Here is a 144,179-nt window from a genome sequence, read left to right as displayed (position 1 = left end):
TTATTGCCTCTCTCTAGAGAAAAAACAGAGAGAGAGAGAGAAATAGGGGGCTCTAAGGGGCTTTAAGACTTTGACATCAGATCACTAGGCCGAAGGGGGGGGGCACTTTCCATCTCAGTGGAGGGTCATATCCCTATGTCCCTCTCACGTCTGAGAATCATAATGTCTCAGAGTTGGAAAGGACCTCAGTGGCCACTTAATCTAGTTCATACTTGTGTCTCATTGAAATTTTAACAAAAGGGTAAACTGAGGCAGATCTCCACACAAGATAATAATATTTATTAGCAGGGGCATGCTACCTGTCAACAAATGGGTTCTCCATTTAATACCAAAAACCCTGAGCAAAAGGTCAGTCCCCCTTATATGGGTTTTAGGAAGTATAAAACAAAGAACAGGGTAGATAACATCATGGAATTGAGGACAGCATGACTGGGTACAGAGCTGAGGTGCAGGTTTCTTCTCTCATGAGTCTAAGAAGTGCTCTTTGTTTGAGTCCAGGTACAAATAGTGACCTAGACTTTTGGATAGCAAACCAGACATCCTTAAAGGATAGCTTGATGGCTCAAAGCTTTCAGGGTCAGACTCCTTTGTTTTCTCACACATACCCCAAGGTTACCAAAAATTTCTTGAGCAGGAAAGGTGAATTTTTAAATTTAATCCATTACAGGCCAACTGAACTCTCATCCAAGTTCATAAAACAAAAAACCACAACTTAAACAGTTATAGGACAAAATCAATTAATTGTAAATAAGATCAATAAGAAAATGATACAGGATCAAGCTTAATCTTCTCAATTGAAAAAAGAATTTTTTTCGTAAGATATCCAACAAGCGATCCTCTAATCTTTTCTTGAGATCCTCCCATCAGGAGGGACCCCTGCCACCACCAAAATTAAACATCCCTTATCTAGGTCTTTGTCATTACATTGTCATGATTTCATACTTAAAGCCTCCTGACTTATTTTGATTTTGAGTCCTAGACCGTGGGATCGTAATCTAATCTGCCTCTTAACTTTTTACATTCTACTTTCCAAAGGCTTAGAATATAATTCTGACCCTACCTATTGACCTCACGCTTGGTTGTTTCCTTGGTTTTGCTCCCTTTTTCTTTGCCATCCGTATCTTCTTGGTTGACCAGAATTAGATCAAAGTAGCCTTTCCCAGACTTTCTGAGATATGAAGTAGTTAGAAAGGGAAGCCTGATCTGTTTTTAGAAGAATGACATTTCCAATAGACGTTCAATTAGATGAAATATCCCACAAGTACTACGTCATTCCTTTGAGGTTTTTGTGGTCAGTATCAGGAATTTAGGGTGGGCAGGTGGCACAATGGATAGAGTGCTGGTCTTGGAGTCAGAAAGACTCATCATCCTGAGTTCAAATCTGGCCTCAGACACTTACTTTGTAACCTTAGACAAGTCATTTAACCCTACTTGCCTTAGGTTCATCTGTAGAATAAGGTGGAAAGGAAATGGCAAACCACTCCAGGATCTTTGCCAAGAAACCCCCAAATGTGGTCACAAAGAGTTAGATGAAACTGAAAAAAACAACAATCAGGAATTTTTCTCTTGTATTTGGGGATAGCAGTTCTGCAGCTTATAGAGAAAGAACTGGAGCAAGAAGACCAAATAAAAGGTTATTTCAGTAATCAGTGGGAGAAGTGATGAAGGCCTAGAATAAAAGCTATGGTTCTTTCAGTATTTCATAGATACCCATGGGCAGCCCTCAGATTCCCTAAATCCTTCCCTCTCATTATATGGCTGGCCCATTTTCTCAAATGAGTGTATCAGCAGAGTGAAGGGAACAGATCCAAGACGAGGAGGTAAAATTGAAGACTTGGCCATTGGATGGCAAATGAACCGATTGTCCCATGTATGAGAATTCCTTTCATGTACAGTTGGACTAGATAATCACAATCATAATCATAGCTAGTATTTTTATAACACTTTAAAGTTGGCAAAGTGCCTTGCATGCTATCTCATCTGATCCTCCCAGCAACCCTGTGAGGTAGGTACTTTCATTACAGATTTTTTAAAAAATCCCACTGAGGTTGAGAGAAGTTAAAGGACTTGTCCAGGGTTACATAGCTAGTAAGTGTCTGAGCAGAATTTGAACTCTAGTCTTCCTGACTCCAGACCTAATAACTCTCTGTATTGTGCCACTTAGGTCCACATGACCTTAAAGTATCCTTCTGAATCTCGTGTTTTATGATTCATTGTGTTTCTTCTGTCAAGGTAAGCAGTCTGTAGTATCAGTCTGATGATATCACTTCTGGTTTTCTCTCCTTTTATTTTCATCTAGACACTCTGCCAAGATTCTACTTTAAGGTTCACGTATTTCTATACCATTTTGTATAATACTATTGCACTGCTTTCTTTTGGACAATCTCTATCCTTCCATTGGTGCATTCCAGTTGTGAGTTCCATAATTACCCACTTGTACTCTGTTGGTGTCTTAGATACAAGAGGCCTCAAGTGTTCATTTCCTCCCATTTCCCCTTTGGAGTATCCTGTAAATTACTAAGTACCTAATCCATTGTTAATCTTCGGAAGTCATCCTCTACATTATTTGGATTTATGGCACATGAGTATTTTTTTTTGGTACCCTTATAGCCCCAGAGTAATAACCAACTGGATACTGGAAAGCCTATTATGTTATTTATCATCTTTTGGATCTTATACTTTCAGATAGTTTCAACTTTATCTCAAAGAGACTTTTTTTCCCCCTCAGCGACCACTTGTTTCCTTGACATCATGATCCAAAAGGACATTTATTTATGGGGTTTCACAGTCCAGCTTTCTGAATCACCTAGGGAAGTCACAGAGTCATAGATGGGATTCTACTTCTCAGGGAGGGGGGAAAGTGTTTTTATTTATTTTTTATTTATTTATTTATTTATTTTTGCGGGGCAATGGGGGTTAAGTGACTTGCCCAGGGTCACACAGCTAGTAAGTGTCAAGTGTCTGAGGCCGGATTTGAACTCAGGTACTCCTGAATCCAGGGCCGGTGCTTTATCCCCTGCGCCACCTAACCGCCCCCTTTTATTTTTATTATATAGAAAGGATTCCACCAGAAGCAACAAATTAATGACCACTTTTTGGTGTGTGTTTTGAGAGATGTCAACCAACCTAGTCTTCTTGCTGTTCTTCACAAGTAACACTCCATTTCCCATCTCCAAGCCTTTGTACTGACTGTCCTCTATGCTTAGAATACACTCCCTGATTCCCTATACCTCCAAATCCATTACTTCCTTCAAGACTCAGCTTAAGATCCAACTTCTATAGGAAGCCTTTCCTGATCCTCCTAGCTGCTAGTGCCCTCCTTCCAAAACAACCTTGTATTTATCGGGTATGTGTACTTATATGGGGTGACTAAAAAATCTTAGTTCAATTTAAGTCATTAAAGCTTAAAACTACACCAAGGCTTTTGGAACACCCTGTATTGTCTCACCTAAGAATGTAAGCACACTGTAAGGAGATACTGTTCCATTTCTTTGTTTTTGTATCTATGGTGCCTAGCATGGTACCTGGAACACAGCAGGCAACTTAATTTTGATTGTTCCATTCCAGAAGGTATTTTTTTCCTTTTAGCTTACATTTCCCTAGACCTACCCCTCACCCCCAAAATAGTGTAATTTAAGAATTAATAATGATGATGATGACAACAACAATAATACCTAATATTTACATAGTGCCTGCTGTGCCAAGGACTTTATAAAGACCACCTCATTTGGTCCTCACAACAAGCCTGGGAAGTAGGTGCTCTTATTATTCCCATTTTACAATAGAAGAAACTGAGGTAAATAGAAATTAAGTGACTTCACAGCTAATGTGTGAGACTGAATTTGAACTCAGGATCAGTGCTCTATCCACTACCTCATCAAATTATCTTTTTGTTTTGGTTTGACATCCCTGAGATTCCTGTAAGAAAGATAAGGGCCAGGACTCAGTCCCATTTCACAAATGGAAAAAAATGAGTTCAGAAAAACTTGATTGCCCAAGATCCCACGAAAAGTAAATGTCAGCACTAATCAACCTTGAAGTACAGACCTCCAGCTTTTTGTTGTGTTTTGGTTTTGGTTTTGGTTTTAGTTTTTTGCAGGGCAATGAGGGTTAAGTGACTTGCCCAGGGTCACACAGCTAGTAAGTGTCAAGTGTCTGAGGCCAGATTTGAACTCAGGTCTTCCTGAATCCAGGGCCAGTGCTCTATCCACTGTGCCACCTAGCTGCCCCCAACTTCCAGCTTTTTGGATCCAAGGTTCATTCTAGGATGATATAGGGTCAGAAACTTAAGAGGCTCCCAATGTGAAGTCTCCAGCATCGTTTTTCAGTCAACCCTATGCATATATTCCTTACCTCATGTTAGAGAATCTCTTCTATGAGAAAAAGTGTCTGGGCATTCTTTTCTATGGGGGAAGGGAATAAGTATTTATATAGGGCCTACTATGCACCAATCAATGTGTTAAGTGTTTTTTACAAATATTCTCATGATCCTCATATCCCTTTTGTTTAGCACAATGACTCGCACATAGTAGATGTTTAACAAATGCTTACTGACTCTCATGGCTTGTGGCTTGAAGATGAGAAGTTGGTGGGAAATAGTGAAATGCCGACTGATAGTAACTTCCTGTTTGTCTTTGTGACTTCATCTTTTTTTTTTCTTTTTTGCTGGGCAATGGGTTTAAATGACTTGCCCAGGGCCACACAGCTAGTAAGTGTCAAGTGTCTGAGGCTGGATTTGAACTCAGGTCCTCCTGAATCCAGGGCTGGTGCTTTATCCACTGTGCCACCTAGCTGCCCCATCTTTGTGACTTTATAACACACAATTTTCTGGTTTCTCAGGATGTCAGCATACCTCCAGAGTCTTTACAGGGTCCTGAGAAGTGAAATTTTCTCATCAAAGATCCCCTTTTTAATCATATAAAATTTTTCTAAAAATGTTTGTTGAATTGATTGAGCTGTATATTCATTCAGGGTCTGCCAGGACCCTTTCCTCTCATCTAGTTTGGAGGAGAAGTTGGAGAGGGAAATTACTATGAAGTACCAAGAACTTCACCTGAGGATCCAGATCCAAAATAATGAGACTTAACATGGACTTAAAATAGACAAATATTGACATGGATTTATAATTGACAGGGAAGATTCACAAGTGAAATCTTGCTTAGGATTTTCCATAATGAATGTGAGGCCTTAAAGGCCTCAGATCTGCCTAGAGCAGTGATATGCCTTGGATTCTTTTGGCAGTCTGGTAAAGCCTATGAACCTATTCTCAGAAAAAAATGCTTTTAAATGAAATGCTAAATTTCATTTAGAGGTTAGTAAAAATAAAGCTAGGTGGTGCGGTGGATAGATCACTGCTCTGGAGTCAGAAAGGCTTGACTTCAAATCCTTATTAGCTGTGTGACCCTGGACAAGTCACTTCATCCTATTTGCCTCAGTTTCCTCATTTATAAAATGAGCTGGAGAAGGAAGTGGCAAACTACTCCAGTATCTTTGCCAAGAGAACTCCAAATGGAGTCACCAAGAATAGGACACGACTGAACAACATAAAGATGTTATTTTCTCCCAAACAAATTCACGGGCCCTGTCCTGAAATCTATCTGCGGACCCCAGATTGGGATCTTCTTGCCTTTGAGGGCCATGCCCTGGGAATGGGCTCATGGGAAAAGATCTAAACTTTAGTGATGAGAGCCTGCTCATACTAGAACAATCCATTTACTGGGCCATTTCCTGGTAGAGCTCCCCCAAAGCTCACTCAGGCCCGCTTGCCCCTGACTGATCTGCTGTCTGGCCAACTCTCCAGCCAAAGTCTTGTCTGTAACTGAGCTTTCCTCATGGCACACCACACCTCCAGAGCCATTGGTGCTCCATCCTCCCGGAGATCTTTTAAAATTTTCATGGCGATGTGACTTCTCTTCATCGTCAGAGTTTCAGCTGCTCATCATTGGGTTTTTTTTTTAATCTAATGCTCTGACATTTCCTACTCTCTTCCTTCTCTCCTCTCCCCCCACCCGCCACTCCTTAGCTTTTCAGTCTTCTTTCCATATTTTTCACAGGAACTTTTTTTTTTTTTTTTTGTAAAGCAGCTTGCCTATTAAAGGCTTGGGCAGTCAACAAGAAAGCCCTTGGATTTTTTGGACAGTCACATTGCAGCACATATTATCTTTAGTTATTCAGCTCCTTTTGGCTATTCTCTCTCTCTCTCTCTCTCTCTCTCTCTCTCTCTCTCTCTCTCTCTCTCTCTCTCTCTCTCTCTCCCTCCCTCCCTCCCTCCCTCCCTCCCTCCCTTCCCCCCTCCCTTCTTCCCTCTCTCCCTTCCCCCTCCTTTTTTCCCTTTCCCTCTCTGTATTTCTTTCTCTTCCCCTTCTCTATTTCTCTCCCTTCTTCCTTCCCTCCCCCCTCTCCCTTCTCTGCTTCTTCTCCTCCTTCTCCTCCTCCTCCTTTCCTTCTCCTCCTCCTCCTCTCTCCCTCTTATCCTTCTCTCCCTCTCCTCCTCTTTCCCTCTCTCATCTGGATGCTTGAGGCTACTAGATAATCTAACCTCCTGAATACATAGTAATTGAGGCATCACCTTACTGAGAAAGGAGAACACAGGCATAATTCCTCAATTCAAATGAAGCTCTTTTAATTTCAGACTAAGACACTGTTCCTAATTAGTTTATAACATTGATTTTTCTAATAATTTTCAAAGGCAGAAAAAAAGGGGATTGTTTCCAAACTTCTATTTAAAAATGAATTCAATCAAAACCCTCCTTCTAGCCAGGAGCCACCAGGAGAATCTGTGTCCCTGAAAATCTAGATGGCTTTGAAAGCAGCAGGACAGAAGTCAAATGCCTGTCTAAGAATAACTGTCTGTATTTCAGTGCAGCCGTTTTCTAGGATCGTAGATTTAGAATAGAAGGGACCTCAAATGCCGTCTTCCTCTAGCCCCTCATTTGACAGATTAAGAAACAGGTCAAGAGAGATGAAGGGACTTGCCCAGGGTAGAAAGGTGCATTGGAAAAGCCACTGACTAGGAATCGAGACCTGGGTTTGAATTCTGGCTCTGCTTTAACAAGCTGGGTGATTTGGGGCAAAGATCCTTAACCTCTCTGGACCTTGGTCTTCTCATCTGTAAAATAAAGGCGTTAGACCAGATGACCTCTGAGTGCCTGGCACATAATAGTTGCTTAAGGAGAGAAAGAAAAAACAGACAGGATGGCAGGATTTGGACCCAGATGCTTTGACTCCAGAACCAGTGTTTCTCCCATTGCATTTCTTCCTTAATTGAGGTAACAATTCATTTTTTTTAAGCTAACATTTATATAGCACTTATTATGCACCAGGCACTGTGCTAAGCATTGTACAGTTAATATCTCATATGATCCTTACAACAACCCTGAAATGTGGGTGCTGATATTGTCCCCATTTTATAGATGAGGAAACTGAGGGAAATAAAGGTTAAGTGACTTACCCAGGGTCACACGACTAGTGTCTGAAGCCAGATTTGAACTCAGGTCTTCCTGACCCCAGGCCCAGTGCTATATCCATTGTGCCACCTAGCTAAAATATTTGATATTTTGTTTCGTTATTTTAAGTTTTTCAATAGCTATTAAAAATAATATTATTAAAGGAAACAATATCTTAGGCGTTAAAAGTTGAATGATTTCAGTATTCAAATAAATGTGAAAAAGAGGACCTAGCACAGTGTATTACAGTCTTGTCACTCAAGAAGCATCTATTGACTTCCTATTGCATGTGCCAGGGACTGTGACTAGGTCCTGAATATGCAGAGATAAAAACAAAGCAGTCTCTGATCTGAAAGAGCTTACCCTCCATATTGGTTGGAAGCCAGGTGGCAGAGTGGATGGAATGCTGGGCCTAGAGTCAGGAAGACCTAAGTTCAAAGTGGGCCTCAGACACTAGCTATGTGACCCTTGCCAAGTCACTTAACCCTGTTGGCTTCAGTTTCCTCATCTGTTAAATGAACTGAAAAAGTAAATAGCAAACCACTCCAGTATTTCTGCCAAAAAAAAAAAAACAACCCAAACCCAAAAGGGGTCACCAAGAGTCAGACCTGACTAAAATATCTGAACAACAACCACAAAGGTTGAAGAAGTCCTATGCTGAACTTCCTTAATCATGGTACTGTCTTTCTTTTGTTTCTAATAATGAGGAAAAAAGAATAAGGATTTTCATAAGTCAGGAGGGAATGTCCCATAGAGGAAGTTCTACTTTCTGTCCATGAGAGAGGGTAGGCAAGAGAATGAAAAATATCTGATGATTGGGCACAGACATACATTCAAACCTTATTGAGCCAGCATCTGTTTATGCAAGATGCATGTAATTCAAACAGTATATTTCCCAGCTGACTAGATAATATATAGTGCATAATAAAAATAACTTACATTTATGTAGCACCCTACAAAAACAGAGCCCTTTCCTCACTTTGGAATGTGAGCCCCTTGAGAGCAGGAACTAAGTGTACACCAAGAGGTTAGTAGAGTGCGGTTCACATAGTAAATGCTTACTAAATCCTTTATTCATTATGCAGATCCTTCTTATCTCCATTTTTACAAGTTATAAGAACCTAAATGATCGGGACAGTATTTACTCCTACTCCTTGCTCAATTCAATCAGGCTTGGCTATCTGGCTTCCAAACTCACAGCAAAACTAGAAGGAAATAAAAGGACTGTGAAGGGAGGCCCATTGACAGCAGAAAGAAGCAGGAGAAGGCAGAACAACTCAAAAAACCAGTAACAAAAACTCAGAAAGCCACAGCTATCTAGAATTGAGTGAAGACACAAACAGTCCCCTATACTCTTTTTTTTGGCAGACAATGGGGGTTAAGTGATTTGCCCAGGGTCACACAGCTAGTAAGTGTCAAGTGTCTGAGACCGGATTTGAACTCAGGTACTCCTGAATCCAGGGCCGGTGCTTTATCCACTGCGCCACCTAGCCGCCCCCCACCTATACTCTTGAATAAACCTATGGGGGCACCACTTTATTAAATCACATTACAAAAATGAATTTTCCATAATACCCAAATCATCTAGGAAAAAAAAGTTCCATTTTATTCAGCATACACTATTTTTTAAAATAATATTTTAGTTTTTTCCCCAATTACATATTAAAACAATTTTAAAACTTTTTAAAAAGTTTGGAGTTCCAAATTTTATCCCTCCTTCCCTTCCCCTCTCCCTGAGATAGTAAGCAATCTAATATAGTCTATACAAACAGCACATATTTTTTAAGAAGGCCTGGAGGTAGCTAGGTGGTACAGTGGATAAAGCGCTGGTCCTGGATTCAGGAGGACCTGAGTTCAAATCCAGCCTCAGATACTTGACACTTACTGGCTGTGTGACCCTGGGCAAGTCACTTAACCCTCATTGCCCCAGAAAAAAAAAGGCCTTAAAGTTTTTAGTAGAAAGGGTATTTTTGTTTCGTTTTGTTTTTAGTAGAAAGTTTTCCATTTTAAAAGTGGCTGTAACAAAAGCAAGTATTAGATACTTAGAATAAACAAGTCTTAAATATTTAGAACAAACCTTCAGCTATACAAGAAACTTGACAGGTATCCAAAACAATTCATTCCCCGAGGGTCACAAGCTGCCAAGATTTCACTGTATTTTGTATCACTCCATGATTAAATTAGTGATAGGATCACTAGGGACCAAAAAAGTCATTTGATCTAGCCCCTTTTACAGATAAGGGAAGTAGAAGGATGTGGCTTCTTCATCCCTTACTCCCCACCCCGCCTTTTTTTTTTTTAATTAAACTTTGATAACTTCTGTCATTTCCTTGGTGTAGGTACTTACTCCATTGATAGCAACCCCTCTTAGTAGTCTTTATGAGTTTCCAGGGCCACAGGACATCACCTAATGGCCAAACTTCTGGTGGTGGTCTCCTCTCAATTTAGATAAACTAGTCCTTGGAAAATTAAACACACAGTCCATCAATAAGCTCATACATCAAACCTTTCTAACTTGTTAGAATCCAGGGGAACTGTATGTTTTTTCTGACATGGCCTTATATAGACAAATCCAAGGTTATACCTCTCCATCATGGTGAGGCATCAGAATAAGACTTTGGTAGTGAAACTTTAAAAAAAATAATGGTATTATCAAATCCAAATTATTATCATGTTATATGGTATATGGCATGATATTGATTATTGTTGTATGTATACATAGGATTGAAATATAAACTCACTGTATTACATATGTGTTATGTATACCATACAATAGAATACGCATGTATTGGTATATTGTGTGATACATATTACATGTGTGTTATAAGGTAGTATATAACATATGCTCATCTATTGAAATACCTTGTGGAAAAGATCTATGCCATTACTCTATGTCAGTATTTACAAGAAAGACCTTTGAGAAATAAAAAAAATTGTTGGGTTTTTGGTTTTTTTTAAATCACTTAAGACCAAGTTCTTATGTCAGCTTTTTTCAATTTAGTCCCATAAGTCATGAGTTAATTCTCTCATAAAGGATCAGAAAACAATTTTATCCCCTCATAGGTTTACATGGGCTTTATAAAGTACTATCATATGATATGTGGTATGAGATTAATTATTGTTATATGTGTACATATGAATATTGTGGTATAAATACACACTGTGTTACATACATGTTAAGTATATTTAAGTATCTCATTAAATGAAGTTCCTCTACTTATAGAGCATTCAAGTTGAATCCCTTAAGCTTTTTTCTCTTACCTTTTACTATGCTTCTTTTAATTTCATGGGTCCCTGTGGGTCTATTGCAGTTGGACTTGGTACCAGAAGACTTGGCTCTTTCACTTAATATATATGTTCCACGTGTAAACCACTTGACCTTTCTGAGCCTCAATTTCCCTGTCTCTAAGATGGGGATGTAAACACACTACCTATCTCACAGTACTCTTTTTTGGGGGAGGGGCAATGAGGGTTAAGTGACTTGCCCAGGGTCACACAGCTAGTAAGCGTCTGAGGCCATATTTGAACTCAGTTTCTCCTGAATCTGGGGCTGGTGCTTTAAGCACTATGCCAACTAGCTGTCCCCCTCACAGTACTCTTATGAGAATTACATGAGACAATATGTGTTAACTCATTTTGTAATAGTAAATAAGCTATTATTATTCCCTTGATAGGAAATTGGAAAAAATGAACTCTTTTAAGAGAATTTGCTGATATCATTTGTTTTACATCATCTTCATTTCCAAATTAAACCCTCCCTTCTCCCCTACTCAGACATCTGCCCATGTGACAAAGAATAAAAATGAAAGAGAAAACACATCAGCAAAACTAATGAATATATTAACCAAATCTGACAGTGTGTTCAATGTTCAATATTCATAGTTCTCCACCCCCTCAGAGAATAAAAAGAGGGACAGTTGAAAAAAATTCTTAAATGTTTCTGCCGCAGAACAGTAAAGGAGTCTTGATTTATCCACATCTTACAGGTATTTTCAGTCAGTCAAAGGACAGTTATTAAACACTGTGTGGCAAATACTGTGCTAAACACTGGTGCTAAACACACATATATACATACATACAGTCCCTGCCTTAGAAGGGGCGGGTTCACATTCCAATGAGGGAGACCGCATGGCAAAAAGTTGTACCTACAGAGTAAAAATAGTGGAAGGCAAGTGGAAGGTGATTACAGAAATAAGGCACTATTGTTAGCAAAGACTGGGACTTGGTTGGATTTGTGCTGAGAACTGGAAGAATCCAACAGGTGGAGGTGAGGAGGCAGTGAAATAGGCCCAGAGATTAGACATGTTCTAGGAACTACAAGAAAGCCAGCATTGCTGGATCATAGAATGTGTGGGTGGGGAGTACAATGCTTTAGGACTAGAAAGATAAGGAGAGGCCAGTGAAGGGCTTTGAATGTCAAACAGTCTATTTGATCCTTGAGGCAACAAGAAGCCGCTGGAGTTTACTGAATGAGAGGATAAAATCCGTCATGCTTGTATGTTAGGAAAATCAATCGAATGGAGAATGGATTGGAGTGGGGAAAGAACTGAGGCTGGGAGGCCCTTTTGAAGGCTACTGAATTGACCAGGGAAGAGATGGTACAGGCATGTAGCAGAGCAACATCTGTCATGAGTGAAAAGAAAGGAAGGCATAAGAGGTAGACTGTGGATGTGAAAACAGAAAGCATGTGACATCGTTACAAGCTTGGGTGACTGAGAAGATGGTGGTGTCATTCACAGTAAGTAATAGCGAAGTTTGGAAGAGGTTTAGGGGAAAAGACAGTGAGTTCCATTTCGGATATGTTGAGTTTGAGATGCTTGTGAGACATTTAGTTCAGTTGGTGATGGGAGACTGGAGCCCAGAGAGATGTTAGGGCTGGATACTTAGATCTGGGAGTCATTTGCATTTAAATCCATTGGAGATAATAAGATGACTAAGTCAAGAGAGTGGAGAGGAAGAGGAGAAAAGAGAGCCTAGGACAGACCCTTGGGGAAGACCTACAACTAATTAGTGGCCATGATGATAAGAATGCAGAGGAGACATGAGACAGAAAAAGAATCGGGAGAAAGCAGTGTCGTAAATACCTAGAGAAGAAAAAGTGCCCAGCAGAAGAGGGTGATCAATGGTGTCAAAGAATAGCTAGCCTTTATGTAGCGTTTTAAATTTTGCAAAGAGCTTTACATGGTGACTCATTTGATCAAAGTGGCAAGGGCTGTGGAGAGGTCATTTTGTGGAGACTCGGGTTCATTTGTAGGCAGCAGGGAAGGAGCCCATATATTCAAGATAGAAAGAATGGAGGAATGGAGAGGAAAGAGAATTATGAATATTGAACATTGAATACACTGTCAGAACAGAAATATGTGGCTGCAAAACTAGAGGACTTTTCCAACTGAACTACAGTACATTTCCTATAATCTTGGTTTCTAATGTTGTCTAAATTCAGCCAAGAGTGGAGAGCACAACGCTGAAACGTAACTTGCAAATGCAAAATACACAGCACAGTGTAAAACATTTACCAAGATCACATTCTAGATTCCTCCAGAGTGGACCTCCAGCAGGGACTCCCTGCTGGCAACAGAATAGATAACAGGAATTTGGGGGCACAAAGCTAACACACTGTCCAATATAAATCTATACTGAGTAGGTTTGCTTAAGAGGTCAGTGAAAGTCCTCTCCTTTAAAGGAAAAGAAAAACATAATGGTTTTAATCAGGGACTAGCTTTTGCTGTACCTGAAGCATTTCAACCTCCCCACTCCACCTTGTCCCCTATCCTTAGTTCAGTTAATTCTCCATCCTTTCCAGATTCCTCATGTAATCTAGTCTAGAGATGGAAAGAAGAGAAACAGCAACTGGACGCTGTTGAGAAGAGAGTGGGAAACCAGCATTCTCTCTTCCCCTTGTGTACCTTGCCTGTCATGGCCCTTTTCTGTCCTATGTTTAACATACTAACCTGAAAGGAGAAGGCCAACTAGCTGACTTTACATTATTTGTGCAGAAATTTTGTATAGTGGGCCACTTTTAAAAATTGTAAGTTCACATAAGTAAGATCCCTTCTGAAACTGGGGGGTTGAGAGTGGAGCAGGGGAGAAAGAAAGACTACAATGATATCTGAATAGAAAAAGTTAGTAGCTCTTAAAATCTGGAATGACTTTGAGCAGAAACAAATGTTCCATGGAATAGTTTCATCTCTAGAAAATTCTACAAGGCAGTCTGAAGGGAAATAATAAAGGAATGGTATAAAGTAATAACCATCAAAACTATTTGGTGATGATTTATAAAATAGAAAAGTCATTCAGTGCAACATACTACTAGATAGGAAAGAATCAGAAACAATTGAACTCAGTACCCCAGTGTTTTATAAATATCAGAATACAAACTACATTAAAGAACTCCCTATTTGACAGGAATTGTTGGGGAAAGTGGGAAACAATTTGTCAGAAATTAGTTTACACAAATATCTTGTACCACATACCACAATAAGCTCAAAATGGATAACAAAGACTATTAAGGGACAAACATTTAAAAAATTAGAAGGGAACAAGATCAGGTAGTTTTCATTGATGTGATTAATGGGAAATTTCTTAACTAAGCAAGGAATTTCTTGATCACAGAAGACCAAAAAAAGTTTCAACTACATGAAATATAATAGCTCTTACATTAACACAGGTCATTAGGAAAGGAAGCTGTCAGATGGGAAAAATCTGAATCAGATAGCTCTGACAAGAGTCAAATATCCAGCATATGTAAGTAACTAACAGAAATACATAAGACCAAAAGCTATTCCCTAGTAATGAATAATCAAAGGCTATGGATAGTCAGTTCTCAAAAGAATTGCAAATTATTAATAACTGTATTCAAAATCACTAATAATCTGAGAAATGCCAACAGATATGACTGAGTTTTTACCATACCCTCAACAAATTGACAAAGAGGATGAGCTATGAGAATAGCTATGGAAAGACAGGCAACACTAATGTGCTGTAAATTTGGAGCTGTAAATTGGTCCAATTATTCTTGAAAGCAGTTTCAAACTATGCTAACAAAGTGACTAAAATATCCATACCATTTTACCTAGAGCTCCAACTACTAGGCATATGCCCACATACTAAAATACTCATAACAGCCTTTTTTTTAATTGGCAAAGAACTGGAAATAAAGCAGTTTCCCATCAATTGGACATGGCTGAACAAATGTGGTGCATGAATATAATGGAATATTTTGACATAAAAAACCCAAATGATGAATATCTCTAGTACTGCATTTAATGTTGGAATTGGTTCATATGTTTGCTAATTTTGCTGAACTTTTTTATTCTTTATTATAAGGGACTAATCTCTAGTAAGGGAAAGAGGGCAAAATATATTAGGAAATGTAAGCGATATAAAAACAAAAGTATCAATAAAAGATTTTAAAACATGCCATATGGCTTTATGTGGCTGGATTAGTTCAGCAGTTGAGCATGCAAGGGAGAGCTAGGAGAGCTAGGAGGAGGAAATGATTGTCATCTTCATTTAATAATGCCAGCCTTCACAGAAGGGATATGTCTAGAAGTGCAATTATGGTGTAAGGATTTGGATGGGTTATTTTAAAAGGTGACTTAAGCATGCTGGGCATAGAAACCTTAAGTAAAAAGACATCCTCGACTCACACCAGGGAGGCAGTACGATACCAAGACAGAATGGTCAAAAGACCAGGGAACCTAGTAAGACAGATAAGGTGTACAACCAAGGAGATTCACATATAGTCAGTACAGACAGGGCAGTTTTCATGATGCATTTCTCCCTTGATGACTTGTTGTTTTATGTGTCTCTGAAAGAGAATCCTTTCCTTGGCTCACTCAGTTTCCTGTGTTCCTGGCATCTTAGCATTAGAACTGGAAGGCACCTCCAAGGCTATCTGAAGCCCAGAGAGGTTAAAGGTCATATAGGTAGTAAGTAAGTGCCAGGAGTTGGGATTTAAACAGGAGTCTTTTTGACTCCAAACTCACTGTTCTTTTCTACTGGTTAACACTCTCTTGCCATTGTAATATGGATTCTAAATATTTTGTACCACAGCTATGAACATTCAGAGCCTACACACAGACTATCATTGTGGTGTTGTTGTTGCTGTTGTTGTTGTTAAGTCATTTCAGTTATATCCAACTCTTCATGACCCCATTTGGGGCTTTCTGAGCAAAGATATTAGAGTGATTTGCCATTTCCTTCTCATTTTACAGCTGAGGAAACTGAGACAAACAGGGTGAAGTGACTTGCCCAGGGTCCCCTAGCTAGTAATTGTCTGTATTCTGGGGATATACACACTCCCATCCTCCCTACAATAATTCAGTAAGTGCCTCTTCCTGCCAGATCTCCCAAGCTTGTTCATTTCCTCTTACTGACCCACTATAGAAAGAAACAGACACTTCAGGAATGTGCCGCCCCTGTTTTGATTGACAGACACAATGCCACATAGTTTGTCATTCCCTCTTAGGGTGACAGCATTCTTGGGAGGTTTCAGGATACTGATGCTTTGGGACATAATGTAGGAGAATTATTTTTTTTTTGTTCCCTTCTAAATGTGCACAGTTCAAGGATTAGGGAGCCATAGCTTGGATCCTCCTGAAAATGATGCCCCTGGCAGCAATAATATTTGTAATCCTAGAGTCTCTTTTCCTTCCGTGAAATGATAGATAGCCTTAATCGACTGGTGAAAACCATGCCAGCCCATATAGGTCTCTTTAGCTAGTTTGATTTAGCTTGAAAAATCACAATGTTAGAGGTGAAATGAAAGCCCCCCCCCCTCTGTCTCTGTCTCCCCCTCCGTCCCTCCCTTCTCTCTTCATCTCTTTCCCTCTCTCCCTCATTTTCTTGCCAGGACCCAAGTTAAGGCTTTCACTTTCTTCATATTTCTCTCAATATGCAACAAAGCATAACTTCTATGACACATTTAAGACCCAAACTCCCAACCTCTGAAGATGTAAATGGTAGCATGGAAAACAGAAACCACTGAAGAAAGACCTGTCTGAACAGGTCTTGGCAGGCGAATAAATGCAGGGGAATTTAAATTATTAAAATCTTTCCCCTACTCCCCCAGCAATTATTTAAGCTGTAGTTTTATTCCGTCAGCAATTTAGGATTTTAAACACAGTCTGCTCTTGATTGTGTTCTTGTGGAGTATGTAGCCTGTGGATTGCCCAAGGTGAACATTTAATCCCAAGCAGGCTTTCCCCTACCACCTGTTCCTGGGCTTGCAGCAGTTGGTGAGAACTCAGGCATTGAAAGCTTATTTTAGTATTAACTTGAGCCAAACAGAATTAGGAAGGTAAATCTGCTTCCCCAAATAAAATCAATACGTCGATGCAGTCCAAAGTCAAATACAAATGACTTTTGTGTTTTCCTCACTGTGCCTCAATTCTTTTTGCAAAGGATGTTTGAAAATTAACCTGATTGATTGGGGGGAAGGGTAAGGAAGGAATTATTTCCTCAATCTTTAACTAAAACAAAAAAAAATGTTAAATCAGAAATGTAGTAGGCTATTGGTAAGAGAGAGGATCAATCAGAGGAAGGAGAATAATTACAGTTTACAACTGTTCAGCAAAATAATTATGGGTTGATCTTTTTTTTGGCATATCTTTTTGTTGTATCACTCTATTTATCATGGTTGGTTTTTTGTGTTTTCTTTTGTTTTCTTTTCTCTTGGGGAGGAAGCTGTGTTTTCCAAGAAGAACCAGTGGTTAGATGGATCACATTTGACAACATGCACCACCAGTGGCTTCTGTTAGCTGCCTGCTTTTGGGTGATTTTCATGTTTATGGTTGCCAGCAAATTCATCACTTTAACCTTTAAAGATCCAGATGGTAGGTATATGTAAGCACTAATTGGGTTCAGTTAAATGAGTATACTATAACATGCCTATTGGCTACCGTATATTATGTCAAATATGCTGTAGATAAGGTCCCTAGTTGGTGGATGCAACTGACTTCATTATTGTTCATATTAGTGAATGTTACCATTTACTGGAAGGTTTGCTGATTTAACTGGAAGCCTTTCCCAGCCCCTCCTAATTCCAGTGCCTTCTCTCCCTGGGTCACTTCGCCTTTATCCTGTCTATAGCTTGCTCTGTGTATATTTGTTTGCATGTTGTCTCTCACATTAGATTCTATGCTCCTTGAGGGCAGGGACTGTCTTTTGGTTCTTTTTCTATCCCCAGCATTTTGCACATAGTAAATGCTTAATAAATGTTTGTTGATTCATTGATCTTAACATTTTTATATCCCTTGAGGGGCTAAGCACACAGGGCCTTGCATGGAATAAACAATCAATAAATTTTTATTGAATGAATTAATGGATCAATGCTCAAATACTTATTAAGAACCTTCTGTGTGCCTGGCACTGTGCTAGATGCTATGGATACAAATGTAACCTTCTGGCATTATCCCTGAAAAACCAGTTATCTAAAGATATTTATTGGGTTTGAATAGGGAGTGCCCTATTTAGCTCTCTAACAGGTAGCACAGTGGAGAGAGCACTGGGCCTGAAGTCAGGAAGATTTATCTTCCTGAGTTCAAATCCAGTCTCAGGCACTCATTAGCTGTGTAACCCTGGGCAAATCACTTAACCCTGTTGCCTCAGTTTCCCCATCTGTAAAATGAACTGGAGAAGGAAATGGCAAATCACTTCAGTATCTTTGCCAAAAAAACTCCAAATGGGGTCACAAAGAGTCAGACAGGGTGAAACAGCTGAACAACAATAAAGCCTCTAATTCTTAGGGGATGAAATGCAGTACTAAATAGAGTTGAATGGTTCCCCTCCTACCAACCTCACCCCCAAGGTGATGTCAGTGTTACATAGCAACAAAGCATCAGAAAACTTGAATTGTCTATTCGTGATATGCATCTCTGAGTCTTGGACCCTCCCCCCACCCCCAAAAACACCATTTGGACTTTAGACTTTAAAGTCAAGACCTTCTTGATTCTTTGTGGATGTGCAAGTACACGGTGATGCAGTAGAAGGCACCAGATTTAGAGTCAAGGGACCTACATTCAAATCCTGCCTATGTCTAGTGTGACCTTAGACACCTTAGGGTAACTTCATCTATATGAGCCCCAGTTTCCTCAGTTGTAAAATGAAGTGGTTTGAATAGATTGCATCCAAGATCACTTCCAGATCTAAAGCTATAATCCTTTGGGTCTATGATCATTAATTAGGATGATTTCATGCTAATTAATGATCAGCACAAGTGACCAGTCACATGTGGGTCTTCAGGTAGTAGTCATTACAAAGGTAGACAAGAGTCATTTCAGAAGATGGAAATGTCTTAGGCATAACATTCTGCAGCTTTAAGTAACAAGTTTGCTTTCTTGTCCTGAACATCCAGGATGATGCAGAGCACTGAACTCAAGTTCAGAACACTGAGTCCTATAATTTGTTTGTTGTTCAGCCATTTTTCAGTCATGTCCAAACTCTACTTGACCCCATTTGAGGTTTTCTTGGCAAAGATACTGGTTTGCTATTTCCTTTTCCAGCTCATTTCACAGAAGAGGAAACTAAAGTAAACAGGAATATGTGACTTGCTAAAGGGTCACACAGCTAGTAAGTGTCTGAGACCAGATTTGAACTCAACAAGATGAGTCTCTCTGATTCCTTTCCAGTCTTCTATCCACTGGGCCACCTAAGTGCTCAGGTATAAAGTCCACCGCTTTCTAGCTTTTGAAGAAGTTTCTTAGGCCAGGCACATGTTGGCCCCAAATGCAAGTTTACAATTTGGGGGAATTGAATCAAAGTAAATCATAAAAAAAAAATGAAAAAGAAAATCTTTTACTGCGTATCAATACTCCACAGAGAAATGTAAACAAATATGCAGCAAGTATATACATGTGTACTTCTCCAGGTTCCCACCCACAGGGATGCACACAGGTTAATAACAACAACCTCTGTGGGAGCAAATAGTTCAGTAAATCCAAAGAGCTGTCCCCTCTTCGTGATTCCAGTTTATATAGGATTCACTCCAAAATGGGTCATCATGCATTTATCCCATTTCCTCATTCTGGGTCTTCGTGACTAAGAGCTACCCACATACATAAAGCACCTAGAACTCTTAGTGCCCAAGGCTTAGACAGAATGAATAAGAGCTAAGGCAGAGTGGCAAATGTTTCTTCATCTGTAAAATGGGAATGGCAGCACTTACCCTGTTATTGAGAGGATCAAATGAGATCACATACGTGAAGGCACTCTGAAGATCACAGAGTCCTCTGATGACTGTCATCTTCCAGCAGGAGGCAGCTCTCCCTCAGCAACAATGCTGAAATGACTCAGAATGAAAGGCATGAAGGAAACATAGGCAGTGGCTTAGGAACACTTTTAGGTTCAACCTGTAATGGAAACGATTTATGACATGGGTGACAGCTCCATGCTTTCTGTATTGCACCATTAAACATCCTCCCTTTGATGAGAGCTTTATAGAGACCTCTTCATAAAGTGTGATTAAGAATACCAAAGCTGGGGGCAGCTAGGTGGCACAGTGGATAAAGCACCAGCCCTGGATTCAGGAGGACCTGGGTTCAAATCCGGTTTCAGCCATTTGACACTTACTAGCTGTGTGACCCTGTGCAAGTCACTTAACCCTCATTGTCCTGCAAAAAGAAAAAAAAAAACTATCCAAAAGAAAATACCAAAGCCCCAGCCATAGGTGTCCCCTACAGGCTGTGAGAGTGTAAAGAGTGATTGACAAATAGGTAATGGACTTTTCCTTATCCTAAATAGTCTCTCTCATGTAAGGTCAGTGGGAAGTTGAATGCTGATGGATGGTACCACCCAACATGGCCCCACCGTCTGTCTTTCCCTTTCTTCCCTATGAGCATGAAGGGATGGTTGTTGCATAGAAGACAATCCCCTGGGAAAGAGGAGAGAGAAGCACTGAGGCCAGGGGAACATGAGGCATCCAAGGGTCACTATTTCCACCAAGAAATACTTCAGCTTCATGTGCCTGTTATTCAGAGTAAGCTTAGTAAGCACAGCCTTCAGAAGCACATGAGAAAATATGCAAAGTCAGTTCAGACTTGCTAAGAAGAAAGTTACTGCTAACTTAGTTTTATTTGGTAATAAGGACTACAGGGATCAGAAGTGATTGAAATTACACATTACTAAGGCTAGTACAGGGCAGCCAGGTGACACAGTGGATAGAGCATTGGGAAAGGAATCAGGAAGACTCATCTTCTTGAGTCCAAATCGGGCCTGTTTGCCTCAGTTTCCTCATCTGTGAAATGAGCTGGAGAAGAAAATGGTAAATCACTCCAGTATCTTTGCCAAGAAAATCTCAATGAGGTCACAAAGACCTCAGTCATGACTAAAAAACTACTGAAAAAAAGGGATAGCCCTACATGCTTCAATAAACTCCAAAGGCAACCCAGTGTTATAACACATTACAATATTTTATATCTAGAATGGTGCCCTTAAGTCAGGAAGAAAAAGCAAAATGGTACATTCTGTTGAAAATAGTGAGAAAGCATATAGTTCAGTTTAGAAAGATATAGCATTTAAAATAGAAAGAAAAAAATGAGAGTCCTTTAAAGATAAATTCAAGTTAACTAGGAATTTTGCTTAAACATTATTATCTCATGGGGTGAGATCCTCAGCAAACAAGGGGCAACTATAGTAAGTATGACCAGTTTGGGCTTTATAAAGAATGGGTAATAACTGAAGAGGAAAGTAGAACCAAGAATAATAAATAGATGGAAAATAATCCCTCCAAGGAGAACATTCATGGAAGTGGTGTTTTTAACCTGGAGGAGAAAATGCAGGGGAATGTGATGTAATGTCTTCAAATAAATGAAGGGTTATTTCTCTCTCTCTCTCTCTCTCTCTCTCTCTCTCTCTCTCTCTCTCTCTCTCACACACACACACACACACACACACACACACACACACACCCCCCCTCCACAAAGGACTGAATAAGAGGATTTAAGGGGCAGCTAGGTGGTGCAGTGGATAGAGCACAGGCCCCATAGTCAGGAGGACCTGAGTTCAAATCTGACCTCAGACACTTAACACTTACTAGCTGTGTGACCCTGGGCAAGTCACTTAACCCCAATTACCTCACAAAAAAAAAAAAAGAGGATATGGATTTAAATTAAGAGTATTTGGTTAGATATAAAGCACAACTTCTTGACTATCCCAGGGATTAAGCCCTGGAATAGGTTCCCAATCACAAGGGAAACTGCCCAATTCTTGGATGGTATCTTTAAAAACAGGACAGACTTCCACCTGCTTTAATGTTGTAAGTCTTTACCTTCCTGGGAGTCAGGGAGAATTTTTCTCATGATAATTCCCATTTTTGGATTTTGTGAATGCCCATACTTTGCACTTGCCAGTTGAATAAATTAATCACGGATAGGCTATTTGACATATAGAGAAAATAGGAAGTTTAATGGGTATGTGTGTATACGGGGGCCTTTAATCTTTTAATCACAGCTGTTACAGTTTATTTCTTTTGTCCCAGCAAATTTCCTCTTTCAGACTTAAAGCCAATTTTAAAGCATTCTTAAATGGAAACACTTGGAGGAGAACCCTAAAATGCTGTGAAATTCGATATAATGAAATTTCATTTCTATAAAGCAGATGGGAAATCCTTCGTTTGAGTGCTTAGCACTGTGCTAGTTGTAATTTTGGTTATAGTGACAGTCTGCTTTTGGTTTTATGCCGTGGGGGGGGGGGGGCAACTTTGCTACATAAATCTACTCTGTGAACATCTCTTTCTTTTTCATGCACATATATATTTGATGACTTTCTCTGCTGCAGGAACTGATCAGAAAAGCAGATTTTTTTTTACACTAACAGATTTTTCCAAAGTTCATCAATAAAATAAAGAACAGGGCGAAGATTCTTAAGCCAGAGGTCCATGAACTTGAATGGGGGGAGGGGTGAAATTTAGATCTTTCTTTTCACTGATCTCTATTTTAAAATTAGCATTTCTTCTGGTTATTTAAAAGCATTATCATGAGCAATTATTGATAGTGTACCAATCAGGGAAATTCTAGGGTGTGATGGGACCATCATCTATCAAGATTTTTTGGAACACAAATAAAGCTCTGGACAAGAATGAGACTTTGTGAAACAGATGGAACCATTGACCTCCACGTCTGCCTTGATGTACATATCTGACAATAACAGTCATGCTTCATTTCAACATAAACCCTAGCATTCTCCCTGCGTAAATGATGTCAATATGGAAAGACAACAAAATTCTAGTCAAATACAAGATTTGGTGTTAGTGTCATCCTACTGCAGCTAAAGGACACATCCTTACTTTCTGCTAATAATCTGTTGTTTTCAGAGAATATACTTTTTGGGGATTTCTTAGGACGTGTCTATTGCATTGAAACTAAATGGATTTTTTTTTTAAAGAACCACTAGAATCATATAGAATACCATTCTGGTTAGGCATTTATCTGACCTATTCATTCCCAGGTCATTTTGAGTAGATCTGTATAACTCCAAATTGAAATTCTGATTGAAATGATCAGCACAGCTTATCATATTCCTTTGTCTTTTAGTATATGGTGCCAAACAAGAGTTCCCGTTCCTGACAACTATGCCAGAATTAGAAAAGTGGAGAGAGGAGAAACACTTGCTTAAAGAAACAAAGGTGAGCACTGTCAAGCAGGGAAATGGGATTTCTTTTAAAATCCATGAGAAATGATTTAAAAAAAAATGCTGTCTACCTTCAGATCAGAGAACTGATAAGACTCAGAGTACAGATAGAAGCATTTTTTCCTCTCTCTTTCACATGGCTAATGTGGAAATACGTATTACATGACTTCATATGTTATACAAAGTATATATTCTTGCCTTCTCAGTGATGGGAGAGAAAGGGTAGAAAGAGGAAGAGAATTTGGAACTGAAAATTTAAATGAGATTGAATTTTTTAAAAAAATTAAATGGATGAAAAAAACAAATAGGCTTCATAAAAGAAGACCAAAATAGCTCGGACCATTTGATTTAGTCAGCTTGCAAATGAGTCCCAGGTAGAAAAGAAATTGAGGAAGGAAAAAAAATGTGCAGATGTCTTTGGTTTGCCAGGATAGCATTTTTCACTAGTTGTTTTAGGGGTCGTGTTTTCATATAGAGCAGCTGAAACTGTAGTAGGTGCAGAAATGCAAAAAAAGGTCCAAGTGTACAAGAAAATCCTGCTTTAGCAGGTGGTATACAGTGATGCTAGAAGTAAGTGGCACAGAAACAAGTAGGTGGTAGTAGAGTGTACAGAGTGCTGGACCCAGAGTCAAGAAGACCTGAGTTCAAGTATGACTTCAGACACTAGTTTATGTGACCCTGGACAAGTCATTTAACTTTTTTCCTCAGTTTCCTTGAATGAAAAATGGGGATAATAATAGCACCTACCTCCCAAGGCTACTGTGAAGATCAAATAAGATAATAATTGTAAAGCACTTAGCACAGTGCCTGGCATGTAATAAGCACTCTATAAATGTTTATCATCATTAATTATCATCATCATCATATGATGCTAACATACTATTTTGGCAAAGGGTAAAGTAGATTAGGACTGTTTTTTTCCTTTTACTTTGTGCTCATATATTGATGCATACATCTTCATTTATAGGTTGTTTACCGGATTTCTCAGAATATACACCCTTTTGGGGAGTCCAAATCTAAGGTTTCATTGATGCTTAGCTTTAAAAGAAGGCAAAGAACTTTTTGTTTTTCAAAAAAATTGAACAGCAACATAATGATCTTTTTACGTGTCAAGGCCCAATCTCTTACCCCCTGTGTAGAAAATACTTTATTTTAAAAATCTGATTTATATACAGTGTTTTAGAGGAACACAACTCATATAAATACCCTATACCTTTAAAGGTGTGAGAGAATGTGTGTGTGTGTGTGTGTGTGTGTGTATAAAACTCAAAGAAAACAAGGCCTAATCTATTAGAGATTTGTGATGGAATGAATCATGATACATTACTAATGTGATAATATCAGTGAGGGATATAGAAGTATGATGTGGTTCCTGCTCTTGTGGACGTAGTTGAACCTAGATGAACACAGATGAGTGACCTAACCTGGTCTCTAACATGGGAGACCCTGACTTTATCTGAGGGAGCCATCCACATAGGTTCATGCCAACAAAAAGAACCACACAGAGCTAGGTAAAACTTGAGTCAGGCCTTGAATGAATGTTCCTTCTCATTCTTTTTTAGCTTCTGATCAGGTGATCATGCTGCCTAAAAACAGTAATAAACTAAAGCAAACATGTAAAGCATTTACCAGTCATCAAGTGCTGTGCATGAATCTAAGAAACCACTTTCTCTTAGCAATAATTTATGAAGACTAAGCAAACATAAACAAGCGTTAACCATTGTTAGGGGCTGGGGAAGAGGTTAACTATACTAACAATTCAGCCTCTCTATTCTTAAAGTATCTTTCCCCCCTGCCTCACCCCCAATTATCTGGATTGGGTTCCTGGAGATTACATGTTCTCTTCAATCATTATAGACTTAGAGACACACTGTAGTCTGACTGGAATAGTTTAGGTTGCCAATTGTAACTTGAGAGGATTGGCAGTGTAGAGTGCCTCCCACTTCTTAGAGAATTTGTGAACTATAGGTATGGAATTGTCATATTGTCAGGCAGAGCCAGTGTGTTGATTTGTATTGCTTAACTGTACTTTCTTGTAAGAAAGGGTTCTATTGGGTAGAAAGGAAGACATTAGGAAGTGATTTTAATTTTTGGCCTTTTCTTTACCCATCAACAAAACATTTTTTAAATAGTTTAGGTTGCACTCCCAGCAGAAGACATTCTACAGTGTTGAGTCCTTTCAAATTACAATTTGCACACTAAACTCTTCTAGCCAGACTAGAGTCCATAATTAATTTGTACAGGTTTCCTCAGCCCTGTGCTTCTGATTTCTATAGATGACGCAGGGGAAAGTGGGTCCTGCCCAGAGCCTATATGATATGAATACTGAAAGTAGAGTCTGGGGAGAAAGAGGATGCCTTATCAAACTGAGAGGCATCCGATTTTCAATTCTACTGTCACAAGGGAATTGATAGCATGAAGCTTACAAACTCTGGAGCCATTCAGGTTGTGGCATTATAGTGCCAGAAAAAAAAAAAAAACTTCAGGAAAGAACAAGAAAAGTGAAGACTTTGAGTCAAGAAAGACTTGACAGAAATTCATTGACAGTTCTTCCAAAGAGGCAACTAATTTATAAGATTTGAAAAGATAAAATGATGAGATAATAAGAGGTGAAGATAAGAGGAAAAGAATGGAGAGAGACACAATTAGCAGAGGCCCTTATTAGATGACAGGAGGGAACAAAGGAAAGTTTGTGGCAAAAGTGAATAGAGTCAGTTCCTGTTCCATGTCTGGCATACACGGGCTGTATGACCTCGGAAAAGTCAATGTTTTGGTGTTCCAAGACTATAGTTGACTTTAAATTGCAGAACTATTGCAGATCTGTATTGGTAGAGGGGATTTCCTTACCTGGGAACTCTCTAGATGGAAGAACTCACAAGTCCCACCCCACTCCCCAGTCACTCAATAAAAAGAGTAGAAACCTTTAAAGTTTGGCAAAAGACCAGGAAGTCCCCAGTGGGTTGTGTTTCAGAGTTTCAGTTATTTAGAACATGGAAGAAATTTTCACTAGAAACAATTTTATAAATGGGTGGTTAGGTTCCCAGGTTTCCACAGAAGCCTATTTAACCCATAATCTAGTTGTACATTTGCAATGAAAAATAGTAGAAAACAATACTGCTCTAATAATAGTAATTAAAGCAAAAATAAAATTGAATAAGAAATGTTTTTATCTTGAATGCTGGTGCTTAAGGAAAGGCAAGTTTAATTAGAAGATGAGAAAATAGAAAGTTAAGTAAGTTTGAGAATGGGATTTCTGGGTATTCTCAAAGACTTTAGAAGTTGATGGTACTGGTCTACCATCATTTTAAAACTTAGAACTTTTTCAAAAGTTTTTTTTTTTTCCAAAACTTTTGTTAAAAGTAGGGAGGGCTACTCTTTAGGCTTATCATCCATGAATAGAGTTGGGGTTTGATTCAGAAGGAAGAGAGAAGGAAAGAAAGAGAACATGAGAAAGATTCTTTTTTCACAAAGAACTGAGCAGTATTGAAGAGGAAGAGGAAAAGAACGGATGTGTATGTATTGTGTTGTGTCTTTATGAACCCAAAGGCTTCCAAGAGATAATTTGAGGTGGAATTAACCAAATTATGAGCTGAGAGAGAGACCAAGGGAAAGAAGGAAGCAAAGCATGTGTAAAATCTCTTGGAGGAAATAAAGAAGATAGGAGGCAAGTAATGTTGGGTCAAATGATTCCCCTTCTGGTGCCCTTGGTCCAGTGCAGCCTAGTTAGTTTGTGGAGCAAGCAGGAGTAAAACTGGACATGTGGAAGGTTTTATGTCAAAGAACCCTCTAGGGGGCAGCTAGGTGGCACAACGGATAAAGCACCGGCCCTGGATTCAGGAGGACCTGAGTTCAAATATGACCTCAGATACTTGACACTTACTAGCTGTGTGACCCTGGGCAAGCCACTTAACCCCCAATGCCCTGCAAAAAAAAAAGAACCCTCTAAACAGAATGGGCATGGGTGGATGTGAGAGTATATACAGCCATACCCACATTCCCCTTATAAAACAACCTTGAGGGGGCTTCTCTAGGATCTCTGGTTGGTTGGTTGGTGTCCTTTGTTCTCAAAGACGACAAAAATGACATCAGTAAGTTAGAGTCAAGCTACACTGTGTCTGACTGTGGCTGATGAGACCAATACAAGCTCAGAATGCTCTACCACAGGTTGGGCACAAACAAGCCATCCATGTGAACATTTGGGGTGGATTTTCTAAATCTGAACATCTCATGTATACATCAAGTGCTTTACAAACTTTCAAATACTATGTAAGTCCTAGTTATTATTTATATAATTGCATGTTATATTATAATACTATGTGACACATAATATTTTATAGTATATTAAAATAATTATAAGTTAATATTATATCACATCATATATTAATAGTACATTTATATATTATTCAAAGAATCATTTTAAGAGTTGTTTTCTTTTTTCTAAAGTAGAAACACTTGAAGGGGAAAACAGAAGAATTAACTTAAATCAATGATATTTATGACCAACGAAGAATAGGAATAGAAAACAAACACTGCATCAGCCTAGTGTTACCACTGTGATATTGTTTTACTGGGCTTGTGAAAGCCTACATTCTATTCCAGTGCGTTGAGGAGAGGAAGCTGCTATAGCTCTTTTAATACACGGGATAAATGGAAATAATCAGAAGAAGAAAGGTTATAGAATTAAGGGGGAATGGGAAAGGCTCTCTGTAGCAGTTGGGATTTTAACTGGGACTTGAAGAAAGCCAGGAAATTTCAGGTTTTGTGGGACAGCCAATGAAAACACTTGGAGCTGACAGATTGAGTGTCCTGGTGTGATGATTAAAAATATGAGAGACATAGTATCTGGGTAATTTAATCATTTTAGTAATATGGCCAGCAAGATATTAATAAATTAGGTCTGTAGCTTCTCTCTCAGACCAAAGACCCCATGGTGGTGAGGCACAGAGCTTAAATAACCATGAAACAGTAGGTGATCAATGGGTCCAAGAATTGACCCCTGCACAGAGAGATTATCTCCAGCCTTGGACTATCATTTCAAAGAATTTCCTCCTCTTCAATGACCCCCAGTGACCCCCCACCCTGGACAAAGATGCCTTCAGCTATCTAGATAAATGGATCTGTCTCTACCCAAGATTCTTTGTGAACTTGTGTTGGGCCCTGACCAAGATGAAGAGATTTAATGGAATCTCTCAAGGAGAGTTTGCTTTGAGTAGGGGGAAAGGAGAAGAGACTTGAGAAAGAAGGGGAGATCACTGGGTACCCTGAGATATCGATTATTAATTTCTCATATTGGGTGAGGAGCAGTAATGAGGCCCATCTCCCTGGATCACAAAGTATTGGGGGAAGGGAGAGGTTACGAAGAGCTCTGATTGCCAAGCAGAGGATTTTGTATTTGATCCTGGAGGTGACTGGAATGACGTGGTCAGACCTGTACTTCAGGAAAATCACTTTGACGGCAGAGGAGAAGAGAGACTGGCTTTAGAGATATTACCTCATTTTATCCTCCCAACAACACTGTGAGGTTGGTGCCCTTATTATCCCCATTTCACAGATGAGGAATCTGAGGCAAATAGGTATTATTGTCTTGTCCGGGCAGCAGCATCAAATTCAGGTAGATCCAGCACTCTAACCCACTCTGCAGCCTATCTGTCCGAATGTTTACCTGGGACATCCCTGATTGACATTTCTGGGGCAGGGAAATAATGTCCCAATGCTGATGTCAGTATACTAACACTGATACACTGAACCTCAGAACAAACTTCTGAGGATTCTGGAAAAACCTTACACCCCTGCATTGCCTTCCTTCATCATGACTTCCCCTAGTGAGTCAGTGTTGAAATCCTTGATTCCAGTTCCTCTGTTAATCATCTCCATTTTATCCCGGTTTGTAACTTGCTTTTACATAGTTGTTGACAGGTTGTTTCCCCGGTCAGACTGTGGGCTCCTTGAGAACAAGGATTGTCATTTGCCTTTCTCTGTATCCTCCGTGCTTGCTTAGCCTGGTGCCTGGCACACAGTGGATGCCTAATAATTAATGTTTACTGATTGTTTCTAGAATGAAAAAGCTTGGAAGGGAAATCACAGAATTTCAGAATTAGAAAGTACCTTAGAACTCATCTAATCCAGGATGTCCTCCTTTACACTGATGTCAGACTCAGATAAAAATATGGTTCACGTGTTTGTGTATTTCTTCTTTTAAAAAAAAAATTAATTCAGCTATCTGACATGGTGGATAGAGCGCCAGCCAATAATGATGAAGACCTAAGTTCAAATACTGCCTCAGACACTTACTGGTTGTGTGACCCTAAGTGAGTCACATAACTGCTCCCTGCCTCAGTTTCCCTCTCTATAAAATGGGGGTGATGATAACACCTACCTCCCAGGATTGTTGTGAGGATCAAATGAGATACTATTTGTAAAAGTGCTTAGCACAATGATGGCATATAATATATATAATGATGGTATAATGTATATCAAATTGCTTGCTGTGGGGGGGAGTTTGGAAGGAGGGAGAGAATTTAGAACTCAGAATTTTCTTTAAATGTTAAAACTTGGGGGCAGCTAGGTGGCACAGTCACCAGCCCTGTATTCAGAAGGACCTGAGTTCAAATGCAGCCTGAGACACTTGACACTTACTAACCCTCATTGCCCCGCCAGAAAACAAAAACAAAAAAAAAACCCTTGTTTTTATGTGTCACTGGAAAAAAAGAAAATATTTTTTTTTCATATAAATATTTTATTATTTTCCAGTTACATTTAGAGAGAATTTTCAACATTTGTTTTTATAAGGTTTCTGGTTTCAAATTTTTCTCCATCCTTCCCCTCCCTTTCCCCTCCCCAAGCTAGCAAGTAATCTGATATAGGTTCTATATGTACAATCACATTAAACATATTTCTGCATTAGTCATGTAATGAGAGAAGAATCAGAGCAAAAAGGAAAAACCTCAAACCTCAAAGAAAACAACAACAAAAACAATAGAAATAGTATGGTTCAATCTGCATCCAGATTCAACAGTTCTTTTTTTTTCTGGATTTGGAGAGCACTTTCTATCATGAGTCCTTTGGAACTATCTTGGACCATTGTATTGCTGAGAAGGATCAAGTCTATCCCAGTTGATCAACACAATGTTGATGATACTGTGTATAATGTTCTCCTGGTTCTGCTCATCTCACTCATCATCAGTTCATGCAAGTGCTTCCAGGTTTCTCTGAAATCTGCCTGCTCATCATTTCTTACAGCACAATAGTATTCCATTACATTCATATACCACAACTTGTTCAGCCATTCCCCAATTCATGGGCAATCCCTGAATTTCCAATTCCTTGTCACCACAAAAAGAGCAGCTATGAATATTTTTGTACATGAGGGTCTTTTTCCCTTTTTTATGATCTCTTTGGGAAAAAGACCTAATAGTGGTATTGCTGGTTCAAAGGGTATGCACAGCTCTATAGCCCTTTGGGCATAGTTCCAAACTGCTCACCAGAATGGTTGGATCAGTTCACAGCTCCACCAACAATGCATTAGTGTTCCAATTTTTCCACAGCTTCTCCAACATTTGTTATTTTCCTTTTTTGTCATTTTAGCCAATCTAGTAGGTGCCAGGTGGGGAGCTAGGTGGCTCAGTGGATAAAGCAGGGGCCCTGGATTCAGGAGGACCTGAGTTCAAATCTGGCCTCAGACACTTGACACTTACTAGCTGTGTGACCCTGGGCAAGTCACTTAACCCTCATTGCCTTGTCTTCCCCCCAAAATGCTCAGCACAGCACATACTAAGTGATATGTAAATGTTAGTTATTATTATTAATCTGATTTCAATATATCATTAATTATATTATTAATGGATATTAAGCTGATTTTAACAAATGTTATATTCAAGTACATTAAAATCAGATAGGAACTACATCAATCTGGTTTGGGCCACATGGCCTATGAGATATGTGTTTGATGACATATCCAGCCTTTGCTCAAAGACCTCCCATCATGAGGAAGGAACAAATAATAACATAATAATGAGCAAGAGAGCTTCCTTTGTTATAAATGAATTCTCAGGCTTTAAAATACTTTCCAGTCAGTAAATAAACATTTATTAAACACCTACTATGTGCTTTTGTTGTTCCCCTTGCAAAAAACAGTGAGGAAGCATATTCAATCATGGAGTAGCTCTTCCCCATATGTAATTGAAATCTTCCCCCTCCCCTCAGTTGCTTCTAGTTTTGTCCCATGAGGCCAAGCAAAAGAAGCTTCCTTCTTTCATGGGATTTACAGGCTCTGGCTTCAGAGAGCCTGGATTTAAATTACTGCCTATAAAACCTCAAGTCATTTAAACTCCCTGGGCCTCCAGTTGGGCTGGATGGCCTCTGGGGTCTCTTCCAACCCTAGATCTGCAAATTAGATGTGTGTGTGTGTGTGTGTGTGTGTGTGTGTGTGTGTGTTTGAAGAAAACCCTTATATTTTACAAAGGAAGCCAATCTTTCTGCCTAAGGCCACAAGACCTAGGGAAATGTTACATTTTTTTTTTTGTAGGACCTTCTGTGAAACACAGATGGGTCCAAAGCAATGGATGTATTCCCTCACTTCAGCCCCAATCCCAACCTGCTCTTTTTTTCTTCTCACTGAAGGCAATAGGGAGATCATGCAGATTTTACATCCTGTCAGGCTTTAGATCTAAAGATAGAACCTTGGAAAGCCCCCTTATTTGATACGTTAAGACACTGGGACCCAGGTAGGTGACTTGCCTAAGGTCATGTCCCATAATTTCATTTGTCCCAAGTGAATTCTCTAGGCTTTCACTTTCCCCGTCCCCAACCTTTGTATCTTCTGCTTTAGAAAAAGAAGCCTGCAGTAGGGGTATAGGGCATCACAGAACAAAGGTTTGGAGCATTCCAAAATTCTGAATAACATAACAATGAGCAAGAGAGCTTCCTTTGTTATAAATGAATTCTCAGGCTTTAAAATACCTTCCAGTCAGTCAGTAAACATTTATTAAGCACCTACTATGTGCTTTTGTTGTTTAGTTATGTATGACTCTTTCTTTTGGGGGTTTTCTTGGCAAAGATACTAGAGTAGTTTTCCATTTTCTTCTCCAGCTCATTTAACAGATGAGGAAATTGAAGCAAACAGGGTTAAGTGACTTGTCCAGGGTCACACAGCTAGTAAGTGTCTAAGGCCAGATTTGAACTCAGGAAGATGAGCCTTCCTGACTATAAGCCTAGTGTACCACTGTACCACATTGCTGCCCTATGTGCTAGGAAAAGCCAGAAATAGTAGGAGTTCACAGTCTAATGGGGGGAAAACACATAAACAACTACGTACAAACAAGATATATACCAGATAAACTGGAGATAATCTCAGGGGAAACATGTTACTATGAAAGGTGAACAGAAGGGCTTCCTATAGGGAAGAGGTAGGGGGAACAAACTTTTTTAAGTGCCTACTGTAGGGGCAGCTAGGTGGTGCAGTGGATAAAGCACCGGGCCTGGATTCAGGAGGACCTGAGCTCAAATCCGGCCTCATACACTTAACAATTACTAGCTGTGTGATCCTGGGCAAGTCACTTAACCCCAATTGCCTCACAAAAACCCCAAAACAAATAAAGTGCCTATTGTGTTAAGAACTGTGCTAACCGCTTTACAATTATCTCATTTGATCCTCACAACTTTGTAATCCCCATTTTACAGATGAGAAAACTGAAGCAAGCAGGTTCAATGACTTGCCCAAGGTCACACAGCTGATAAGTGTCCGAAGTCAAATTTGAACTCAGGTCTTCCCAATTCCTGGCCCAGTGCTCTAACCATTGTTGGGACTTAGAGGAAGCCAGGAGATAAGGGATAAGGAGGGAGAGAATTTCATGTATGGGGTACAGGCAGTGAAAATGCCCAGAATTAGGGTTCACCATATGCTAAAAAATTTTAAATTCATTAAATTTTCCATTGATTAGCCAGGATTTTTCCCTATAGGAAATAATTTAATACTTAAGAAATCCATGAATTTGGTTCTATGGATTCTCCTTGTGCTGTTGCCCATTGCAGATTCTCCACACCTTTGTGTCTTTCTATAGCAAAACCAAAATAAATCATCTCCTGGTGGCAAACTCCCTTAGTATGTTTGTCTCTGCTCTAAACTAATTAATCTCTGTGCATTTATTTTTTCCTAATTTATTTATTTATTTAAGTTTTCAACCTTTGTTTAGATAAGATTTCCAATTTCAAATTTTTCTCCCTCCCTCCCTCCTCCCCTAGACAGCAGGTAATCTGATATATAACATTAAACATATTTCTGCATTAGTCATGTTATACAAGAAGAATCAGAGCAAGAAGGAAAAACCTCCAAAAAGAAAAACAACCGCTCCAAAACCAAAAGAGATATTATGGTCCAATCAGCGTCCATACTCCATAGTTTCTTTCTTTCTTTTTTTTCTGGATTTGGAGAGCTTTTTCCATCATGAGTCCTTTGGAACTTTCTTGTACCATTGGATTGGTGAGAAGAATCTAGTCTATCACAGTTGATCAACACACAATGTTGATGATACTGTGTACAATGTTCTCCTAGTTCTGCTCATCTCACTCATCAGCCCATGCAAGAGCCTCCAGGTTTCTCTGAACTCCTCCTGCTCATCGTTTCTTACAGCACAATAGTATTCCATTACATTCATATACCACAACTTGTCCAGCCATTCCCCAATTGATGGGCATCCCTTCACCTTCCAATTCCTTGCCACCACAAAAAGAACAGCTATAAATATTTTTGTACATGTGGGTCCTTTTCCCTTTTCCATGATCTCTTTGGGGAAAAGACCCAAAAGTGGTATTGCTGGTTCAAAGGGTGTGCACAGCTTTATAGCCCTTTGGGCATAATTCCAAATTGTTCTCCAGAATGGTTGGATCAGTTCACAGCTCCACCAACAATGCATTAGTGTTCCAATTTTTCCACAGCTTCTCCAACATTTATTATTTTCCTTTTTTGTCATTTTAGCCAATCTGATAGATGTCAGGTGGTACCTCAGAGTTGTTTTAATTTGCATCTCTCTAATCAATAGTGATTTAGAGCATTTTTTTCATATGGAAATAGATAGCTTTGATTTCTTCATCAGAAAACTGCCTGTTCATATCCTTTGACCATTTCTCAATTGGGGAATGACTTGGATTCTTACAAATTTGATTTAGTTCCTGATATATTTTAGAAATGAGACCTTTATCAGAAGTACTGGCCATAAAATTTTTTTCCCAGCTTTCTGCCTCCCTTCTAATTTTGGATGCATTGCTTCTGTTTGTACAAAACCTTTTTAATTTAATGTAATCAAAGTCATCCATTTTGCATTTCATAATATTCTCTATCTCTTATTTGGTCATAAACTGTTCTCCTTTCCAAAGATCTGAAAGGTAGACTATTCCTTCCTCTCCTAATTTACCTATGGTATCACCTCTTATGTCTAAATCATGTACCCATTTTGACCTTATTTTAGTATAAGGTTTAAGATGTTGGTCTATGCCTAACTTCTGCCATACTATCTTCCAGTTTTCCCAGCAGTTTTTGTCAAATACTGAGTTCCTATCCCAAAAGCTGGAGTCATTGGGTTTATCAAACACTAGTGTCATTTACCACTGTGTCTCCTGTGGCTAGCCTATTCCATTGATCCTCCACCCTATTTCTTAGCCAGTACCAGATAGTTTTGATGACTGCCGCTTTATAGTAAAGCTCCAGATTTGGTACCGCTGACCCACCTTCCTGTGCATTTTTTTTCATTATTTCCCTTGATATTCTTAACTTTTTGTTTTACCAGATGAATTTTGTTATTATTTTTTCTAGCTCTATAAAATAATTTTTAGGTAGCCTGATTGGTATGGCACTGAATAAGTAAATTAATTTACGTAGAATTGTCTCTATGCATTTATGAAGTCTTTACTTGGTACCAACTGTTGAATGCAACAAGTACTAGGGTCTGCAAAGATGAAAAAGCCCTTGCCCTCAGGAAGCTTACATTGTATCAGTAACTTTTAAGTGTTGCCAGACCCATCGCATAGTTGCAGTCTTGTTGGTTTAGTAGGATTTGCTAGGGTTTGTACTTTGGTGTCAGAGCCTCCGGGGATCCAGGTTTGATGCCAGGATGAGAATGGAGATGTTACTGAAAGGCAGATCAATCAAATGGACATCCTTAATAGCTCCTTGGTATTCCTCTCCCTAGTGTATGATTCTATAAGTTGGAGCACTGTTAATGAGAAAGGCATTAAGAAAATTAAAAGCTTCTGCTTTCAGTCTAAAAAGAAGGGAGAAAGGAAGAGCTCAGAGCATCACAAGTTGTTGTTGGGTCATTTTCAGTAGTGCCTGACTCTTTGTGACCCCATGGAGTTTTACTGTCTTTGGCAAAGATCGTAGAATGGTTTGCCATTTCCTTCCCCAGCTCGTTTTATAGATGAGGAAACTAAGGCTAAGCACAGCAGATACAAAGGAAGGTAAAAGACAGTGCCTGGAACGTGCTTTGGTCACACAAGCCAGTAGATATTAGAGGCAGGGCTTGAGTGTGGGCCTTCCTGACTCTAAAACTGGCTCTCTGTCCACCGTGTCACACTGTAGCTACTGAATGTCATTGGCTGGCAGGTTGAAAATATGCCTCCCCCAAAAAACCTTCTCTAGTGTTTGTTTTGTATAGTTAGACTTGAATATGTGTCAGTCGGCCTGTCTATTAGAATGTCATTTTCCAGAGGACGGGAACTGTTTCCTTTCTCTCTTTGTATCCCCAGTGCCCAAGTATAGTGTCAGGCATGCAGTGTTGTTTTGTGGTTCAGTTGGGTCAGATTCTGTGTGACCCCATGGATGGGATTTTCTTGGCAAAGATATTGGAGTGGTGTGTTACTTCCTTCTCTAGCGTGTCCCCACTTTACAGATGAGGAACTGAGGCAAATAGGGGTTAAGTGACTTGCCTAGGATCACATAGCTAGTAAGTGTCTCAGGTGGGATTTGAACTCAAAATCTTCATGATTCCAAGCCAGGTGCTCTACCCACGGTGCTACCTAGTAGGCACACTTTATTGATAGCTTCATACACTTCTTTATTAATTGATTGATTTAGATATAGATATAAATCTGACACCAGACAGATGTGACCTCAGGTTAATATAATTCTCAGAAGCTCTCACAATGAACTTTGCCCTTTCTTGGACCCCACTGACTTATCAGTAGTAACAGCATTTTCTTTTGAGGAAATGGTGATTAGGAAAGCCACCCATACATAGTGCCTGTCCTGGAGGGAAAAGAAAAATTTTACTTTGAATATTCTTCTTCCTTTGGACATAAGGAATGGTCCTTTCATTGAGGAATGATTGAAGGACTACACCTAATCTAAGCCTCTTTTGTACCTAGCATTTAGGAGCAGGAGAAATTTTAATATGGAGGATATATGTTCCTTTTCCATCTGTAATTCAGTTTCTGGTGATGGAGATAAAAGAAGCAGCTAGCATTTATATAGTGTTTTTAAGGTGTGCAAAGCACTTTACAAATATTATCTCATTTTTACAAAAAAATACACACAACAACCCTGAGAGGTAGGTGTTATTATTATCCCTATTTTAAAGATGGGGAAACTGAGGCAGACAACAAATAAGTGACTTGTCTAGAATCACACAGCTAGTTCATGTCTGACACCAGATTTGAACTCAGATCTTTCTCACTCTAGGGTAATTATTACATCAGTCTATTGAATTCATCCCTGAAAGGAGCATATTTCAAATAAACAGTAATGGCAAAGAGACAGAGACAGAGGATGAGAATGAGAATGAGAATGAGCTCATAGGGGCTAAGTACTTTTTTCTTACTGGGATTTTGCTTTACTAAATACTGCTTGCAATACGTAGGTTTGGAAATATTTTTGTAACAGAGGCCTTTATTGTCATAGAAATTGATCTGGGGCTATGCTAGAGCCAGCTCGAGGGTGAGAATCAACTGTTCATTTTTCAGGATGAGCCTTTACACCTTGGAAATCAACAGACACTACTGGAGCTTGATTTGTTTTGTTGGTAGAATTAAGAAAGTGATGGAGAAGATGTTAATGATGCAGATTCAACTTAAAAGTACATCATGCATATTTTTTGAAGTGGTTATTAAACATTTACCAAGGGGGCAGCTAGGTGGCGCAGTGGATAGGGCACCAGCCCTGGATTCAGGAGGACCTGAGTTCAAATCCAGCCTCAGACACTTGACACTTACTAGCTGTGTGACCCTTTGTAAGTCACTTAACCCCAATTGCCTCACCAAAAAACAAAAAACCTACACACACACTGATTTGACCTGTATACCCCACACCTCCCAAAAAATTATCCCCTAGCTCATTGACATATAGATGTGAGCTCTCTTTTCCAGTTTGCCCTATGCACTTAAAATCAGAATTACATGGGCCATGAACACCTAAAGAACTGGAGGTTAGGGATGGGAATGAAATGAGAACATTATGCATTACTGCCATTTCTGAATGAAAAGATTCCTTTGCTTTCAGGAAATCATATATCATCATGCCATCAGCACAGTAATAGATGAACAGCCCACCTGCCCTCATCCATTTGCCCTAGTACATAGTGAAATGAAGAGGTAGAATGATCACATGGACTAGCAAGTGGGGCTCTTCTCTCTGTCTCTTTCCCTCTTCCTCTCTCTGTCGCTCTTCTCTCTCTGTTTCACTGTCTCCCTCTTCCTCTCTGCCTCTTTCTTCTCTGTCTCTCTTCTCTCTTTCCCTCTTCCTCTCTGTCTCCTCTCTCTCTCTCTCTCTTATATCAAGTCGTGATTCAGCATCCACTTAGCTTGGTGTCAGGAAAAGTGATGCATGAATACCTTAGGCCCTACTGGAGGAACTACACAGCCAGGCGTGTTGAGAGTCCTGCTTTTAATGGGCAGGCAATTTCAGGAAATAATCAGAGAAGGCAGCATGGTAGACCCGGAGGCAGTTTGGGGCAGCAGAAAGAGTCCTGGCTCTCAAACCAAAGGACCCTGATGAGTTAGACTCTTACCCCTGATGCTTATTACCTGTACTACTTTGGGCAAATCACTTAACCTCTCTAGGACTACTTGTCCTCATCTGTAACATAAGGGGGTTGGATTAGATGGACTTCACAGGTCCCTTGAAAGGGACCTAGATCTCTGAATCTTGAAAGGGTTCTGAATCCGGACTCCTCGGAACAATGGGCTAGTTTCTGCCACCTCTATTTCCCGAGCCATTTGCCACATCCCCAGACCACACCTTGTGTTTTCTGGGTTCAAGTCCTTGTGTCTCATTTGCCTCATTTTAAATCTTCAGCCAACCGGGAAAGTGTTTTCTGGAAACCGGCTTAACCAGCCCATGGTCCACATGGAGCGTCTAGAACTACTCAAAAACGTCTGCCGAGACACAGCTCTGAGGAATCTCTCGCACACTGCAGTCTCAAAGTTTGTCTTAGACCGAATATTTGTCTGCGACAAACACAAGATTCTCTTCTGTCAGACTCCCAAAGTGGGCAATACTCAGTGGAAAAAAGTTCTGATCGTTTTAAATGGTATGTGAGGGGTGAAGGCTGGTTTGATTCGGGTTGGTGTGGGTATATCTGGTTTGGATATAGAAGGAGCTTAGGAACAAAAGGAAAAAGTAGAGGTGAAATCTCTTTAACTTTCCTTTATTTTGCGGGGGCAGTGAGGGTTAAGTGACTTGCCCAGGGCACACAGCTAATAAGTGTCAAGTGTCTGAAGCTAGATTTGAACTCAGGTCCTCCTGAATCCAGGTCCTGTGCTTTATTATCCACTGTACCACCTAGATGCCCTCTCTTTAACTTTCCTAAGAAACATTCTCTACTACAAGGACAGCCTTGAAGATATTTATATTTTCCCTCCTGTTTGTGTTTAAAGCCAGTTTTAACTGGTTGGATATTAATTTTAGACACTAATGTGTTATAATTGTTCTTTAAAAGGGGACATTCAAAGCTAGTTTGCCTGAGTAACACTAATAGCTGGCATCTATATGTAAAACACTTTGAAGTTTGCAAAGTGTTCTGTAGATGTTATCTCATTGCATGGGAAAACAAGATAAACCTTGACCTCAAGAAGCCTGACTGATTAGGCAGTGATCAGTTTTTTCTGCCTCGTGGGGTCTGCTAAAGTTGGCATGTGCCAGTCTCTAGGGTAGTTATGAGTCCAGCAAGCTAACCTGGCTGAACAGCTCCTTTTCTGATAACAGACTTTTCCTCCATAACCATGAGAGGTGACCTCCACCACATTCTGCTGTCTGGGTCCAAAACCAGGGCTTAGAATGAGGCGAGAACCTGCTTAGTTCTCCATCTGTGGACAGAATGTTTAAGTGTGAACAGGGGATAGGAAGGAGAGGAAGGAAACAATCACTTATTAAGCACCTACTATGTGCCAAACAGTGTGCCAAGTGCTTTACAGATAAGGAATAGGTCTGATTGCCTACCATGCATCTGCCTCATCCTCTTGACATATAAAGAGACCATACTCTTTCTGCTGACAAAAGTTAGACTTTGCTTGAGAACAAGCTAACTCGATGGAAGTACTCTAATATACCTTGCTAGTTTGTTAGCCTCTCTGTCAGTGCTCCATGAATTTGCTTGTTTAACCATCTTTTCACAAATGGTCATTATTCTGTTTTATAATTCAGGGTAATTGTTACATCAGTCCATTAAATTCATCTCTGAAAGGAGCATATTTCAAATAAAAAGTAATGATAGCCCTAGAAAAAAGAGAAACAAACACAGAAGTAGAGAATCCATTTTGTTTCTCCATCATCGAACTTATTCTATTATTTATTTTTTTAATTTTCAAAATTTTTTTATTATTTTTTTTGCAGGGCAATGAGGATTAAGTGACTTGCCCAGGGTCACACAGCTAGTACATGTCAAGTGTCTAAGGCTGGATTTGAATTGGGGTCCTCCTGAATCTAGGGCTGGTGATTTATCCACTGTACCACCTAGCTGCCCCCTATTCTATTGTTTATATAGCTTACTTTCTAATTCAAGGCAGTGTGATATAGCGGACAAAGGGCTTGCTTTGATGTCAGGAAGACTTAGGTTTCAAATCCTGCCTCTGATAGCTATGTGACCTTGGGTAAGTCATTTAACCTCCGTGCCATAGACAGCTTTTTAGGCCTCCCCTACTAAGTCTTGATTGCAGTCTGCATAGGTAAATTACTTTAAATGTCTTAGGTCATTTGCATTTTTATGTGGTACAAGAATAGAAAGTGAGAAAAATGAAAGCATTTATCCTTTCAGTCGTAAAGTTCATCATCAGTGTAAGAGATATGTTGCCTAAAAGCCTGAATGGGTATTTTGGCAGCATGTCCAATCTAGCAATCTGAAAATGAAATTGCAATGTGCGTCTAAGACAATGAGTGTATAAAAATGTCTCCCTAAGTATGCCATGGTAGCATGAGTCACTGCGTTTTGAAGAAGTAAACATCCACTTACAGGGGCAGGAGTCTTAGTTGGTGAACAAAAATAGAAGATTAATTTGCACAGAGCTGCGTAAGAGAAAAATGAATAGCTGCTTGAAATAATTCCTCATAGCATCCTGTACCTTACAAGCAAGTAAATAAGCAAGCCTATATGGGGCATCTGCCTGGAGAATTTGGACCCAGAATGGGGAAGACCTGGTTTAGAATCCTGCCTCAAACAACTCCCAGCCGGGTGTGACCCTAGGTATCACATTTCATCTCCCTATGACTTAGTTTCCCCATCTGTAAAATGAGGTGTCTTGATGGTCTGTAAAGGTCCTATCCACCTCTGAATCCATGCTACAATCATTAGAAGACAGACAGGACTGAAGACAAAGATTAGATCATCCAGGGAAGATTCACAGGCGCATATACTTGGGACTGGAGGGGACCCCATTCCAAACCCATTCATTTTACAGAGGTGGAACATTAGATTCAGAGAGTGAACCTACCTACATTCACACAGGTAGGCAATGATATTACTAGGATTCTAACCCAGGTTTTCTTACTCTAAATCTAACACTCTTTCCACATTACCAGCCCTGTCACAGGTCCTACAAGTGTTATCAACATAATACAGACCAGAAAACTAAGGCATGGGGGAATTCCAAGACTATAGCTAAGGGTGAGAGTCAGGGTAGAAACTAAGGTCTTTTTTTGTTGTTGTTGTTGTTAATTTAGGAAGTTAGGGTTAAGTGACTTGCCCAGGGTCACACAGCTAGTAAGCTGTCTGGACTGGATTTGAACTCAGGTCCTCCCGACACCATATCTGGCATTCTCTCTCCTTGTCTATGGTGAACACTAACATATTTTAAACTATAAATTGACAGGGCAGAACTAACACTGAGAAGTAACAAAGAATTGGGTAAAAACTTTTCAATAGAATTACTATAATTTATTCATATTTGGTCTCATTCCTATGTGGAATTAGAGGCAGCTTGGTGGGTACAGTGGCTAGAGCTCTGGACCTGAGTCAGGAAGACCTGAGTTAGAATCTTGACTCTCAGCTGAATGACCCTGAGCAAAAACACTTAACCTTTCTCAGCCTTATTTTCTCCATCTGTACTTCCTAGGGTTGTTGTGAGGATAAATTGAATGAATATTTATAAAGCACTTTGCAAACCTTAAAGCTCTCTAGAAATCCTAGCTCTTATTATTATGGACATTTTTAAGCTTATGTAAACATCTAATCAAGGAAGAACAAATATGGGAAGAATCTGGCTCATAGCATTCCATTTTGAAGCCAGTGTCTACACTGCCATCTTTGTCAGTATGGACTCAGAGCTGATACTGTAGCAGGTTTTTACAATTTGGGGCCAGAATAAACACTACAGAGCTTTAGAAATTGAATAGAATTTTATAACTATAGCAACTGTGTCCTCTTTAATTGTGGATTTAGCCCAGTTTAAATTCACTACCGGATCCAGACGCGTCACAACTTTTCACACTTTTCTCCCCCTTGCTTTTAAATCGACACCCCCCCACCCCGCCCCAAATTGGCTACTGGGTTATTTAAAACTTTTTCTCATCCTGTTAATTTAGGATCTATTCAGCATCACAGCTTCTGGGAGTGATACAATGACAAGATGACTAACCGGAACTCCCTAGCTAGACCTGGAGATCCGCTAGGAAAGTGATGATAGGTTAGCAAAATCCTCCAGAGGGAAAAGTGTCCAGAGAAGTCCATGAATAGAGATGCCAGGAATAACTGTCTCCCCCAGCATTCCAGAAATAACCTGGAGAACTTGTTGAGATAATCACACCCAGGGTACTTAGAACCAGCTCCATGTTGGCCCTCTGTGTGCCAATTTGAGTTATCATCTTCTACTCATACTATCCAGTGTTCTTAGGAAGCCTGTCAGGATTTTTCCTCATGCTGCAGATAAGGAAAGTGAAGACCAAGGCAGGAATTGTCCCCCTTCTCTCTCCAGAAATTGATAGATTTAAATCTCATAAGTGCCTTTAGTCTTCCTCCAAACTGGATTTGAACACAAACTGCTGAGGGGAAAGGGACAAGGGAAGTAGGGTCTTCTTTGTGGCTTGGTCACCTTTTTTTTTTTTCCATTGGAAGGAAGAGCCTTGTCTTAGCAGATCATCTCTCTCTGTTTGCTTCCCAGGAGTTTTTCCTTCCATTGAAGAGATCCCAGAAAATGTGGTCCACGATCATGAAAAAAATGGCCTGCCACGTTTGTCTTCTTTCAGTGACTCTGAAATTCAGAAACGGTAAGAGAGATGATCCCTGATGAAGGGAGAGAGATGTCAGAGTCAAATGACTGACAGTCACTTGCCCAAATACTGATAATACCAGTCTTCATTTAAAAAAATCCAGTTCCTCATTGGCCCCTCATTCAAAGCTCATTTTAATATTTTTGGGGGATAGGGGTTGTCCATGAGTAAGGAATCATCAGCCTCCTTCCCTTCCCTGATCCCTTATGAATTAAGGTATTTATTCCCTGATGAGCCAAACTTGACATGAAATTATGTAAACAATAAAAAAGATGGATGATCAGCAAAATCACAAATTGTCATTATGAGCAAAGCCAGAATGTTCAGTCTTCTAAAACCTACCATAGCAACAGTGGTTTTGATACGACAGTCCCCCACCTCCCTTTTTCTTAAACAGGTTTTAGCTATCTAAAATGTTTGCTCTCTCTATTCTACAACTTCAGAGAATTTTAACTTAACCTGTTTTTTGATACCCAAGCATTTAAAAAAATTCAGATCCTTAGGTACATTTAAAAACTCCTTAAACATTGAAGCCAAGTTTCATTTATATAATCTGTGTTAAAATAAAGCCATTTAAAAAAAAATCCTTAATAGCTCTGGTTGCAGAGCAAATCTCTGCACAGGCTTTTCCCCCACTATTTCTAACACATGTGTTGTCGGTGCTGTTATTTGTGTCTTGATAACTCCCTCCAGGTGATTTGTGGTGACAAACCAGAGCAGTCTGTGTCCACAAGTTAGACTTAGATAGATGTATCTGAAAGAAAAGGGATATGCTACATAAACATGTTCATCCTTTTTTTATAAAGCAAGCTGGAATTGTTTGTCTAGACAATACCATTTATGAAATTCATCCAAATATCTGTTCCATTTTTTCCCTGACTCAGACTTGAACAAAATCCAGTGTTATTTTTTAGGGTACCACTATCTTTTTCTTTCTTTGAGAGAGATTTAATTTTAGGGACCCAGCCTATATTCAAATCAATATTGACACTGGTTAGTTTTACTTTTAAATTGAGATTGACCCCAGTTAGAGTAATGGTTAAGGGGAGAAAAGAATTGTTAACTTTGTTGTCACTCATTTAACAGTGAGGAGCACCATTTCTTTAAATATTCCACCTTTCAAGGGACCGTATTTTTCATGGATTCTGGTCTTTTCCAGTTTATGTTGTTGTTGATCAGTCATTTTCAGTTGTGTCCAACTCTTCATGACTCTATCAGGAGTTTTCTTGGCAAAGACTGGAGTGGTTTGCCATTTTCTTCTACAGTTTATTTTACAGAAAAGGAAACTGAGGCAAACGGTGAAATGACTTGCCCAGGGTCACACAGCTAGGAGGTATCTGCAGCTAGATTTGAACTCAGTTCTTCCTGACTCCAGGCCTGCTCTCTCCACTGTGCCACCTAGCTTTCTAGTTTATGCTCTGTAGCTATGTAGAGTACAGGTTCATAAAACTAAACAACAAATATTTATCAAGTGCATTGCTATACTCTGCTAGTCATTCTAAGCTCCAAGTCTCTTTGTATTTTCTTCCTCCCTTCTCTTTTCCAGGTAGCTCAAATGATCTTATAAAATGGACAGACTTAACATAATAAACCCCTAAATCCATTCAGGACCCTTCTCTCCATATGAAAAGGAACCACATCCTTATTCCTTCTGTTCATTTTGAAACCATAAGACATGGGTTAAACAGAGTTTTCTTCATCCTGTTGGACCATTACTATAAAAATTACTCCCATTCCTGTACTAATTGACTTTTCCTTTGTTTTCTTCTTTAGCTTGAAATCATACTTCAAATTTTTTATTGTAAGAGATCCATTTGAAAGACTCATTTCTGCTTTTAAGGACAAGTTTGTACATAACCCTAGGTTTGAACCTTGGTATCGGCATGAGATTGCCCCTGGCATCATTAGAAAATATAGAAGGAATCGAACAGAAACCAGGGGTCTTCAGTTTGAGGACTTTGTACGTTACCTGGGGGACCCAAACCACAGGTGGTTAGATCTTCAGTTTGGGGACCACATCATTCACTGGGTAACTTATGTAGAGCTCTGTGCACCCTGTGAAATAAACTACAGTGTGATTGGGCACCACGAGACCTTGGAGGAAGATGCTCCATATATCCTGAAGGAAGCTGGAATTGATCATCTAGTGTCTTACCCAACAATTCCTCCAGGCATTACTGTGTACAACAAGACCAAGGTGGAACACTACTTCTTGGGAGTAAGCAAAAGAGATATACGCCGTCTATATGCACGTTTTGAAGGAGACTTTAAGCTCTTTGGGTATCAGAAGCCAGATTTTTTGCTAAACTGATGCCTGGGACCTATGAAGAGAGAAGTGTCTTCCTTAAACCGAAAAATATCCAGCTGTGTTGCTGAACCCAGAACTGGTTTCCTGAACTGCACCTTCATTTTCTAAAAGTCCCAATTGGTAACCATTGGCCAGTTGTTAGCTCTTTGGCATGTGAAATGGAATCCCTCTTGGTAGCCATCCTTTGTTTGTGCCTAGGGGGCATTTAGTGGCACCACGGTAACCAGGACACCCCTGGGCTTCCATTCCCCCCCACCCCAGAAACAACAAAAATTAGAATTTAACCTGCAAAGGGGGGAGAGAGGTTGAGGAGAGCAATACAATTTTAAGAGTGGTTTTGGGCAGCAATAGAAGAGAAAGACTTAATCTCTAATGAATTAATGGACTGTAAGTGGAATTGTCATTTGCGAGTTGCCAGTAAGGGTACCTAGAGCTGACAGGAAGAATAGAGAAGTTAACAGGCTGTGAAAATTGTAAAGACTAAAATTTGATGATAAAATTATACCTCTGGGTTTCATTTTTTTCTTTTTACTTCTATAAAAACATAGGAAAGACTCATTTTCTTTTGGTTTTTCATAGCCACATTGAAGAGTATTTAATTTCTCCCCCACCCCAACTCAGTTATGTCCAAAGAGCAGCTTCAGGAGGTTTTCTTAATGGAGAAAACACACTTTTGCAGTGATGTCCTAAATGCTGAGCCCTTGTTGGCCAAGCAGTTTACCTGATCTAGTCCAAGAATTCCAAAGTTTGTAGTGTTAGATTGCTTGAGATGAAAGGGGAAATGCAGATTCTTCCTCTTCGAAAAAAGGAATTCATTGCAGCCATTAAGGAAAACGGGATGATTTTTAAAAATCTTTCGTATTTTGAATTCTGGCTTTGCTCTGAGTTCAATAAATACCATCTTCATACTGCTTTTTAAATACCCCACCCATTAACAACCAATATTTGAATGCCCTAATCTGAACAGGGGCAGTACAGTATGGGGTGCTTGCTAGGTTCTCCTACTATTTATTCCAAGGTGCCTCTCCTGGTCCTAGGGCCTACACTGTTAGTGTACTAGGAAGGCAGGGATGTTCTTCATTGTCCTTGCCTTGAATCTCCACAAAATGCCCTAGAGTGGGACCATGGCTTCTACTTGCATTTCTAAAAGTTGTGAGTTTGAGTTCACCAGCAATAAAATCTAGCAACATTAACTTGGTTGCCGGTCCCTAGTGGGGTAAGATTGTTGTTAGCAATTTTAGCAGTAGCATAATAGACCCCTGAGGTGCAAGAGGCAATAGGCAGAGAATGACGCTCGTCTATGGGGCATCAGTCTCTCTCCAGGCATTGGAGGGGAAGGAATGGAATGTGTTCAGATCTCACCATTGCCACCACATCTAAAGAAAGGGGAAAACCCTCACAGAAGAACCATATACTACTCCACCTGAAGATGGAGTTTTAAAAAGGGGAGGGGATTCTCTCTAAGATGAAGTAACAAAATAAAGCTTGACTCCCATATTGTTGAGGTGGCAGCTTGCGCTCGCTCTCTCTCTCTCTCTCTCTCTCTCTCTCTCTCTCTCTCTCTCTCTCTCTCTCTCTCGCTCTCTCTCTCTCTCGCTCTCTCTCTCTCTCGCTCTCTCTCTCTCTCGCTCTCTCTCTCGCTCTCTCGCTCTCTTGCTCTCTCGCTCTCTTGCTCTCTTTCTCTGTCTTTCTCACTCTTTCCTTCTCTCCCTTTCCCTTCTTCCCTCCTTTCTACTTTTCTTTCTCTCCTTCCTAATTCTTTCTTTCTCTCCCCCTTTCTCTCTCTCCCTCTCCTTTCTACTTTTCTCTCCTTTCTACTTCTTTTTTCTCTCTCCTCCCTTTTTTATCTGTGTGTGTGTGTGTGTGTGTGTGTGTGTGTGTGTGTCTCCCCCACCTTTCTCCCTCCCTCCCACTTGTCACTGCAAAGACCAGTGGCAGTGGTATGGACCTGGTAGAAAGAAATCAGTAAAACCTCAGGTGCAGCATGGCCTGGAGGTTAGCTGCAAATGCTGTCTTCTTGCCTGTTTGGATGTATTTCTCGATATCTTATCTGTAACCTGCCTTTGAATAGTATTGTGTATGTGTGTGATATGCAAGGATGTCAAATGATACTAGTAATGGCAAGAGAGGTCCAGGCAGCAAATGTGTTGGATTTGGGGTCAAAGGACCTGGGTTCAAATTCTGCCCCTGTCACTACCTGTTTGATTTTGGGTAAGTCACTTGACTTCCATAGGTCCCAGTTTCCTCATGTGTAAAGTGAAGGGGTTGGACTGGGTAGTATCTGAGGTCCCTTCCAGCACCAAAGGATTCCATGATCTTTACAACCAGCCACACAGTTCATCCTGATGGCATCCTATGAAAGCAAGAATGGGCCTCATTACTCAAGAATATGAAAGAAATTTAGATTTAAAATATGTGCCAAACCTGACATGTGCTGCAGCTCAGAAAAAGATAATACAATAGCTGAACATCATCCCAGACACATCTTGACACACTAATTGGTCTAAGAGAGGAGCACTCAACTGATTTGTTAACAGGAGAGTCTAAAGCAGCAAAAGCTTCCATGCTATTGTGTAATGGGTTGGGTTTTGGGTTTTTTTTTTTTTGACAGATGCAATTACAGAGTCATAGACTTGTTAGTCCTTAGCCGATGTGTAAAGGATGTAACCCTTGAGTTATTTTTATACAAAGTCTTAGCCAAGTCCATTGTTGAAGACATTTCAGACCTAATTACTGGATCGATTACCTCTTTGCTGACTTAAAATGTAACAATGTGAATAATGTTATTGTGAATTAAGGCCTTAAGGTTAGTCCTAATAAAAACAAAAACAAAAGATAGACTTTTCTTTCTAAAATGAGTTTGGGGATGTTTCTCAATACGTTGTCTGTTACTTTAATGGAGAACACACTCCAGTGTCATGCTGTTTTAAATGCTGAGCCTTTGTTGGCCAAGCAATTGACCTGATCCAGACCAAGAATTCCTCTGGGACATGTTCCTGGTGCCATATCTGGCCATGGCAAAGCTCATCAAACCCAGGGGTTGCAGGGAATTTGCTTAGAGGAATTTGTGGCCAACTTGTGATGGGGATGGGTTTAAGGAAGACTCGTGGGCATAACTGTCTATTATGGATAAAGCACTCGGCTAAGAGCTTAATAAATGTGTGTTGTGAGAAGCAACTTAGTGTAGTGAGGGACTACAGTGGACTGGAAGTCAGGGAGACCTGAGTTCAAATCCTACCTTATTGCACACATACTAGCTAAATGACCCTGGGGAAGGTGTTTCAGTGTTTTGGTTAACTAATCTGTAAAAAGACAGAATTGACTTTACTGGTCTCTAAAGTCCCTTCTAGCTCTAAATGGATTATTTTAATGTGTGTTGGGGGAGGGCAGAGGGAGATGAGCATGGTCCTGAAGACATGTCTGGGTTTATAAAACAATAGCTGCCATTTAAAGCTTTGATCCTTATAATAACTAAGAAGCAGGTGCTATTACTGCCCCCCTCCCCCTCATCTTACAGATCATGAAACCAGCTGCAATAAGGTGATTTCCGTGTTACGTTGCTTAGTAGTCACCTGAGATTTGAGCCTAAGTCTTCCTACCTCAAAATCCAGCATTCTTACTGCCACTTAGGAGGCACATTACCTCTAAGGTTCCTTAGCTCCAAGTTGTTCAGTCATGCCTGACTCTTTGAGACCTCATTTGGGGTTTTCTTAGCAAAGATACTGGAGTGCTTTGCCATTTTCTTCTCTAGCTCGTTTTACAAATGAGGGAACTGAGGAAAACAAGGTTGAGTGACTCGTCCAGGGTCACACAGCTAGTATCTGTGGTCAGATTTGAACTCAGATCTTCCTGACTACAGGTCTAGAACTCTACTATGTTGCCTAGCTGCCCTTTGAACTCTAAATAGGACCCTGTAAATACTAACTACTGCTTAGTATGTGTGCTAATGGCCTATTGAGGGACCAGTCCAGAGGAGGTTCGGGTGGGTCTTATCAATCAATACGTCCCCATATATGAGGGATTGAAAAGGAGATGCAAGCTGCTGTGGGTTTTGTTTTGTTTTTTTACCCAAAGCTTTAGGAAGTTAAGTTACTATAGATATGTTCAGCCCCCTTATGTGTCTTACATTTTGGCCTCCTAATCCTCCTCAGGTTTGTATCCTTGCCCCAACAACCTGACTTCCCATTTATCTTAGAGCTTTGCAACCCCCTTCTGGATGTTTGATTTCCTTTCTCCCATCTCAGACTGTGACACATCAGCCCTTTTGCTTGCCCAATCGCTGGTACACATTGGCCCTACACAAATGAAGTTCTTACCTTGGGCAAAAATTCTTTTTAGCCCCTCTAGGGCTGGGTTTTCTCATCAAAAAAGGGCTGTACCAGATTATTTCCAAGGACTCTTTTTTGTTGTAAATCCTACCATCCTTAGACCTGTACTCAAGTCTTTAATCCATTAATTCAGTTGAATAAACATTTAATAAGTGTCTATATGTATCAGGTATTACCATGAAGAGCCTCTATCTCTATAAAATGGGGGTGTTGAATTATATTCTCTCAAAAGGTTCCTTCCAGCTCTAATATTCTGTGATTCTACTCCCCTCTTTCATTTCTGTACCTTCTTTTTTTTTGGTAGGCAGTGAGGGTTAAGTGACTTGCCCAGGGCCACACAGCTAGTAAGTGTCAAGTGTCTGAGGCCAGATTTGAACTCAGGTCCTCCTGAATCCAGGGCCAATGCTTTATCCACTGTGCTACCTATCTGCACCTGTTTCATTTCTGTATGTTATTTTTTGTAAGGTGGATTGTGGTAGTAACTGGAAGGTAAAGGGGAAAAGACCCCCAACACCCCAATATCATTTGCCAATATACCATCTAAAATTATATCCATACATATGCATATGTGTGTACATGTACATATACATACATACATGCCCGCACACTCGTTTCTGTGCTGGTTAGTCTTTCACAGAGGGATGGATAAGTTACTATTAAAGTTTCATTTCTAGTGACATCCACCAAGTTTAATTCCTGCAAACATAATAGGAGAATTGTCTCATCAGCCATGAACAAAGGAGAAATCCCTCTATCTTTGTCCTGATTAGAGAATGTTTAATGTTGTTTGATTGGGGGTAGAAGCTACTGGAGGAGCCACCACATTAATAAGCAAAAGTAAAGACAACAGCAGTGAGTAAATCTGGTGGAGGGAATGAGGAAAGATGTCAAGGTACAAAGAGAATGGGAGGGAGTGTACCCTGGAGGAGTCACCAGATAATGGTTGTGAAATAACATTTAAGTCTTGTTTTAAAAGAAAAAAAAGGGCAGAAGAAGCAGGTCTAGCTGTCTCCTAAAAAGCATTTTAAGTCACAAAGGTGATTTCCAAATTTAAATATTTAATGTTGTCTGCTAACAGAGCCAAAAGGAGGAGTTGCCATATTCCTTGCTCCCCATTGGCATTTTCAGATTCTCCCTTTGTGGCCACTCAGGAATCGCTTCTCCTTTGAAGCATGAACCTTCTGGCTTCTATCACTTATCACTCTTTGGTTTTTTTTTTTTGGGGGGGGGCGAGGCAATGAGGGTTAAGTGACTTGCCCAGGGTCACACAGCTAGTGTCAAGTGTTTGAGGCCACATTTGAACTCAGGTCCTCCTGAATCCAAGGCCAGTGCTTTATCCACTGTGCCACCTAGCTGCCCCTCACTTATCACTCTTATGAAGAGGTTGGTCTAGATAACCTCTAAGGTTCCTAAATAAGACCCTGTGGATAGTGCCAGCTTCTTTTAGTATGTGTGCTCATGGCCCATTGGTGGGAGGCGGGGAGCCCTCAGTTTAGAGGAGGTTCAGGTGGGCTTCATAAATTATCGTGCCCACACATTTGAGAGATTGGAGGGAAACTCAAGATGCTGTGTTGTTGTTTTTTAATCTAAAAAATGTTCTATCCTGCCTCATCCAGGGTCACACTGCTAGTAAATATCTGGAGGCAAGATCTGAACTCAGGTCTTCCTGATTCCAAGTCCAATATTCTTATCCATTATACCAAAGCTTCTTAAACTGTGGGTTGCTACTCCATATGGAGTTGCTTAACTGAATGTGGGGGTCATGGAAAATTTGGCAATAGTAAAAGGTTATGTATACCTATTTTATATAGCTATATACCTGGAGTCTTGTAAAAAATTTCCCAGGTGAAAAGGGGTCTAGAGTGGAAAAAGTTTAAGAAGCCCTGCATTATACCACTTAGCCTCAGACTACCTAGGTGTTCTCAAACAGAACATGTCTTCTGCCTCCAGAATGGTGCAGCAGATGTAGCTAGCTTAGGTGGTTTGAGGGAACTTCTCCTCATCACCACCTTTCATGATCCCCAACTGCCTTCCAGGTTAAGTACACGTGTTATCTGCACGAAGCTAACCCTGGTTTCTTCCCCCACACCCCAAAGTGTTCTTTCCCTTGATCAGGTTTTTCTTGGACACTTTGCCTAAATATTTACTTTATGCCAGTGCTAGTCCTCCTTGAACACCCCATATGCCCCATCCAATTTCTAATATAGTAAATATTAATAGCTATAGCCTACATAAACAAAAGCTTTTGGGTGGTCCTCACTCATTTTAAGGGCATTATTTAAAAGTATTCAGAAGAGTTTTGGGGAGAGCTCAGGCAAGTCCCTGCCTTTTTTCAGTCATCTTGCTCCCACCTCCTGCTTTTTCTCATACTATGTTTGTAAGGAAAATAAGTCTAGGGTTGAAATAGTTCCTAATAAAATCCATAGACTTTCTCTAATTGTTTCTGGCCCCTCATCCTCAGCATCTGCTGAAGTTTAAAAAAAGGCTCTGACTGCTTTAAGGAATGGGTTGCCTTCCCTTACTCTCAAATCACATGCATTCAATGACCAAGAAAGCTCTGGATAGGTCATCAATTCAATACAATAAACATTTATGAAACACCCACTATGTGCCAAGCACTGCACTAAGTGCTGGGAATACACATAAGAAAAACCGTTCCTGCCTTCAAGAAGCTTACAAAGAAGCTGAAAAAGAGAAAGGGAACAAGGGAATACCCAGCACGGGGGCATGATGTTCATGGAGTCAAAACTAAAGAGAGCAGCTGATAGAAAACGAAAGGTTACCTGAAAAGTTCTGAGCCCTCTATAAAGGAAGACTTTGGGAAGAATTTCTTGATCCACCCTCAGCCCTCTAACCAGAGGGGAAAGGTAACTTGGAGCTGAGGAGAATCTCGTGTATCAAAAGCTGAGTCAATCTATAGGGTGATGAGAAGTGAAAAAGATGGGGCAGCTAGGTGGTGCAGTGGATAGAGCACCGGCCCTGGAGTCAGGAGTACCTGAGTTCAAATCCAGCCTCAGATACTTAACACTTACTAGCTGTGTGATCCTGGGCAAGTCACTTAACCCCAATTGCCTCACTAAAAAAAAAGAAGAAGAAGAAGTGAAGAAGATGAGATGGTGGGGTGTTTTTGAATAGTGTAAGAGACACAGGGGATAGAGAAGTGTCCAAAGAGGGGACTAAGGCTCCCTCACCAATGTTTGTCTGTTTCCTTGGCCTCTGCTTCTCCACCGATACTGCCAGTGTTTCTTCTCCTAGGAAAAGATGAAAAACTGCTTCTGGTGTAGTAATCCCATACTTTTTTTTCCAGAAATCCATTCAAGGTCATTAAAAAAAAAAACCACCTCTGGGCACATTCTAGGTGGTGTCTGCCCAGCTTGTAGGCAGAAACCTAGGTAGGCTCACCATATCTCCATGATAATGGCTCTTGAAAGGACAGTTAAGCCCAGGATTTGGGTGAGTTTGTTAGCCAGACTATAGATTGGTCAACTATCTGTGTTCTGGTGCTAGAGGATTTCTGGTCTCACACTCCCCACACCATGTGGTAAGAAAAATGATACATGGTGTGTTTTTTTTTTTCATTGAACTGAATCAAGATTAGATTTTTCTCTTTTACACAGACAGCTAATTGACAAAGTAACAGTGAGGCTGCTGAATGGAACAGATACTCTATCCAGCAATAGTTTAGTGTCTAGTAACACTACTGGACAGGGTGGATTGTGGGTAATCCACAACTGAGGATTGGCTGGGAAGATAACCAAAGGGGATAAAGAAGGAACTTTTAAGATAGGGTCCAGACAGGGTAAGGAGGCAAGTAAAGCCTTAAGGGGGCTATTCGCCCAAGAGGTTCAAGAGCAGACTAGGATTATATCCTGGTTCTACAGTTCCCTACTTTTGAACTACCTTCCCCTTTCTAGGCTTCAGTGTCCTCATCTGTGAACTGAGGGACTTGACTCAGGACTGGCTTTTTAACCTGGAGTCTATGAGCTTGTTTAATACATATTTATGTGTCTGTGTCTGTGTGTGTGTGTATACTCACACATATATGACACACACACATATATATACAAATATATACATATATTTGATAAATGTATTTCAATATAACTGATTTGCTTCATGATCCTTGTCTTTTATTTTATGCCTTTAAAAAAAAACTCACGTGGGAGCGGCTAGGTGGCGCAGTGGATAAAGCACCAGCCCTGGATTCAGGAGGACCTGAGTTCAGGTCTGGCCTCAGACACTTGACACTTACTAGCTGTGTGACCCTGGGCAAGTCACTTAACCCCCATTGCCCTGAGCAAAAAAAAAAAAAAAAAAAAAAACCCTCACGTTTTTCCCAAGAAGGGGTCCACAGTTTACACAAGACTGCCAAAGGGGTCCATAACATGAGAAAGGTTATAACCCCCTGGACTAGAGGATCTCTACCATCCCTTGCAACTTTAAATACTACAATCTGGAATTTAGAATGCAAACAATTTATATCATAAGTAATCCTTGGTGTCCAAGATATTATGGACAATTTCTTCTATTCCTCTCTAGCCAAGGGAGAGCAGTCTTGACTAGGGCGGTCATTTCAAAGGATCATCTAGAATTATAACAGCTGACATTAAGGTTTAGTAAACATCAAATAGAGAAGCAGGTCTGGAATCAGGAAGACCTGAATTCAAACCTGACTTCAGATCTTTATTAACTGGGTACCAGTTCTAAATGAAGCATCCTATGATTTTACTCTCCAAATTCCTTGATCCCTTTCACTAGTTCACATGCTATTATTGGACCTATTTATCCTGCTTCTTACCCCCTCCCTCATCTCTTGCTTCTTACCAACTCTGCCCCATTCCTTTTGGATCCCTTACCTCCAGTCATGGAAACTACCAGCAGGAGCTTTGAGCTAGAGAAATATTTTCTTCCATTGTTGGCAGGTGGGAGAAGTGAAGAGTAATCAATCCTCTATTTATCTGTCCATTTCTCTTAATATGTGTGTTGGTTTCCAAATATATAATGTGATGCTTTTTTTCTTCAGAAATACAGTAGCCACGCACATAGGCATACACATCCCTTGAAGGAGCCTGTCCACAAAGCATACCTAAGCATCTTTGCCATTAAGAAAGCAAAATTGATCTTAAAGCAGATGGTAGTTGGATGAATGCCAACTTACACTGCCATAGAAATGAGGGCAAGGTATCTCTTTCTATGGAGGGCAAATTGGCTTCCTTCCACCTAGGGATCTAATGTCACTGAAGTGCTTTTCTTGAGCCAAGGCTTTTGAGAGAAAGAGAAATAGATTAGCCACCAAGGAAAACTCAACAGAATAACCTCCACTAGTCACTCATTAGGGTATACAAAAGGAAGCATAGCAACGAGTGTCAGTGGACACCTTCAGATGCTATTCTTAATTGCTGAGAGGCAGGAGTTAGCAATACTGCTTTGTGGAGGTGTAAGGAAATATCCCAGGCAGAAATCGGGACAGCATTTAGGGATAATTTCCTTAGATTCTAATAGACTCATGTCCCAGATCTGTCTGAAATGGGGCACCCTCTCTCTACCACACCTGGCTTCTAGAAGTGACTGTCCTCCCTGGAATTAATTCTCTGGTACTGAATGAGCTCCCATGTCTTTCTCTCTTAGCTCCACTATGAAGAAATTTCTGTTTTTGAAAAGGAAATTGACTTGAAAACTAAAGGCAAATAAAATAAAAAATACAAAACCATTAAAGTAGTGATTCACAGACCATAAAATTATTAAAGGACGTTGTGTAGTCTCCCCAGGACTCCTTGCACTCCCCAAGAGTTTACTGCGAACTTGGGGTCCTGATGCTCTAAGCAGCACTGGAAATGCCTCCTCATTAAATATAGCTCTAGTTTTATATATATATATATATATATATATATATATATATATATAAAGTGATTTTTATTTATATATATATATAAATAAAAATCACTTTGGCTATATATCATAGTAAAGGCAAAACAATAGCCTTAAAATAGCAAGCATTATGATATTCTATCAACAAATATTTACTAAGATTCTGCTGTGCACCAGGCACTATTCTAAGCATTGGGGATACAAAACCAACTATTAACAAACAAACAAAAAATCTCTGCCTCCAAAGAACTTACATTAAAGGAGACAATAAGTATATACATAAATACACAAACTCTAGATAGGAAACTAGACCTGTGATTTCATTGGTATAAAGAATTCCTAGATGAAGACACTCCCATTACCAATACAGGTTGGCACCTTCTCTACAATTTAGAGACTCAGACAATTGCCTACATCACTAAGAGGCTGAGGGTTTCAACCAGTATGTGTCAGAGCTTGAACCCAGGTCTTCCTATCTCTGAACTCAGTTCTCTACCCACTATGGCACACTGTCTCTCTCATAATAAAATAAATATAAGGAAATTTCAGAGAAAGGGGACTAACAGAAGCTAGAGAGCACAGTGGAAAGAGCACTGGACTTGGAGTCAGGAAGACCTGAGTTCATATTTGCCCTTTGACATTTATTAGCTGTGTTTCCAGGGAAAGTCAATTGAGGAAACTGAGGCAGAGAGAAATTGTGACTTGCCAAGATTCACACAACTAGAAAGGGTCAGAGGGCAAATTTGAACTTGGGTTGTTATGACATCCAGATGCCTCTAAGGAGAGGATAATTGAAGAGTCACTGGGCTACCTGAAAGCTATGAGCTAAAAAAGGGCCTAGATATCATATTTCAAGAAATCATAAAAGAAAATTACTCAATTCTCTTAGAAGAGAAGGCAGAATATAAATAGAAAGAATCCACTGTCCATATTCGGGGGGGGGGGAGCCCAAAATGAAAACTCCAAAGAACAGTATAGCCAATACCCAGAGTTTCTAGATCAAAGAAAAATACTGCAAGTAGCCAGAAAGAAAGAATTCAAGTATGGAAGGGGCATGCTCAATTTAGTAGCTACTACTATAAAGGAAGATAGAGCTTGGAATACAATATTCCAGAAGACAAAAGATAGAGGCTTATAACCAAGAATAACTTACCCAGCAGAGTTGAATATTATTCTACAGGGGTGGGGGTGGGGTGAGAAATGGACCTTTAATGAATATTCTTGATGAAAAGACAAGAGTTACATAGAAGTTCTAAAGTACAAACACAGGAGTCAAGACAAACAAAAAAAAATGCTAAACATGAATGAACAATCACAAGGAATTAAACTAGGACATACTGTTTACATTCTAATTTAGGAAAGAGATACATATGTCTCCTCCAAACCCTATCATCAGCAGGGGGTCAAAGAGGGAGTTTTAATTAGAAAGAAAGTCTGGGAGTGGTTATCAAGTGATTCTGTTGTTTCTAAAGGACAGAAACGGCAGGAGGTGGGGGGCAAAGGAGAAATACATTGGGTTTCAGGGAATGGCAAGGGAGAGGAGGGTCAGGGAAAATTATTTCATATAATCAGAGTGTACAAGTAGAATGCTTGAACTCTAATATGAACTGGTCAAAAAAGGGAAGAACACATACATAGGTACAGAAATACATATCAATTAACAGAATCAGGAAGCAACAGGGAGAAGGAGGAAGGGGGAATAAGAGGGAGAGTGGATTAAGAGAGTAGCAGGTAAAAGAAGTGACTTAGAAAACAAAGGTATGATCTTCCAAGCATATTGATTTATTAAGCAATGTATGCCAGTTGCCTAATAAATTGGAACCAGGCCCCTTCCTCAACTTAGGGCTGGACACCAATACAGGGGGGGACAAATTTTTATACATTAAAAAGAATTTATTGGGGCAGCTAGGTGGCACAGTGGATAAAGCACTGGCCCTGGATTCAGGAATACCTGAATTCAAATCTGGCCTTAGTCACTTGACAATTACTAGCTGTGTGACCCTGGGCAAGTCACTTAACCCCCATTGCCCTGCCAAAAAAAAAAAAAGAATTTATCAAATAAGGCCTATTAATTTTTAAAAAAACAATACACCATTAGATAATCTGACTTCTATTTGGAGGAAAGATTAGAGACTTTCCAAGTTGGGAGGGGAAGAGTGAACAGGTGCAATTCCCTGAAATTGGAAAAGGAGGTGTCCCACTCCCAAGTGCCTGTAAACAGTCAAAGTAAGATGGAAACTATAATGGACTGATCAGTACTGAGCCAGTTTTCAGATAAGACACATGAGTTGTTTGAGATAGACAATTGTGCGAAAATTCTGCATCAATCTGTGGATCTGACCTGGTTTCTGGTCTGCATAACCTAGGTCCTTCCTTAGTTAAGGGTCTCTTAAGCAGCAGGTAAGGGTGGCCCAGTTTCCCAGCCATGCAGGGCTAGATTCAAACAACTCAATAAGGTTTTCTCCCAATTCCCACAATTGAATAAAGTTTTCACACAGGACAAAAATTGGACTAGACCTATCATTGAATAGAAAGGGAACTGAGGTAGCTCCGGAATTGAGTAATAAGATGGAATCAGTGTCGTTCATTCAATTCCCACAATCAGTCACTTGTGGCACTAATCCCCCTCAATTCCCCTCAAAGAGAGTAATTCTAAGCAAAACAAACTCTAAGGATATACAGAAATATTTATAGCCCTTTTTTCAGTGGCAAGGGACTGTAAACTGAGGAGGTTCCTATCAACTGGGGAGTCTGAACAAGTTATGCTGTGTTGATGTGATTTACAGTACCATTGTACAGTAAAAAAATAATGGGGGGCAGCTAGGTGGAGCAGTGGATAGAGCACCGGCCCTGGAGTCAGGAGTACCTGAGTTCAAATCCGGCCTCAGACACTTAATGCTAGCTGTGTGACCCTGGGCAAGTCACTTAACCCCAATTGCCTCACTTAAAAAAAATAATAAATAATAAAATAAAATAAAAAATAATGAAGGGGATGGTTTCAGAGAAATCCAAGAAGACTTGTATGAATTAGTGCAAATTGAAGTGAGCAGAGCCAAGAGAACAATTTCCACAATGATAGTATTATATGGACAAACAACTTTGAAATAACTAGGAATCTTAATCAACATAATGCCCAAGAACAAGTCCAAAGGACTCATGATGAAACATGCTCCCCACCTCCTGATAGAAAGGAGTGCAGAATGAGACAAACACTCTTTTGGGATATGGCCAATGTGGAAATTTGTCTTGTTTGACTATACATGTTTATAACAGAGGTTTGGTTTTTCTTTCCTTCTCAATGGGGGTAGAGGAATAATGGGGTGAATGTAAGGGAGAGAGAAAAAGAGAGGAGTGTGATTTTTGCTAATTAAGAAAATAAAATTTAATTTTAAAAATTGTGTGTGGGGGCAGCTAGGTGGCACAGTGGATAGAGCACCAGCCCTGGATTCAGGAGTACCTGAGTTCAAATCCAGCCTCACACACTTAACACTTACTAGCTGTGTGACCCTGGGCAAGTCGCTTAACCCCAGTTGCCTCACTAAAAAAAAAAATTAATTAAAAAAAATTTTTTTTTAATTGTGTGTGCATGCTTTCAATAAGAGTCAATTTTGGAGCTACATCATGCATTGTTCTTCCTTTTACAGAAATTGTGTTTTAAACTAAACTACAATCCTGTAAAATATCAACTGGCTCCACTTCCAACAGAGTAGCTTACTTTCATTCCCAGTCCTGGTCTAGCTTTTGCCTGTACTTCTCTCTGGCTTCCTCGGCTTGCTTCTATGTCTAGAGCAGTAGCCTAAGTATGATCTAGCTCTTGGTTAAAGCTGGTTCTCCATTTACTTAAAGGTCTTTTCACTCCATGTTCAAAGAGTATTTGGAACATCACCTTATTTATGGCTCTTCCAGCACCCAAGACTAAATTATGATCTCTCTTCTAAGCTCCAAACACCTCTCAGAACTACCAAAAAGCTCTTGTTGGTAGTGTTGGGGTGCTTCTAGCCCTCTACTCATTGGAAGAGCTGGGATAACAGACCTGGGATAATTAGGCCTGGGCACAAAGCACTTGAATACTTTTCTTCCCACACCTCCCCACCACCAGAGAATTTCAGTTCTCAAGCTGAAAATCCATTACTCACTCAGGTCCATTATCAAAGTCCACCTTACCACTCTATAGCACATAAATTCTAAATCTACAACATTGGCCCCCCACCAGCCCATTCCTCTCTTGCCAAAACTCTGGGACCCCTCATTATTTCCCAAGTTCAAGATTTTATTTTGAAGTTTCCATCTACTCATACCCATAGCTCCAAGGTCCTTCCAATGACTCCATGCCAGACTATGACAGACTATTCATTAGGTCAGAGCATAAGGCATTTATTCAAAGTAGGATGCAAGATTCAGTATGGTACAATAGGAGAAGCACTGATGTTGGAGTCAAGAGGTCATGTGCTCACATCCCACCTCTGACATTTTCTTCCTGTATGACCTCAGGCAAGTCATTTAATTTCTTTGGGCTTCAGTTTCTTCATATATAAAATGAGAGAGTTCAACTAAAAGGCTTCTGAGGTCCCTTCATCCCTAATTAATGATCCTGAACCTGGAAATAAGAAATTATATCAAGTCTTAAATGTTACCCAATTAATCTCTCTGTCTTAAATGTTCCCCAATTAATCTCTCAGCACAGTGGGAAAGTACACAGTCAGATAACTCATGGCCAAGTCTTAGAGATAAGCGTCTGATAGAACTTAGTATCTATAACAGCTTTTTCTTAGTCACTTTCATTTCAGTGTTGGTGCAGCATCTAGAGAATATTGTCTTGTTAGGAACCAGTGTCGTAAGATGTTTGAGCCAGGCCTGTGTCACCTGCATCTTTTTCTACATCTTCATCATCTATGATACTTTTGCCCATTTGAACCAAGCTCTCATAGCCTGTGTCCCCAGTCTTCAATATAATTAAGATATGGTTGTCATATCTTTCTATCTCACTCCTCCCCTGTCCCCTCATCCCTCTGTTACAATCACCATTTCCCATCTTAAGGTTCTCAAAACTTATAAATTTCCTATGTTCTAAATACTTTTACCCAGAGTGTGATGGTGCCATACTGTGTGCTCATGCACAGCTTCCCAAAAAATATTCCAGAGCACTTCCCAGGAAATGATGCTCTCTTGAACCTGAAAATAGTGGGGACATGGAATCTATCCATAGACATAGAGACTAAACCTATGATTTCCTTGATACTTGGCTTTAGACTAGAAAACTCCCTCTAGGAATGCAGTTTGATACTTACAATATCTCTGCAATGTATAGCTTAAAGCATTAAGTGATTTGCTCAGGATCACATAGCCAATAGACATCAGAGGTAGTACTTGAACCCAGGTCTTTGTGGTTCTTCATAATAACATTAATGTCCTATTAATAGTAAAGGAAGGGAGGGGGGCAGCCAGGTAGCACAGTGGATAAAGAACCGGCCCTGGATTCAGGAGAACCTGAGTTCAGATTCAGCCTCAGACACTTGACACTTACTGGCTGTGTGACCTGGGCAAGTCACTTAGCCCTCATTGCCCTGCAAAAAAAAAAAAAAAGAAACAACACCAAAAACCACCAAAAAACAAACAAAAAGTAAAGGAAAAAACTGTGGATTGTTGCTATCATTTTAGTCACATCTGACTCTTCATGACCTCACTTTTGGAGTTTTCTTGGCAAAGATACTAGAGTGATTTGCCATTTCCTTCTCCAGCTCATTTTACAGATGAGGAAACGGAGGCAAACAGAGTTAAGTGACTTATCCAGGATCACATAGCTAATGAGTGTCTGAGCCTGGGTGTCTGAACCTAGGTGGGTACTTAACATGTTTATTGAATGAATAGATTAATGGACATGTCACTAATCTGTATGAAGACTAGGTTATATACCACCAGTAGCTTGCTATCTTAAAAAAAAAAATCCACAGAGCCCAACTTTCCCTTTCCCATTCCAGTAATATGCTAGACCTCACTTTTTCCTCATGGGAATTTTTTCCCAAAATTTTATCAATGCCTTTGCTTTTTAGACAGAATTTGCTTCTCAATAAAATGCCTCACTGAATCCTCACTGAATCTTCTTGTAACAAAGAAAAACAACTAAGCAACACCAAATGACAAAATGACCTTGTTTGATAGCATATGCAGCATTCTGCTCCCATAACCTCCCACGTATCTCCTGGGAGGAGGAATATGTGTCTCATATCTATTCAGCAGGATCAAGATCAGTTAGTCATTATGATTAATCTGTTTTGTTTCCTTATATAATTGTATTCCTTTCCAATAGACTTGGCATTTTTAAGGGCTGAGGAGAGAGAAGATTTGGCTACATGAACAGTGTAAGTAGTTATACAAGCATGAGAAGTGCTTACTTTCTATTTTATTTTAGAAGACCCAAAGGTCTCAACTCTTGGATAAATGAGGATAAGAATAGCATCCAGCCCGCAAGGTTGTTGTGAGAATGAAATGGGATAATATATGTAAAGTGCTCCACAAGCCTTAAAACATGGTAACCAGTGTTATTATTACATAATAATCTAATACTCTGCCCTTTTCCTCTGTTTCTGCCAACTTAATTTCTTCCTCCAGAGGGAGCTGTTTCCCATCCTAACGCCTGCTAAACCCATAGTGCCCTTTAAAAAAAAAAAGCACACGAGGCTCAAAAAAAGGTTGTTATAAAACGACAGTGATAGACAGTATAAAAATGCCATAGGAATTGATACTGGGCCGTGTTCAACTTTTCTGTGGTGAAGTTCACAGGGAGAATGGGAAAGCAAACAGATCAACAGAGAGTGATTGCCTAAAATCCCTGAGCTTTAACAAAGGGGAGCCTTGTCTGCCTTATCGAGTCCTTAGCTGTAAAAACAAACAGCCTATCACCCAGAAAGGTCAGGAGCCAAGTCCTAGCAGAACGTTTGAGAATTCCCAAGCCTTTTCCGGGGTTGTCTTTTCTTTGGCCTTCTTGTATGGCCATCCCAGCTTCCTGAAGTCTGGGGCTATTTAGTAGTCACTGGGGGTGTTCCCAGGGTCCTCACCCTGACCAGTGGGTCAGCCATACCACTCACTCTGAAAGGCAAGTGGAACATATGACCAGGACAGAGCCATGACTTGGTCTGTGATGGGCTGCCTTCATCTGCAGTGAATAAGACAAAACAAAAATTCTTTCTTTTTTCTTTCTTTCTTTCTCTTCTTTCTGAAGTCTTTCAAAGTTGTTCATCTTTATTACGTTGTTGTCATTGTCTAAACTGGTCTCCCTGTTCCACTCATTTCATTCTGCATCAGTTCATAGAGGCCCTCCCATTTACCTCTGAAAATGGCCAGTTTATCTTTTCTTGTGGTGTAATGATATTTCATTGCCTTCATCTGTGGTGAGTAAGGCAGAATTCTAAAGCAGTAGCATAGCCTGTCCTGGCCTGAATAACATTTCCTGAGGCCCCACCTAATCTTTGGTTTGCGGGAATCCTACCCCCCAACCCCCCCCCCCCAAATCTGGAGGTTCCTGCCTAGAGTTGTAACAAGCATCAAGGAAAGGGGGGAAAAAAACAGCTAACTTAATCAAGAATGGCAAGCTAAAGAAGCAGACTACTGTATAATGAGTTCACCTTTTTCCATAAGGAGTGCTCACATAAATTTACAGGTGATTTTTAAGCTTGTAACATATAAATAATAGCTTGCATATAGAGAGCTTACTTTTATAAAGTATTTTTTATCATAATTGCTAGTGCCCTTTCATTCTAGAAACTACAGTGTATCTATTTTATATTTGCTTTTCTGAGTATATATTGTTTCTTTTTTCCCCCTCTCCTCAATCCCAATGAGGTATAAGCTCTTTGAGGACAGACTAATTATTTTTATTTGTTTTGGTATTTTTGTCCCCAGTGCCTAGGATAGTGCCTGGTACATAGAATGTGTTTCATAAATGCTTATTAAATAACTGAATGAATATACAATAACCTCACCTGATCCTCACCCCAACTCTGCCAGGTAGATAGCATAAATAATGGCATCCCTGGTTTTCAAAAGGGAAAATTGGGGTTCACAGATATGGCCAATACCATACATTGAGTAGCAGAGTCAGAGTACAAATTGAGGTCTTCTGACTCTAGGGCCAGTGATCTTTACAGTGCCTCATATTGAGTTTTAATAAAGTATATTGATTTGGCATAAACCATATGGAGTTTTATCAATCCACTCATAGCTCTGTAGGATATGCAGTAATAAACTTATATGGAAAATACTAAAAGTCAAATCATTCTAAAACCCTATTTGTGAAGACTTGAGAAAATGGAGCCAGTAAGAAGCATAGTTCTGTGACCAAGAAAAGGACTTCTGATAGATTGGAGAGAAATTAAAAGGCTGATTAGAGGCTTGGGGGGGGGCAGGGCAATGAAAGTTAAGTGACTTGCCCAAGATCACACAGCTAGTAAGTGTCCAGTGTCTGAGGCTGGATTTGAAGTCAGATCCTCCTGAATCCAGGGTTGGTGCTTTACCCACTACACCACTTAGCTACCCAACTAGAGGTTTTTTTATGTTCAATTGTGTCTGACTCTTTATGACCCCACTTGGGGTTTTCTTTTCTTTTTTTCTTTTTAATTTTTAAAAATTTTTTTTGGGGGGGTGGCAATGAGGGTTAAGTGACTTGCCCAAGGTCACACAGCTACTAAGTGTCAAGTGTCTGAATCCGGATTTGGACTCAGGTCTTCCTGAATCTAGGACCAGTGCTCTATCCACTGTGCCTACCTAGCTGCCCCTTGGGGTTTTCTTGATAAAGCTACTAGAGTGATTTTTGCCATTTCCTTCTCTAGCTCATTTCACGGATGAGGAAACTGTGGCAGACAGGTTGAAGTGACTTGCCCAGGGTCACAACAGCTAGCAGAGTATCTGAGGTCAGATTTGAACTTAGGAAGATGAGTCTTCCTGACTTCAGGCCCAGCACTTTGTCCACCACAACACCTAGCTGCCCTGGTTAGGGATTTGGTATAAAAAACTCAGAAAGGAAACTCCCTCTACCAATGCAAATCAGCACTTTCTCTACAACATATAGTCTTTAGTTTATCTTGTTCTGGTCCTAGGAATAACTTTAGACAGGCTACTTCCCCACTCTGAGGCTCAGTGTTTTCATCTGTGTAATGAAAGTGTTCATCAAAATGTACTCTAGGATCCCAACTATCTATTAACATTCTATGGCACCAGGGAGCAGCTAGGTGGTGCAGTAGATAAAGCACCGGCCCTGGATTCAGGAGGACCTGCGTTCAAATCCAACCTCAGACACTCGACACTTACTAGCTATGTGACCCTGGTCGAGTCACTTAACCTTCACTGCCCGAACAAAAACCAAAACAAACATTCCATGGCTCCCTGCAAACTTGTCCACCTCCTATGTTGAACTTGGGAGTTTTCCATCTTTCATGTCTTTACACACAACACATTGCTTGGTTTCTTGCTTCTGCCTTGTTCATGTAACCATTTTTGCCATTCCACTTTTGGCCTATGTCATCTAAAATGAGGTCCTTTCTGTACCAAATGATTGCTTATGTCCAACATTAGCGTGATACTAGTTTAAATCTCCCTCTGTGGATTTACAATCTACTACTTGTCAGTCCTCTGTAGAGCATAAGTTTTAGACTTTAAGATTAAGGACAAAGGCAAAACAGGTGAGATTTCGAGGAAAACAGGTAAGAACAGAGCAAGGAGAACTGGTAACACTTAGGAGATCAGAAATAGGTGTGGTTTATTTTGCTTGGCTTTGTTGTATTTTACATATAAATCCAGGGTGTGGAACTCAGTGGGCAGGCAGCCCATAAAGGTAGATGAGCTTTACGGTCTCTGTTACAAAGAAATTTTACTTAAACAGCTGGCAAGAGTTAGTGAGAGGAGCAAGTTTCTATTGTAATGCTAGCTGCGCCCCTACAGAGTTTCATGTAGAACCAACAGGGAAAAACTTCATGTAGCTCTTGTCAGATCGATACACTTCATTAACACTCAGCCAATAACTCCATTAACACTGATGATAGCTTGTTTCCACTTTTGGCAACAAGGTCCAAGCTCACAGAATGATTGATTGTAACTTCTTCTCTGTCTCTGTTTCCAAAATCACCTCCAGCTTGCTAGATGTCTATGTTACAGACAACCAGTTTGTTGAGCACTGGTAAACAACTGGTGTTTACCACGTGCCAAGCACTGGGATGGGTGGTGTTAAAGAGCTCTTGCCTTTAATGAGTTTATATGTATTAAGAGGTTAGGGGTGGACATATGAGGAGAGGACATATGAAATAAGGCTGGAAAAGTAGATTGGAATAAAACTGGGGAGGGCAGGGGGAACTTAAATGCCAGGTTTAAAGAGTTTGATGTTTTATTCCATAGGCAATAGAGAACTATTGAAGGTTCTTAGAGAAAAATGTCACAAGAATTATGTATTAAGAAAATTATTTTAGTATCAGAAAGAGATGTTTTGGAGAGGGAAGAGATTAGAAACAGAAAGGACAATGAAGTTGTTAATACAACCTTCCAAGTGAGTAGTGAAGAGGGTTCGTACTGCTGTATTGGAGAAGAAAAACAGATGTGAGATATATTTGGAACTGTTGAGATATGGGAGTGGGGAAAAAGAGAGAATCAGAGATGTCTCTGATGTTTCAAGCCTGAATGATTGGGAAGATGGTAGTGCAATCAACAGAAATAGGCATGTTAGGAATTGAGGCAGATTCGAGGCAAGGGGATTTGGTTTTGGACACTTTGAATTTGAGATCCCAGCAGGACAACCATGGAGACATACCCAGGAGGTAGCTAGAAAATATAGGGCTGGAGGTTAGGAGAGATCATAACGGGGAATACAGAGTCAGGATAGAATTGAAACCATGGAGTAAACAAGATCAACAAGGGATAAAGAGTAGAAGAGAAAAGGCAATGAAGAGAGAAAATAGAATCTTGGGGGTGACCCACATTTAGGCAGCAGGAGGATAGCAAATAAACAGAAGATCTAGGAGAGAGGAGTGTTACAGAAACTAAGAAGAAGAGTGAGTCTTAGTAAGGAGGAAATGGTGGACAGGCCAAATCCTGCAGAAAAGTCAAGGAAGGTGAGGACTGGGGTGGGGGAACCCATCTGATTTGGGAAATAAGAAATTGTCAACGCCCTTGGATAGAGTGGACTCATTATAGTGTCTGAGTTGAAAGCCAGATGATGCAGTTATACAGACCAGGGTTTCTTAAACTTTTTCCATTCATGACCCTTTTTCGCCAGAGAAATTTTTATGTGACCCTGGCTACATGGGTATATAAAATAGGTATAGATAACTTTTCACTGTTGTCAAATTTTCCACGACCCCCACATTCAGTTATGCAACCCAATATGTGGGTCATGACCCACAGCTTAATAAGCTTTGGTGTAGATAGTGGGTAATAAGGAAATGCTTTTTTCTAGATGATTAACAACCAAGGGGAGAATAGATCCAGGGCCTTGTTCTACACTTTATCAAACTCTTGAAGACTAAATTACAAGGAGTTCATTACACTGATAAAAGGGCAGGTTTATCAGATATAGAGGATAAAGTGCTAGAAGAAAAATCCAAACAACACCAAAAGAAGCAGGAAAAATAAAACTAGATCTTTTGGGGACCCAATAAAATAGATAATAAAGCACACCACAAGAATTGAAGTATGAAATAAAATTAGCAAAAGTATTTGAAAACCCTAAAGAAGGAGCTGAATATGTCCAAGAACTCTCAGGACAAACAGTTTAAAATAATGGACTCAATAAAAAAAAGCAATTATTTCACTGACCAAAAGAATATCAGAGGAAGACACATGAGCCCTGGAAACTATACAGCTGTAGTTTTTATAAAACTCTGTAAATGGCAGTCCTGGGGAAAAGAATAAGAAAAGAAAAAACCTCAAGGTAATATGGTCTGGACTCCAAAGCCACTGACCTTCCCACTATGCCAATGAGAATCTGTGGCTTTATCTCTGTGGATACTTACTCTATAAGTTTAGTAGATAGTCCATCTTCAAGACCTGATTTTGAATAGAAAAAGTCATCACCCTGCAGCCAACATGGTGATGAGACTCTCCAACTTTGGCTAAGTCTGGTCCTCAGGTGGCTATTGTATAGTGTGTCATCAGGTCTGGACTTGAAGGCTTTCTAGCTTGGTAAAACCAACTCTAACCTGTACTCCACTGACATAACCTCTCAGTGTCTTTAAAGTCACTTCCACACCTCGATGGGGCATCAGAGTAGGAATTTATTGGAAGAACTCAGAAATTTACAAGAAAAACTCATATTTATATAGAGCTTTAAAGTTTGCAGAGCCTTTCCCCACAAAAGCCATGGGAGGTAGGTAGCGTAAGTATTATTAATCCCATTTTTATAATTAATGGAACTGAGACCCTGAAAAGTTAAGTGATTTGTTCATGGTCACTAAGGACTGGATTCAAATCCAGTTCTAACTGCATTATCTCATGTTGGGAAAGGTTCTTGCTCATACTTACTTCTATCCTTTGCACATAAAACTCATATAGCTAGGTTTATACTTAAATTTGGCACTTTCCAACTTATAAAATTAGTAACTAGAATGTCTAATGACTTGCTAGGGATTTGTTGGGTGAAGAGACAAACCTCTTTTTTAATCACAGAGAAGAAAATATATATATATATATATATATATATATATATATATATATATATATATATATGGACTTTATAAACTAATTAAAACAATTTCAGCAAAGTTGGTTAAAAGATAAACCCTCATAAATCATCACTTGTCTATATGTTATCAAGCAAACCAGAAAGAAGAGTTAGAGAAATTCCATTTAAAATAACCAAAGAAATGTGAGAAAATAATGGGCTTTGCCAATGCTCAAAGGCCCCAGATTGATTGGATTGACTGAGATTGACTGACTTTGCTGATTAACTTACTTACAGTTAGTTCAGTTGAAACCACACCTGCCTGACCCTCAAGAGGGTATGTTCTCAGAGATTTTGTTTCCAAGCTACATAAGGAAGTGATTAAAATGTATAAGAACAAAAGCCATTCCTCAGTAGATAAATTGTCAAAAGATGTGAATGGTAGTTCTGAAAGGAAATAATCCAAACTAGCAATAGTCATATTAAAAAAAGAATACTCCACATTATTAATAATTAGAGAAACACAAATTAAAGGAATGCTGAGGTTCTATGTCACAACCATAAAAGACAAACACAAAGAAAAAAAAAGAAAAAAAATTACATCTCCTGAAGGGGCTGCAGGAAGACAGGTGTAATAATGCACATTTGGTAGAACTGTGAATGTTCCAGTTGTCCATGCTTTTTTACCCCAGTGATACCACTTCTTGAACTATACCACATATATATCAAAGCACAAAAGAATTCACATGTACAACATATTTATTGAAAGTCCACTGGCAATGACCAAAAAAAATAAAAATAAAAACAACCCTGGAAACTAAGCAGGTGTCCATCAGTTGGGGGAAGGCTGAACAAATTTTGGTATGTGAATATAATGTGATATTATTTGCACCATTAAGAAATTATGAAAAAAAAAGACTAAAGAGGATATTTTTTTGAGAAACTAGGGAAGACTTATACAAACTGACCCTGTGTGAGATGAACAGATCAGTATTATGAAGAAAACAATTTTGCATGACCTAAGAACACTGCCAAATGCAATGACTATGATTCCAGAAGACTGAGGAGGAAGTATACTACTCACCTCCTGACAAAAGCGTGATGGTTTCTAATTGGAATTAGGCATTCATTTTTTTATATGGCCAACGTGGAACTTTATTTTAATTCACTATATGTACATTTGTTTAAAGCATTTTGTTTTTTTCATTTGATAGAATGAAATAGAGGGGAAAGTAGAGATAGGATTCCTTCCAACCCCCCCCCCCCAAAAAAAAAACAAAAAGAAAAGAGAACAGAAAAGAAAAAGAAAAGAAAAGGCCAGAATTCACCAAAATGTAGAATAACTTTAAAAGTAACATGCTGAATTTTTCACATACTTTAAAAGAAAATACATTCTACGTAATAGAGATTTGCAGTTTCATGTACAATCCTCTCTGTTCTACAATATATGTAGAAATGCTCATTTTACTTGTCATTTGTTATGTTCAGAATCTATAAATAAAAAAAGGAATTCTGATCTTCCTATAAGAATCAGCTTGGATGCTACTATCTTTATGAAATTTTCTAGTGGTGAATGACTTTGAAATTATATTTATCTTGAAATATTTGAAGTACTGTCATACAAATTTATGGTACAAAACAAGTCATAAAAACAGGGAAAATGTGTATGATTGAATAGTACATGAATTCATAGCTTGTTGACTAACAACCGTAAGCCAAGAGTTTTGATAAAGTTTATGTCTAACAATGTCATTGCATAGCTACTTCCTGGAAGAAAATCTCAAGTTACCTGGAGTTCTGTCCTTTGTTGTTGTTGTTAAGTTGATTAGCTGTGTCCAACGCTTTGTGACCCCATTTGCAGTTTCCTTCATGAAGGCATATCCTTTTCCGGTGCATTTTACAGATGAGGAAAGTGAGGGGTTCTGTTCTTAACACTATGCAATTTGGGTGAAGAAGCAAATGGTATGATTATCAAATTTGCTTATAACTCAAAGGCAGGAGAAAGAGTTAGTATGAAGGATGCCAGAATAAGAATTCAGAATCTCAGTGGATTATAAGACTGAACTAAAATTAACAAGATAAAATAAAACTGAAATCAATGTAAAGTCTTGGATTCTGATTTTAAAATCAGCTACACAAGCATGAGATGGGGGAGACCTAACTTTGTAGTAGCCTGTGCACTATTCTAGATATTCCATTTCATCACAAGGCCTCTGTGACTTACTCAATTTAACACAGCTGCTTAAAAAAGAAGGGTAATATAGTCTTAAATTACATTAATACAAGTTTAATTATACAAGTATAGACCATATCAGAGGAGGCTTCATCTGGTCAGAACACATCTGGAAATTGTGTTTAGTTTTACATATTAAGGAAAAAAAAAAGGCCAAGGTATCCCACTGCATCCAGGGCCATGTCCAGTAGTCCTGACATATTTCTTGCCACTGGACTCCAACGACTAGAGGAGAGAATGAGGCTGATGACTTTGCAAGGCTCTGCCTCACTTAAATCCAATTCACTTGCAAATCAAAACATCACTAATGGGAGAGACAATAGGTATTAATAAAAATGCATCCCTTATAAATGTAAAATTAATAAATACAAATATGTACAAAGTAGTTAAACACCAACTAGTTAAAGAAGGGCAGCTTGGAGCAGCTAGGTGGTATAGTGGATAGAGCACTGGCCCTGGAGTCAGGAGGACCTGAGTTCATATCCAGCCTCAGACATCTGACACTAGCTGTGTGACCCTGGGCAAGTCGCTTAACCCTGATTGCCTCAAACATCCAGGGCCATCTCCAGTTGTTCTGATATATAGCTTACCACTGGACCCACATGGCTCTGGAGGAGAGTGAGGCTGGTGACTTTGGTGACATTGTATAGCCCTGCCTCACTTAAATCCAATTTACTGCAAGTCATGACATCACCTCCCTATGTTATGGTCCTCTTGGAGAAGGAAGAACAACAACAGCAACAGTCATAGAAGGAGGGCACAAGCTATTGGGGGGTGGGGAGGGAATCGGTAAAGGTGTCATGCACTTCTGTGTGTGTGTGTGTGTGTGTGTGAGGCAATTGGGGTTAAGTGACTTGCCCAGGGTCACACAGCTAGTAATTGTTAAGTGTCTGAGGTCGGATTTGAACTCAGGTACTCCTGAATCCAGGGCCAGTGCTCTATCCACTGTACCACCTAGCTGCCCCTCATGCACTTCTGATAAGGCAAAAAGAAAGCTGTCTTCCCCTTTGGTGATACTAGTTTCTTTTTAATGCAGAGGTGGAGAAGATTAGGATCTTAATGGCTGATTGTTTCTTAAAAATCTTAGACCATAAGACCTAAGATCAGATCATAAATGTGTGCTGGAGTGAAGCCAGAACTGTATTTAGAATAGGAAGACACTGGTTCAAATCCTGTATCTACCGGCCACTCACTACCTGTGTAGCTTTGTATTCCTCACCACCTCTCTGAGACTCAGGTTTGTTCATCTGTATGATAAAGAGAAGGGGGATTCAACCCTTCCAACTATGATATCACGAGGTCAATTTCATCCTCTGTGATATGAGGGGGTTGGGCTAGATGATTTCTAAGGTTCTTTTTAGCTTTAGATTCTGTTTGTCCCTGGTGGGGATGGGAAGAAGAGGGAAGCTTAGGGCAAAGGCAGTATTACACACATCTATGGGCCCCCTTCCTTGAATGCCTGCCAAAGTATGACATACCTCCCCAAGTGCTTAATATCTTTTTGTTGATTGACTGGTTTAACATACCCATTCTACCAGCAAGCCAGGGTGATCAAACAGGCCTCCTGGGCTTGCCCTGGGTAGGATGGTAAAGCTGTCAAGGTTTGTTCTTGGGGCCCCTACACCCTTCTTTGCATCTCATTTTCCCTTCCCACGTTTTCTTATTCTGTTGGTGGTTTTTCATGCTTCTCTTCCACTGCTTAGGGTAGCACACTGTGGGATACTAGCTGCCTCAAGCTGCCCGTCCCCAAGGTATCTGTATTTGCCACCTTTCCCTCTTTGCTGGTCTCAATATTTACCTTTCAAACTATCCTATGCATCAGAACTCGTATTTTCCATTAAGACTAATTTGAGGGGGCAGCTAGGTGGCACAGTGGATAGAGCACCAGCCCTGGAGTCAGGAGGACCTGAGTTCAAATCGTGCCTCAGACACTTAACACTTACTAGCTGTGTGACCCTGGGCAAGTCACTTAACCCCAATTGCCTCACTAAAAAATAAAATAAAATAAAATAAAAGACTAATTTGATATATTTATTCAAGCCAATAATAGTTTAAAATACTAGCTTTCCAAATAAAAACTGTGTTTTAACAAAAGTTTTCAGTACCTTAACACAAAGGATTGAGTAATAATGTGGGAATTTGTGACATTAAAAAAGCATCCGGTTAGGGCAATCATTCATTCATTCATTCATTCATTCATTCATTCATTCATTCATCCAAAATTTGTTAAGTAGGGGCAGCTAGGTGGTGCAGTGGATAAAGCACCAGCCTTGGACTCAGGAGGACCTGAGTTCGAATCCAGACTCAGACTCTTGACACTAGCTGTGTGACCCCGGGCAAGTCACTTAACCCTCATTGCCCCACAAAAACAAAAAACAAACAAACAAAAAATTTGTGAAGTATCTAAGGCAGGTAGGTAGCATGGTGGATGGAAAGCTGGGCCTGGAGTCAGGGAAATTCCTCTTCCTGAGTTCAAAATCTGGTCTCAGACACTTCCTAGCTGTGTGATCCTGAGCAAATCACTTCACCCTTTTTGCTTCTGTTTCCTCATCTATAAAATAAGCAGGAGAAGAAAATGGCAAACCTATCCAATATCTTTACTAGGAAACCCCAAATGGGGTTACAGAGAGTTGGACATGACTGAAACGAATGAATAATTATTACTCTACAAAAAGTATAGGTAGAACTTTGCAGCTGCATAATTCAGAGAGACCTGCTTTGGCTTCTTCTCACTTCCATATTGCCTCTTCTTTCCTCTCTTAATTAGGAAAATACAGCTTCAGATACTGAGGAGGGAGGGTTAGACATTAAGGAGAGCTAGGACTTTGTACACAGCTCTTCCTTTTAACAACATTTCTTCACATTAACTCTAGGACCTTAAGATTAGTTGTTCCAATCATAAAGTCACAAAGTTTTACTGCTGAGTATAGAATCACAGAATAAAAAGACAGAGCCCGTGTTTTTGCCTTTCTTTGCATCCCAGCACTTGGCACAGGGCCTGAGATATATAAGTTTCACATTTAATAAATGTTTTTTGACTAGTTGTTTTGCTTTTAAAATTTTTTCCTTCTGGCCCTTGGGGCTAGACTCATCCTTAACCTAGGGCAGTACCCAACTCCAAAAATATATAAAAAAAATCTTTCCACATTCCCTAAGCTCAAATCCATAAGATCCATAAATCAACATTCTGCCAATGGGACCCATCCTGTGTGGTCTTATGCTAAACTAAGTCCCTCAAACAGCTCTTACCCCTACCATTAAGTGAGGAGTCTGAGGGCCCTCTTCCTAGAGAAGTCAGATGGTCAACCTCAAAGCAGTTAGAGAGGGGGATTAGGAGACAAAAAGACCTGGTGGTGGAAAGAAAATACTTGAGTCCTTATCTCTCCAGCTTTTTAAAGCAAAAGTGTAGATCACTGACAATAGTTTAAAGCAGGGGTTCTTAACTTTTTTTGTGACAGACTCCTTTGACAATCTAGTGAAGCCTATGAGCCCCTCCTCAGATCTTTAAATATATAAAACAAAATACATAGGAATACAAAGGAAACCAGTTATGTCAAAATACCATTATAAAATACTTTTTAAAAAAATCAAGTTTGTGTACCCTAGGTTAAGAACCTACTGCTTGTAGAACTATCTTAACAGATAACAACTGCGTATTTGCAGATTATACTTTCTACTTAGAGAAGTCTGGATAGCTAATTAAAGATTTAACTGAAACAATAACTTAAAGTTACATGATAAAATAAACCCATATAAATCATCAGCCTTCCTGTATATTGCATAACCTCCCCCCCCAAAAAAAAACGTAGAGGGAAGAAATAGAAAAAATTTCATTCAAAATAACTTCTAAATGTATGAAATATTAGAGAGTCTACTACTATGGCATACATAGGAACTATATGAATATAACTACAAAACACTCTTTGCAGAAATACAGACTAAATAATTGTAGAGCTATGAAGTGCTCCGATTATACATGTGTAACCTGTATCAAATTTCTTACCTTCTCAGGGAGGGAGAAAATTAATTTTTTAAAAATGAATGTTAAAAATTGTTTTACATGTAATTAGTAAAAAATTAAATATTATTTTTTAAAACCTTCCAAAAAGAGATATGAATTGCTCATGGTCTGGCCATAACAGTCTTATAGAAATTCTGACATAATCTAACTTAAGTTAATATTCAGTGCCATAACAATAAAAATACTAAAAGATTAATTTATAGAGCAAGAGGAAACAAATAAGAGAAAAAGTAAGAAGGAAGGAGTCTACCAGTAGTAGACCTCAAGCTATAATAGAAAGCAGTAATTATCCAAACTATTTGATATTGATCAGTGGAACAGATTAGATATACAATATACAAAAGCAAAAAAAAAAAATGTATTAGCCTAGAGTTCAATAAACCCAAAGACTCCAGATACTGGTCAATTAAATATGCTAATTGATGGATTTCTGAAGGATCTTTATAATCGAGCAATTAAACACAGTATAATTTTCTAGAACAGAATTTTACTTCCGGGGAAGGTTGTACATACTTCTTGGAAACTTGGTCTCCCCCAACAAGACTATGCAGAACACAGGAAGTTAATGACACAAACCCATTGTGGACTTAAATTGCTTGTAGAAACATTTCATCCATACCTGGAGAGAGACTGGGGATGAGCTCTTTTTGTGTGTGTGTGTGAGGCAATTGGGGTTAAGTGACTTGCCCAGGGTCACACAGCTAGTGTCAAGTGTCTGAGGCCGGATTTGAACTCAGGTCCTCCTAAATCCAGGGCTGGAGCTTTATCCACTGCTCCACCTAGTTGCCCCTCGGGGAATGAGCTCTTTTGAGAGAGAGAAGGGGTTTGAGAATATTCAAGAAAGGCAAGGGAAGAGAAGACAAGAGTGGACATGGAGCCAGGAAGCTGCTCCATGGGGGTATTTAACATTTGCCACTACTTAGCACTCTTCCGTACTGAGAAGCAACAGCTGTAGATGTCCTCCCCATTCAGTTCCCACCCATAGAAGCTATGTTTTCTGAACTTCTATGATTCACACATCCAGGCTGATATTTAATGATTGCCAGACCTTGAAGCTCCTGGGTTTAATCACTGAGAAAGTTGCTAACATCTCTTGAACTTCCCCACGTTACTATGGTGTGCTAATGTACCATCTGTGAGGAGTGCAAAGAAAGAAGATTAGCAAAACTTTTTTTTTTCCTGTTCAAGTAGCTTACAATGCTAAACTAAAAGGACTCACAACCTACATTCCTTGGAAGGTTGGAAGGTTGTAGTTTGGGAAATAAGTGACAAAAGTGCTTGATTGGGGTTCCTTGCTCTATACCTTACATTATACTTTTGGTATATATCCTTTGAATTGCCATACTGTCACATGATTAACACTGATTGAAGGATGTGAGGTTCAGGTTGAGTGGGAAACTGCTCATAAGCTGTGGTTGAATAGATGGTGAACCTTAAGAAGTTCTAGGCAGGAATCTGCAGCTGTGAGTTGCTAGAGGAAAGAATTTACCCACCAATCATTAGGAGTAGACTTTTAATACTCTCTAACAATATTTTCAGTATGATTTCACTGAGTCTGAAGGTTTTCGCCACTTGTTTAGCCATGGTATTTATTAAATTGTAAATCTCAATGTTCTAGCACATCTTGTGCTGACTGTTTAGTGTGGGAGCTTTTTAATGTTTTATTAATGTTTTGTTCATTTGTGATCTGCGGCTTCTTCCCTCTCATTGCTGCTACATTATGAGCTGCATGACTGAATCTTTATTTGGCATACCCAAAAGGACAAAAATGTGCCTTCAGTATTTTAAAAATTTGCCTCCTAAAAGGTTTATATCTGTAATTTATTTTTTAAAAACCTCTCTTTTCTTTTCCCCTTCTTTCCTCTCTTCAAATTCAGTTCTTGAATATAAACAGTTGGTATGATTTCTTTGTTTAAGATTTTATATATTTTTCCTTTTCCTCAATGACTATCTTTCCATTGAAAATACCCATGTCAGAATGCACTGACCTCCAGGTAAATTATGCCTGCTATGTCCAGTTATAGTAGAGCATGAAATTTAGTAGAGCATAGAGGGGAGGGAGCTAGATGAAGAGAAGGGTGGGGGGGAAGTCTTTTGTTGATATGCAAAGGAAAAGATGTGGAGAGGAGGGGAAAGGAAAGAAATATTTGGACACTAAATGAAATGTGTAGAAAAGTAACCTGAAGGTCAGATTTGCGTTTTCTCTGTTGTTCTCAGACAACAATTCTATCTTCCATCTTCCATTTTTTTTTAGTGAGGTAATTGGGGTTAAGTGACTTGCCCAGGGTCACACAGCTAGTAAGTGTTAAGTGTCTGAGGCTGGATTTGAACCCAGGTACTCCTGACTCCAGGGCCGGTGCTCTATCCACTGCACCACCTAGCTGCCCCTCTATCTTCCATTTGTGTATCTTTGCAATGACCACTCCCCTTCTCCTCTTTACTTTTCTAATCCGTCTTCATTCAGGGTGGAGCTCAATACCACCTTCTCCATGAATCCTTTTCCTGATACCTTCAACTGCTGGTGTACTACCTCCCAAACTACCCTGTGTATAACCACATTGTATTTATCCTCTTGATTATGTACTACATATACATACATACATATATATATATATATATATATATATATATATATATATATATATATATTTACTTATTGTTATCCTCTTAGAACATAAGCTCCTTTAGAGTAAAGGTTGTTTCATTCTTTTTTGTTTGTAAAGAAGCATGTGTTGGAGAGGTCCTCACCTGATTCACACCATGCGCAGGTATTCTTTAAGTGTTTCCTGTTGGCTTACTCTTTGTTGAAGAAAAGCCTTTTATTTGGCTTCTGAGCTGAAACTGTATGTACATACAAAAGAACAGCAACAAACCAAATCTCTCTCTCTCTTTTTGCCTGGTGGCAGTCTTGCAAAGACATGCTTGCTGTAAGCCTCCAAATGGGGAGAGAGTCCTCAGGCCATTTCTCCCCACCTATAACCATGTGGCCTGTGAAAACATGGCTCCTATTTCTTTGCCTCCTTATGTCTTGTGTTTTTCTGCACTTTGGTGAATGAGGGATGAAAATGGAAGGACTGGGCTACAACCTTGTCAGCGTCTAAAAGGTTAGAAGAGACACCAGAGGTTCAGATTAGTCTTTGTAACACCTGGAAGTGGATTTGTTGGGATGCATGTTTGTGGTTCCCACTTTGAAGACCATGCCCACTTTCCACAGGGTCCACGATGGTAGAGGGGAGAGTGTGCTCTCATTTGAGAGGATGTTATTCTACGTTGGTTCTTACTATAGTTTTGGGTTTTTTAGTAAATATCTCTTTGTTCAAGCTAATTGATAATTGGTTAAATGAGTGGGGATTAACATTGGAGAGAACACATCAGAATTGTGGTTCCAGACAAGAATATGAGAAGAACCCAGCTGACCTTCAAGGAACCCCTAAAACCTCAGAGCATATTGTAGACAACTACACATAGGAGATCCAACTGGCGTGTGTGTGTGTGTGTGTGTGTGTGTGTGTGTGTGTGTGTGTGTGTGTGTGTGTGTGTAGGATGGGAGAACAAGTCCAGGGTCTTTCTACACCTACATAGGGAAGGATCAATAGGAAATATATTTAAGGGATACCAGAATAAGGAAAATTAGGAGAAGAAAGAAGAATTTTTTTTTCTGGTGTCCTTCTAGACACATCACTTAAAAAATTCCCTATTCCTACTGTCCTTGGAATTTGTGCTACTCTATGTCTTTACCCAAAATTTTCAGGATACCTCTGCACTAGTCCATAATATCTACCAATTTTTATCCCTATCATCCCTGCCATTTTTTACATACCCCAATAAAAGGTAGGATTGCTTTCTCACTGCTTCTGGAAATGGAGTGTTCATGTGGTGGAGGAAGGGGGTGGGAAGTACAAAAAGATCAGTCTTCCCTTAGTTTAGCAAATCAGCTAGTATTGGCCTGGTCAGGCCTGGCCTGAACCAAAGTAAATGAGAATGCATAGAATAGCCCTTTTCCCTTTTTGCAAGGACACAATTTGGCACTATGGGCCCTAGCATGAAAGGTTAGAATTTGGCCTCCTAAGTAAGATAAACTGGGGATAAGATAGGATCTAAAGTATTACAGCATGCCTAAAAAGCATACTGTTTGAGATTTCACAATCACTGCTGAATTCATCAAATCTTGAGACACGTGGGATAAACTAATCCTTATGAGAGAAGACCCTGAGGGAAATGCACAAGAGAAGTTGCTATTCTTTTCTTTTGTCTACCGAAAGGGAAAAAAACTGTATGCTGGATTTGGCTGTTACTTTTCTTTGTCAGTCACTGGATAAACATTTTTTTTTTCGATAAACACCTACTATGTTCCAAGGTGGTAGAGGGGAGAGTGCATTAACTTCATAGGCTCACAGATCTAGACCTGGATGGGAACTTAGAGATTGTCCAGTTTAATACTTCCCCCCCCCCCAACCCTAATTTCAGATTTTGGAAATTAAGTCTTAGGGAGAAATTTAATAGTAAAATGGCCAAGCTCAGACTCCCCTCAATATCTAAGTTAAGTTTAAAGTGACCTTCGCAAGGACAGTAGAGACTGTGATGATGAACATAAATAAGAAGAGCATGGTTTTACCCTGATGTGTTTTTGGTGTTTTTTGTTGGTTTTTTTTTTTTTTTTGGTTGGGCAATGAGGGTTAAGTTACTTGCCCAAAGTCACACAGCTAGTAAATGTCAAGTGTCTGAGGGTGGATCCGAACTCAGGTCCTCCTGACTCCAGGGCCAGTGCTCTATCCACTACACCACCTAGCTGCCTCCAACCCTGATGGGTTTTTGGTCAGGGTGGTTGGCTTTGCTTGGTCTTGCCTTGAGTCACTTGTGTTCCTCAATTGACCTCCACCTTCTGGAATTAAATACCCATGGATCTTTGAAGTTAAGAGTGCTAGATCTTCAGGGCTCCCTCTTGTGTCTAAGGACAGTGTTAGGTACCCAGAAATTCTCTGCCTTGGACTGTTCTTCCTGGTCTGAGTGCTGCTACACCTCTACTGATTACTGCTGTACTCTAGGGCTTTCTGACCTCTCTGGGCCTTTCCTACCTCCCTGGTGTTTTTTCAGGGTAGCCTTCTGCTCTGTTCCCCCCAGATGTAGAGCAATGCAGGGTACATATATCTCTGTCCCATCCCTGGTTGGGTAGGAAAGCTACTGGCTTGGTTGGACTGGCACTGGCTCTGCTGGTGGCTTCCTTTCCTATTGCCCAGAGACTCATGACAACCTCTTTGTGCAATTCTGGAGTAGAAGAAATAATTTACTATAGTTTCTCATGTGAGATTTAAAATTGGATATTAGATCATAAATCTCCCCTACTTAACCTTTCCCTTAATTTATCTCCCAAACTAGTAAATGGAAGAAGCTTTTGGTTTTCTAGATAGACCTTTTATTGTTATGGTAGTCACAAGGTGATGTTGATTAGAAGGATAGGAAAGTAGAAACACAATACAAATCGTCTTAAGTCTAAGCTTAGTCTATATTCCTTATAAAAACTCACCAAAACCGAAGGCCACCTTTGGAGAGAGAAAGACCGTCTGTGCAGCGCAATCAGGAGACCAGCAGAGCAGGAAAAAAAGCCCCACTTCCATTCTCTCCTTGTCTTTTAAGCTTGCACCCCGGAAGTCAAGTGCGTAGCAGGCAGTCTGACATGCGCAGCAGGCGGACTGGCGTGCGTAGCTCATGCCGTTGGTCTCCTCCCCAAAAGGGTGGTCCTTAAAAAAAAACTGGTGTCTTTCAGTTATCCTAACCGACTGTTAAAAAACTTTCATATTTTTTTTACCACATTTCCCCCCTTTTCTTCCTCAAGAAACGGAATGTTTCCTTGATGAAACAGTAAAAAGAATATAATAACTATTGCTAACTAATATGTGAACAACAATATAGAAAAGGAAGAGAGGAAAGTTTTGTCCAGAGGGGCGATTTTTTTTTTTGTCCTCATGAACCGACGCTTTGTCATTAGTCTTGCAAAGGGAGAGCCTCTGCAGAGAGTACATGTTACAGATAGTATATATTATAACAGAAAGGAGATAGTAAAAGCTAATAAAGCAAAACAGTTCATATAAAGTCTCTGAGTTCTCTTGTCTTCTTGAAGTGGTAAGATGTCATCAGGAGGAAACTGGATTCTGGTCTGGAAAACTGGATTCTGGACTCTGGTCTGGATTCTGGATTCTGGACTCTGGTCTGGAAAGCTGGATTATCTTCTTTAACTGTTTGAATTGCTGTATTTTTTACTAAACCTTAGCATAGCATTGTCAATGATCAAATTAATAAATTCCATTACATTCCCTCCTTTATATCCTTAGACTTCTAATAGAGGATTGAGGTAGTTATGCAATCTGTAACACTTTTTACCACCATGTGTCTGGATCAAAGCCAAATTTAGTATGTGTTCATGACACCTGAAAATGTTATGGAAAGGTTATCATACCATATCTCATGGTTCCAAGACAGCCAGTGATTGTGCTAGGCCACAGGTGAGTTCAACTGAGTGAGATAAAAAGATAAATAAGTTCAGTTAAATTAGGTTAAATTAGGAGGGAGAGAGAATGAATACTGGACTGTGCCTAGTAATTGTGCTCTAAGGGGGGAAATGTGGAAAATCCACCGAATTAGCCGGCTTGTGGCCAAACTAGGGAGGGTGGGAGGGTCCTTAAGATCCCTTCGTGGTTGCCAAACTGTGAGATTTAAAATTGGATATTAGATCATAAATCTCCCCTACTTAACCTTTCCCTTAATTTATCTCCCAGACTAGTAAATGGAAGAAGCTTTTGGTTTTCTAGATAGACCTATTATTGTTATGGTAGTCACAAGGTGATGTTGATTAGAAGGATAGGAAAGTAGAAACACAATACAAATCGTCTTAAGTCTAAGCTTAGTCTATATTCCTTATAAAAACTCACCAAAACCGAAGGCCAGCTTTAGAGAGAGAGAGACCGTCTGTGCAGCGCAGTCAGGAGACCAGCAGAGCAGGAAAAAAAGCCCCACTTCCCTTCTCTCCTTGTCTTTTAAGCTCGCACCCGGAAGTCAAGTGTGTAGCAGGCAGTCTGACGTGCGCAGCAGGCGGACTGGCGTGCGTAGCTCATGCCGTTGGTCTCCTCCCCAAAAGGGTGGTCCTTAAAAAAAAAACTGGCGTCTTTCAGTTATCCTAACCAACTGTTAAAAAACTTTCATATTTTTTTACCACACTCATTTCCTCTGGATTTCCTGATTATTGGGTTTGGTTTGAAAGTAAAGTTTTTGCTCAAGTATGTGGGAGACAGGCAGTATGCTTCCATTTAGGCAGAAGTCTGGCTTAATTTGTTTTTACTTGTTATTTTACTGTCTTATAATTTCAAATGGGTTTTTGTTTTTGTTTTTTGTGGGGCAGTGGGGGTTAAGTGACTTGCCCAGGGTCACACAGCTAGTAAGTGTCAAATGTCTGAGACTGGATTTAAACTCAGGTCCTCCTGAATCCAGGGCCAGTGCTTTATCCACTGCACCACCTAGTCACCCCTAATTGCAAATGTTAAAAGGTTCTCAATGAGAGTGGCCATTCCCTACCCAGCTCTTATTACAGTGCCTGGTACACAGTAGGCACTTAACACATAATTATCATCTGATTTTAACTAGAAACTGCCCCTAAAGGAGCATTAGGTGACAGTGATACATAGCTCATTAATTCTGTCACTCAATCTCATTTGATTTCTGGAGTCATGACCTTTTCCTAATTTTTCCATTCTCCCAAAAGTTAAGTATGGCTCTGAACCAACCCATATAGAAAGCTAACATGATTCAAAGCCCTTCCCTTCCTCAAAAATCCCTTCTTACTTGCAGTGGCAAGTCAACTTTGAATACAGCCAGAATGCCCTCTTCATTCCTCACCATTTAAAGAAGCCTCTTCTTCTTCTTTTTTTTTTAAAGTGAGGCAATTGGTGTTAAGTGACTTGCTCAGGGTCACACAGCTAGTAAGTGTCAAGTGTCTGAGGCTGGATTTGAACTCAGGTCCTCCTGACTCCAGGGCCAGTGCTCTATCCACTGCTCCACCTAGCTGCCCCTAAAGAAGCCTCTTCTTACCAGAGTAGCTGGACACCCCTCTTTTTAAAGAGTCTTCATCATACATAAATACAAACTAGGGTGATTCATGTTTATTTGTTACTGATTCATTTGTGCAATAGATATGTTGATTAATGAATGAGGAAGTAAAAAAGCATTTTAACAAAAATGTATTGAAAGCTGACTGTGTGACCTTGCACAAGAAACAGAGAAATTTTTAGCATAATCAGAAAGTATAAGGGGCAGCTAGGTGGCACAGTGGATAAAGCACTGGTCCTGGATTCCAGAGGATCTGAGTTCAAATCCAGCCTCAGACACTTGACACTTACTAGCTGTGTGATCCTAGGCAAGTCATTGCCCCCCCCAAAAAAAAAAGAAAAAGAAAGAGGAAAAAGTATATAGTGAGATTCCTAAGGATGCTCTAATATTTGAACAATACTCATATGTGGTTATTAATCAAAGATGAAAGTCATGGTAGTATAGTGGAGGTGATAAAAACTTAACTGATAGGAGACTTGGGTTTTAGTTCATTCTTTGTTACTAACTACCTGAGTGACCTTGGACAATCCACTAAACTCTGGGCCTTTCTTTCCTCATTCATAAAATGAGAGGGTGTGAAGAAATTATCTGAAATAGCCTTGGTGCAGGAAACAGAAATGCCAGAGATAGAGAAAAGCATTAGCTGGCCACTAAATGGGTCATTTAACATCCATTTAACTTTATCCCAGCCTGGTGTCAAATCTATTTTCAGGATTAAAGGGGTAGGGATGAAAATAAAGAAGATATCTTTACTTCTGAAAGAGGAGAGAGGAAAGCATTAGAGGAGAAAGGGAACACAATCATGGAAAAGCCAGGAAGCTAAGAAACATTAAAATCTAGCTTCTTTTACATATTCATTGAGGGCCTGGCAGATTCCTGATTTCTTGTTACTTTTCCTTTTTGCTTATTATTTTAAACTTCTATTGTGTGTCCCTACAGTTACTGGCAGTAAACTAGTACCCTTACAGTTTCCTTATAGTTATTAGTGTTTGATGCCAATGCCTCATCATTTAATAGAAATGACACTGGATTCCTGAAGGTTCTGCAAGTTTCTACCAAGTTGAAAAAGCTTCAAGTATAAGCTTAGAGATGAACTGTGGCTCTTATCCAAGGACCATGCAAAGTTGATAGGTAGTAGTTGTTGTTGTTGAGTTGTGTACAACTCTTCATGATCCTATGGACCAACCATCCATGGGGTTTTCTTGGAAAAGATACTGGAGTGAATTGCCATTTCCTTCTCCAGTTTTATGCAGGCAAAAGTTAAGTGACTTGCCCAGGGTCACACATCTAGTAAGTGTCTGGAGTCAGATTTGAATTCCAATTTTTCTTATTCCAGACCCAGCTCTCTATCCACTGACCACCTAGCTGTCCCAAAGCTGATAAGTAGAGATTTTTTATTTAAGTTTTTTAAATATTTTTCATTAATTGAAGATTGCAACCAAGTAACAGTTGTGTTTAGTCACAGCAACTCATTCAATCATCTACCAAGGCATGAAAAGGTAGAGGGAGAAGTGTGTGTGTGTGTGTGTGTGTGTGTGTGTGTGTGTGTGTGGAGAGAGGGGGCGGGGCCAGATTTATTAAGTGTTTACTAATTGCCAGGCTCTGTGTTAAGCACTGGGAAAACAAATACAAGCAAAAAGAGAGTCCCTGCATTCTTGTGGGAGAAGACAATATATAAAAGGGAGCTAAAGATGGGCTGGGGCAGGGTAAGTAGGAGAGTAAGGGAAAATACCCAGATTGGGTCATTGGCAAGGTGATCTTGGACATCATGGGCTGGTCAGATTTGAAAAAAAATATGATGGCTGGCATGGGTGTTTCCTTAAATGGAGGTTCAGGGAGGAAAAGGCAATGAGGGTCAAGTGACTTGCCCAGGGTCACACAGCTAGTAAGTGTCAAGTGTCTAAGGATGAATTTTAACTCGGCTCCTCCTGAATCCAGGGCTAGTGCTTTATTCACTGGGCCACCTAGCTGCCCCTCTATTCTGTTTTACTCCCCTTGCCAAGAAGACTGTGTGTCTTATGTATGTGTGTATATACATGTTTGGGACAAACTGCCTCAGTTTACCCAAATAACTCGAGGAGACCACCAAGTCAAGCAAAGACAGATTTATTACATTCCTGCAAGAATGGGCAAACTCAATGACTGAGTTGCAATGATAGGTCCAAACTTTTGGGTTTTTATAGTAATTATAGGAAGGAAAGACCCCACATGCACTAGGCTGAGCCCACAATCTAAGATCCAATCCTGTCTCACCCAAAGTGCATGCTTAGCTTGTGATCAATGTATGGAGACATGTATATGTGTTCCAGGAACAAGGGGAAAAAGGGGAGGGGGAACAAGGTCAAAACAAAGGAAGAGGGAAGCGGGGGGGGGGGGGGGGGAACAATCAGATGTTTCAGATCTCACAGTTCCCACTGACCACCCCCCTCTCCCGGCCCCTATCTCTAAAGATATTCAACTTGAATAACAGGAAGTCACTCAGGTGTTTCAGCATTGTTTTATAGTCGTGTTAATTTTAGAAAGATGACAGGCTTAAAATTTATCTTCGACTATGTTGGGAAATCAAAGAAATAGAATAAAGAATAAAAGAATAATCCATTGTTGGGACCGTAGGGTCAAGGGGATTCTGCCCTGAGAAAAAGAAACATGTCACTTAACATCTGGTCTCCCCTTAATTGCCGCATCCTGTGCCAAGCCCCGTGATTGCCTGTCCTTTCTTCTTGAGTCCAGAGTATTGAATTGGTGGGCAAATTCCCCAATCCACTCAACAGGGACTGGGGTTCTGACATATGATGGATTCCAGATAAAACTAAGATGTAGCTGACAAGTGGGGAGACTGAGCAGAAGTAAAAATACTGTTAATTGGCAATAAAACTTTAAGGAGACAGTGAGAATTTGACAAGCAATAAACTTTTAAACTAACTATACTGGGGCGGGGCTGGGTACCTTCCAGACCCCATCCTCAGAGTTTAATCTGACTCAAATCCATAATCATGTCATACATACATAAAGAGACATATGTATGTATGTATATAGATAGACATATCTATATAGATATCTATTTATACATTGTTTATTCATTCCAGTTGTGTCCCTGACTCTTCATGACCCCATTAGAGGTTTCCTTGGCAAAGATACTAGAGTGGTTTGCCATTTCCTTCTCCAGCTGATTTTACAGATAAGGAACTGAGGCAAACAGGGTTAATTGACTTGCACAGGGTCACATAGTATCTGGCTGGATTTGAATTTAGGAAGATAAGTGTTCCTGATTTCAAGCTTAGCACTATCCATTGTGCCACCTAACTGGCCACATACACATATATGTAGATATCTAGGCAGAAATCTTCAGTTTGTTTTGATACACTGACTTTAGAAGACAGTGTTGCTTTCTCTTGCCCTACAGGATAAATTTTGCCAAAGGCTAGGTTTGTGTGTGAGTGTGGGTGTGTGTATGTGTTGTGGGGAAGGAGATTGAGGTCAGTGTTCTAGTTTTTTTTTTCATGTAATACACATTTTTATTTATAGTTTTGGATTCCCATTTTTGTCCCTCCTTCCCTCCCTCTCCTCCCTCTTCCACCCCTCCCCCTCCCTGAGGTGGTAAGCAATCAGATATGGGTTTTACATGTATGATTATGCAAAGTATTACCATATTTGCCATTTTGTACAAGAAACTTGATCAAAAGAAAAAAATGAAAGTGAAAAATAGCATGCTTCAGTCTGTTCCATCAATATCAGTGTTCTAGTTTCCAAAGAGACTGAGGAAGGAGATTGGAGCAGACTCATAGGTAGTCAAGGTGACTAACATTTGAGCAGCAACCAATGCTCCTGCACTTCCTCAGCCTAGCACTGCCAAGAAATTGGCCCCAGAACAAGACTAGAGGCCTATCTGGATGAACCAGATCAGTCATTTGCTGAACTAGACAAAGATCATATTTAAATTTTTAAAAATTTTGTTTTTATTCAGATCTTAAATACCAAACAAAATGGGTATTTCCATACATGGGAGAGAAAAAGACAATTGTACTTGATACTACAGATCTCTATTATGTATAGCTTGCTTTTCTGATTAACTATATAATAATTCAACCTTCAGTTTTCAAAACTGTCCTATTTTTCAGTGCTTCTTTCTGGCCTTCCTTCTTTTCTCTGAATAAAAAAAATGGCTTTCTTTTCTTATCTCTTTTTTTTGTATTGTCTTTTCTTCTTTGCTATTCTACCTATCCCTATCCTCTAGTCCCCCACTCCCACTTCCACGTCCTTGGGAAAAGGCAGGGGAGAAAAAAAGAAAGCCCTTGTAACACACACGCATAATTAAAGAAAGCAAATTGCCCACACCAAATGCCTGAAAATGCATGCCTTATTCTTCATCTTTAGTCCATTCCAGAGAAGAGTAGCACCTAGTCATCAGGAATCATGGTGGTCATTGCAGCTATCAGTTATTAAGTCTTTGTTATTTTTCTTTACAACATTGCTGTATAAATTGTTCTCTGAATTCTGCTCGCTTAACTCTACTTTGGTTGATACAAATTTTTCCAGGTTTCACTGAAACCACCTCTTTTATTTTTTCCCTTCCTTCCTTCTTTCTTTTTTCCTTCTTTATTCCTTCATATTATTCTCTCTCCCTCCCTCCTTCCTCTCTGTAATTGTCTTTGTCTCTCTCTCTCTCTCTCTCTCTCTCTCTCTCTCTCTCTCTCTCTCTCTCTCTCTCTCTCTCTCACACACACACACACACACACACACACACACACACACACACACACACATTTCCTTATTTTTGTTCAGGCTGGAAGTGAAAGGGCTACTTATGTGCCTGATTGGTATGGGAGCTTTGACTAGCTCCATTTCCAAACTGTCTATCTTGCCATCCCTCTTAAACTCATCTGTCCCCCCCTCACTGCCATTTGCTATTTTCCTATTGGGTTTAATTTTCTACACTATTCTCTCTGTTTGTGTGTGTGTTCTACATTTCTTTGTCTGGTTCACATGAAAGTGATGTTCATGGCATTCTGGTTCTCTCACCCTTTCTTCCATGTTTGTATAAGCATCATTTCATGCCCTTTTATTTCGTGAAATGATGAGTTTCTTTCCCTTTCTTCTCCTTTCCTCCATAGAATTGTTTCCTTCTCCCCACAAAACCATTAAAACAAAACAAAACTATCTCTAGTCTCTGTGCCCATCTTACTTAACTTTCTCCATGACCCTTGAAGACTTGAGGGATTTGAGAGGATATTTGTCTTTTCTCCCTCAATTACATTGTAAAAAATTCATCTTCATATAGAACCTTCCAGTTGATGAAATTTGTATTCCTTTCTATGTCTCTCTTATTTTTTGCATTTCCATTTCAAGATGTATAATCAGTTCTGTCCTTTTCATCAGGAATGCTTGGAAGTCCTCTATTTTCCTTACTATCTTATTGAATGAATATTATTTTGTGTTTGTTTGCTTGCTTGTTTTGTTAATCTTTTAAAATTATAATAGTATTTCCCACAATTATATGTCAAGACAATTTTTGCATTCATTTTTACAAGATTTTGAGTTCTGTTGAGAAAATTTCTAAGTACGACAGAGGAAGAGAAACAACAAAGTCTCCAAGCCATAGAAAATAGATTTATTGAGAGAAGGCCTCATCTCATGGTAAAGCCAGCCCCCGGCAGGGGTGAGCCTACCAAAAGACCTCGAGTTACAAAATCCATGGGTTTATATACCCTTCCAAAAGTTGCACTTATATAACATAGTATTAATCTTAATTAGTAATTTCCAAAATTAGAGCATATTCTTAGGAAATATAGAAACTGCCTATGTGACCATAATGTCAGCCTTTTCCAATACTCTTATCAGTCTTATGATGACAGCAGGGTAGGTCATAGTCATGCTGCATGACCCCCTTCTATTAGTCAAGCATTCTACTAGTAAGCTGCATGACCCCCTTGAGTCAAGAATAACACTTGTGGTTTCTAAAATATAGTATTGCTGACTGACTATTGTATCTTGTGATATTACTTAATGCTTGACATTGGAAACTATCATTTGACATTACTAAGTAGTAAGAAGAGAGACAATCTACCAATACAATTAAAATGAGATATCTAGGGGCAGCTAGATGGCGCAGTGGATAGAGCACTGGCCCTGGAGTCAGGAGTACCTGAGTTCAAATCCGGCCTCAGACACTTAATACTTACTAGCTGTGTGACCCTGGGCAAGTCACTTAACCCCAATTGCCTCACTAAAAAAAAAAAAGAGAGAGATATCTAAATATAATAAATCACAGTTTTCAGTTAATATGCTGATTATTATCACAATTAAGTCACTTATAACTATATTAAATCTCTTATAACTAAAGAATGGGTAAAATATCACTCACATTATCCCTCCTTTGATCCAAAGACAAATACTAAAATTTGTCCTTTGGATCATTAACAATCTAAAAGATGGATACAATTCTATGCATAGAGAGCAGTCCTCTATGGGTGGTGCAAAATTCCAGAGGGGGCACTCCCCTATTGAGGTGCAAACTGTACAAACATAATAATGTGAATGGGTACAAGTTATAGAAATGCAGTTAATAAGATACAACAAAATTCAAACTTAATAACTATTACTCATTAGAATAATCAAGATTATTACATGGGTACAGAATTAGAAACACAGCATAAGTAATATTTCCTTAAAATGATGGTTAAATAACATTTTATACATAGTGGACCATAATCAACATAAATTTGAAAATACATTGCTATAGAAAGTCTCAACTACAGGTTAACCTGAACACCTTCCTTAAGCCTAGAGATTCCCATAATATTTAACAAATGTGGTACAATTATTGCTAGTAACTCACAAGGTCTTGTCACAAATCAAACTTAACAAAATTTTACTACAGCAGTAGCAATGATGTAGCAATAATGTTCAAATATTCAGTTCAATTCAGAGTCTCTCATTGAAGCAAGTAGTGAGTTCTAATGATGACTCATAAACAGAGGTGTCAGATACTGGTTCTTGCTAATCCAACCATAAGTATCAGCTACTGGTCCTAGGTTGATGGATGTGTTGTCATCACCAGAAGAAAGAATAAAGTCCACACAGTACAGGTGAGATGAAGTCCACCCGTAACAGGTGTCAACAAAGTAAAGGTGAGATGAAATTCACCAGGATTAGAATCTTTGCAGATGTCAAAAGAATCTTCCTGTTGTACCATCTTGGAATAATTCATTTCTATAGAAATACACTCAGAAATCAAGGTAACATTTATAAAATCAGAGATAGAACAATTCACCAGTACTTTAACAAGAATAAAAACTCCTAAAATAATTAAGAACCATTTTAAAAATGAATTGCAGGGGTGGCTAGGTGGCGCAGTGGATAAAGCACTGGCCCTGGATTCAGGAGTACCTGAGTTCAAATCCAGCCTCAGACACTTGACACTTACTAGCTGTGTGACCCTGGGCAAGTCACTTAAACCCCATTGCCCCACAAAAAAAAAAAAAAAGAATTACAATAAGCCTCCACTAATGAATCATGAGACTGTTCATGAAAACTACAAAGAGGTGTCCAACCTAGAAATAGTACCCACTTATAAATGAGTATGTGCTGTGCTATGTGCTATTCAATAATTTTTTTATAACATTAATAAAATCACCTAAACAGTTTACATAAGAATAACAGGTTTGATAACAGCACAAGCTCCAATATAAACAAAACAAAATCATATAAAAGTTGTTATTTTCACTCCAGTTATATAATGGATTCAATTAACTTATTGAGATGATTTAAACTTTATCCTATCCAAATAATAACATTAACAAGAATAGGTGTTTCCTTTAAGGCATAATAGATCAAAATTTACATTAACAGATCTTTCTTTAACAAGTGTATTCTTTGGGGCGGCTAGGTGGCGCAGTGGATAAAGCACCAGCCCTGGATTCAGGAGTACCTGAGTTCAAATCCGGCCTCAGACACTTGACACTTACTAGCTGTGTGACTCTGGGCAAGTCACTTAACCCCCATTGCCCCACGCAAAAAAACAAACAAACAAAACCAAGTGTATTCTTTAACTAACAAATTCATATCCTGATTTCACCATTCTTTGCATCATTTTCTTAATCATCCTCATACCATCATGAGAAAGGAAAACTCTAACATAATAGATGTCAATGCTAAAATCAATCTTCATATGACATCTGACCAGACTATTGGAAGTTACCACAAAAGATTAGGGAGATAAACTATACATTAGGGAAGGTATTCTTTCCCAATATCCAGGACAACTCCAGACAAGAATTATACAGCTAGCCAAGTGCATTGAGTCAGGCTCAGAGTTAGCTAGATGGGATCTGCTCCATGTATCACATCTGGGGAAATCAAGTCAAAAGAATCCTACCTCAGCTCTTGCTAAGAGTCATTCCTCCAACCTTTCCCTTGACAATTCCACTACCTGCAATCCACAGATGTAAAACCCATTAGGGTTGCTAGCACCATGACTCATTGGCTCAACAGGATTCCTTGATGATCATACCTGGATTCAGACTCATAGTAATAAAATCAACAATCCCAAAAGTTCTTAAATAATAACTTCCAATAATCTAAGTCTCATATGGATTTAAATATTGAGGATAATAATGATAATCAAAGAATGTGAATTAGTTTTGTTGTCTCAGGATATAACATAGAATAATTCAATATGATTACAATTGCAAACAAATTACATAATATATTCATTAATATATAATTTCCACCCATCAATAATTGATCAATTAAAACAGTAGCTTGAAGTGCAAAGATCTAAAATCAATTACTAATAAAAAAAACTTTTGCTTAAGATATATTTACAGAAAAATCACATACTACATAGATAAATAATTTTACAAATAATATTGATCCTCTTTTACAAAAAGCTCTCTTGAGTATAGGAATACTTAAATGTACTTCTATTTTTCTATTTTTTTTTTTGCGGGGCAATGGGGGTTAAGTGACTTGCCCAGGGTCACACAGCTAGGATGTGTCAAGTGTCTGAGGTTGGATTTGAACTCAGGTCTTCTTGAATCCAGGGCCAGTTCTTTATCCACTATGCCACCTAGCTGCCCCCTATTTTTATATTCTTAACAGAACAACCATATAAACCTTTCAATATATTTCTAAAATCACTAAGTTGTAACATTTAAAAGTCTTCTAGAATCACAACAAATGTCTTGTTTCTGTTTAATATAATAAAGTTCTCTTTTTACATAAGGGATGAGTTCAACAAAATCAATGAATACCATATGAGAAATTTTCTAATTAATTTTTGGAATTGAGACAGTTCTTCTCCAGCAAGTGTAACAATGAAAAATTTCCAAACAGCACAAAAATAAAATGAACTAAGACCAATCCATAAATAACACATAGATAAAATTATAACCTTCTATATTTAAAAATCTCAGGATTCAAAGTTAAGTTCTCAAAATTATGTCTTACAAAAAACATTAAGAACCAAACCATTTTTACAGAACATTCCCTCTAAATTTAAACCTAAATTTCTGAAATTTTATACAATTTTCATACCAAATTGAATTCTTGAAGTATATCAATTATTCTTATTTCAAAAAAAAATTAAGTTCATTTTCAAAAGTTCAATTTATACCAATGCCAATTATAAATTTATACTAATACAAATCTATTATCCCTCCTTATAGGGCAGTGATTCCAGGAGGGAAACCCCTTTACTAAACCATAACAACAAAAACTAACACCATACTCTCTAAGACATAAGCAGAATAGGGCACTGCCTCATAAGGAAAAACAAATCTAAAATGATCAATTCATGAAAATTGCTAAGAGCACAACTAAGAAAATTTGCAAAAAATACAATTGAAAACATCTTCTGGGAGACAGAAGAATATTCTACATTAATAATCTCAAAAATATTTACTTTTCTAACTGACTTCTAATAAAATTAGCTTAACAGAAAATAGAGGAAGTGCTTCTACACTTGAAACTCTATTAGTGTGGGGCATTATATCATCAAATTCTTAAACTTAAAGGATATAGTCTCAAGGCATCTCAGGAATAACAAAAAAAGCAACTTTAATAGAATGAAATACATAATCTCATTTTGCTAGTAACACAAAGAAAGCAGGTCACATTACACTCAATCTTAGGAGGAGAAGCAGCTATAGTAGCTACCATAGAAGGCATTCCATAACACAAAGAAAAGTTAAAATCTTATTCATCCAAATATTTGTGTCATAAATTTAAAACTAAAATATAAGAAACTCCAAGATTCATCACAAAATCAAATCTACCCAAGACATACAGAAATTTAGAAAACTGTACAAAGTACCTTCTATTCAAATCAACTAAAGCAGAAACAAATATGGGGCAAATGGGCCAAAATAAGACAAATTCAATCCTACTATTGGGACTATAGAATCTTTAAAACTTAAGGGTGGAGCAGCTAGGTGGCTCAGTGGATAGAGCATTGGCCCTGGATTCAGGAGTACCTGAGTTCAAATCCGGCCTCAGACACTTGCCACTTACTAGCTGTGTGACCCTGGGCAAGTCACTTAACCCCAACTGCCTCACCAAAAAAAAAAAAAAAAAAAAAGAAAACTTAAGGGTACAACTGACCATCTCTGAACACTGTGTTGATGAAATTTTCTTTTTTTTGTGGTAAATCCAACATCCTTGTGGGCCTATCTGATTAGCCTGGTATAATTTATACCCCATCGTATCATGTAATCTGATAATATGATTATTCTTAATCTACTCATATGTTATTTTAAAAGTCTTCTCAGGGGCGGCTAGGTGGCGCAGTGGATAGAGCACCGGCCCTGGAGTCAGGAGTACCTGAGTTCAAATCCGGCCTCAGACACTTGACACGTACTAGCTGTGTGACCCTGGGCAAGTCACTTAACCCCCATTGCCCCTCAAAAACAAAAAAAAGGCTTCTCTGTGATATTACTCTTTTCTCTAGTATGGTCTATCCACCTAGGATGACAATATAGCCCATAGTGCATTCTAGGAAAACAAATATCATTATAGTGTACAAAAGAAGGTGGGCCTCCCCAAGGTGCCCACCCAAATATCCCAAGGTCAGTAGTAAAATAAATAGCAAAATAAAAATGGGATTATAGACTATCTGATTTAAAACCCACATTACAAAAGATCTCTGAAATACAGAAGTAATAGGAATTGCTTTTGATCATCGTCAGCACTACTATCTAAACTGTCAGTATCACCGGAGTTAATGGTCAGTGAGGCAACATCTACACACTTTCTAGTTGTAAAAGAAGTGTCATTTTGCTCAAAAACCTGCAATATAGAATAAGGTTCCCTTTATGTATAAACAATCAATTCTGAAGGCTCAATGGCTACTATATCAGAAACTGCCTTGCTATGTCTAGGATTTGAGAAAATCCTCTTCCAATAACTGCAAAAATAAAAAAAAAAATTCCCAAGGCACATAAGAAATACAATGAAATAAATTAGTAGTAACAAAATTCATAAAGTGGGTGTGACCCCTTTATGTAAAATTGAAGGCACAGCAGAACAATTTCCAGTGACAATTAAATTGTTAGACTCAGTAATGGCATCTGAATTGTTAGACTCAGAATCTATCATATTTATCCTATCCCTCATATATATATATATATATATACACACACACACACACATATATATATATATATATACATATAAAGAAGTATGTGCTGCCTCAGGTGTTGCCTCCTCAGGTGACAAAAATTCAAAGAAACCAATTACAGACCCACCCCCCCAGGGATCAGATAATGTAATATTAAAACTAGCTTGACACCTTTCAAAATAGTAATATAGTATGCAACAACTTAAAAAATTATTATTTACATAAAATCACCAACTCAAAAATCAAGGAAAAAAAATCAGATTGAAATAATGCTCTTGCATTGCATTGCAATTCTTTAAGACTATTTTGTAATTCTCTCATATATTCAATTAGTTAGGCATTGATAAACCTCCCCCCAACAAGCACAAATGGTCTTGTTTTCAAGGGAGGGTGACAAAACAACATCTTATGAGGAGAAATATAACAATCTCCTGAAGGCCTATTCTTCAGATTAAACAGAACTAGAGGGAATACATTAGGTCATTGCAAATGAATCTAGACATAATTTTCTAATCAAAAGGTTAATTTTCTCATACGTATACTCTACCTATCCAAAAGATTGAGAATGTAACAAAATTTTGGTACAATTCCTAAATTTACATAAACTTTAGAAAGTACTGTAAAAAAAATAAAAACTTTTATCTAAAACGATGTTATCAGGAGAGCCATATCTAGGGACAATTTCTCATAATTATTTTGGCTACAAAGGCTATAATGAAAGCTTTCAGTTAATCAATAGTAGTTAGAATATCTAGCCTTTGGTAAAATTATAAAACCAATTTACAATGACTCAAAAAATATGTTACAGCATGAATACTATATATCACTTTCCTTTGATTAAAAACGAGATCTTCAAAACCACTTATTGTAATATATGAAGCCAATTATTGCCAAGTATTGTATCTGTAATTGTCTGTGCACCATAATGATCTCTTGAATGAATTGCCAGGGAGACTTGGTTTCCTCACTTACTCAAACTCATGATATCTGTTTAGCATTATACTTAGTATTCAGGTTTCCACTCCATTTCTATATAATTAAGGTCTGGACACTAATATTTAGAAAACAGGACCTTTACTGACTGCTGTCTTTGAAGCTACATCAGTTTGAGTTGAACAATAGATTATAGCTAAAGCCCTAGGTAGTTGAATAACTTCAAGCAAGTCTCTGATCAAGTCAGAGTGGGCTATCTCTTTCACTGATAAAATTAAAAATCCTAGCTAAGTGACAGGCTTTTGTTAGGGCTATAAGTTCAGCTGTCTGTGTACTCAAAGTTAGTGGAAGTGAAGCTGACCACACAACACGTCATAGTCAGTAGGCACAGTAGTAAATCTTAAGCAGCAAGCAGCAAGGAGTTTCACAATACCTTAGATCTTGTATCCTCACTGAAATAGTTCCTGGACCAAATGACAGCTATTCTGGTCTCAAGTTTCTGTGTTAGGAGTCAAGTGGAACCTTTTAAAATGATAACCAAGTAAATACAAATAGATACTGGGATTCAGGGCTTATAAATCTAATCCTGAAAAAACAGGTGGCATCATAAGAAATAAGTCACAGTAGTGGCTGGGTTAGGCATAACAAAAATAAAGAACAATTACACATTCTAAAATTCTAAACAAAACAATAGATGGACTTACTCTCAGAATCAGACTTTGGCTTAGAAAAATTGGAATGTTAGCCTCTGATCTGCATAGAATAATAATCAAGGTACAGATGGTGGTGTTCCCTCCTTTGATAATAATATATAAACGCACAATGCAATTTAAAAAATCTTCATCAAACTTTAACAATTACTGGATAAATACCAATTTTCAAATTTGAATACAATTTCCAATTCACTTAACAAATTTTCTACCCCCCCAAATAGGAAATTTAAGGTCTCTATTAAAAGAAATAAATGCATTAAACAATCAAATCAACAAATCATCAAACATATTAACATTAACAGACTTGTTCAGACCTGTTCAGGCATGTCTGGACTTGTCTTGCTCTAATCCTTGCTCTTTCCTTTGTTTCTTTCTTTCTTGATCTCTTTTCTTCTTCAAACAGTCTTTAGCTAAATGTCCTACTTTTCTACAATAAAAGCAGTAATTTTTCTCCTGTTCTTTTTCCCTGTAGGCACCTGTTGGATGCCGGCAAGAACAGCTTTAGGTTGCTGAGTAGATCTTTCCCCCTTGTCTTTTTCCTCAAACACGTATTGAGCAATGGCTTTTAGTTCCCCAATATTCTTTTCATGCCATCCAAGGCAATATTTCAAAAAATACCCCTTAATATTTGGAAGAGATTGATTCACAAAAGCAGTATTTATCATTCTAGCATCCCAAGGATTTATAGGGTCCAGTGTAGCAAATCTCCTAGCATGCTTACATAATCTATCATAAAAACTCTTAGAGATCTCATCTTCTTCCTGTGTTGTCTCTTGAAACCTACAATAATTCTCTGGTCTTTCTAAGAAAAGCTCTATTCTACTAATGACATCATCTATAGAATCTCTTAATTGTTTTAGGTCTGCTATTAAAGAAAACAGTAGAGACTGAGGCAATGTCTCTATCAGGTTAGGACATATTAGGGCATTCTGAGACATATTAGGGCATGCCCAATCTTCCTCTTTAGGTGTAAAATAAGTAGGAAGATCTGATAGTATATTTACTACTGGATAAAGAGTAACAATTTCTTCAAAAATCATAGTAGATAACAATTTTCAACAAACTAAATATTCTATTTCCATTTTTCCTGTTTTTTTAAAGACGTTTTCAAACTGGACTAGAATATAAAGATGAAAAGTTTCAAAAAAATTTTTTTCCAGTGGTTCCTAAGGTTTTTAAACCAATTAAAACAATATATAATGACAGTTTCTCTATTAACTTCTTTGGCTGTAATCAGTTCTCTGTCCCATTTTTCTAAAAATTTATTTACTGGAGAATCTTTAGGAATTGATGTTCTACTTAGCCTAGTTTCCATGGTGTACACAAAGAGGGTGGAAGACTGATCTGGCTTGAACTAGGCAAACAGAACCAGATTCTAGTCCTCCTACACTCTGGTGGACGGGCTTGATCTCAGTTATGTGATTCACGATGGTTAACCTGGGCTAATCCAGATCTAAAACCCTCCTAGATACCATTTTCTAATGGACCTGATCTCAGTTATGTGATTCCCAATGATTAGCCTAGGCTAACCCAGATCTAAGGTCCCCTGAAAACCCTTTTCTATTCTCCTAGATCCAATTTTAAAATTTTAGCCACACACATACACACACACACACACACACACACACACACACACACACAAGAACAGGGAAGACAGACAGACATATACAGACAAACGCCAATCCACTCATCAAGTATTGTGCAGTTTCACAGAGAAATTTCTCAGTTCTAGTGAGCAGCTCAAAAAGCAGAAGTTCTTTTTAAAACTGAAACCTAGGCTCCATGGAGAATAATTTACAGCTAGCTTTCTAATTTTTAAACCCAATTAAAAGTAACTACTTAATATCAGAAGGCAGAGAAAAAGAAAAGTAAAGAAAAGAAAGGAGAATCTCAATTTGCAGCTTGAAAATACTCACAAGCTTGGAGGTCCTATCCAGTGAGAATTCTGCGTTCGGGTCACTCTCTTTCAAGAAGAGACTGAGGGGAAATGTCCCTAGGGTTGAGTTCAGACAGAGACCCGTGTTGAAAAGGAGGAATCCAGGGAAAGGCAGTGAGCTCCCGGACTCATGACACGATAGCTCCAAAAAACATACAAATAACGCCATAGGAAAATGCCCGGAGCAGCAAAACTCACAGAAGAATGTGCTAAAATCATCTCCTAACCAAGAATGGCTTGGAAGGTCAGAAGGAGGGAGCTACTGTGCTAAAACAGGAGTCGAGCCCAATCCCACAGTCACCCTGACACAGATCCAGTCCCAGGAAGGCCTCACCAGAGAAGGAGACCCCCAGAGCCTCTGAATCAGCTGAAGCACCAGTGTTGTCTGGAACTAAGCTCATAGTCTGGTGAGTGATGTAAAAATATTTTTGACTGACTGGGCCTGATTTTGGGGGGCTAATCTGACTGGAGTACTAATTCTGGGACTGTTGACTAACTGGCTATCTGACTGCTGTTAATTTAATGTGGGCCGTTTATAAAGTTCCACCACACTGCTCTACTCCCAAATTGATAAACTAAAGATTAAGAAGGCTCTTAACTAAATAATCAAAGCAGAGTTTATTTATGAGATACTATTTAAAATTAAGAATACAGGGAAATAAAACACACACCTGACTGCATTGCAGTGTGTCTCTTTCCCACCTGCTTCGCTGAACTTCTTTAATACAATAAGGGCCTTAGCAGCGCCTCGTCTCAGGGCACTCAGGTACTTTATTCTGATTCCTAGCCCCTTTCACTTTGTAAATCCCCCTGCTTCTAACTTTCCTCTCCTTACTGCCACTGCTGAACCCCTGTGTTTCTCTCTCACCGACCTTCTGTCTGTCTGCTCCATCAGTCTGCCCTCTGCCGCCTTTGCCACCCCTCTAATTTTGTCCACCTCTCTTAATCTTGTCCACTGGCCTTTCCTCCTTGCTCCTAGTCCTGCATTACTGTTCATCTCGTCCCCCCTGACAGATCCCTTCTAATCTAACTCCCAGGTCTATATATACCTTTTCTTCTCTCCACTCAAATCTCAGGGCTTCATGTGCCCCCACAGACCAAGCTAATCCTCCAGCCAGGGCTGCGGCTGGTGGGGGGGGGGGTGCTCAAGCAGCTCATGGCTCAGCACCCAAAGGTAGGGTCCCCAAATCAAAATAAGTTTCCACAGTGGGCTAAGCCCTGGGCAGGGGGGAGACTACAGGGGTCTATGCTGGTGCTAAGGCAGAACTTGGATTTTACACCCCTGCTGAGAACCAGGAGGTAGGCTTAAGTAGCAGTGGCCCAGGTGGGGGAGGGGCACAGACTCCTCAGAGCTGGCAACCACAACACACAAAGCTGGTTGATTAGCAAGTTGGTCTGGGGTCATCTAAGGACCAGGGAACAGGCCGGGCAAGTGAAGAATCTGATCCTCCTTAAATCATACCACCTGGGACTTCTTAAGCTTGGGATACTGCAGCCTAGAAACAGTGCCCCACTTTAAGGAGCTAAAAGTCTAGTAAAAGAAAGGCAAGATGAGCTGACAGAGAAAGGTGAGGACCATAGAAAGTTTCTTCAGTAACAAGGAAAACCAAGGGGCACCCTCAGAGGAAGATGTCAACATCAGGGCCCCTATATCTAAAGCTTCCAAGAAAAATATGAATTGGTCTCAGGCCATAGGGGTGCTCAAAAAGGACTTTGAAGATAAAGTTAGAGAGGTAGAGGAAAAAATGGAAAGAGAAATGAGGGAGATGCAGGAAAGACATGAGAAAATGGCCAAATAGAAAAGGAGGTACAAAAGCTCTCTGATGAAAATGATTGCCTAAGAATGAGGATAGAACAAATGGAAGCCAGTGACTTTATGAGAAACCAAGACACAATAAAGCAAATCCAAATGAATAAAAAAATAGAGGGCAATGTGAAATACCTTCTGGGAAAAACTGCTGACCTGGAAAATAGGGCCAGGAGAGATCATTTGAAAATTATTGGTCTACCTGAAAACCATGATTAAGGAAAGAGCTTAGGCATCATCTTCCAAGATATTCTCAAGGAAAATTGACGTGAAATTCTAGAAGAAGAAGTTAAAATAGAAATTGGAAGAATCCACTGATCACCTCCAGAAAGAGATCCCAAAAGGAAAACTCCTAGGAATATTATAGACAAATTCCAGAGCTTTCAGGTCACGGAGAAAATATTGCAAACTGCCAAAAAGAAAGAATTCAAGTACTGTGGAACCCCAGTCAGGATAACACAAGATCTAGCAGCTTCTACATTAAAGGACTGGAGGGCATGGAATATAATATTCCAGAGGGCAAAGGAAATGGGATTACAACCAAGAATCACCTACCCAGCAAAACTCAGCGTTATCTTTCAGCGGAAAAAATGGAACTTTAATGAAAAAAGAAGACTTTCAGATATTTGTGATGAAAAGACCTGAACTGAATGGCAAATTTGACTTTCAAATACAAGACCCTAGAGAACCATAAAAAATGGAGCTGGGGGACATACCTGGGGTCGTACAGTGGGTTACTGTCTTGTGTCTAAGGCCGAGTTTTGGCTGGGATCCCCCAGGTCCAGGGGTGATGCTTTGTCCACTGTGTCACTTAGCTAGGTGATGACATCTTTAGGGTTAAATTGAGGGGTGAAGGGAATTCACTGGGGGAGGGGGAAGGGCAGAGTTGAAATCTTACATGAAAGAAACAGGAAAAGGCTTATGGAGTGGGGGAAGAGATGGGAGAGGAGCACGGCAGTAAATGAATTTTACACTCATCAGAAAAGGCTTAAAGAACTTAAACTCATCAGAGCTACCTCAAGGAGGGACTAACAGACACACCCAACTGGGTGGAGTAATCTATTTAATCTGGGTAGTAAATGAGCCTAACACTCATCAGAATTGGCTCAAAGACCTCAATCTCATTAGAATTGGCTCAAGGAGGGAATAATAATGTACACACTCAATTGGGTGGAGCAATCTCTCTATCCCTGCAGGAAAATAGGAGGGGAAGGGGATAAAGAGAGAGGGGCAAAAGAAGGGAGGGCAGAGTGGGGGAGGGGACAGACAGAAGCAAATCCCTTTTGAAGAGTGATAGGATGAAAGAAGATGGATAATAAAATAAATATCATGGGGAAGGGAATAGGATGGAAGGGAAACAGTTTACAATAGTAATCATGAAAAAGAGAAAAGGGGGAAAATTGTACAAAAATATTTATAGCAACTCTTGGTGGAGGCTAAGAATTGAGAATCAAGGGAATGTCCATCAATTGAGGAATGATGGAAAAAGCTGTGCTATATTATTGTAGTGGAATGGTCTTGTGCTACAGGAAATGACAAACAGAATGATCCCAGAAAAACCTGGAAAGACTAATGAACATTGATGTATAGTAAAGTGAGCAGAGCTGGTAGAACATTGTGCATAGTGACAGCAGTATTGTTCAATGAGCAATTGTGAATGACTTAACTACTCTCAGAAGTGCAATGATCCAAGACAATCCCAAGGAACTAATGAGGAAGCTTACTATGCACCCTACAGAAAGAACTGATAAAAAAGAACACTTGTGGATTGTACATATATACTCTGGTTGAGATCTTGTGGAGGGGGGAGGAAAGGGAGGGAGGGATAAAAATTCAGAACTCTAAATCTTATGAAAATGAATGTTGAAAACTACCCTTACATGTAACTGGAAAATAAAATAAATGTTTGTTGCTGAAAACAAAAACAAAAACAAAAAAAGAAAAGGAGGAACCCAAAGGACAGAATTACTGCAGGATGTCGGGGTCACCAAAATTGTCAGGAAAATTTCTAAGTCCAACAGAGGAACAGAAACAACAAAGTCTCCAAGCCATAGAAAATAGGTTTATTGAGAGAAGGCCTCATCTCACAATAAAGCTGGCCTCCGGCAGGAGTGAGCCTACCAAAAGACCTCGAGTTACAAAATCCATGGGTTTATATACCCTTCCAAAAGTTGTACTTATATAACATAGTATTAATCTTAATTAGTAATTTCCAAAATTAGAACATATTCTTAGGAAATATAGAAACTGCCTATGTGACCATAATGTTAGCCTTTTCCAATACTCTTATCAGTCTTATGATGACAGCAGGGTAGGTCATAGTCATGCTGCATGACCCCCTTCTATTAGTCAAGCATGCCACTAGTAAACTGCATGACCCTCTTGAGTCAAGTATACCACTGGTGAACTGCATGACCCCCTTGAGTGAAGAATAACACTTGTGGTTTCTAAAATATAGTATTGCTGACTGACTATTGTATCTTGTGATATTACTTAATGCTTGACATTGGAAACTATCATTTGACATTACTAAGTAGTAAGAAGAGAGACAATCTACCAATACAATTAAAATAAGATATCTAAATATAATAAATCACAATTTTCAGTTAATATGCTGATTATTATCATAATTAAATCACTCATAACTATATTGAATCTTATAACTAAGGGATGGGGAACATCTCACTCACAGTTCCAAATTTTTCTCCCCCCCTTCTCCTCCCTACTTCCTAAAATACTGTTAAACATATGTTTATATTAGTCACAATAGTGAAAGAAAAAAAAAGATCAAAAGGAAAAAATAATTAAAAAATAAGGTATGCTTCACCAAAACAAAAACCAACAACAAAAAAATAATTTAGATGCTATACCACTTTGTGCAAACATGTTTAGTATTGCTATTACCTCATTATGTATGACAAAGCTTCTTAAACTGTGAGTAGTGACCCCATAGGGGTAACTGAATGTGGAAGGTCATGAAAAATTTGGCAGTAAATGATTTGTATACCTATTTTATAAACCTATATACCCCGGGTCACATAAAAATTGCAAAGGCAAAAAGGGGTTGTAAATGGGAAAAGTTTAAGAAGCCCTGGTCTATGCTACCTTTTAGCAAGATGTAGTTTACTTCCTTATTTCTTCTAATTTGGTCTATTTTTTGGTTTTGCTTTGTCTGAGATCAGAATTGCTATCCCTGCTTTTTAAAAAAATTCAGCTGAAGCATAATAGATTCTGTTCCAGTCCCTTACCTTTACTCTGTGTGTGCCTCTTTGCTTCAAGTATGTTACTTATAAACATCATATTGTAGGATTCTGGTTTTTGGTCAACTCTGCTGGTTTTTTTTATGGGAGAGTTCATCTCATCCATATTCACAGTTAAGATTACCAACTTCATATTTCCCACCATCCTATTTTTCTTCCTGTTTGTTTTCTCTCTCCTTTCACCCTTTTGCTCCCCATTAGTGTTTTGCTTCTGTCTACCACCTCCCCATATCTGCCCTCTCTTCTGTTATTCCTCCACCCCTTTATTTAATCTCCTCCCCTCCTACTTCCCTGTTGGGTAAGATAGCTTTCTATATTCAACTGGTTGTGTATATTATTCCGTCTTTGAGCCAATTCTGATGAAAATAAGATTCGAGAAATGCCCAGCACTCACCCTCCCATCATACCTCTTCATAGGAAATGATTTACTCTATTCCATGTCTCTCTTCCTTTTGCACCCAGTGTCCTCTTTCTCATCCCTTATTTTTTTTAATGTAATTCCCTCAAATTTACCTTATACCCATACATTCTATGTATATTCCTTTTATCTGTACTATTAGTGGTACAACTTTTAAGAATTTACAAGTGCCATCTTCCTATGTAGGGATGTAAACAGTTTAGCTCTATTGAATCCCTTATGTTTTCCTTCCCTTTTTATGCTTCTCTTAGGTCTTGATATTAAAGATCACATTTTTTGTTGTTTAATTCTGGTCTTCTCCTTATGAAAGCTTGAAATCCTTCTATTTCATTGAATGACCATTTTTTTTTCCTTGAAGTATTATGCTTAATTTTGTTGGGCAGGTAATTCTTGGTTGTAGTCCTAGCTTCTTTGCCTTCTGGAATACCATTTTCCATGACCTCTGATTCTTTAATGCTGCAGCTGCTGGGTCCTGTGTAATCCTGATTGTAGCTCCATGATACTTGAATTGTTTCTTTCTGGCCACTTGCAGTATTTTTTCTTTGACCTGATAGTTCTGTAATTTGGCTATAATGTTCCTTGTAGCTTTTATTTTGTTATCTCTTTCATGAGGTGACTGGTTGATTCTTTCAATATCTATTTTGCCCTCTGGTTCCAGAATATAAGGGCAGTTTTCCTTGATAATTTCTGGAAAGATGTTGTCCAGGTCCTCCCTTTTTTTTTTTTTTGCAGGGCAATGAGGGTTAAGTGACTTGCCCAGGTTCACACAGCTAGTGTCAAGTGTCTGAGGCTGGATTTGAACTCAGATCCTCCTGAATGCAAGGCCAGTGCTTTATCCACTGCGCCACCTTCCTGCCCCAGGTCCTCCTTTTGATTATGGCTTTCAGGTAGTCCAATGATTCTGACATTCTTTCTCCTGGGTCTATTTTCCAAGTCAGTTGTTTTTCCAATGAGGTAGTTTACATTTTCTTCTACTTTTTCATTCTTTTGACTTTGTTTGGTTGATTCTTGATGTCTCATAGAGTTATTAACTTCCAGTTGCCCAGATGGGACAACTAGGTGACACAGTGGATAAAACATTGGCCCTATAGTCAGGAGGACCTGAGTTCCAATCTCGCCTCAGACATTTACTACCTCTGTAACCCTGGGCATGTCACTTAAACCCAATTACCTTAAGCATCTGGGGCCATCTCCAGTCATCCTGATGTATATCTTGCCACTGGACCGAGATGGTTCTGGAGGAGTGAGGTTGGTGATCTTGAACAGCCCTCCATCACTTAAATCTAATTCAGAGCAAATCATGACATCACATTCTGATGTCACGGTCCTCTTTGAGAATAAAGGACAAACAACAACTTTTTCCTTAGTTAGCTTTTGTACCTCCTTTTCCATTTGGTCAATTGTACTTTTTAAGGAGTTGTTTTCTTTTTCCAAGCTATTGACTCTTTTTCACTCTCATTTCTTTTCCCAATTTTTCTTCCACCTTTCTTATTTGATTTTTAAGCTCTTCCATGAGTATTTTCTGGTCTTGAGACCACTTATTATTGGGGGGGAGGGGGCTTTGCGCATATGTTTTTTTGAACTTGTTATCCCTTTCTGGGTTTGTGTCTTGATCTTCCCTGTCAGTATAAATTTCTATGGTCAGATTTTTTTTTGTTGTTTTTTGCTCATCATTTTTTGGCCTTTTCCCTTTCTTTTAAATTTGAGCTCTGCTCCCAGGGTAGGAGGGACACTGACTTGGGCTTCTTGGGCCAAGGGCTTCAGGTTCTGCCTGTTTACCTTGTGCTGCACTGCTATTGTCCTGAGGCCCAAGGGGGACCCTCATGTCTGGTGCTGCATTGAGGAGGTGGGTTGAGGGATTCCTGGTGCTGCTAGAGGCTATAAGGATCTGGCAGCTTACCTGGTGCTGAGCAGGTCCCAGTGCTGGTATCTGGTGTGTGCTGAGGCCTATTGGGGGTGGGGGGGGGGGCGGGGTGCCTGCCTTGGTGTTCGCTTGTTTGCCTGGGGCTACATGAAGCAAGTGACAGGTCCCAGCACTGGCACCTGCCTAATCACCTTGCTATGCTGGATTATGCATGGGGTCCCTGCACTGTAATCTACCCATTTGCTTAGGGCCTATAGGATCCCGGTGTTGGTTGCTGCCTATTTGCCTGGAGCTATGCTGAAGCACATGGTGGTTCTCAGAGTCTGCTCCTTTCCCTTGCTATGTTGAGGAGTGTGTGTGTGTGTGTGGGGGGTGGCTCAGGATTTCCTGCTGGTTTGCTGAGATGGGGTTTGCTGCAAGCTCTCTGGGACACTTCTTATCCAGGACTGTACTCCCCTTTTACCCAAGTGAAACAGACCTATCCTGCCAACCTTCCAAGTTTCTTGAGCTAAAAGATTGTTTCACCCTGTCTTTTTGCTGGTTCTACTGTTCCAGGATTTGTTTGGGGACACTTTTTATGGTTGTTTTGAGGTGAATATGGAAGAATTATGTCAATTTCCTAATTACTCAGCCATCTTGGCTCCTGGAAGTCTGAAAGGTTATTCTTGATTATAAGCATTTATCTTCTGCCTTTGGGAGTCTTGCAATTTAAACTCTGTGCTCTTTACAGAGAGAGCTGAACATCCTGCATGATCCTGACTCTGGCTCCTTAATATTTCAATTCTTTCTTTTTTAGCTATTCAGCACTTTTTCTTTGAATTGGAAATTTAGGATTTTGGCTGTGACTCTTCTGTGAGTTTTCAGGTGGGGTTTTCTTTCAGAAGGTAACTTTTGACCTCTTTCTGTTTTCACTTTGTACTCTGGTTTTTCATTTATGATTTCTTGAAAAATGGTATCCAAAGAAAAAATTTTGGTGCTCATCTTCAGGTAGTCCAATGAATCCAAGAACATCTCTCCTTGACTTGTTTTTGAGGTTAGTTATTTTTATAATATATACCTTATATTTTCTTCTTTTCTTTCAGTCTCTCCATTTTGTTTTAATATTTTTTATTGTCTCATAGAGCTGTTTTCCATTTGTATCATTCTAATTTTAAGGGAACTTAGTTACTGATTAATGTTTACCACTACCACTTCTAAGGTATTAGTTTTCCTTGCCTTCTTTTTCCTAACTAGTTGTCCCATTTTGTATTTCTTATTTCATTTCTTCCAGGTACTTTGTAGATCATCTTGAGCATCCCATGTTAGAAACCACTGAATTAGGGCATTGTGGGATGGGTATGTGAGTATCGCTTATAAAAGTGATTGTATTTGAGGTCAATAAATACTTAAGCATAAAAGAAAATACACTTTATATTAGTTTTGTTCTGACATAGTTGCAATTTTAAACCAATTGATTTTAATCTTTTGCTTCATAGTAAAACTTACATTATCATGCTGCATGCATTTGCAAACTTTTTAAATGTTTCCCACAAGTGTTCTGTCATTATTTAGTGCTCATCAGACTTGCTATAATTGTGGTAGTGCTTATTAAGATTTATCACGAACAGAAGTATAATAAACTTTACTAAAATCCAAAAAACAATGACCCAAGGAAATCTGTTAAAAGACAAAAACATTTGAAATGTTATTATTCCACAGAATATCAGAACATGAATGTTTTGTTTACATCTTAAGTCAATCTTGTCTATCAACACTCTCCCCACATGTTCTCCTCTTTATCCAGATATCTAAAAGTTCATTTGTTTTGAAGCTCCACAAATGAAGTGTTAGAACATTTTAGTGATAACTTTATCTAGTTCTAAGAAACACTTTATTGTTTACTTTATGATTTTTTGGTAAATTTCAAAAATAAGAGTATGTATATAGTATCTAAGAAGAGATGTTACTGAATAATAACAGTGGAATATCCAACAGTTTTTTGTCTCTAACAGTGATGCAGAGGGATATTTTAACATAAGTGATGAGAGAGTATTTTCCCTACATGATGTTAGCCTCAGATTAGAGACAGCCCAACCTGACTTCCCTTAAACCCGGCCATTCTAAACTCTAGAATGCAGAAATTAGATGAGACTTTAGGGATCACCTACTCTAACGCTTTCAATTTTTAAACATTAATGTTTTATTGATACCTTTTTCTTTTTACATTACTGTCATTTCCAGATATACCCCTGCCCACACAGTGAGCTTTCCTTTGTAACAACAAACAAAAAAGCAGTTAAGTAAAATAGACTAACTGCCAAGATATTGAATTGCTAGAAACATACTGCACCCATAGCTTCCCACATCTTAAAAGAAAAGAGGACTTGCATTTTCCTCATCTCTTGGGTGGGGCTCAAAGTTGTCCTTCAGTTATGAAGGATTCAGCTTTCTGCTCACTCTCTGTCTCTCTTAAAAAAAAAAAAAAAGATATGGAAGGTGAAGTTTGGGAAGTGATTTGCCCAAATGTATATAGTACATTAGTGGCAAACCTGAATTAGAACACAGACTTCCTGACTCCCAGTCTTTATCACTTATAATTTATTTAAACCTCTCTATAAAGCATTTCTACATTCAACTACAAATACCCACTGGTATTTCTGGTCTTATGAGTTCTAGAAATTTAATAACCATTTTACAAAGTAATTTTCCCCACTATACTTTTATTAAAAAACCAACCCTTTCAAGCTTTAAGGGGTGCCCTTCATTCTAAGATTCATTAATATGGTATACTTTAAAAAGCACTAGATTAGGAGTTAGTAGACCTGAGTTCTAGGTTTGTTTGTTTTTTCCCTAAACAGCTATATGATTCCAAATAGCTGTAAGTTTCTTAACTGTTCTGGGCCTAAGTTTCTTCATCTGTAAAATGACAGAGCTGGAGTAGATGATCTTTGATGTTCTTTACAATTCTTCCAATCTGTGAATGTATTATGCAATTTGGTGAATAATTCTGTATTCAATCTCTTTTGTAATTTTATAAATTTCAGTCTTACTGCTTATAGATCATTTTTCCACAGTGCCCCCTTGCATATAGCATTCTAATATATTCTTTCAGACCTTAAGAAAGTAACTAAATTATAAAGAAACAAATGGAATTTACGTGTATTGTTTCAAATTATTAGAACATAATGTATCCTGTAACTTCAATTACATTTCTAGCTGAAAATTAGATAACCCATTGTTGAGTTAAAATGCATTAGGAACATGGATTTGAATTTCAGAGTCTAATAACCTGGCACACATAAAATCATAAAGTAAGACTTAATATAATTATTTTTCATTTTACAATAACCAAATGGCAATCCTTATGAAACTGATTGTCAAATATGGAGGAAGAATTATGCAAATATTGCTAGAAGTGAGTATGAGTCCATTTGCTTTTTTTTCCTTTTAGCTAAATGGGAAGGTTAAACAAGTTGAGTACAAAGATGATCATTAATTTAGGATGGAATAATGTAAGAATGAATAATAAAAAGTGTAATCCCTATGCCCCTTCCACAGAGCCCTAGTGAAGAACATATCCCAAAGGGAATTGCCATTGCTGGGTAAGTTGTAGAGATAACTGAGGCAAGGGACTTAAAAGGGGTCTAAGTTCTAATGTGAAGGGAGAAATTGGGGACCTGGCACCCCACTCTCAGCAGGGTACCAGGACCCCCTCTCTATCTGCCTTGGTGAGACAATTTCCAAGTAATTTATGTCACGTGTTGGGGAAGCATCCTTGGGTTTTCCCCAAATATTAAAGGGCCAGAGACAATTAAGTGGTCACATCAATAGCAAGCTCAAATGAGAGTTGGAAATCAGGCAGTGGAATTGCAACTTCCTGAAAACAAAACCAAGGCTTGGTGCTGCCCTACTTACTCAGTCAATGGTTTGCTTGGATGTTACAGTACATCCAGGTTGCTCCAACTTCGGCCTTGCATCATTTAATAGTCACATACCATGGCATTTAATTAAAAGAATTAAAAGGCCTGAGTGGAAGCTTTGCCTACCCCCTGCTGGAAGTAGCAGGCAATTGAATTTCCAGGTGTTCCTCCTACTTTGGGGGAACTGGAAGGGTTTGGGCCTGGAAATACTTGTGTGTGGATCTACTGATAGTCTTGAATGATCTGCTTCATCACTGCAATTAAACATAAACTAGGCTTTGTGAGACCTGAATCAGTGAAGCACATGATCAGGGATTTGGGTGAAATGGGTGGGGGCATAAATAGGTGGGGCAGTGGGGGTGGGGGTGGAGCTGAGTGATCTGATTGGTAGAGATATAAAGCCACTCTCCTACACAGATAATAGCTACTACTGAGAAAGGATTCATCCACATAAGGGAGGAGGTAATGGGTATAAAGAGGTAACAAGAAATAAAAATTGTTTTAGAGATGTTGACAGTGAATAACAAGTAAGTTTCTACAGTCACAGGTCATCCGATGTTGGGTGAACCAGATTTTAAAATTATAAGAGTAGGTACTGATATGGAACTCAATTGTTCCATGGATTCTAGTGAGCCAAACACTTGAGTTACAAGGCAAAACAAAAGATTTGGCATATAGTCTGATGGGACAGACTGAAAGAAAGACCCAGGCTACTATTAATTCCGCTCTTAAGAGTTTAGTCATGCTTCACATCTATAATTGATATCATATTTATTGCTTGCCTTGTGTGGGGGAAGGGTGGGAGGGAGAGAATTTGGAATTCAATTTTTTAAAAAAAGAATGTTAAAAATAATCAACCAAACAAACAAATAAATAAGAGTTTAGTCATGAAACATATGAACGTCTCATGATTATGCCCCCAGTTAGAGAGACTTTCTAACAAAAAACAGGCTGGGGGTTGGGCTCCTAGTTATGAGCTAAAATTAAAAGTCATGATGTTCCCTGTCTCTCCCAAATCTTTTCCTATACCCTCATGCCAGGAACAAATGGACATAAGGAAATACACATTTGGATCAACCACAGGAGTTTATGAGAGGTAAGATTAAGTCAGTACAATTCAACCTTTAGCATATTTAAAAAACAATCCTGACATAAGTCAGGAAGGAACAAGATAAGGACCCACAAAACATCTGCTTTTCACCAAAGCACCATTCATCTAACCAAGTGGTTTTGATAAAAAAGAAAAGAAATCTTACGTATTTCTGCTTGACCTTTTATTTTCATCTCTTCTTGTGGGCTTGGGAAGGGGAAAATGTTGTTACATAACTTTACCTTCTGTTTTCATCTGTGCTTATGTGACTGCCTGTTGTATAGCTAGAGAAGTGCCTCCACTCTCTCCTTCTTCAGAATTTTGTTCCTCCTTATTCTGTGGGCTTTGCTAAGTTCTGTCCCTGTCCCAAAACCTTGCAGTATTTTCTTGCCTTGTGAGATGAAGGAAAACTCAAAAATCCCAGCAGACTATGTGGGTCCAAGGCACTCCCACCCCTTGCAGAGGACTTGATGTGTAGTGATGAAAATATTTTAAAAATTGGTACCTTTCATTCTGAATGGTGGGTGATGGACTGGAAGTCATCCAGGGATCCTCTCTACTATAGTTTGAAGGAACTGCCTTCAATTTATCTATACCTCCTCAATTAGTTACATATGGTTGCTTGTGTTGGTGTTTGCATATCAGAATGGCATGCATGAGTTTGCTGGTAATATTTAACAACCAGTTTCTTGGGAAAAAGTAATTTAATGAACAATACACTTTTAAGTTTAGTCTGTATTATTAACATTTTCTCCAACATTTTCTTAAGCCTAGACGATCAAGGAAGCAATAAATCAAGCTCAGATCTGTACATTTACAGATTTCCAATGTGTAAATGCTCACACAGATTTTAACAAGTTGGTAGGAGTTGACTCCAGTGTACCCCGAGTCTAAAAGGCATATCTGGGGCAAAAGAACTCCCTTAAAAGTACCAAGGATAGTAGCTATTAAAAACACCAAGTCCTGTGATAATAGAATATATCCAGTGAACTTAATAGAAAAATAAAAGTGACCTGTTCAAGTCATTATGTTCATTATGCCAAGGCATTTCTGCTTTCTAGTATGCTTGTACATCCTAGGGTCCTTATCTCCTCCCCCGCCCCCCAAAAAATAAGAAAAGAAAAGAAAAAGAATTGTTGATTTATTTACAACAATAGAAAGTCAAGTCAGTATCTTTATATACTTTATGAAACATAATTACTGGGACTGTCCCAAGACAGAACCAAAGAATTTCAAGAGTTGGCAAGGACCTAAAAAAGCACCTCATTAAATCTGTTTAAGTGGGTAGCTAGGTGGTGTAGCACCAGCCCTGGATTCAGAAGGACCTGAGTTCAAATCCAGCCTCAGATACTTGACACTTACTAGCTGTGTGACCCTGGGCAAGTCACTTAACCCTCACTGCCCTGCCCACCCTCCCCCCCCAATCTGTTTGAACAGGAATCCCTTCTCATATAATTAATGTGAAATGGTTACCTAGCAGCTTTTGTACTACTATCTCAGGAGAAAGCCCATTCTACCTGGAAGTATCCTGAATATGAGAATGTTGTTCCTGACATCAGAAAATGTGATGTTCAGTTAAATTTGTCTCCTTGTAATAGAATAGATAGAAATTACAGTATAGTAAATGACTACAGTAATATAGTATATGATAAACCCAAAGATCTAAGATTTTGGAACAAAAACTTATTATTTGACAAAAACTGCTAGAAAAACTGGAAAAACAGTATGGCAGAAACTAGGTATAGACCAACATCTCACAGTGTATACTAAAATAAGGTCAAAATGGGTACATGATTTATACATAAAGGAAGATACCATAAGCAAATTAAGGGAGTATGGAATCATTTATCTTCCAGATTTATGGGCAAGGGAAGAATTTAGGACCAAAGAAGATATAGAGAATAAAAATAAATGTAAAATGGGTCATTTTGATTTTATAAAACTAAAAAGCTTTTTACTAACAAAACTAATGTAACCAAGATTACAAGGGAAATAGAAAACTGGGAAAGAATTTTTGAAACAAATATCTCTGATAAAGGCTTCATTTCTCAAATATATAGAGAACTGCATCAAATTTATAAAAATACAATTCATTCCCCAATTGATAAATGGTCAAAGGATATGAACAGGAAATTTTCATACAAAGAAATCAAAGCTATTTATAATAATATGAAAACATGCTCTAGATCATTACTGATCAGAGAAATGCACATTAAAACAACTCTGAGCTATCACTTCATACCTATAAGAATGGAAAATATAACAAAAAATGGAAAATATTGGATGTAGGAGGGGATGTGGGAAAGCTGGGACACTAATTCACTGTTGGTGGAGTTGTGAACAGATCCAACCATTCTGGAGAGCAATTTCCAACTATCCCCAAAGGGCTATAGAACTGTGCATATTTTTTTGATCTAGCAATAGCACTACTAGGTTTATATTCCAAAGACATATCCAAAAAGAGAAAAAAGACCTATTTGTACAAGAATATTTATAGCAGCTCTTTTTGTAGTGGCTAAGAATTGGAAATCAAAGGAATGCCCATCAATTGGGGAATGGCTAAACAAACTATGGTATATGATGGTGATGGAACATTATTGTGTCATAAGAAATAACAAGCAGGATGACTTCAGAAAGGCCTGGAAAGACATGTATGAAATGAGGTATTGTGAGGTGAGCAGAACCAAGAGAACATTGTATGCAGAGAAAGCAATGTTGTTCAGTGAAGAACTGTGAATGTCTTGACTATTCACAACAATACAATGATCCAAGACGATTCCAAAGGACTATTGATAAAACATACTATCCACCTCCAAAGAAAGAACTGATATTGATGGAACAGACTGAAGCATGCTATTTTTCACTTTCTTTCATTTTTTTCTTTTAATCAAGTTTCCATGTACAAAATGACAAATATGGTAATGTTTTTCATAATCATACATTTATAACCCACATCTTATCATTTGCCACCTCAGGGAGGAGAGAGGGGAGGGAGGAAAAGAAGGATAAAATTGGAACCCAAAACTATAAATAAAAATGTTTATTATTATTTTTTTAATTGTCTCCTTGTAAACATACCCATTGCTCTAAGTTCTCTTTATAGCCAAGCAGAACAAGTCTGACTTCTTTTCCAGGTAACAGCCCTTTAAATACTGAAAGACAGCTATCATGTTATCATGTCTTCTCTTCTCAGGCTAAAATTCCCTAGTTTCTTCAAATGATCTTCTGTATTATAAATTTTGTTCCCTTTACCTTTCTGGTTACCCTCTTCTAGAAATTCTCCCACTTATTATGTCCTTTCTAAAACATGGCACCTAGAATTTAACAAAATGCTCCAGATATGGTCTGATCAGGGCAAGCTACAGTAGGACAATCATCTCCCTAGACACCATGCCTCTCCTAATAAGATTACATCAGATTTCTTGGCTGCCATATCACACAATTGACTCATAACAAGTTTATAGTCTACTAAAACCCATAGGCCATTTTCAGTAAGACTTGTCTAGCCACATTTGTCCCATAATATATTGTAGAGTTGTGTTTTTGAAACCAGGTGTAAGGATTTACATTTAAATTTAATTTTCTTAAATTCTGACCAATATTCCACAAAGCCTGGATTCTTTTGAATCTGTCACTGTTTACTGGCTATCTTTCCCAGTTTTGTGTCATCTGAAAAATGTACAAAAATGCTATCAATGCTTTTTATCCAAGTCATCAATAAACTATTAAGCAGCATAAGGACAAGCCCAGATCCCTGGCATACACTCCTCCAAACCAAAAATGGCTTCTTGTTAGTTCAACAATTCAACCAGCTAAAAACTTACCTAATTGTACCATGATCTTGCCCATATTTCTCTATCTTTTCCAGAATAATATCAAAGGAGGCTTTGACAAATACTTCTTTAAAAGATAGGTAAACTATAAGCATAGCATCCCTGTTAATCTAATAACCCATCAATAAAAGAAAGATTAGTTTGGGGTGATCTGTTCTTGATGAAGCCATGAAATCATTGTGATCACTTCTTCCTTTTTCTAGTTGTTTATTTAATTGTATTTAATTAATTTTTTTTTTTTTTGGTGAGTCAATGGGGGTTAAGTGACTTGCCCAGGGTCACACAGCTAGTAAGTGTCAAGTGTCTGAGGTCGGATTTGAACTCAGGTCCTCCTGAATCCAGGGCCGGTGCTCTATCCACTGTGCCACTTACCTGCCCTTTTTTAGTTATTTATTAACCATCCCTTTTAAAATATGTTCTAGAAATCTGTCAGAAAACAGTCAAGCTCACTGACCCATAGTTTTCAGACTCCCATCTCTTTAATTAAAAAAATAATAATCTTCCAATTCTGAAGTACTTCTCCCATTCTCAGCAATTTTTTAAAAATCACTAATAGTAATTCAGAAATTACATTTGCCAATTTTCTTTATGCCCTTACTAAATGTGGTACTCAAGACTAAACACAAATTCCCATATGTTTGACAAGGACTAAGTACAGCAGGGGTTTCAGCTTCTTCATCTTTATTGGAGGGAGTTAATAAATACATTTATCTGGAAATTTGTATATCTGCATCTCTCTGGAAGTATTGATTTTTAGTGGTAATTAAATATAGAATCTCAGAAGGGAAGCTATCTTAGAGATTATCTAGTTTAACCTTCCATTCCTTGCTTTAGTAATTCCTTCTGGAGCATTACTGATAAATGGTTATCCCACCTTATTACTTCCACTGACAGAACTCTCCCAATTCTGTTACATCTAGTTAGAAAATTTCTTTTTATGTTGAGCCAAAATCTGTCTCCTGTATCTTCTACCCACTCATCCCAGTTCTGCCTTCTAGACCAATACAATAAAAGTCTTTTTCTAGATAGCTATCATGTCTTTGTCTTAGCCTTCTATTCTTCAGATTAAACATCCCTGCATATTTCAACCTCTACTTATATGAGATAATTCTGGAAAATTGACCATTTTAGTTATTGTTTTCTAAATGTTCTCTAATTTGTCAATGTTCCTCTTAAAATCTTCATCCCAGGGGGCAACTAGATGGCACAGTGGATAAAACACTGGCCCTTGATTCAGGAGGACCTGAGTTCAAATCCAGCCTAAGACACTTTAGATGTGTGATCCTGGGCAAGTCACTTAACTCTCGTGGCTCCTTGCAAAAAAAAAAAAAAGAAAAGAAAAAGAAAAAAGAAAAAAAGATTTCATCCCAACAGTGAACATGGAATCTATATTTGGTCTGACCATACTACCTACCTTGATTCATTCGACAGATTGTTTTTCTTTAAGTTCATACTGTGGTAAAGGTCAATGGTGTCAAGCTCAAATAGAAACAAGTCTCACTAACTCATAAGGATTCCTGTAGAGTGCTTTAGGAAAACCACACATTAATTAATATTGTCTTGTCTATGTCTTATTGTATTTTTATTTATTTTATCAAATATATCCCAATTCTTTTTGGGGGGGTGAGGCAATTGGGGTTAAGTGACTTGCCCAGGGTCACACAGCTAGTAAGTGTCAAGTGTCTGAGGCCAGCTTTGAACTCAGGTCCTCCTGAATCCAGGACCAGTGCTTTATCCACTGCACCACCTAACTTCCCCGCCCCCCCCCCCATTACATTTTAATCTGGTTCAGGTTGCTTGGTTCACACCTCTGGTATAAAATGCTATGTTAGATGCTGAGGGAGATATAAACTTTAGATAAGAAACAGTCCCTGCCTTCATAGAATTTACTCTCTAGAAAGGGCCATGGATAAAAATGCAGAAAGTGATAATAATCAACATTTCATGATAAGGAATTGCAAACAAAGTGATGTGTGAAATCTAGATGTCATGGCAGGAGGGAGTCATTGAAAAGCAAGGAAAGTTTTCAAGGAGAAGGTGGCATTTTGAATCAGGTTCTAATGTCTGGGTAAGAATTCCACAGATGCTGAGTGTAAGGGAGGGCATTCCATGGATAGAAAAGCTTGAGCAAAGGCAAAGAGAAGGGAAGTTGTGTGCATATTTAACAAAGAGTAGCACAATTTGGCTAGAGAATGGAGGGTGGTAATATGAGATAAGGCTAGTAAAGTAAGGTGGCAACAGATCACCGAGGCCCTTGAAAGCCAAACAAAGGAAGTTGTCCTTTACTAGTAGGGACAAAAGGAACTTTTTTTTTTTTTTGAGGTGGAGTAACATGACTGGATTCATGTGGAACAAAATATTCTGAAAAACAGCTTTAAAAGAGTGAGGAGAGTGGGGCAGCTAGGTGGTGCAGTGGATAGAGCACTGGCCCTGAAATCAGGAGTACCTGAGTTCAAATCTGGCCTCAGACACTTAACACTTACTAGCTGTGTGACCTTGGGCAAGTCACTTAACCCCAACTGCCTCACTAAAAAAAAAAAAAAGCAAAAAAAAAAAAAAAAAAAAAAAGAGTGAGGAGATAGGGGGCAGCTAGGTGGCGCAGTGGATAAAGCACTGGCCCTGGATTCAGGAGGACCTGAGTTCAAATCCAACCTCGGACACTTGATACTTACTAGTGTAAAAAAATTAATTATTAATAGCTATATCTAATCTGGAAAATTTATATAATTTTGGACTTACTTATGAAAAATTATAAGTATATGAAAAATTATAATTGGGCCATAAGTCCTTTCATGGTCACCATTCAAATGTAAAAATATTTTTGATGACTAGCCTAATTTGGGGGCTAATTTGACTGGAGGACTAATCTGGGGACTTTTGACTGTTTGGCTATCTGACTGCTATTAATTTAATGTGGGCCGTTTATAAAGTTCCACCACACTGCTCCACTCCCAAATCGATAAGCTAAAGATTAAGAAGCCTCTTAACTAAATAATCAAAGCAGAGTTTATTTATGAGATACTATTTAAAATTAAGAATACAGGGAAATAAAATGTACAACCTGACTGCATTGCGGTGTGTCTCTTTCCACTGTGTCTCTTTCCCACCTGCTGTGCCTCGAACTTTTTTAATACAATAAGGGCCTTAGCTGCCTCCTGCCTAAGGGCACGTTACACTTTCCCTGCTCAGCCACTTTCTTCTAACTCCTCTTAATCTTCACTTTCTCCAACCTGTACCCTGTGCTGATCGCTTCTGTGCTCTCCACTGCCTCCTGGTCAGTCTCTCTGTCTGTCTGTCTGCTCCGTCAGCCTGCCCTCTGCTACCTTTGCCACCCCTTTAATCTTGTCCGCCTCACTTAATCTTATCCGCCGGCCTTTCCTCCTTGCTCCTAGTCCTTCGTTACTGTTCATCTCGTCCCCCTGTCTGTCTGTCTGTCTGAACCTCTTCTCAGCCTTTCTTGTCCGTCCTTGTCCGCTCCCCTGAGTCTAACTCCTAGGTCTATATATACCTTTTCTTCTTTCCACTCAAATCTCCGGGCTTCTTGCGCCCCCACAGACCAAGCTAATCTTCCAGCCAGGGCTGCTGCTGGTGGGGATCGGGGGGGGGGGGGGGGGGGGGGGGGGGGGGCAGTGCACTCCAGCCTCACATGCCTCAGCACAGGCTACCCCAGAGCCCAGCATCTCTCAGATACCTCCTCTCAGGTGGGAGGGAACTGGGGGGGTTTTCCCCCCAGCTGTCTGACCTAGCATCTTGTATAGCCCATGGGGCTTTTTGGCTCAGCTGAAGCAGAGGGGGGAGGGGCACCAGCACCTCCCACACAGAAGAGACCCTGAGGGCCTAAGACTTTCTAATCTCAGCCCAAAGGTAGGGTCCCCAAATCAAAATAAATTTCCACACTAACTGTGTGACCTTGGGCAAGTCACTTAACCCTCATTGCCCCACAAAAAAAGGGGGAAAAAAAAGAGTGGGGAGAAAATGGCTACAAGAAGAACTGTTAGGAGACTAGTAGGATCTGGGTGCATATTTTTATTAATGCAACCTAAGGTTGTATCATCTTTTACATAAGTTGTATCACATTAGTATTTTATATTAAATCTCTAGTCAGATAAATTCCTCAGAGGGGTACATCTAGGTGGCACAATGGATAGAGTACGGGACCTGAAGTCAAGAAGACTCATCTTTCTGAGTTCAAATCTTGCTTCAGACATTTACTGCTGTGCAACTGTGGGCAAATTACTTAACTCTGTTTGCTTCAGTTTCCTTATCTGTAAAATGAGCTGGAGAAGGAAATGGCAAACCAATCCGGTATCTCTGCCAAGACAATCCCGATGGGGGTCATGAAGAGTCAGACATGACTGAAACAACTGATCAACAAAGAACTTCTCAGAAGTATTATCAGGCCATGTGTCCCTTAAACTACTACAATTAATTTGTTTTTTTAATTCGGATGCAGGTCTCCAAATTTGCATCTAATCAATTTAATCTTGCTGACTTTGACCAAGTGTTCTCTAGTCTGTAAGGATAATTTTCTTTTCTTTTTTTGTGTAAGAAAACTTGAATAAAAGAAAAAATGAAAGTGAAAAATAACATGCTTCAGTCTGTGTTCCATCAATATCAGTTCTTTCTTTGGAGATGGATAGCATGCTTCATCATTAGTCCTTTGGGGTTGTTTTGGATCATTGTATTGCTGAGAATACTTAAGTCATTTACAACTCTTCATCAAACAATTTTGCTGTCTTGCTGCACAACATATTCTTGCTTCTGCTCACTTCACTATACATCACTTCATACAAGTCTTTCCAGGCCTTTCTAAAATCATTCGATCACCATCATATACCACAGCTTGTTTTGCCATTCCCCAATTGATGAGCATTCCTTTGATTTCCAATTCTTTGCCACCAGAAAAAGAGATGCTATATTTTTGTACAAATAGTTATTTTTTTTTCTTTTGGGGGGATGTCTTTGGAATATAAACCTAGCAGTGGTATTGCTGGATCAAAGGGTATGCACAGTTTTATATCCCTTTCTTTATAGTTCCAAATTGTTCTCCAGAATGTTTGGATCAGTTCACAATTCCACTAACAGTGCATTATTGTCCCAGTTTTCCCACATTCCCTTCAACATCCAACATTTTCCTTAGTTGTCATATTAGCCAATCCGATAGGTATGAGGTGGTACCTCAGAGTTGTTTTAATTTGCATTTTTGTAATCAGTATGAGTGATCTAGAGCATTTTTTCATGACAATGGATAGCTGGGACTTCTTTGTCTGAAAACTGCCTGTTCAGATCCTTTGACCATTTATCAATTGAAGAATAACTTCTATTTTTATAAATTTGACTCAGTTCTCTATATAATTGAGAAATAGGGCCTTAGCAGAGATACTTGTTTCAAAAATTCTTCCCTAGTTTTTTGCTCCCCTTATAATCTTGGTTACATTAGTTTTGTTTGTGCAAAACCTTTTTTAATTTTATATAATCAAAATTATCTATTTTATATTTTGTTTTGCTCTCTATATCTTCTTTGGTCCTAAATTCTTCCTCTGTCCATAAATCTGACAAATAAATGATTTCATGCTCTCTTAATTTGCCTGTGGTATCATCCTTTATGTGTAAATCATGTACCCATTTTGACCTTATTTTAGTATACAGTGTGAGATGTTGGTCTATATCTAGTTTTTGCCATACTGTTTTCCAGTTTTCCCAGCAGCTTTTGTCAAATAATGAATTTTTGTTCCAAAAGCTTGGATCTTTGGGTTTATCATATACTAGATTATGATAGCCATTTACTATAGTGTAATCTGTACGTATCCTATTTCATTGATTCACCTCTCTATTTCTTAGCTAGTACCAGATTGTTTTGATAATTACTGCTTTATAATAGTGAGAAATCTAGTATTGCTACACCACCTTCTTTCTTATTTTTTCATTGATTCCTTGATGTCTTTGAGCTTTTGCTTTTCCAGATGAATTTTATTATTATTTTTTCTAGATCTAAAAATTTTTTTTGATAGTTTGATTGGTATAGCACCAAATAAATAAACTTAGCTACCTAAGTCATTTTTATTATATTTGCTTAGCTTGCCCATGAGCAATTAATATTTTTCCAATTGTTTAGATCTGATTTTATTTGTGTGAAAAATGTTTTATTGTTCTGGTCATATAGTTCCTGGGTTTGTCTTGGCAGGTAGACCAGGATCATTTTCTTTTCTTTTTTTTTTTTTTGGCGGGGCAATGGGGGTTAAGTGACTTGCCCAGGGTCACACAGCTAGTAAGTGTTAAGTGTCTGAGGCCGGATTTGAACTCAGGTACTCCTGACTCCAGGGCCGGTGCTTTAACCACTGTGCCATCTAGCTGCCCTGACCAGGATCATTTTCAATCTTGATCATTATCAAGATAATGGTCTTGCCCAGTTCTTTTTTTTCTGAATGTAACCCTTGTGTTAGAGTCTCTCACCTGATACAAAGAGTCTAGGTTTGCTATTAGGACCTTTAATTTCTCTAGTTCACTGACTAGATGATCTAGGAACTTCAGTATCCAATATTCCCCCACCAGTTAGTCATCAGTTCCCCTTGATACACAAGCTCACAAGACTCAAAACAGGAACAGTTTTATTTACAATTTGGAAAAGGTGGAAAAGGTCTCCTTCAGAGACCTATCCAGCCTCCATAATTTGGACTACTGTCCTAGTTAGCCTGAATTGGTGGGGGAGAGAGGGATGTGTGGAGTAACAATTCATTTCCCCTCTACAGAATTTCTTTTTACACCATGTTGCATGCTTCCAGCAGTAACTACTTCCCACACCTGTCAGCAGATATTGCTGATTACCTGTTCTCTTGAGTACTCTTGGTTGCTATACTTCACCATTTCACAGCTGCTTTCCTCTGTTCCCAGTTCTAGGTCCTACTCTCCATAGTTCAGAAGTTTGGCTCACCTCTAGCTGAGGTGCTCATCACCTTCTGTGGGGGACTGGTCTTTAAATGCTGATATTTCTGGAGGAAAATTCTTTTCATACCAAAACAAAACAAAACAACCTCCCCAAGTCTGCTACTTTAAAGTATTTTTTGGTAGTAAATGGGTCCCATAGCTTAGACTTTACAGAAAGGTTCTGGAGATTTGGGGAGGAAGAATCACTCCTTGCATCTGCCGGTGAGTGTATTTCCAATCAGTTTAATTCAATTCAATAAATGTGTATTAGGTGAGCTTTATGTGCCAGATACTCTACGAGGTGCTAGAGATATAAAGAAAAAAATGATACATTCCCTATTCTCAAGGACATACATTTTACTGTAATCTAATTAAAAGTATAATTAATATTTCTCTCTCCTCCAACATCAATGTAGTTCATCTCTATTTTCAGCACTTTCTTCTGGGTAGAGTGTTTGGGGGGAATCCCTAAAGTTCTCTCTCTGTCACTCTATCCCCATCTTCTCCCAGAGTAGTCTAGCTTGATCATTCATATTTCCTGGGGCTGCTTCCTGAAACATTTAGAAAAGGAAAAGGGCATAGCACCAGCTCCTCCCAGAACAGATGCCTGGTTGTTGGGAAGAGAGAGGAATTTGTAGTCCCTACTACTTGATAATTTGATAAGAATGTTATTCTTCAAATTGTCTTCATTCAACCAAATATCGAACAAACAAGTGGGATACTTCATAGTAATAGTATTAATTAGTACTACTATTAATATTAATTAGCATTCTTAATTCAAGAATAATAGTTAGGGAAGTTGGTAGACAGACAGACAGACAGATAGATAGATAGATGATTTATTGTTTAATATGTGTCAGGAACTGTGCTAAGAGTTGGGGATACAAACACAAGCAAAAAAGATAGTTCCTGCCTTCAAGGGGCTTATACTTTAATGGGGGGGTGGGGAGAAACAATACATTAAAAGGGAGTTGAGGGGCAGCTAGGTGGCACAGTGGATAAAGCACAGGCCCTGGATTCAGGAGGACCTGAGTTCAAATTTGGCCTCAGACACTTGAAGCTTACTAGCTGTGTGACCCTGGACAAGTCACTTGACCCTCATTACCCTGCCCCGCCCCCCCCAAATGTGGGGCAGCTAGGTGGCATAGTGGATAAAGCACTGGCCCTGGATTCAGAAGGACCTGAGTTCAAATTTGGTCTCAGACACTTGACACTTCCTATCTATGTGACCCTGAGCAAGTCACTTAACCCCAATTGCCTCACCAAAAAAAAAAAGGGAGGGGGCGGAGTTGGAAGGTGGGGGGAATACTAGCATGGGAACAAGACAGAAAAAGTCAAAAGAGTCTAGAGCAGAGCCAGGAGCTTGAAAGAAATGGTCACTTCCTGAAATGGCAGTCCTAAGGAAGAGCTCATCATTCAAAAGAGTGGGCCACAGGAGGTGGAGCCATCTCTAGGGTGAGAAAGCTGCTGTATAGAGGGGAAAAAAAGGCCAGAATGTCAGGAATGAAACCATGAGAGAAGAATAATGGCATAAATTATGTTATGAATCATGGAAATATATGATTTCCTTCAAATAGCTGGACACTGTCTCATATGCTCTTTGCTTATAGTCCTTAACCTAGCAATTAATTTTCCCCTTGAAGCATTTCAACATCTTGCAGCTCTTTACACATTTCATCATTTCTTCTTGACTATCCACTACCCAGCTGCCTCCACTATGTCCTAAGAATTTTCACCTTACCTAAGATTTCCCTGGATTTAAGCTCACAAACACCAGAATTTCATGCCTCTCTTTGTTTATTGGAAGATTTATTGCCCAATCACCATTATGTCAGGTTTTTTTCCTAACTATACTTCTTTGTTAAAAGAGAAAGTTCCAATGATAAACTAGTGTCATTCATTGTAACAAGTGGAATAAGGGCTTCTTAAGTTCAAAGAGTTGAAAAATTATGAAGAAACAATCACTTACTTTTATCCATTCAAATTCCTTCATTTAACAAATCATTCCCCAATTGATAAATGGTCAAAGGATCTGAACAGGCAGTTTTCAGACAAAGAAATCAAAGCTATCTATAGCCATATAAAAACACTCTTGATCACTATTGATCAGAGAAATGCAAATTAAAACAACTGAGGTATCATCTCACACCTATCAGAGTGGCAAATATAACAAAAAAAAGGAAAATACTGGATGTTGGAGGGATCTGGGAAACCTGGGATGCTAATCCACTGTTGGTGGAGTTCTGAACTGATCCAAACATTCTGGAGAGCAATTTGGAACTATGCCAAAGGGATTCAGCAATACCACTGCTAGGTTTATATCACAAAGATCCTCCCAAAAGAGAAAAAGATCTATCTGTACAAAAATATTTATAGTAGCTTTTTGTGGTGGATAAGAATAGGAATGCCCATCAATTAGGGAATGGCTAAAGAAGCTGTGGTATATAATTATGATGGAATATTATTGTACTATAAGAAATGACAAGCAGGATGATTTCAGAAAGGCCTGGAGAGACTTGTATGAACTGATGTATAGTGAAGTGAGCAGGACCAAGAGAATGTTGTGCACAGAGACAGCAATACTGTTTGATGAAGAATTGTGAATGACTTAACTATTCTCATCAATACAATGATCCAAGACAATACCAAAAGACTAATGATGAAGTATACTATCCATCTCCAAAGAAAGAACTGATACTGATTGAACACAGACTGAATCATGCTGTTTTTCACTTTCTTTCATTTTTTCTTTTATTCAAGTTTTCTTATACAAAATGACTAATATGGTAATATTTACATAATTGTACATGTATAACATATATCTGATAGCTTACTACCTCAGGGAGAGGGAGGGGAGGAAGGGGAAAAGGGTAAAATTTGGAACTCAAAACTTTAAATAAAAATGTTTATTATTTTAAAAAATAAATCTCTTCATTTAGTAACAAATGCCTCCCCAAGTTCATGATTTTGTGGTAACCCAATGATCTACACTAGAGAGAGAAAAAGAAAACCTACAAAGAAAAATTAAGTTTCAGAGATTTATTGAAGAATATTCTTTGGAACTGACTAGAAATAGTAATGGGGCAGTTAGGTGGTGTGATGGATAGAGCACTGGACTTGCAATCAGGAAGACTCATCTTCATGAGTTCAAATCTGGCCTCAGACACTTACTAGCTATGTGACACTGAGCAATTCAGTTAACCCTGTTTGCCTGTTTCCTCATCTGTAAAATGAGCTGGAGGGGCAGCTAGGTGGCACAGTGGATAGAGCACCAGCCCTGGATTCAGGAGTACCTGAGTTCAAATCCGGCCTCGGACACTTAACACTTACTAGCTGTATGATCCTGGGCAAGTCACTTAACCCCAATTGCCTCACTAAAAAAAACAAAAAACAAAATGAGCTGGAGAAGGAAATGGCAAACCATCTCAGTATCTTTGCCAAGAAAACCCCAAATATGATCACAAAGAGTCAGACATTACTGAAATGATTGAACAATAAGAAAAAAAGATACTGCAGACCCTCCACCTCTATGTCCAGATTTGGGCAATGGTGTAACAGCTCTCTAGATTGAATTGGTATAGTAGTTCCAAAGATGACTTCCCAACTTTCCCACTTATGTATTTGTTAAAAAAAAAAAAACAACACACACACATACACACAAGACATGTAAAGCCCATTGTTGACGTTTATTTACAAAATTTTGAGTTCCAAATTTTCTCCCTCTTTCCCTCCTAGCTCTGCTCCCTAAGATGGTAAGCAAATGGATATAGGTTATATATGTGCAATCATGCATATTTCTAATAAGTCAACTAATAATAAGTAATAAGTTAACTAATAAGTCAACACACATACCCAGCTGTGAGAGAACTTCTCAATGACAGACTCAGTCCACATCAGTAGTTTTACCCGGATGTTGAGACAATAAGACACCAGGTCAAAGTCACTATCAGGTGGGATGAAAGAGATGATTTGATCATTATCAGATCTAGTGAGCCAGACACAATGATGGCATGTAAATCTTCCAGTTCAACAAACTTGTTTCTGTTGCAGCTGGTGATATTAAAAAAGTACCCTGTCATTAAAGACCAATCTCATCTCTGGCATGCCAGACAAAAACACCTTTAGATGAATACTGCCTACAATCTCACTCAGCAGCGTACTCCCACCAGTATGTTGACATTCAATCACATCAATGAAAACCTCATTCTTCTTATATTCAATGCCTTGTGATTGCCAGGACATAGCACTGGTGACTGTCAAGGGAACCCAAGACCTATCTATTTTTAATTTTTTTCCCTGCTGGGTAATATACTCCTGAAATACTTTGTTGCTCGTGAGCTATAGAAAGCCAAAATTCATGAATTCATCTAACAGCTCATAGACAATGACAAAGTTATCCTAGATATTGTCCTACTTCAGTTCCCTGAAGTACTCAGAGAAATACCTCCACAGCCTTGTAGAGGAAGGAGTAAACCATGGAGGTGCTGTTCTTCTTGAGTGTAGTAACCAAGTAAAAGTTGCTATGTTTGATCCACAGGAAGTGTACTATGCCATGAGTCAGGGCTCCCTCTTGTTCCTTGCATCAGCAAAGTCATGAAGTGGTCAATCTCTGCCATGCTCACATTTCCCTTCTAGTTCTAGTGGATCAAGGGCTTTCCCTTTATATCCAAAATAAGACAGCAAAGGGAAACATGGTGGTGTCAGGGCCTAGTCAGAGCAGAGGCTTTCCTAGGGGTAGCAGGGAGGAAATCTTCAGGCTTTTCCCCCATTTCTTTTTTTTTTTTCAATAATTAAAAGTATTTTACTATTTTCCAGTGACATATAAGGATAGTTTTCAATATTTGTTTTCCTAGGATTTTTAGTTCCAAATTTTTCTCCCACCCTCCCTCCCCTCCCTCCTCCCCAAGATGGAAAGCAGCCTGATACAGGTTATATATGGGGGCAGCTAGGTGGCGCAGTGAATAAAGCGCCGGCCCTGGATTCAGGAGGACCTGAGTTTAAATCTGGCCTCAGACACTTGACACTTACTAGCTGTGTGACCCTGGGCAAGTCACTTAACCCTCATTGCCCCACAAAACAAAACAAACAAAAAACACAGGTTATATATGTACAGTAACATTAAACATATTTCTGCATTAGTCATCTTGTGAAAGAAGAATCAGAGCACAAGGGAAAAACCTCAAAAAAGAAGGAAAAAAACAGTCCCAGTATGGTTCATTCTGCATTCCTAATCCACAGTTCTTTTTTTCTGAATGTTGAGAACATTTTCTATCATGAGTTCTTTGAAACTGTTTTGGATTGTTGCACTGCTGAGAAGAGCCAAGTCTATCACCATTGTTCATCACATAATGTTGCTGTTACTGTGTACAATGTTCTCCTGGTTCTGCTCCTCTCAGTCAGCATCAGTTCATGTAAGTCCTTCCAGGTTTCTCTGAACTCCTCCTGCTCATTGTTTCCTACAGCACAATAGTATTCCATTACATTCATATACCACAACTTGTTTAGCCATTCCCCAATTGATGGGCATTCCCTTGATTTCCAATTCTTTGCCACCACAAAGAGAGCTGCTATAAATATTTTTGTACAGACCCAGCAGTGGTACCACTGGGTCAAAGGGTATGAACATTCCCATAGCCCTTTGGGCATAGTTCCAAACTGTTCTCCAGAATGGTTGAATCAGTTCACAGCTCCACCAACAATGCATTAGTGTTCCAATTTTCCCACAGCTCCAACATTTATTATTTTCCTTTTTTTGTCATATTAGCCAATCTGATAGGTGTCAGGTGGTACCTCAGAGTTGTTTTAATTTGCATCTCTCTAATCAATAGTGATTTAGAGCATTTTTTCATATAGCATAGATAGCTTTGATTTCTTCATCAGAAAACTACCTGTTCATATCCTTTGACCATTTCTCAATTGGGGAATGACTTGGATTCTTATAAATTTGATTTAGTTCCTGATATATTTTAGAAATGAGGCCTTTATCAGAAGTACTGGCCATAAAATTTTTTCCCAGCTTTCTGCCTCCCTTCTAATTTTGGATGCATTGCTTCTGTTTGTACAAAACCTTTTTAATTTAATGTAATCAAAATCATCCATTTCGCATTTCATAATATTCTCTATCTCTTGTTTGGTCATAAACTTTTCTCATTTCCAAAGATCTGAAAGGTAGACTATTCCTTCCTCTCCTAATTTACCTATGGTATCACCTCTTATGTCTAAATCATGTACCCATTTTGACTTTATTTTAGTATAAGGTGTAAGATGTTGGTCTAAGCCTAATTTCTGCCATACTGTCTTCCAGTTTTTCCAGCAGTTTTTGTCAAATACTGAATTCTTATCCCAGAAGCTGGAGTCTTTGGGTTTATCAAACACCACATTACTAATGTCATTTACTACTGTGTCTCCTGTGCCTAGCCTATTCCATTGATCCTCCACTCTATTTCTTAGCCAGTACCAGATAGTTTTGATAACTGCCGCTTTATAGTAGAGCTTCAGATTTGGTACAGCTAACCCACCTTCCTGTGCATTTTTCTTCATTATTTCCCTTGATATTCTTGACTTTTTGTTTTTCCAGATGAATTTTGTTATTATTTTTTCTAGCTCTATAAAATAATTTTTAGGTAGTCTGATTGGTATAGCACTGAATAAGTAAATTAATTTAGGTAGGATTGTCATTTTTATTATATTAGCTTGGCCTATCCATGAGCAATTGATATCTTTCCAGTTATTTAGATCTGATTTTATTTGTGTGAAAAATGTTTTGTAATTGTGTTCATAGAGTTCCTGGGTTTGTCTTGGCAAGTAGACCTCCAAATATTTTATATTATCTACCATTACTTTAAATGGAATTTCTCTTTCTATCTCTTGCTGCTGAGCTTTGTTGGTCATGAATAGAAATGCTGATGATTTATGTGGGTTTATTTTATATCCTGCAACTTTACTAAAGTTGTTTCAAGCAGTTTTTTAGTTGATTCTTTAGGATTCTCTAAGTATACCATCATATCATCTGCAAAGAATGAAAATTTTGTTTCCTCCTTGCCTATTCTAATTCCTTTAATTCCTTTTCTTCTCTTATTGCTATAGCTAACATTTCAAGTACAATATTAAAAAATAGAGGTGATAATGTGCATCCCTGTTTCACCCCTGATCTTATCGGGAATGCCTCTAACTTATCCCCATTACATATAATGTTTGCTGATGGTTTTAGGTAGATACTGCTTATTATTTTAAGGAAAGCTCCACCATTCCTATGTTCTCTAGTGTTTTTAATGGGAATTAGTTTTGTATTTTGTCAAATGCTTTCTCTGCATCTATTGAGATAATCATATGATTTTTAGCTAGTTTTGTTATTGATGTGGTTGATTATGTTGATAGTTTTTCTAATGTTGAACCAGCCTGGCATTCCTGGTATAAATCCCACCTGGTCATAGTGTATTATCCTGGTGATCACTTGCTGTAATCTCCTTGCTAATATTTTATTTAAGATTTTTGCATCAATATTCATTAGGGAAATTGGTCTGTAATTTTCTTTCTGTGTGTTAGCTCTGTCTGGTTTAGGTATCAACACCATATTTGTGTCATAAAAGGAATTTGGCAGAACTCCTTCACCTATTTTTTCAAATATGTTGTATAGTATTGGAATTAATTGTTCTTTAAATGTTTGGTAGAATTCACTTGTAAATCCATCTAGCCCTGTAGATTTTTTCTTAGGTAATTCATTGATGGCTTGTTCAATATATTTTTCTAAAATGGGCCTATTAAAGGATTTTAATTCCTCTTCAGTTAACTTGGGCAATTTGTATTTTTGTAAATATTCATCCATTCCATTTAGATTGTCAGATTTATTGGCATACAGTTGGGCAAAATAGCTCCTAATTATTGCTTTAATTTCCACTTCATTGGTGACGAAATCACCTCTTTCATTTTTGATACTGGTAATTTGGTTTTCATTTTTTTTTAATCAAGTTAACCAAAGGTTTATATATTATATTGGTTTTTTTGATAAAACCAGCTTAGTTTTACTGATTAATTCGATGGTTTTCTAACTTTCAACTTTATTAATTTCTCCTTTGATTTTCAGAATTTCTAAATTAGTATTTAATCGAAGATTTTAAATTTGTTGCTTTTCTAGCTTTTTTAGTTGCATGCCCAATTCATTGATCTCTTCTTTCTCTTTTTTATAAATGTAAGCATTTAGAGATATAAAATTTCCCCTAAGCACTGCTTTGGCTGCATCCCATAGGTTTTGGTATGTTGTCTCATTATTGTCATTCTCTTGGATTAAATTATTGATTGTTTCTATGATTTGTTGTTTGACCTACTCATTCTTTAGGATGAAATTATTTAGTTTCCAATTAATTTTCAGTCTACCTTTCCATGGCTCTTTATTACATGTAATTTTTATTGAATCATGATCTAAGAAGGACACATTTACTATTTCTGCCTTTCTACATTTGACTATGAGGTTTTTGTGCCCTAATACATGGTCAGTTTTTGAGTATGTGCCATGTACCACTGTGAAAAAGGTATATTCCTTTCTATCCCCATTCAGTTTTCTTCAGATATCTATCATATATAACTTTTCTAACATTCTATTCACCTCTTTAACTTCTTTCTTATTTATTTTGTGGTTAGCTTTATCTAATTCTGAGAGGGGAAGGTTCAGATCCCCCACTAGTATAGCTTTGCTCTCTATTTCCTCTTGTAACTCATTTAACTTCTTCCCTAAGAATTTGGATGCTATACCACTTGGTGCACACGTTTAGTATTGATATTACGTCATTATCTATCACACCTTTTGGCAAGATGTAGTTTCCTTCCTTATTTCTTTTAATTAGATCTATTTTTGCTTTTGCTTTGTCTGAGATAAGAATTGCTACCCCTGCTTTTTTTTTTTTTACTTCAGCTGAAGCATAATATATTCTGCTCCTACCTTTTACCTTTACTCTGTGTGTATCTCTCTGCTTCAAATGTGTTTCTTGTAAAAAACATATTGTAGGATTCTGATTTTAATCCACTTTGCTATTTGCTTCCATTTTATGGGAGAGTCCATCCCATTCACAGTTAAGATTATTAACTGTTTATTTCCCTCCATCCTCTTTTCCCCTTTGTTTGTACTCTTTTTTCTCTTCTTTTACCCTATTCCTCCTGACCAGTGTTTTGCTTCTGACCACTGCCTCCCTCAACCTGCCCTCCCTTTTATCAGCCACCTTTCCTTTTCTTGCCCCTTCCCCCCTTCTGCCATTCCTTCTATCAATACCACCCTTTCCCCCTTCCCCTTTTGTTTCCTTAAAGAGTAAGATAAGTTCCTTTATACAAATGTGAGTGTATTTTATTCCCTCCCTAAAGCAAGTCTGATGAGAGTAAGGTTGAAACAATGTTCACCCCTCCCTTCTTTCCCTCTATTGTAATGGGTTCTTTTTGTGCCTCTTCATATGATGTAATTAACCCCATTCCACCTCCCCTTTCCTCTCCTCCCCCTAGTCTCCTTTTATTCTGCTCCTTAAGTCAATTTAATAACAATACCTTAATAGAGATACAGATCCCAAGAGTTAATAGTATTATCCTCCCTTATAGGGATGTAAGCAGGTCCTCCTGACTCCAGGGCCCATGCTCTATCGACTGTGCCACCTAGCTGCCCTGAGTGTATTAAGATAATGTCAAAATGGGTACATGATTTACAAATAAAGGGTAATACCATAAGCAAATTACCAGAGCATAGAATAATTTACTTGTCATATCTACAGATAAGAGAAGAATTTAGGACCAAAAAAGATATAGAGAACATTACAAAATATAAAATTGATCATTTTGATTACATAATGTTTAAAAGGCTTTGCACCAACAAAACGAAAGCAAAATTAGAAGGAAAGCAGAAAACTGGGGGAAATTTTTGCATTAAGTAACTCTGATAAAAGCCTTATTTCTCTAACATAGAAAGAATAGAGTCAAATTGATAAATGCTCAAAGAATATGAACAAAGAAATCAAAACTATCTACAGTCATATAACAATGCTCTAAATCACTACTGATTAAAAAATTCAAATTAAAACAACTCTGAGGTACCACCTCATACCTATTAGATTGGCTAATATGACAAAAAAGGAAAATGTTGGATGTTGAAGGGGATGTGGGAAAACTGGGATAATAACACACTATTAGTGCAGTTGTGAACTGATCCAAACATTCTGGAGAACAATTTGGAACTATGAAGAAAGGGACATAAAACTGTGAATACCCTTTGATCCAGCAATACCATTGCTAGGTTTATATCCCAAAGAGATTTTTTTTTTGTGAGGCAATTGGGGTTAAGTGACTTGCCCAGGGTCACACAGCTAGTAAGTGTCAAGTGTCTGAGTCCAGATTTGAACTCAGATCCTCCTGACTCCAGGGACAGTGCTCTATCCACTGAGCCACCTAGCTGCCCCCCAAAGAGATTTTTTTTGGGGGGCTGAGGCAATGCGGGTTAAGTGACTTGCCCAGGGTCACACAGCTAGTAAGTATCGAGTGTCTGAGGTCAGATTTGAACTCAGGTCCTCCTGAATGCAGAGCTGGTGCTTTATCCACTGCGGCACCTAGCTGCCCCCTGAGATTTTTTAAAACTGAGGGGGAGGACCTACTTGTACAAAAATACCTATAGCAGCTCTTTTTGTGGTGGCTAAAAATTGGAAATCAAGGTGATGCCCACCAACTGGAGAATGACTAAACAAGTTGTGGTATATGGTTGTGATGGAATATTATTGTGCCGTAAGAAATGACAAGCAGGACAATTTCAGAAAAACCTGGAAAGACTTATATGAACTGATGTATAATGAAATGAACAGAACTGGAAGAATATTATACACAGTCACAGCAATACTGTACAATGAAGAATTGTAAATCATTTTGCCATTCTCAGCAATATAATGATTCAAGACAATCCTAAAGGATTCATGAAGAAAAATGCTATCCACCTCCAGGGAAAGAATTGATACTGTCTGAATACAAAATGAAATTAATGTTTTTCTTTCTCTTTTTGTTCAAGTCTTCTTGTACAAAATAACTAATATGGAAATGTTTTACATGATTGCACATGTATAACCTATGTGAGATTGCTTACCATCTCAGAGAGGAGAAGGGGAGACAGGGAGGGAAGGAAGGATAGAATTTGAAACTCAAAAATTTAAAAAAATATATTAAAATTATTTTAACATGTAATTGGGGAAAAAGAAATATTTTTAAATTAGAAAACAAAAGCAATAACATCTATTTTAAATAAGACAAAAAATACTGACAAGTATTAGAGATGGTCCCTCCTATTTAGAGACTCCAAGAGGTAACTGACAGATGGCAATGTATTATCTATTACTATTGTCTCCAGATCTACCCTTTGGAATTTTTGATAATAGTAATTGTTTGAAGGGGATGAGATTGTGGGACTGGAATACTCAAGGTTAGCTAACAAAGGTAGCATGGACAGTCTTATTAAGGTGCCTGGGCCTCTCTGGGCTGTAGGTGCATTTTGTCTATGAGGCTTTGGGGTAACAAGGGGAAGACCTTTTTGGCTGGTTTTAGAGGTGAGAACAATAAGCAAGGAAATAATTAATACTCAAAGGATATAAGACAATCATATGACAAGAGAATGACCTTGGGTTGTTCTCTCAAGTGAGCATTCCCTGGAGGGGATAAAGGAGGAAGATAAATTTCCAATATATTAAGATCCTAGGTTTATAGACCTTAGTTATCAACATAGATGTATATAAATATCTATGTGCATGTGTAGTATATATTCTATGGCAAGCAATATTGATTCATTTACATTTTTCATGGTGAGGAAGTTACAAAATCACTAGAAAGCAAAATAATTTCCTTACACTCATAACTGTTAGTATAGAACTATGGAGACTAGACATTATGGAAAGTACTGTATCAGTTAAAGTGTTGTTGGCCCTGCTACAAGTGGGTACTGAGAAATTACAAGAATGTAACCCCACCACCAAAATCAATAAAACTTTTAAAATTGAATATATATATGTATGTATGAATGTATGTGTATGTATATATGAATGTATGTGTGTATACATGCACATATACATGCATACATGCATACACACATATATTCTAATCAAACTGTGTTGTAAAATCACAATTCACCAGTAGAGGTTGCAATCTAACCATTACATATATTAGCCCAATATTTTAATTAGAATAGCTTTATCTTTTTGTCAGTTTCATAAATTGCACAGGGCTCTTTTTCCAATGTTGAAGCAATGAGGCAAACCTAACACTTCTGCTTTCTAGTACTACAATTTATACAAACAAAGACACAGGATTAAATCAAGGATACTGCCCAAGAGTATATATGTCAGTTTCTCAGTGGCTGGCTGATGTGCTATGTTCTGGTTTCCTTGGTTCCGAAACTATAAATAAGCCCTAAACCCCAGTAGAGTGTCTTGCATGTGTTAGGGTCTTATTAAGCCTAGGAACCCAGTAGGGACTTCCCACAAAGGTCTTTTATAGTTTTACATTACTTTTCTCTAGGCAAGCCTAACTCTCTGGATACATCTGTTGTTAGCAGGGCAGGCTACATATTTTGTGGTTTTGACCATTCTGGAGAGATTCATAGAATGCTTGCATATGCAAATTTAATGCCAAGAAGAGGGGGTTAGTTGATGGGGTCAGCCAGCAGCCATCTCCTAGAAAAACTCCATACCTGCTCTGTTATATAAGTTCAAAATTTCTAGACTGTGGAATATTTTACTTGTGTTTTATCTGTACTTCTGCAAATCTAGAAACATTGTCATACAGGAAAAACTAGAGGGAAAAACACAAGTAGAGAAAGAGGTAAAACTATATGTTGGGACAGTGGTACAAGTGATTGGTGATGGAAGAAACATCACATTACATGCAGAATTTACCACCTTAGTAACTGTTCTACTATGTGAGGAAGCACTTAAGAAGATGAAATTCAGTAGTGTTTGAAATTGACTAAATAGATATGGAAGAAATCTATGTGAGAGGCAACACAATTTTTCCAAATCGTAAAAGTATTTTATTATTTTCCAGTTACATGTAAAGATAGTTTTCAACATTTGTTTTCATGATATCTTTATTTCCAAATTTTTCTCCCTCCCTCCCTCACTCCCTTCCCTTCCCCCTCCCCAAGCCAGAAAGCAATCTGATATAGGTTATAGATGTACAATCACATTAAACATATTTCTGCATTAGTCATGTTGTGAAAGAAGAATCAGAACAAAAGGGAAAAAACAAAACAAAAACCAAAATCAAAACTAGAAACAGTATGATTCAATCTGCATTCAGAATACACAGTTCTTTTTTCTGGATATGAAGAACATTTTGCATTATGAGTTCTTTGGAATTGTCTTGGATCATTGTATTGCTGAGAAGAGCTAAGTCTATCACAGGTGTTCATCACACACTGTTGCTGTTACTGTGTACAATGTTCTCCTGGTTCTGCTCACTTCACTCAGCATCAGTCCACTTAAGTCTTTCCAGGTTTTTCTGAAATCTTCCTGCTCATCATTTCTTACAGCACAATAGTATTCTATTACATTCATATACCACAACTTGTTCAACCATTCCCCAATTGATGGGCATTCCTTCAATTTCCAATTCTTTGCCACCACAAAGAGAGCTGGTATATTTTTGTTCATGTGGGTCCTTTTCCCTTTTTTATGATCCCTTTGGGATAAAGACCTGGTGGTATTACTGGGTCAAAGGGTATGCCCAGTTCCATAGCCCTTTGGGCATAGTTCCAAATTGCTCTCCAGCATGGCTGAATCAGTTCACAACGCCATCAACAATTCATTAGTGTTCCAATTTATCCACAGCTTCTCTAACATTTATTATATTCCTTTTTTGTCATATTAGCCACCCTGATAGGTGTGAGGTGATACCTCAGAGTTGTTTTAATTTGAATTTCTCCAATCAACAGTGATTTAGGGCATTTATTCATATTGCCATATGAATAAATAGATAGCTTTGATTTCTTCATCTGAAAAATGCCTGTTCATACCCTTTGACCATTTCTCAATTGGAAAATGACTTGCATTCTTATTTGATTTAGTTCTTTATATATTTTAGAAATGAGGCCTTTATCAGAAACACAGGCTATAAAAATTGTTTCCCAGCTTTCTGCTTCCCTTCTAATTTTGGCTGCATTGCTTCTGTTTGTACAAATCCTTTTTAATTTAATGTAATCAAAATAATCCATTTTGCATTTCATAATATTCTCTATCTCTTGTTTGGTCATAAATTGTTCTCCTCTCCATAGATCTGAGAGGTAAACTATTCCTTCCTCTCCTAATTTGCCTATGGCATCACCCTTTATGTCCAAATCATGTACTGATTTTGATCTTATTTTTGTATACGGTGTAAAATGTTGGTCTAATGCAATATAATTTCTAAAGCATTTCACAATGTTTCAAAGGGAGGTCTTTAGTGGAATTCCTCAAGGATATGTCCTTGGCCCTGTGCTATTCAACATTTTTAGCAACGATTTAAATGAAGGCATAGATAGCACACGCAAATTTATACATCACAGAAAGTTGGGAGGGATTGCTAACTTGCCAGTGTCAGTCATGATGCCTAAATGCTAGAATGTTGGGCCAAATAAGGTTAAATGTAAAGAGGTAATCTGGCCTTAGACACTTGACACTTACTAGCTGTGTGATCCTGGGCTTAACTTAACCCCAATTGCCTCACAATTTTTTTTTAATTTAAAGGGATAATAAATATAAAATCCTAAACTCAGATTCATAGAATCAATTGCACAAGTGGAGGAAAGGGCAGTATGGCTAGGCAATTGTATTTTTAAAAAGGGAATAGTGGATAATAAACTCAATATGAGTGGCACGGAAGGAAGGAAGGAAGGAAAGAAGGAAGGGAGGGAAGAAGGGAGGGAAGAAGGGAGGGGGGAAGGGAAGAAGGGAGAAAGAGAGGGAGGAAGGAAGGAAAAGGAAGAAGGGAAGGAAGGAAAGAAAGAAAGTACAAGGGAGAGAAGGAAACAAGCATTTATTAAGTGCTTACTATGTGCCAGGAACTGTATTAAGTGCTTTACAAATATTATCTTATATGATTATTGAAACAACCCTGGAAAGCAGGTGCTATTATCCTCATTTTATAGTTGAGGAAACTGAGCCAGATAGAGGTTAATTTCACAGCTAGCAAATATCTGAGGCCAGATTTGAACTCTATTCACAGTTACCTAGTTGCCTCAAGTCAGGAGTGTTCTTTTTGGCAGCAAAAAAAGACTAGTCTTAGGATCCATTAGGAAAGGCATAGTATGCAGTATCAGGGAGGCCATATGGCTACTCTATTCTGTCTGGATCAGAACACATCTGGAGTATTGTGTTTAGTTGTGGGATCCACATTTTAGGAAAGATTGAAAGTGTCCAGAGGAGGGCAACCAGGATGGTAAAGAGTCTTGATTCCATGTTATATAAGGATGAGTTGAAGGAACTGGAGATGTTTGACCTGAAAAAGAGAAGAACTAGGAAAAATATGACATCTTTTCAAAAATTTGAAGGGAGATCTGGTGGTGTTAAATCTCTCTTGCTTAGCCATAGAATTCAGAACCAGGATCAACTGGTAGTCCTTGTAAACAGGTAGATTTAAATTTAATGTAAGTAAAAACTTCCTAATAATTGGAGTTCTTCCAAAGTAGATTATTTTGGGAAGTGATATATTCTCACAGGACTTCTTCAAGCATAGGCTGGAAGGATATTATTGGAGAACATGTACGGGTTTAATTAGATGGCTTCCCTAAGTTCCTTCTTTCTCTAAAGTTTGCAAATCAAAAGGGGATTGTACAGGACTGTGGGCCTTTTTCTATTTTATCTCTTTTGTCAATTTCCATGGCTAAAAAATTTATCTCCTAATTGCCAATCTCCTAGTAATAAGCCTCATTATACTTAGGTAGGCTGGTCCTTAGAAAGTAGATCCAGTCTGTAATACCAAGACAATACTTTTATACTCTTCCTTCTTGTAACAATTATTCCAAGGTGTTTCTGGTTTATTAGACTTTTAAAATTTTGACCAATTTCTATTTAATGCATTGAGGAATGAAACAGCTCTATATTTCTGACATTATAACTCATAGATTCTTAAAACAAGACTGCTACCCCTAAATTCTTTGGAATAGATTCCAAAAATAAGTGGTCTTCTTTATAGCAAGAATGTCATAACCAGCAATTCAGAGGTTGTTGTTTTTTTAAGTTTCTGGATTAGATGATAGTCAGAATTCCAGGAACTGTTATTTACTTATTCCTGGCCTCTTCTTAAAGATAGTGAGAGAGCCAAAAATATATTTACTTGTTTCTTGTTGCCAGATTCATTGCCTCATTGTACAGAACTACCTCAGAGTAAAATATTCTTATTTCTAGGCAACCAAGATTAATTTACATATAACTTAGGAATTCTTAAATTGTTTCTTAAGGCAATTTTCTCTAGTTGTATGGGTATTCTCATACAATCCTACAAAATTATTACTACTGCTATATACACTGATGAAATACTGTACAGTAGCAGAGATGACTTAACCTCTAATCCACATCCAGGCAGCTTTCCCAGTTCCATTTTATGAAAAAGGTCAGGAGACTTGCTCTCTAATTTTGTGTACCCAAGAGAAGGAATGGGAAACTTTCCAGGCCCATATTGAATTCACAGTGGTAAAGTTTTTAACCTCCACAATAGAAGTAGTGGGGTTTTCCTGCAGTAATATATTTCAAAGCTGTATATCATAGGATCAAAGATTTAGAGCTAGAAGGGACCTAAGAGACCATGTAGTCCAACCCCTTCATTTTATAGATCAGGAAACAGGCTCAGAGAAGATAAATGGTTTTACCAATTTTATAAAGGTAAGTAGGTGAAAGAAGTAGAAGGTAAATTCTGGTCCTCTGACCAATGCCAAAACTCTTTTCATTGTTACACTGCATGCTTTTTGGACTAGTCTTAGTTTTGGGCACCGGTTTATAGAAATTTTGCTGACCTTGCCTCTATCTAAATGTTGACTGAAAAGAACTGGTAGAAGCATATTTCTTACTAAGCAATTAACACTCAGCTGTTAGTATATTCTTGTCTAAGTGGATAGAGTTAATTAAGACAGAACCCCTTCCCTGTCTTTAGTGTTGATATTCCTCCTAGCAGATCACAACCCCTTCTTGAATTGCTCTGGTTATCTGGTGGCCAAACAACTGTTGATTAATCATTTTGAACTTACCTATGCTGGACCTAGAATAACAAACATGCAGTCCATTAGTGGCCCCAATACTTCTTAAATGCTTCAACAGATCTATTGGGTCTTCATTGTGGGTACTCCTTCCAACAGAATAGATCACAATACATCCAGACCTTCTCACCTTGTGTGACTCTTGTCCATATCCTCCCATCAGACTTGCATAGGAGATCCATCTAAAATAATGGGGGCCTTCTTTTAGATTTGTTGACATTGCGCGGAAAACAATGGAGCTATTTATTTCAGTTTTTCCCCCTCCAACTATCTTTTTTGCTGGTCATACTTTTTTAAATGATATATTTTATGCCACAGTGGCAAAGAACTAAAGACTAAGTGGTTGACGATCAGTTGGAAAATGGCTTAACAAATTATGGTATATCAGTGTTAGTAGAATTTGGAACTAATTTTTAAAAATGAATGTTAAATAATAATTTTTAAAAATGAATGTCCTTGATGAAGCAATAAAAATCATTAATTAAAAAAAATAATTAGTGGGAAGCAATGCACTACATCCAGCTCTCCTAACAGTCAGTACTCTCCTCCTTCTGAAAAGCTGTTCTCTCTCAGAACCCCTTATAACTTTCTATGTTGTTTCTTACACTGCATTTCTCTATGTTTCTCACACAAATATCCTTTCCTTGCCCTTTTAAAGAATTAAAATGTCCAGTTAAGAAAGGCACACTATCTTACACAAAGATAAAACTAGATCTCAGAAGATAGGTGTTGCTGGGCCTTGGGTATGATGAATTTGGGGCCATATTGGGGAAAGACTCAATCACCTTTTGAAAAATCACCCTTTGAACTTAATAAATCTAGGTTCAACAGGCTCTCACCACCCCTAATTTGGAATGGAAACACCCAGGTTTCAGTCATCATACATTAGGATAAATCAATTATGTATTTGAGAGTTCTGGGCTTCATAAAAATGGGTGGGGTCTTTGGTAGTACAGATGAGTAGTTTTATACCTGTGATATCATAGGCAAGGTGAACAGAGATTTGCTAGGAGGCCCTGCTGTAAATGTTTCCAGGATAGAAGATTCTAACATGATGATATTTCAGATATGGAGTGTTTCAGAAAAGGGTATAAGGGAAGAACACCAAGCACCCACACTTGGCATAGCTAAAGCAGAGGTAGCCTGACCTCATGAACTTCAAGGATCTTAAAGACCCCATTCCCACAAGCCAGAAACTTTTCAGATAAACATAGCATCTCTGATAAATTTTGCTTTATGCAACTTTATAGGAACACATTTAATTAAAAATAAAGGGAAGTCTTACCTTCAGAAACATTTTAATTATAATACTGAAATCAGTTACCCTGTTTTGACATGTAAGTTTCTTAGAAAACCATAATCTATAATCTTGTCTTGATTTCTAGGGTGAATTGAATAATTTGATTTCTTTATTTTACAACAATCCAAATAACCAATATTATTTCTGACTTATGATACAGCTTTCAAAAACTAAAAATTTTTGTTGTTTAGTTATTTTCAGTCAAATCTGACTCCTCATGACTCTTTTGGGGGGTTTTCTTGGCAAAAATACTGGAGTGCTTTACCATTTCCTTCTCCAGCTCATTTTTACAGATGAGAAAGCTTATACAGGAGCCAAAATTCAGGTGTGGGGGCTTTTAAACATAACTTCAAATATAGTTAATAGAAAATGAAAATAAAAATACACACATATATTAATCGATAGAGGAAACAAAAGGACAATTTCCTTGATATTTTAAAGGATTAGGCACAATTCTAAAATAGTTACTATACTTTAAAAAAAAATTATTTGTAGTTCACTCACTGGGTTTGCTTCTCTTACATGTTTTTTCCCCAAGAGCTATTTTAATTCAAGGAATATCAATTCAGAAGGGTATAGTTATGGGATAATGGGCTCTTTCTGTTGGATAAAATGCCCAAAAAAGCATTATCAGAATAGAAATGAGCTATTTAAAAGGAAAAGGCACCAAACTCTTGCTGACATATTAAAATGCTGTTATTTCTATGATTAAAATGTAATTATTCCAAACAACAGACATTAGTACAACTGAGAATATGTATGGGAAGGGATGGATGTTGAGTGAAGGTTTCAAACTATGTCTTATTCCTATTTCTAGCATAGAACAATAGTGCCACCTGGTCATCTTGTAAAGAGGCAACACATTTTTCCTTTTTATAACCACTGGAGAGTATGTAGGAAAGAATGAATGACTGACTGATCTGTGGAGAAACTAAATGACATTGGGTTATCATTATAGATTTGGGAAATAAAAATGAGTGATGTCTTAGGAAAAAATTCTCAGTTAAGGAAATAGATATGGGAACTATTTTTAAGAGGAAAACTTTTACTATTCATGTTGAAACCATAATAGCAAAGTTGAAGAGGTAAAGGCTTCAGGTTGTGCCTAAGTGATAGACAAGTGTGGGCAGGGATGGATTCTGAGCATCCATTGTGGAACCTAGGAAAGCTAGGCATATGCTAAGGAATATACCTCAGTCCAGTCTCTGAGATGCAAGGAACATTCAAAGAGTAAAGTCAGTTCCAGATTCTGTCAAGAAGTTCCAACTGAAATTAAAGTTATGTGGATAAATCCTTCTGGTCTAATTAGCTTTTAATATCCACAAATTATATTTATTAAGTTTCCTGATATTTGAGGAATTTATTGTTAAGGTATTGCCCATTTTGTAAGTGAACAGTTTGATTACTAACAAGAAAAAAGATACCTTTGTGTAAAAAAAGGGGATGAAATCAACTTGTGAAGGATATAAGGTATTGCTTCTTTCATATTTGAACAGTTTGCTGAAAGGGGAAGAAAAAGGACTTCTGTTTATAAAAAAATTGAAATTCACTTGGGAAGAAACACAGGTTCTCAAATAAAATGTGAAGAAGAGACAGAGTATCAAGAGAACCAGATGGAGAATTGCCCCTCAGATGAATGTATTAAGGAGATTTGTTTCACAGTACAGAAAATGGCTGAGGTAATTATGGCTGTAGGGCATTTTTGGTCCCTCATTTTATTTGCATGAACTTTTAAAAAAGAGTTTTAAAAGTTTTAATTGACAAGATTGTAAATTGCATAACTATTTGGAGACTATGGAAAGATTAAGTAAGGTCTGTTGGTTTCACCTGGCACAAAGATGGGTTTCATAAGTTTTACCTCAGTAGGTGAAAGATGAATCACTGACAACTGGGAGGTTCTGATTTGGGGCAATGGAAATAAATAAAAACCTAGGTGTGAAGAACCTAACAGGAAAGTCAGCTAACAAAAAGGCTTCAGCTACTATGCTGGAAACTTGTTGATGGGAAAACAGACATTGGTTTAATTGGCTGAATAAAAGACTACAGCAGTTGCTGGGAAGCTTACTGGAAGAGAGCTGAATGCTAATGTAATTTGAGCTACATTTAAAAAATATATTTTTAGTCTGAAACCTCTCAAAAGTGACTATTTTCTCTCTACTGCCTCCCCCATCCCATAAAAGGAAGAAATATAGGGAGAAAGATGGGACTTGCATCTGTTTTACTATGAGAAGAGGTTTGGAGCTGATTGGACAAAGTGGAATCCTGTTGAATGATAAGCATTCTGGGGCAGCTAGGTGGCACAGTGGATAGAGCACTGGCCCTGGATTCAGGAGGACCTGAGTTCAAATTCAGCCTCAGACACTTGACACTTAAGTAGCTGTGTGACCCTAGGCAAGTCACTTAACCCCAACTGCCCCACAAAAAAAAAAATGCTTGAATGATAAGCATTCTGGGCTTGTCTGCATTGCCCAAAGAGCCAAACTAGGCAGCTTCACAGTTCTCTTGTTTAAGAGAACTACAGGTCAATAATCTTTCTCAGTGCTTAGTTAAGGGTGATTGTGAGTTAAAAGAGCTTTTCACTGCTTCACTAGCCACAATCTGAATAGAGCAAGAAGGGCTTTATCCCAAATTCCAATCAATCTAAAGGTTTCTAAACTGAGAGGCATTAAATCATTGCCACTGAATTCATTGGGTGCCAAGTTTAAATTATCTGTTCACTCATGTAAAAGACAATCCTGTCTGCTATAGTGGTTTCTGGAGAATAAAAGAAGGAAAAGAACTACCAATATGTCTGACTCTTCCACGAACTTGATTCACTTACCACATGAACAGTGTTTTTAAGGGCTGCCATGAATACTCTGCTCCCCACATCTCTGCACCCCCAAATAAGGTCTGAAGGAGTCAGAGTGAGATATCTCTTCCTCTTCAAGGTTGTCAGTGGTTCCTAAACCCTGGATACCTCTAACTCAAGCCAAGACCAGAAGGGATATATAATGATGGGAACATTAGGCAGCCTTTCAATCTTTAAACTGCAATAACAGGATGCATTGGGAACCTCATATAGAAACAAAATATCAGGATTTTAAATATTAGATAAGTGGAATTAAATAATAGGCTTAGCCAAAGTTTACTAGGATATCTGTTACTAGTTGGAAATTAAAACAAAATAGCCTATGTAATAATTATAGCATCCATTATATCAAAAGACATTATTAACATCTGGGGGTCAGAGCCAAGATGGCAGAGAAAAGGCAGTGACTTGTCTGACATTTCCCCAAGACCCCTCCATATACCTTCAAAACCTCTATAAGATAATTCCTAGAGCAGCAGAACCCACAAGATGACAGGACAAAATAATTTTCTAGCCAAAGACAACTTAGAAGGTCAGCAGGAAAAGTCTGTTGTACCAGGGTGAGAATGGAGCACAGTCCTGTGCAAGCCACCAGCACATACTCAGCCTGAGCCACAGCAAACCAGGAGCAGGCCTCGCGAGCCTCTGAATCAGCAGGAACAGTAACTGCTTCTGGAACTCTTAGCCCAAAGATGGTAAGGGGGTTGAACAATTGGCCAGAAGGAGATTACAGGGCTCACTTTGCTAGCACTGAGGCAGGACACTGTTGTTTTGCCCAATACTCGAATCCAGGTCACAGTCTTGGGTGTGGTCCCAGGCCTGGAAGGAGCACAAGCACACCAGAGCTTGCAGCCACAGTAGAGCAAGACTCCGTTCATAGTTGCAGGCAAGAAAATCAGGCCTGTGGTTGCTTGCAGAGCACAGGCCAGGAGAGTAGTAAACATACCTTTCCTTAAATCATACCACCTTGGGAGAACTAAAAACTTTAAAATTCCTACAAGTATCTCTGAAAACAGCTACACAAACCTCCTGAAGCTTGGAACAGTGCACCCTCCACCCTGAAAGCAGTGCCCCACTTTAACAAAGAGTTAAAAGTCAAGAAATAGGCTAGGAAAAGAGCAAATGCTGACCATAGAAAGTTTCTATGGTGACAAGGAAGATCAAAATACACCCTCAGAAGAAGATAACAAAGTCAAAACTCCTACATCCAAAGCTTCCAACAAAAATATGAATTTGTCTCAGGTCATAGAAGGGCTCAAAAAGAACATTGAAAATAAAGTAAGATAGGTAGAGGAAAAAATGGAAGGAGAAAGGAGAGATGCAAGAAAATCATGAAAAAGTCAACAGCTTGATAAAGGAGACAAAAAAAAATACTGAACAAAATAACACCTTAAAAAACAGACTAGGCCAAATGGTAAAAGAGGTACAAAAAGCCAATGAGGAAAAGAATGCCTTGAAAAGCCAAATTGGCCAAATGGAAAAGGAGATACAAAAGCTCTCTGAAGAAAAATAACTCCTGGGGGCAGCTAGGTGGCACAGTGGATAAAACACCAGCCCTGGATTTAGGAGGATCTGAGTTCAAATCTGGCCTCAAACACTTGACTCTTTCTAGCTGTGTGACCCTGGGCAAGTCACTTAACCCTTATTGCCCTGCCAAAAAAAGAAAGAAAAATAACTCCTTAAAAATTAGGATTGAACAAATGGAAGCTAATAACTTTATGAGAAATCAAGAAACAATAAAGCAAAACCAAAAAATGAAAAATTAGAAGGCAATGTGAAATATCTCACTGGAAAAAAAACTGACTTGGAAAATAGATCTAGGAGAGATAATATGAAAATTATTGGACTACCTGATAGCCATGATAACAAAAGGAGCCTAGACATCATCTTCCAAGAAATCGTCAGGGTAACTTGCTCTGAAATTCTAGAACCAGAAGGTAAAATAGACATCAAAAGAATCCACTGATAACCTCCTGAAATAGATCCCAAAATGAAAACTTCCAAGAATATTATAGACAAATCCCAGAGCTCTCAGGTCAAGGAGAAAATATTGCAAGCAGCCAGAAAGAAACAATTTAAATATTGTAGAGCCACAATCAGGATAACACAAGATCTAGCAGCTTCTACAATAAAGGATCAAAGGGCTTGGAATATGATATTCCAGAGGGTAGTAAAGGAACTGGGAGTATAACCAAGAATCACCTACCCAGAAAAACTGATTATAATCCTTCAGGGGAAAAATGAGAATTCAATGAA

The 144,179-nt window shown here is 38.7% G+C and overlaps 1 protein-coding gene and 1 pseudogene across 6 annotated transcripts in view; one reads left to right on the top strand and one right to left on the bottom strand.

The window, feature by feature from the left end:
- CHST10 (carbohydrate sulfotransferase 10) overlaps positions 1-46,669 on the top strand; it is a 50,941-nt gene extending 4,272 nt beyond the window's left edge. For 4 of the 6 annotated variants that reach the window (XM_043999000.1, XM_043998998.1, XM_043998996.1 and 1 more), the window contains 5 exons: positions 17,133-17,281; positions 22,976-23,067; positions 38,353-38,587; positions 42,648-42,753; positions 44,530-46,669. In XM_043999000.1, the coding sequence (XP_043854935.1) occupies positions 17,182-17,281; positions 22,976-23,067; positions 38,353-38,587; positions 42,648-42,753; positions 44,530-45,067 (1,071 nt within the window). In that variant the 5' untranslated portion in view covers positions 17,133-17,181 and the 3' untranslated portion in view covers positions 45,068-46,669. Of the gene's footprint in view, positions 1-17,128; positions 17,282-22,975; positions 23,068-38,352; positions 38,588-42,647; positions 42,754-44,529 lie in introns of all 6 variants that reach the window. The other 2 variants (XM_043998999.1, XM_043999001.1) reach the window with 2 other exon arrangements.
- Positions 46,670-60,079: 13,410 nt separating this feature from the next.
- Positions 60,080-142,801, bottom strand: LOC122747422 (annotated as a pseudogene).
- Positions 142,802-144,179: the final 1,378 nt, after the last annotated feature.

This window comes from Dromiciops gliroides, chromosome 3 (genome assembly GCF_019393635.1).
Source record: "Dromiciops gliroides isolate mDroGli1 chromosome 3, mDroGli1.pri, whole genome shotgun sequence".
Classification (NCBI taxonomy): domain Eukaryota; kingdom Metazoa; phylum Chordata; class Mammalia; order Microbiotheria; family Microbiotheriidae; genus Dromiciops; species Dromiciops gliroides.
The sequence above is the reverse complement of the archived record's forward strand: the minus strand, read 5'-3'. Positions and strand labels throughout refer to the sequence as shown.